Source organism: Hippocampus guttulatus, chromosome 12 (genome assembly GCF_054856545.1).
Source record: "Hippocampus guttulatus isolate MCC_2025c chromosome 12, RoL_Hgut_1.0, whole genome shotgun sequence".
Taxonomy (NCBI): Eukaryota; Metazoa; Chordata; class Actinopteri; order Syngnathiformes; family Syngnathidae; genus Hippocampus; species Hippocampus guttulatus.
The window spans coordinates 17,613,585-17,719,596 of NC_141272.1; the positions used below are offsets into that span (position 1 = coordinate 17,613,585).

Genomic DNA, 106,012 nt, shown 5'->3' on the forward strand with positions numbered 1-106,012 from the left:
ATGGGGGCGTGCCAATCTCGAATCCAGGGGTCACCACCCTTTTTGAGAGTGAGAGCTACTTCATGTGTCCTGATTGTGTGAAGGGCTACCAAATTGATACACGTCTGAAATAACATTTGTACAAATTACATTTCATAATATTAGAATGTGTTATTTTTAATACTTAATGATTTTAATTTTCAGGCTCTGATGATCTTAAAGATGTCTCACAACACTACCCGTGTTTTCATTTTTAAATCATAATTTCCACTAGCAAATCACAATCCTAACACTGGCGAGGTATTGGTGTGGTCCTCACGGGCTACCTGGTGCCCGCGGGCCCCACGTTGGTGACCGGTGCTCTAGTCTTAGGTCATCACAAAAAAAGCCCCAAAATCATCAGATTCTTTTGGGGGGGGGGGGGGTGCTGATATAATTATGACAAACTATTATATAAGTGCCAGTGTTCAGCCCATCCGAGTGTCCCTTTAATAAATATGAAAAAAAAAGTTAAATGCTAGTGTTGAAAATCACAAAATCATAACATCCTCAATGCTAGGTCAAAATAGCGTGGACAAATATTTCTTGTCATTTCAAAGATAGCTCTGAGAAGAATAATTCATTAAACACGTCTCACAGAATACAAATTTAGACTATGTTGCATCCAATTAGCATGGGCATCCAAAGCGAACTTTGTAGTCATAGCATCGGTGGTTATTCTGGTCTTCATTGCGACAGGCAAATCCCTCAGTGGCACTATATCTGAAAACATTAAAATGGGTTAATCATATTGTACACTCTACAGAATACATCAGAATGTGGTTGAATTTTCATATTAGAGGTAAAACAAAGCATCTACGCAGTTGTTCAAACCAACAAATGAGAACACCAGTTCTGTTGGTACACAGTTCTTTTGAACCCCCATTGTGCCCAATGTCAGCAAACAACTATCCAACAGATCGTTTCATCACAGTTGATGACCTCTGGGTAGTTGGTGCGTTAAAAAAAAAAAAAAAAAAAGAAGACATACAAAGTACCTTCAGTATACCGTATTTTCCGCACTATAAGGCACACCTAAAACCCTTCAATTTTCTCAAAGGCCAACTGTGTGATTTATAATCCGATGCGCCTAACATATGGCGTTACTGTCTCTATATTCCCCATTGAGTTTTTTCCGTTTGTTTTCCTATGCTATCTAGTGGTGATTTTTCGCAGTAACCAATTGTAACCTAAAAGGGTTCTGCCCAACACTAATGGGCATATGCATTCGCCAACACACACTCAAACAGACAACTACTTTGTGAGCTCCGCGCAGCCATTATGTAACAAAGATAATACCAAAAGCATAGTTAACTACTGACTAAACAAAAGAAGGAGGAGACAAGCAAGACTTCTAAGGATATTTAGCCCCTTGTGGATGTGAGCCCACGAGGTTTGTGTGCCTTTTTGTTGAATCAATTGTCTTCATAACTTTTGTCTTTTATTTATTGTTTTGCAATACCATTTGTATTTATATGTTTCATGTCCGCGTCTGTGACCAGTTGTCATTGTTACAGCTGCAGCGGTTGTGAAGGCATTGTATTGTATCGTATTCCCTTTAGCATAGCTCTATCTAGTGGATGCATAGCGCAACCGCAGCCACTATTCTACCTTCTAAGCGCCTTATAATGCAGTGCGCCCGATTCATGAAAACAGTTTTTAAATAGGCCATGCATTGAAGGTGCGCCTTATAATCCGAAGCGTTTTATAATGCAGAAAATACGGTGATTGTTTTTAACCAAGAAGCCAACTTACATGTAGGGTATCTGGCCGGTGTACGAAAAAGGATAATTGTCATAAGCAGTGACAACTTGAATGTCGACAGGGTAGTCGCAGATATGATTCTTTGGCCTCAGGTGAGATAGGAGCTCATAGTCTCCCGTTCCACGTGGGTCATCGTGGTTAAACCATGGAGTGTAGCACACTGTTTGGTGGACATTATTATGATTGGTTCAATAAAATCTTATTTTTTTCAATCATACTTGAATTCTAAATATGGATGCATCTGTAGATAACTACTGACTTACCATCCGGATAGCAAAATGTAAGGGGGCACTTAAAGCGCACTTCGTAATCGGAACACCTCTTCTCGTCTGAATTTTTACAGATGAAACCTGTTTCTGTATCAGCTCTGCAGAGACAAGTAGAGGTCAGTTTGTGCATTGTACTCACGACTTACAGCTTTATTCGCAGCTTTGTTCTTGGTTGAACTTAGGATGAATCTATTGTAGGGCACCCAAAATAAATAATTCACTTTGTGGTTGTGAGTTAATGATTGCTCCCCCAAGACAATGTACATGAGGCCTTTGTTATGTATGTACTCACATATAGATGACGTCGCCTGTTGAATCCACACTTGCTCCATATTTTGTCCGGGCCTCGATGGAAGTTGGCATGTGACACATTTCCGATGGGAATTGTTCCCAAATTTTTGAAATCTCTTCAAAGTCACCCTCGTTGTCGGGGTCGTCGACATCAAACCACACAGTCCAACATTCTGAAGCGAATGTCCAAGAATAGGAAGAAGATTGGTTGGTGTGGTATAAATACCAACATAACTACCATATTTTTCGCACAATAAGGCTCACCTAAAAGCATTCAATTTTCTCAAAAGCCGACAATGTGCTTTATAATCTGATGCACCTTTTAGGTGGATCAATATTCTGATTTCTTGGATGTAGTATTTTAAATATTCTGTTAAGCGCTTTGTAACACTTGCAGCGGTTGTGAAAGCTCTATATAAATAAAAGCTGTATTGTATTGTATTCTCTTTAGCATAGCTCCATCTGGGGGATGCATAGCACAACTGCAGCCACTATTGTACCTTCTATTCTGTGCGCCTTAAAACGCGGTGCGCCCTATCTATGAAAACAGTTTTAAAATAGGCCATTCATTAAAGATGCGCCTTATACAGCGAAGCGCCATATGGTGCATAAAATACAGTAGTTAAAAATAAACAAATGTCCGTTTACAGCCTGCCACCCTAAGTTTCAGCACACTTTTTCTCATTAAATAGCATGCAGAAGTGTGCCCAATGCTGGAAAATACACAATTGTGTAATTCGAAGCAAAGCCATGATAATATGGAGTAGGATCGGCAACTCTTTAAAATCATTTACATTATTTTTCAAGAAGGCATGCAATTATTTGCAGCAAAGGATTGTTGAGGGCATTTTTGTTGCTTTTTTTTTTTTTACCTCAGTGTTAATCCGTTAGATAGTCATGGTTTTAAGGTAATATTTTACGTTAATCAAATGCAGATTCTGCAGTGATAGGGGAACTGCATGGATATTCCAGAAGATTCTCGGACCATTGGATGAATTTCTGTCAGAAATTTTTTGATCCATAATGAAGGACCCTCCAAAGTGTTTTGGAGATCAGTGTTAGCATATTGCGTTGACCTGTCAAATCATGGGCTCAAGTCAAATTATTTTCAAACAAAACTACCGGTAAATTTGTGAAAAAAGAAACAAAGACAGAAAGAAAAACAATGTATCACTTTGAGAGAATTACCAGCACAAAAGCACTCGCGAAAAATTCTGCTAAATATACAGTAAGCTACTGAAAAATGGGAGGTGAAGAAATAGTGTGGCGTATTTACTGGTCCACAAGATTGAGGCAATACCAGATGTATCTGTTAAACCCATCTTTCACATCCACTTCTAACTAAGCCACATTGCGGATGGTCCCATGGAGTAGAACCTGATCTTAAGAATACCATAAGATCGAGAAAGCGAGTGTTTCTCTCTTTGCTTTGACTTTCATTTGAGAAAGCAACAAATTTAATCATGCTTACCTGGTGGGTTGCAGAAATCAAGGGGACACCTGAAACGAACCCGATAATCCGAGCAACTGCCATGCTTCTGATCGTAATTTTGACAGATGAATCCTGTCTCCACATCGGCTCTGTTGGGAAACAGAATTGGGGCATTCTCGTCTCCTGGACAGTTGCTTCAGTTCAATAGCAATCTGCTTTCAGAAATTTGCCTCCATCCCTTCACTCTAGATGTGTATCTTTTTTTTTTTTTTTAATACAGGCCCCTCTTATCAAAAGGTCATGCGTGGTAGTTTAGATATAATAAATAAGCTGAAGAAAAAGAAAGTGTTCATCAGTGCTGGATCGAGTACTTACACATGAATCACATCCCCAGTTGCAGCCACGCTGAACCCATGTATAGTTTCGACTTCAATCTGAAGTGGGGTCGCGCAGATTTTACATGGATATTTGTGACGCAGATGACTAATAGTCTCATAGTCTCCAGCACCAGAGGGATTGTCTCCGTCCAGCCATGGAGTCCAGCATTCTGTAGAAATCACCATAGGTACATTGCAAGGTTTGCTGAATAACCTAATTTTTTGGAATACATTTTAAAGGTCTTATAAAATTTATATATATATATATATATATATCTTTCAACATCATTATATGAGGGTCATTCAGTAAATATGGTGAATTTTTCAGGATAAGGACTTTTTTTTTTCAATGTAGTCTCCCAGCACTGTCACACACTTTGCCCATCAGTGCACGAGCTGCCATATTCCTTCAGCGTAAAAATCTTTGGGCTGATGTCTCAGCCAGTCGCTAACAACACTTTTGGCTTCATCGTCACTTGTAAACTTGGTGCCAACTACTGTGAACGGCTGAGGCGGGTCAAGAAAGACATAAAGAACAAAGGCAGGGATCATCAGTCAAAAGGAGTCATCTTGCATCATGAGAACACAAGGCCTCACACAGCAGCCCAAACGCTGCAGACCATCAATGAGCATGGCCGGGAACTCCTCCCTTTATCCCCGGTGGTCGATTGGTTAGCACGTTGGCCTCATAGTGCAAAGGTGCAAGGTTTGAATCCGGCTCCGGCCTTCCTGTGTGGAGTTTGCATGTTCTCCCCGTGTCTGCGTGGGTTTTCTCCGGGTACTCCGGTTTCCTCCCACATTTCGAAAACATGGATAGAAGGTTGATTGAAGGCTCTAATTTGTCCCCAAGTGTGATTGTGAGCGTGAATGGTGGCTGTTAGTCTGTGTGTGCCCTGCAATTGGCCGGCAACCAGTTCAGAGTGTACGCCACCTACTGCCCGAGGACACCCTGGATAGGCTCCAGCTTGCCCGCGACCCTCGTGAGGATAATAAACTAATATTTGTGAAATAATTAATGAATAAATATTTTTCATGGATTACATGGATCGTTTTGTCATTCAGTTGCTGACAGTGTAGCATGTCCAGCTCCGGCCCTGGAGGGCCGCTGTCCTGCCTGTTTTCCAGCTTTCCCGGCTGCAACACACCAGATTGAGATGATCAGTTCATCAGTCAGCTCTGAAGCAGCATTAGAACGTTCCTGATTATTCGAATCAGGTGTGTTGCTCCTGGGAAAGCTGGAAAACAGGCAGGACAGCGGCCCTTGAGGACCGAGGTTGCACACCCCTGGTGTAGAGGTACACTACTTGCCTGACTTGTGTGCAGGCAGCGTGGGATCGGTCGCTTGCCTCTATATGTGCCCTGTGACTGACTGGCGACCAGTTCGGGAGTTATTCCGCCTTTTGCCTAAAGTCAGCTGGGATAGGCTCGGCAAACTCCCCGCGACCCATTTCAGGATAAGCGGTGTTGAAAATGGCTGGATGTTTTGTCATTCTTATCGCAATCTGTGATGAGATTACTTCAAATGCATCGCTGATTAGGCATAATTACCATGTTCTTTGCAGAAATCGATGGGACATATGAAACGAACTTGATAATCGGAGCAGGTTCCACTCTTCTGGTCATCATTTTTACAGATAAACCCAGTATTTGCGTCCACTCTGCAGAAATGAAAGGAGTCACGCAAATCAAAACAATGTAATCACTTTAAATTAGCCTTTAAATCATTTCAGTGTGCATGTACAGTATATTTTGTGGTAAATTTATAAACTGAGCAGATCTGATTCGAGTGAAGACTCGTTTATATTTGCACCTCTATAGGAAGACACAGTTTAGCGTTATGCTTGCTCGACTTTCATAGTTAATAATAAATGGATCTCGTACTTACACAGCAATGATATCCTCGGTGGAGGACAGACTATTTCCATCGACGGTTTTGACCTCAATGTCGAGCGGGAATGGGCAGATTTCATTTGGGTTCTCAAATTGGAGTTCCTTGAGTAACTCGAAGTCTCCAGTCTCATTAGGGTTGTCTCGATTGTACCATGCAGTCTTGCATACTAAACAAATGCATCCAAAGAGGAAGATAAATAAAATAATTTGTATTATAGTCTTGGATTCAATTGGAAATGTAGAACTTACCCCAAAATGTGTGGTGTTAACATGTAGCAATTGGATCGTTGTATTAGGTACTTTTTACGTACTAATGGGACTTTTTAATTTACATATATTGTGTAAAATGTGATTCTTTAGAATCACATTCAAAAGGTATTGACGGAAAAACATTCTAAAATGAAGTGTGAAGAAGATTGAGAGAAACATGACGACGCAAAAGGGAAATGGTTATAAACACACAAAGAGCAATGATAGATGAATACCGTATTTTCCGCACAATAAGGTGCACCTAAAAGCATTCCGTTTCCTCAAAAGCCGACAGTGCGTCTTACAATCTGATGCTCCTTTTATATGGCTCAATATTCTGATTTCTTGGACATAGTATTTGAAATGTTCCGTGAAGCGCTTTGTTGCAGCTGCAGCCAGTTGTGAAAGCAGTGCATAAATAAAGCTGTATTGTGTCGTATTGCATTCCCTTTAGCGGAGCTCCATCTGGTGGATGCAGAGCACAACCGCATCCCCTATTGTGACTTTTATTCTGTGCGCCTTATAATGTGGTGCGCCCTGTGTATGAAAACAGTTTTAAAATAGGCCATTCATCGAAGCTGCGCCTTCTACTCCGAAGCGCCTTATCGTGCGGAAAATACTAGTCATAGAAATCGAAGAAAAGTTACAGAAAACACGAATGTGGGGGGGAAACAATGAGATGAAAATTAACATTTGGAAGATTGAATATGATTTTCACACTTTTCCTCACTCTGAAATGTTTTATCAATGGTGTAAAAAACGGGTTGAAATTGACTGTAGCGCATTTTGCACAATATTACCTTCTGGTTTGCAGAATTCAAGGGGGCACAAGAAACGAACTTTATAATCTGCACAATGACCATCGTGTGGCTGGTCACAATTTCGACAGACAAATCCTACGTCTGTGTCAGCTCTGTCGAGACAAAGGGCGGACTCAATCAGTATCTATCCAAAAGCATGCAAGCACTTGATGTCAGCAACATTTGTACCGGTAGTTCCTCTTGTACTCACGCCAAAATCACATCGCCTGTTGAACTAACATTGGCTCCAGATGTGGTTTTGATTTGAATTTTAATTGGATGTTTGCAGATCTTCCATGGATACTCTTTGTGCAGGTCGGGAAGAGTTTCAAAATCTCCATAGCCACAGGGGTTGTCTCGATCAAACCATGGAGTCCAGCATTCTAGAGCAATCGTTCAGAGCAGGGGTGCCAAACTCATTTTTTGTCGTGGGCCACATGCTAGTTATGGTTTCCTAAAGGATTTTGTATGGTTCTTTAGAAAATGTTCTTTAGAACAGGGGTGTCAAACATACAGCCCAACGGCCGTAACCGGCCCCCAAGGAGATTCAATCATGCCCGCAGGATCATTTGAAAGTGAAAAAAATGCATCAAAGACGATGAATGAATATTTTTAATGGGGTGCGATTCATGGAGTATCTGCTCGTCCGCTAGGCACACTGTTTTGATCAGACTAGAAGACAACATTGTTTTGATCAAAGAAGACAGCAGCAGCCTTAGTCTGTCACTGAGACAGACCCAAAACAGCAGACGCTGTCAAGGACATGTGGATACTTTATTCTTTACACATTTAATAGCACTCTCCTTAGTTTGTAAGGTGTAGGCAGGGATTACATTCGGATTTTATTTGCACATGTGCAAATGGTTTAAAAAATTCCTTTCTTTATAAATCTCGTTTAATCTTAAAGTGCATTATTATATTTTTCAATAACAATTATTTGTTAAAATTTTGTGCCTTTGTACAATCGGTGGGATCAGTTACACTGCATATATGTGAATGATCAAAGTAAATTGCACATTTGTCGAAGGAAATCTAAGGTGCTTCGTGAAATGTTTTGTAAAAGATATGTTCATTAAATTTCGACCTTTTCCTAATGTTCTTGTGCTTCCTTAGACCAAAACAAAGGAAAGACATATTTGGGCTAATTATAGCAGAGTATGGTATAATTTTAATGATCCGGCCCACTTGACATCTACCGAGGCTGTATGTGGCCCACAATGTGAAATGAGTTTGACACCCCTGCTTTAGATGGTCTGTGACTGACAATGAACCCAAATAAAGGGATGATCTCTTCATATTATATACACACAACAAATTGGTGAATAACTAGTTTTGAAACCACACGACCTAAAAAAAAAATTGTTCAAATAAAAAGGAGTATTCACAACAAAAAATGCTTGCAATATCAAAACATTTTCAAAGGTGAAGAAAAATTTGCAATTTTGGTATTTCAGCAAGAAACTTGGAGTCGATGTACATATTTAATCTACTACTACTACTAATAATAATAATTGTGACTTGTGAACCACAATCTATTTTGTGTGGTTCAAATTGTACCTCATGTTAGAGTTGCTTAAAAGAACTTCAAATACAATTTTTCTGAATAAAGATAGTAATTCTTGGGAAGGCAGCTATTCCTTTAGGTCACAGGAGTCAAACCCAAGGCCTGGGGACCAGATGCAGCCTGCCACGTCATTTTATGTTGCCCGCAAAGGAAAATCATGTGTGTCAACATCCATGATCCTTTGCTAAAATCTGTACCGAAATGTCCAATTGTCATGTGCAATAAATAACCTTGAGATTTTGCAATAACATTTTTGACCATGTTTACACTCACTTGAACAATTATTGAACAAACTATTAGAGTTGACTGATTGCAGTAATCCATCCATTTGCTGCGTCCAAGTAATAATACCATCAGACAATTAAACATTTACCGGTATTTGGTTTCACTGTCATACAGTAATTCCAAAGGGGCCCGGGACTAAAATTAGTTTGACGCCCTTGCTTTCGGTTGTCCTTAGTGTATAACAATTAAGAACCACTGCTGTTGAAGATTTTGATTTGATATTAAAGAGCGTAAATTGACACGAACAGACAAAAGGCATTACTCCTTCAACACATATACAGTAATCCCTCGTTTATCGCGGTTAATGGGGACCAAAACCACCCGCGATAAACGAAAATCCGCAAACTAGCGATCAATTACATATACAGGTAAAAAAAAAAAAGGTTTTTGGTTTTTTTAAATCCGCAAAAAGTCCGCAAACGGTCCGCGAGAAGCTGCAAAACAGCCGCCAGTCACATAGAGCAACATGTACAGTACTGTACTTCATGTGTATGCATTATTGTTTATTTTTATTTTTTTATGAATATGTTTGAAAAAATCCGAGATGCACTGAAGCCGCGATAAACAAACCGTGAAATAGCGAGGGATCACTGTGGTACAAAACAGGCTTTCATTGCTGTGAAAACACTTCATGACTAGCATGTTCGGTGAAGTTGACATTTAAAGAACGATACAGACTTAAATAAGCTACAAGTACTTCGTTTCATATGGACAAATGATTACCTTCTGGATGGCAGAAAGTGAGGGGGCACAGAAAACGAACTTCATAATCCGAGCAAATTCCACTTGATTGGTCTACATTTCTACAGATGAATCCGGTTTTTGTGTCGGACCTGCAGAGATGATACAGATCCAGATTCAGATCCAGTTGACTTAGACGCATTCATACATTCAATTTGGGCCTTTCCGCCCCTACTGTCACTGACACCCCACAAAAAAAAATCTTTTCTGTTCTGATCTCAAAGTGTTCGAGGCGAATGTAAACAACAAAAAGTTTCCAAGAACATGCGTGCAAGGTTAATGGAACACTCTAAATTGTCCCTCGGTGTCAGTGTGAGCACAGATGGTTGTTTGTTTATGTGTGGCCTGTGAATGGCTGGCAACCAGTTCAGGGTGGCCCCCGCCGACTGCCCGAAGACAGTTGGGATCGGCTCCGGCATGCCCTGCAACCCTTGTGAGGATCAGCGGATCAGAAAATGGATGGATGGATGGATGGATGAAAGTCTCGCCGTGAGAACTCAATTGTCGAGTGACACCACATTGAAATCGGTCGGTGAACTCGGGGTCCTTTTTTTCTGACTTTGCATCTCGAACCTCCCACTTCAAAGGGCCGTTGCAGTTCACTTTCCAGAGTCTGTGGTCGTAAAGGTTCAAGTTCCCACCTTCCTCGAATGCCCCAATAGACTTGCACAGCTTTTTGACATGCTCAACCCAACTTTGTTTTGAGGGCATCAGAACAACCACAAAATAGAATACAGAAACTTTATTGTCACATTCTATGGTCTAGATACAACAAAATAGCTCATGGATGCGTCAATCAAGGCACCTGCCTTGGCATTTCCTCATTGCCTATGCACCAAACAGCAGCTCAGGGTGCCCACCCTTTTTTGAGCCCTCGGACGGTGTGCAAGAGAGCACTCCCCCTGGGGACACTTTCGTTTTGCTGGGGGACTTCAAATGCTCACTTGGCCAATGACAGTGAGACCTGGAAGAGCAGGATTGGGTTGAACAACCCCCGCCCCCTTTCTTTCAGAACTTGAGTAGTGTTCTGTTGTTGGACTTCTGTGGTCATCACGGATTGTCCATAATGAACACCATTATGGGGGCAATTTTAGAGCTGTCCTGGAACCTGTAATGGCTTACAAGGCAGAGCCAACGGGACAGCTGCTCTGAGATTGTGAACCAAGACATGTTTTCTCTCTTGCAAGAAAGACACCCCCGAGTCTCCGCCAAGGCCGGTCTTTGTCGCCGATTCCGTTCTTAACCTATATGGACAGAATTTCTAGGCCCAGCCGGGGGTCTGGTTTGGTGGCCTCAGTATTGTATCTGTTTTTTGCAGATGATGTGGTGCTGTTGGCCTCTTCAGGCAGGTCTCTCCAACTCTCACTGGAACAGTTTGCATCCGAGTGTGAAGTGGAGGAGTTGAAGTATCTCACGAGTTCACGAGTGAGGGCAGGAGTGAGCGGAGGTTTGACAGGCGGATCGGTGCAGCGTCTGCTGTGATGCGGAATTATCGGTCTGTCGTGGTGAGGAAGGAGCTGGCCAAAAGACGAGGCTCTCACTTTACCTGGAACATGTGGCTGTGGAGAAGGAAGTCTGGGCTGCTAACAGCCTTAGCGGGGAAGCCCAGACTTCCCCGCTAAGGCTGTTGCCCCCGCAACCTGCCCCCGGATGAGCGGTAGAAAATGGATGGATGAACAGCATTTCCATATAAAGCAAAATAACTCCCGCTACATTTGGTTCACTACAGGAAAAAACAATCCAGCCGATTGGATTCACTTTGCATATGATTTGAGTTTATCAAGAGGCACAAAGGTGACATGGTGTTTGACTGGTTAGCACGTCGGCCTCACGGAGCAGAGGTGCAGGGTTCGATTCTGACCCCAATGGAGTTTGCATGTTCTCTGAGTGGGTTTTCTCCACGGCCAGATTCAAACCCATAACTGCTGCACTGTGAGGAGGATGTGCTAACCAGTTGGCCCCCGTGCCACTATTCTAGCAAAATGTAGTAAAAAATGGAGCCTACTTTTTAATAATTCAACAATCAGAGTTAAAACAACATCAATATAGATATCATTAAGATGAAGATGAATGTAATATTTTAGATCTTTATTTTTTTACAATAATTTTACCAATAATATATATCCATCCATCCATTTTGTGATCCGCTTATCCTCAAGGGTCACGGAGCGTGCTGTAGCCTACCCGAGCTGTTATCAGGCAGAAGGCGGGGGACACCCTGAACTGGTTGCCAGCCAATCGCAGCCATTAATAAATGGATTTAAAATATATTATTTGCTGATACTGTCTCTCTATCTGCGCCATGTCGGTGAGAAAGTCACGTGAATTTCTAAACATTTGAATCAATGCAAGGTTAAAAAAAACAAAAAGACTGCCAGGTTAGTTGGCAAATTTTAGCAACAAATAGCCCCATCATTAACAACACTATTAACCAACATCACATAGTTTTTCAGTAGATGGCAACATTGAAAGTCTATCTATCAACCTTTCTAATGGAAGAAGCCGAAAATATTGCATATATTTACTATTGTCTGTGATATTGCATAATTGCTGGACAAGAACTGTCAGAAGTGAAAGTGACGTAGCAGCTGCCTCGCCAATGTTGCAGTAATGCATCTCTCTTGAACAAATAGCAAAAAATACTTTTTTTTTAAAAAAAAAAATGCATATCCGTATTTGCCATACAATCACACAGGCTAACAGTGTCCAAAGACCAACACAAAAAGGTGAAAATATATTCAGTTTGATATTGTCTATACTGAGCCAAGGGGCGGCCCGGTAGTCCAGTGGTTAGCACGTCGACTTCACAGTGTAGAGGCCGGGTCCAATTCCAGCTCTGGCCTCCCTGTGTGGAGTTTGCATGTTCTCCCCGGGCCTGCGTGGGTTTTCTCCGGGTACTCTGGTTTCCTCCCACATTCCAAAAACATGCATGGCAGGCTGATTGAACTCTCTAAAATTGTCCCTAGGTGTGAATGTGAGCGTGGATGGTTGTTTGTCTCTGTGTGCCCTGCGATTGGCTGGCAACCGATTCAGGGTGTCCCCCGCCTACTGCCCGAAGACGGCTGGGATAGGCTCCAGCACCCCCCGCGACCCTAGTGAGGATTAAGCGCTTCGGAAAATGGATGGATGGATGGATATACTGAGCCATGAGCAGTAACTCACAAAAGACATTGATAACTCATGCGATGTCATGGATAAATACAACAGTGCCATTAGGTGAAATGGTACGGACCAGCGAAATCTCTTGAGAGAAAGAGGCAATGCGAAGGCAGCTTTAAAAAAAATGTGTTTTTTTAATTTAAGAAGATAATGTTTGGCAGAATAATACATATCTATATATTTTTTAAAACAATTGCTCCGTACTATATTTCTGTTCAGGACTGCCTACAACACAATTCTTCCATTTCCTCTGTTTTGTGATTTTATGTCCTGTTTTTATACAATATTTCTCTTATCTTAAACAATATTTCTCTTATTTATTTATGTCCTTGGGTGGCATGAAAGGCGCTTTTGAATAAAATGTATTATTATTATTATTACCGTATATTTACATGAAAATATTTTGTATGGAAGAGACCAGTTCTTTCCCAGTGGTAAGTGAGTGACAATATATCGGGTTGTATGAATAACACTTTGAAACAAGGAACTTGGATTACGATTATTACGTTTAGCTCACCGATGTGGCCTACATTATGTAAAATCTTTTTCTTTTTTTTTTTACACGATGTAAAAGCTAAATGTCGAGCCATAAATGGAAGTGATGTAAGAACTGGCTTGCCAATGTGACGTGAGCAGCAGTTAAATATTGAACAAATAAAATGGTGGCCTTTCGAACAGCCAACCGCACGGCACACATAGACAAACAACCATTTCCGCTCACAACCACACCTTGGGACAATTTAGAGCACAGCTATCAAACTCAAGACCACGTCATTTTATAACTTCCATGATCCTTGTTAAAATATGGACCAAAATGTCAAATTGCCATGAATAAAGTTGAAGTTTCGCAATCATTTTGTTCCCCTGGTTACACTCACTTGAACAATAATTGAGCAAACAAAGAGTTGACTTTTTCAAAACTAGTAATCCATCAATTTGTTGTGTACAAGTCATAATACGATGAGATGATGAAAGATTTATTTGGTTTCATAACTAACATAACTCTTAAGTTGCCGGCGACAAAAATGTGTTTGCCACCCCTGATTTAGAGCGTTTAATCAAGTGAGCCCCGCGGCTGCCGCAACATGTGCGGGCGAGAGAGGGAGTGAGAGAGAGCACACACACAGCTTGGTGACTCGCCGGGGAGCCGAGCAAGAAAGAAAGCGAGCTAGTCTTCTTCGACCCCTGGTGCTATAGTTAAATTGTCTCGCAGAATTTCTGAACGTTCTCCTCTGTAGTATCGGCTCACTGTTAAACGTTTTTAAATTTAAAAAATTAACGTAATGGCCACCAAAGCACAGTATTGGCTGGAACAGCTATTCCTTCGTCTTGAAAAAGTCACCATTTCTTTTTCACTTTGAAAAGCACCAGCGCCAGCCCAACTCGGGAACGACCTCCAAGCGGTGTTGGGCGTGCCTTCGGGCTACAAACAGTTCCCAGTCCCCTCCATACAGCGTCCTGGTAACTTGGAATAAACGGAAGCCAAAACTTCATGTGCCTGTGTATTTTCTATCTATCCATTTTCTGATCCGCTTTATCCTCACGAGGGTCGCGGGGCGTGCTGGAGCCTATCTCAGCTGTCTTTGGGCAGTCGGCGGGGGGACACCCTGAGTCGGTTGCCAGCCAATCACAGGGCACACATAGACGAACAATCGTCTGCACTCACACTCACACCTCGGGACAATTTCAAGTGTTCCATTAAGCTGCCATGCATGTTTTTGGAACGGGGGTGGAAACCGGAGTACCCAGAGAAAACCCACGCAGGCATGGGGAGAACAAACTACACAAAGGAAGGAGCTGGAATCAAACCCTGCACCGCTGCACTGTGAGGCGAGATGTGCTAACCAGTTGTTCACCACGCTGCCGCCTTTCCCCCAGAAATACGTCATGAGCACCAGCTCCAAAGATCATTTGAATCTTGGCTTTACTATTGCTTGGTGGTGGAGTTTGGACTTCAGAAAGTGACAAGAATAAAAACTTCCTTTGCGCTCGCTCTGAGTGGCTTTGGTTGTTGCTACGCATCCTTACAACCTTGTTTATTATTATTATTATTATTATCACTGCCACGACTCCAATATTTAACAAGCATTTTAAATATTCCCTGAAAATGATGATAACGTGTTGGAACTTTGTTGAAAGCATTTTTTTGCCCCCAAGCTAAGCCCTTGAACGTATACTTCATCTAAAAAAATAATAATAATAAAAAATCAGGTGTGTATATTTGTGCTGCATCCACTACTTACTTATGGATTGTCTCGCCTGTTGAATCCACGCTCTCTCCAGATAAAGTCCGAGCCTCAATTTGAATTGGCACATGGCAGATTTCCATTGGGTTCTCACGGCGCAGTTTACTGAGGGTCTCATAGTCTCCATTGTTATCGGGGTTGTCGTGATTATACCATTTAGTCCAGCATTTTTTGTCTTTCGTCCAAGAGGCATAAGGTGGAGTTGGTGTGGTTGTAGTGTCATGGAAGAAGATGAACAAAAATTAGTTTGACAAAGCACATGGATTTAAAAAAAAAAGCCTCGAACAATATGTGATTAAAAAGCATGAATCATCACTTGGAGATCAAAGTTCCAAAAATGTCACCATTTGACCAACATTTAACCAAATGAGAAAAGACTCAAGTGTATTCTGATAATTGTCAGACCACATTTCAACGTTAGATGTGTTTATACACCCTTATGTGAGTCGCACCTATAATACTGAAGGTGTTTTGCTTTTTTAAGTTTGAGACCTCATTCCTGAGCTTTATGCGGAATAAACAAAATGAGTAGCATGCTTACGATTGCCGCCGGCTTGCACGTGATTTGCTAGAAGAATACAGACACAAACAATGCATATTTTTGATGTTTGTTTTTCAAGTTATCAAATGATATGTGTGTGTGTGTGTGTGTGTGTGTCTGACAGATAGATGGAACGATGTTTAACGGGAGCATTGTGCAGTTCAAGGTTGCATTGCTTAAAATGGATCTTACCAGTATGCAGTAGCACAAGTGTGATCCCCAACTGTCGGAAAACATGTCATGTTAGATGCTGTGTATTGTGTTCTGTGAAATGTAACACTGTTAAATTGAGAGAATATTTCTGCATTACCCATTTTGTCATCATTGGAGATGTCATATTTCATAGCAAGGTGGGAGGGAGGTTCTTTTAAAAAAACAACAACAACAACAATTGATTTTACAAGCATTATTAGCATTTGTTAGATAAGGGCTCTTTGGCGCATATTAGCTGAGTTGAGCCAGGGCGTTATTTTGCGGTGACCTTTCTCTTGCCATCTCTCAACGGAAAAAGAAAGGTCACTGCAAGTTGACGTCGTGTCTCAAGTCCCCTATCTAATCGTACGCACCAAAGAGGCACAGTCTAACTAACACCTTCAACAAGTCACAACTGCGAGTATACAACGAATTTTCAAGAGAGTAAGCTGAATTGTACAAGTGATATATCGTGCGAGGAAAAACATGGAAATGCTTACAGTGCATGATGCTGCTGTCGACGTCCTTTGTCAGCGATGGAAAACTCTGCAGCCTTAAATACTTGGAATGGGTGGATCCATTCATTCCGAGGAGCAAATTAATGGTTGGAATTCTTTGAGCATATGCGCAATTAAAGATAATCAGAAGTTGTTTAGTCTTGAGCTGAAGTCACAGCTGTGAGTTTATTCTCTGTGTTGGTAGCAGTACCTCGAAATGGAATGCCTGTTAAAGTGACGTTTGAAGACAAGGCCCATTGAGGCAAAAATCGAGGCACGCTTACTTGCCTAATCTTATCACGGGATTGTTCCATGTTTCGTTTCCTACTTCCCAGAAAGCAAAGAACTCCTCAATGTTATTTCAGAACCTGACAAACGCTAGCTGCACTTCATTGCAAATAGCATCATCGACATTGATGCTAGCTAAGCGTTAGCCCACGCGTTATTACGTTCCCATAAACTGTCACGAATCACGTGCATCCTTCAAATGCCTATGTCGATTATTTCTCATTAACTCGCTGATAAAACAGCATCAATCGTGCTTGAAAGCAAGTGTCCAAATATAACAATTGCATGCACAGTTCAAGAGAGACGATGCCATGAAAGTCATCCAAGACGGCACCCTAATTGGCATCAGTCGGCAAGTGCTCTTCAAGAGTTTAGCTTTTTATGTTTGTTTGTTTCTTTGTTTTTCGTTGTTGTTTTTGTCTTTTGTTTTGTCACGTGGTGTTTGTTGTTACTTCGTGTGGACCCGATGTGGACTGTTTTCAGCGTTTTTGGCCACGATATTCTTCAAAAGAGAAGAATATGTGCTTGGAGTTTGCGCTTTCTTGGCAGCACGCGTGGACCATCACTACACATCATTTCATTTGCAGGAATGTTGGCGCGATTTGACTGTCACCGCTGGACAGCCCCGGTATTTTCTGTAGTGGAGGTAGGCACCACATTTCTATCTTCACCGCTGGAGAGAAAATACATTCCACTTCTTTATTAATTGGCTTGCATTCAAATTAACCACAGGCATTGCGGCCTTGCTGTTTTGGCGAATACAAGATAGTCTAGAAACAAAAGATGGGAACACCAGATATTTATCATCAGTCCACATCAATACCTCAAAATAGGCCGTCCAAGGTACACTTATTAGGTACGGCGTATTTTCAATTCGCTCAGACAGGTGCATAGTGCAGCATGCAAGTGAATGTAATCTTTGTTGGTGCTCAGCTATAATAATTCAAAAATCACCAAACATTTCTGATGGTCATTTGTGTTTGTATTTGCAGGTATTTATTTCACTTTCAGTATGGGAATGAATAAAGCTAGATAAATAGAGGGAAGAAATTTCATCTGTGCTGTATGTCACACATAAAGTGCATTTGACAATGAAGCTTATCCAATCCAATCCAATAATGCAATGTGGAATACAGTACAAAGTACTGTATATGTTAAATTAGTAATTTATTGGAGAAATAATTTACATTTTAATGATTACAACCTGATGACTTATTTTAGGGAGCTGAGCCTAAAGACGCAGAAAATAAGCTGAAATTCCCAACTCTATTGATTAGATGGGTGATTGAGCAGGTTCTGCAGATTCTACAAGGAAGCCTTCATCATTCTTGTGAAAATGTTGGAGATGTCAGATTTTGCATTCAACCCTTTCATGCACCAATAATGATGACCTGTACCCTGATAACGTGATAAGCTGTCCACTATAGTAACCGCTCTCACTCAAAGTGTTAAATGATATCAAAGGCTTCTTTGAAAGACTTTGTCAAAAAAAGCTATTTCTTTTCCAAGTTGTTTTCTTGTTTATTTTACAGCTGAGCTCTTCTTTTTGTGATCACAATTTAAGGCGAGATTTAAAAACACTTCATATTTGCATGTTCACTATTTTAAGTGGAATGGAAAGTCTTGTGCCGGTATATGGCAAGTTTTGGCTGGTATTAATTATTTGACGATAAGACTTCTGAAAATGCGGGAAGTAGTGCTAAGGTGCGATTAAATGTGCCACGGGGTGAGTGCAAACCAGCGAGGAGTGAGGAAATCCGAATCATGCTTCAATCCTGGCACCAGGCAACTCCATCCAGTGCAGTGGTTCTTCACCTGGATTCGATGTCATTCCATTCTTTTATGTACAGTTGTTGACAATGAGCCCACAGAAAGCAGAAAAGTGTTTCTCATTATCAAGCACAATGCGAGTGGTTCGATAGGACATCCTGAGTTACCCAACGTGCAAGTATTTTACTGTTCTTGGCTCACACCTGTTATTTTGTGTAATTAGTCTAAATGTCAAACAAAGCCGCCCCGGGCACAAAAATGGCTCAACCCTAATTCTATTTTAGGTCCCTCCCTTGCAGTTGATGTTTAGAACTGAATGTCAAAGGAGTCATCTTTTATCTTTCATGACAATGTTCCAGGTAGGTGCCTCCCTCTCTCACCTGACTCATCATTCATCTGTTTTCTTCCATTTCAAGTATTCAAGTTATGTTTGTGGGGACGGCACTCCCAGTCCCCTCCATTACCACCTCAACATGGTGGAGGGGCTTGAGTGGCTGAGCGAGCCGAGGATGATCCGGAAAGTATTCCAAGCGCTTCCATTTTTCCGCATTTTGTGATGCTATGGCCCTCTTCCAAAACGGAATAGACCAGCTCGTCACCATCTATCACCACCAACCAGCAGGGCCAAAGCCTCATGCTTGTCTTGCTGGGTCACGGTGGCACAGTTAGTGTGGTGGGTTGTCCAATGTCCGAAGGGTTGGTGGGTCAAATCCCAGCTCTGACTGTCTGCTGCCAATGTGTTCTGGTGCAAGAAAATGAACCTAAATTGCTCCCAGTGGCCCTGCCAATGCCCAGCAAAATAATAATATTTTTTTTTCTTGTATTTTAACTGTAACCAGCATGCCAATGTTGCCTTGCTGTAAGCTGCTGACACCAGCAAGAAAGCACAACAAAACCATCATATGGTGTTTACAATGATGAGCACTAATGGTGGTCTATGCTGTTTTTTTCTTTATCAGGGTTACCACAGGTAAGGTTTAAGGTTCAAGGTCAACTTTATTGTCAAATATGCTTACATGTGACATGACACCTTGCTACCAATTTTTTGGACATAGTATAATATCCGAGATGGAAGAGATATCAGTTAATGATCCCGCGAAGGAACCACTGGCGGCCCCACAAGGAGATGATGAGGCGGAGGGTGGAGCTGAAGTTTGTGAACCGACTGATGACAGAATGTGACTTCTGTCAGTGCAAGTATGTTGAAATCAACCATGCGGTGGAGAAGAACCAAGCCCTGAAGTGTGATCTAGACAGGAGGAATGTAGATGAGGAGTATGACACAACGTTCAACTAAAAATCTTTTACTATGGTATCCACCCATCCATTTTCTGATCCGCTTTATCCTCACAAAGCTCGCGGGGCGTGCTGGAGCCCAGCCCAGCTGTCTTCGAGCAGTAAGCGGGGGACACCCGTAACTGGTTCCAAGCCAATCGCAGGGCACACATAGACAAACAACCATCTGCGCTAACACTCACACCTAGGGACAATTTAGAGCAGCGGTGCCAATACGTTGATTGTGATGGACCGGTAGCTCGCGGACTGGTCCCAAGTCGATTGCGAGTGGTGTAAAGGGGGAAAAAAAAACACAAAATAAAAACCTCAAAACATTTGTATGTCAATGTGCGTGTTATTAATATGATATATTTATGTCTTATGTCTACTTTATTTTTCTGTTTCGTTCTTTTGAGGGGCCGTTATGGCTGTTGCTCATCATGGCATGCGTGTGTAAGTGCGTGAGTATGCGCGGTAACGGGTCGATTGCGGGAGGAGGTTAGCTGATCGAAAAGTAGATCTTCGGTCAAAAAGGTTGGGCACCCCTGATTTAGAGTGTTCCATTAACCTGCCAGGCTCATTTTTCGAATGTGGGAGGAAACCACGTGGAGAACATGCAAACTCCACAAACTCTGCACCTCTGCATTGTGAGGCCGACGCGCTAACCAGTCGAACACCAGGCTGTGTATGTGTGTGTCTCTCTCTCTCTCTCTCTCTCTCTCTCTTTCTCTCTATTATAATATATATATATATATATATATATATATAAAAAACAACTTGAAGGTTGCTGATGGTGCAGCGGTATACTCGCCTGACTTGTGTGTTGGCATCGTGCAATCGGTTCCCACTCAGTGACGGTGTGGATGTGGGTGTCATTGGTGTTTGTCTCTCAGTTGTGCCCTGCAACTGACTGGCGGCGAATTCAGGGTGTAGTCTGCCTTCCGCCAAAGTCAGCTGGTATAGGCTCCAGCAACTCTCTGCGACCCAGTTCAGGATAAGCGGTGTTGAAGATGGATGGATAAGATAAGATTTTGTCTTTATTTGTCCCACACTGGGGAAATTTGCAGTCTAAAGCAGCAAAATGGGGGGTGGGGACAAAGTGTTTCATTGCACAAAATAAATGTTTCAGAAAAGAACTGTACACAGTTCAATATAAGTGCAATATAAAATATAGCAATATAAATTAGCAATAGCATAAGAAACACAGCATAAGGTGGCTGTGCTATTTAATGGATGAATTGATGGAACCACTTGAACCATACTTGGACTGTTGCAGTGAATGCTGTCTCGTTTAGTAAATGAAGCACTTTCACTTTAAGAGTAGCATTGGGTAAAGTCCCATGAGAACACATAAGCGAGTGAGACTCACAAATTGTATTTTATAAATACAATAAGTTCACAAAAAAATATGTTTGCAGGTAAAGCAGAAACCATAAAGGGAATGTTGACTTTATAAATTACTTTTCTTTAAAAAAAAAAAAAAAAAAGTTAAATCATTCAATAAATGCAATTCATTTTTAAATCATTGCTCTTTCTCAAACTAAAACACAGTTGACACAGACTGAAACATGATTACCTTTTGTCACGTTTGGTATTTTGGTCTGTTAGATGTTCAGGTCAGTATCAGGTTTATTTCTGAATTTATCTGCTACGTTAAAAAAAATAAAATACAGTTGACCATGCACCCTATCTGCTCTTGTTCAATTTTTTTTCTACACCGGAACAGCCTCATCTACATGGCCGAGATCCTCGTGAGAAGTGCCAATTATGCAGCATACGCAGGCAAATGACACGGCCCGTGGAAAATGTTTTTTCCGTCTGCGCTGCAAGCCACTAAAAAATGAACGGAGTGTCAGAGATTTTCTCGGACAAAGTTAAAGAAATGACTCGGCACACAGGAAAATTGTCTTCAATATCGGCGGGAGCGGATCTCTGAGAGCGAACGACGGTTAGCTGCTCCGCGATCACACTCTCAGTCCCGCCACCGCGAGTTCGACATTTTATTGTAACATATGCAAAATACAAGAAAAACACTGCCCCCGATGTTTGCATGCCGCACCCCGGTCCGGCTCCTCGGTAGTGATTGGTTACCTGTTTTTCCAACTTGAACCACCAGTACATTGGCGCCTTTTCTGTCTGGTCTACATCGAATTAGCATGTTGTAGACTTTGCGGATGGTCAATGTCGTCTGGGCGCGACGGGTGTTCTCAACTCGTCTTTTGTTGCTCAACCGCTGTTCCCGAATTATTCATTCCCCTTTTGTGACCGAGTGTCGCCTTCTCCCCTGTGGTTGTCCACCTGTATTGACGTGCTAATTGTGGACTTCAACAGTCCCCCGGCCAGATGGCCGGCGCCTTTGTGTGCAGGCATTTGGGGGTGCTGGATACGCACCCAAACGTTTCGATGTGCCCAAATTAAATGCAACTTTAAACATGATACAATTTTGCTCATAGATTCCTCTAACACGGAGTTATCAAAATCGAGAATCGTTTGGAAACAAAATTGAAACAATGAATGGGAATCAAAGGATGGCAAAGCCGCTATGTTTTGTTCTGTCATACTCTTGGCAGTGACTGCTACATTTGCAATAAATACTATGCCGTAATGCTACATAATGATGTTTAATCCGCCCATTGACAGCGTTAATGCCGATATGTCAGACTACAGTCAAGAGTGCAACCAGCACGATAAAGGTAGATAGAAACAAGAAACATGGGAACTAAAATGTGAAGAAAAAAAATCGCTGGTAATAATTTTGATTGGCTGGTGTTTAAAAAAACTTCATTTAGAACCCTGTTTACAGCTCATTTCTTTGGACAAACAAGTCAGGAAATAATACATTCCAAAAATATAAATAAATTGAAAAGTGACTTCGCCAAAATATAGTGTTACTTGAAATGTTTTTCGCATTGACTACGGGATTTTGAGGTACATCCCTATTTACCGACAGCATAGGAGATTATGTTTGCGTTTGCACATTCAGTACTTAAAATGTTTTATTATTATTATTATTATTTAGTCCTGGTTTTTTTTGTAATTTGTAAAAAAAAAAAACATTTCAAGCAATAACCTTTTCCTTATATTGTAGAGAGAGAGCGCCACCTGGATATTAGTGTGAATGGAATGGGTGGAAACAATGGGGATGGAAAAAATACATTGGATTGGAATAAAAAACTATGAAGTGGTTCATTTTTGGAACAATGAGCTCAGTTTTTTTTAAAAATCAATTATGAACTATGAACCGAATTAGTTCATTTTAAAATTTGTGAGCTGAACTTTGAAATAGTTTGCACCGTGAATCATCTGTCCCAACACTGGCCATGAGCCACACAGTTTAGTGCGCAGTCAACCAGTCCTTTGATGTGTACAGTATGTGAGGCTTGCACAAGAGAGTCAACAGTTACATGGTAGGAACACCCTGTTCTAAAAAAAAATGTTTGGAGACTTGAGTTCATGCTAATGATAACGCTTAGAGAGTAATGGAATACATTCACGGCATTGTGTAAAAAGGCTCATGTATTCTGCTCCAGGTAAAATGAAGAAAAAATTAAATCAGATTTAAAGGAAAAATTTAATGACCAATGAGATTATTTTGCATGATGACAATTTTAACGCAGTAAGAGACTGTTGAGTCTTCGGCCGCTTTCAAGACAGCAAGCAGCTCACCAAGTCGATAGGTTATCACAATGTAGCTCTGTGGGCCACTGTGACTCCATTTGCACAGTCGTACCCGCAAACAAACCAGAGATCATTTCCGTACTTTGGGCCACAGGAGTAAAGTCATGTTGACGAGAAAAGCCCAACAGGATATGCCCTTTATGAGGAGAGGCATATTGAAACATTTACAAACAAAAGTGTGAATTGTCAAAGTTGTCCAGACTGCTAGAGCGAAGCTAGCTAGCTTGCTGGCAAGCAGCACACCGCTGAAGTCCTACAGGTGTTTTACCTCCTGTCACAAGTTACACAATTACTAATTTAAACGTTTCATACACCGTGTAACCAGATAACTGTCAACTGTATTAACCGCTGTCCCTGAAAGGGCTAAAATATATTAAGATAATACACATATCATCAGTATTGGCTCATAATGTGTATGTCTGCTTGTGTGTTAATTCACTGCAAACTTTATGAGGAGAGGCTCTTGACAGGCCAAAGACCAGAAATGTGCCAGAGGAACTACAGTAAATCAAAGTAATCGTTGAAGTAAATATCCCGATTAGGGCCGTGAGCGAGCTGGAGCCTTTCCCAGTTGACTTTGATCAATCTTGGACTCATTTTATCGATTTGTTTGTGCTCAACCAACATAATGACTACGGATTGTCATAGTTCCAGCATATTTTTGGCAGACGCTCATGATGTCAACTGGAGTTGTGCCTCTCCCAGACCTGTGAGTGATGCAAGCAGCTCAACTGGTTCTCTGCTCCCATATCCATTGTTCGGTGTAGTCTTGGTCTCATGACATCAAAATGTGAACAACAGCTCTAATTGAACGAAGACATTTATTGGTCCATTCAAGGGTCAAACGCCTGTTGTGAATTTTGCCATTCAGCTTCTCACGAGGAGCAACTTGTGCCAAAAGTACTCAAACATTTAACAGTTGGACATGTGCATTTAAAAGCGTCGAGAAGATCAAATCAAGTTTACCTGTAAAGGTTTGAATCCATTTTCATCTCGTCCTGAAATTTCATCTGAAAGCAAAATATCGCAATTTTTTTTGAGTCGTGTATGTCGTTAGAAGGAACAAGCCTTTCAAGTTTATAAGACAAGTTTTCTCTTGGAGGAGACCAAATCAAGTCAACTTCAATTAATTCAAAAGGGCAATTAATATGTCATTATGCTCTTCTTGTGTTTCTCTCCCAGCGTTCATATCTGCTGCAAATTGAGGTACACCCTGAACAGGTTGTCAGATAATCGCAGGGCACCTATAGATACACAACGATCTGCACTCACACATAGGGAGATGTTCCATTAACCTTCCATGCATGTTTTTGGAATGTGTCTGCTTATCCATGCACAGGCGGCCAACATTTATTTCCACATACTGGGGCGAAATGGGCTAAGGACAAAAAAATGCCCTGAAACACTTCAAACGCGCCACTGGTCACCCCCCCCCCCCCAACCACACGTACTGCATTTCAACGCGCCGGCACCCACAGGGAGGTGTGGGTGGGTTGATTTATTAAATACAAACAGCCCACTCCCAAACTCCGCGGCTGTGTGGGGAGTTTTTTCAACAGCCGGCAACATCATCCGCTTTGGCCTGTGTCAGCTTTGACAAGCTGGTCTTGCTTAAAGGGAACAACTATTGGGGTCGCCTACCTCCAAGGGGCAGCCTGAGAAACAGCAGTGGGCTGAACACACACACACACACACTCACATACACACACACACACAAAAAAGTGTTTTTTGTGTGTGTAAAGTGATTCACGCTGTTTATAAATTATAGTTTTTGTGTGTAAAGTGGTCCAATAACAATAAATTGTGCTGTTTGTTTTCTACTGCTGATATTAAAATAGTGGAGGTTTGAATAGGGATTCAAGCGGCCCTGAGCCTCTCTTCCGCGGCGTCATTCACGGATGCTTTTTTTTGGATGGGGGATGCTTTTTTTATCGATCAAGTCACTCATGTGACTCTCCGATTTTTGACCAGCCAGGCGTCTGTTTTTAAGGAGCACTGAAGTGAAGATGAATATTTCAGTTCATCATTGAGAAAAATAAAACAAAGGAAAAAACACAACTTAATATACATTTATTTTTTTGCTGTGTGTGTGGTGTGGTGTTCAGTAAACTGACTAAAAATGGCAACCAAAACACAATTACATCCATCTATTAACAGAGATCACAATGTCCAAACTGATTCATGACAGGAGTATGCAGGTGTAACCCTGTCACAAGATTTGAAAATAAAAATGACACACGCACACAAAAAAAATTGCCTGAAAAATTCAACATGGTTCACGATCTGCCTTTTTTGCAGTTACAAATTCAAAAAAAAAATTGGGAAATCATAAGCACCCTACTCATCCTTGGTCCTTATGATGTTTAAGTGATGAACTTGTTGCCAGGGTTCAGTGTGGACTTCTGGGCAGTTTCAGCTTTAATGGCTGCAATGTTTGGATGCATAAAAATATATTTCTGCAACCCCCTCAGATGGTGACAAAAAAAAGAGCTAATATAGGAAAAACTCGAATTATTTAGTTGTGTATTATGTATATAAAGTGGCACTTTCCATGTCTTGGATTGAAAATGCCCAACCTGAGGATGCTCAATCACAAACAAAATATGCTACGCTACAGGGGAAAGTAACAAAGGCAACACCCTTGCAATGCGGTAGCTAGTGAACCCCAAAGGAGAGGTTTTGAGGACGGGTTAAAAAAAAAAAAAAAGTACATACAATTTTCCTTCTGCAATTAAAACGGTATAACAACACATTATTATAATACAGAAATAATGTTGTGACTGACAGTTAGTCCAAATCTGCTGCGAATCCAGGTCTTTGACTTGGAAAGAAGCAATTGGCGTCTTTTGCATTGCCTGGTGGGGCTGGATGGAGTTGGACAGGAAGAGCTTCGACCAACGTCCCGCGCCATTGTCACTATGATATGGTGGAGCATGAGAGGATCTGGAATACAAAACATCGATTACATCGCACACCAACACAAGAGTATGTCTCTCTCTCTCTCACACACTCACACTGTATAGCATGCGCTTGAGAGTGTGGCATCATTTTGTCTGTTCACGACCTTCACTCCTGCCCTCTGGTGGCTGTTTACTGATGCCCCAAAAAGAAGGGCTTTTTATTTTTTCACTGGCGTCAGGCAGAATCCTTGTATTATAATAACCATCACTTTTATAAACAAACAAACGACAGACAGAGACAGACAGACAGACAGATAGACAGATAGAGCCCATTGAGCAATTTACATTGCACAGTCTAAGAGAGCAAGCTATATTCAATAAACTAACAACTCACAAAAATAACGTATGATATTGATTCTTGATTTCATATTGACATTAGTGATATTGATATTACTGTTATTATATATTCTGGAGATGAAACGGAGGATCTCAAGGCTGATCCTCATCGTCAAACTTTCTGAACATGACACTCCCTTCTTGGGTCCTGACTTATAGGAATGGCCTCCAATTTTGATACACACATCGGGGGAAAAAATGCGGACATTAAGCTTCAATTCTATTTTATCAATATTGTTCATCTTTTGGGAAGACGCTACTCATGTTAATTTCTTACAATGTTCGACAATTATTAAACAGAGTCGGAAACGGTAATATCAATAGCAAACTTTTTCTACATCTCTCCAAGTGTTTACAAATGATCACTTTCTTTTTCCTTTCTTTGGAAATCCCATGAACCCTGTCATCTGAACATTGCTGAACTCAAGCTAACGTTATTGCTTAAATACATGGAGTGTTTTAGTTGGAAGTAGCAGAAATGTATCATGCAACATGCTCTGCTTAGGTTTTTATACAACAAGAGCCAAAGATGATGCAACAAGCTCATTTGCAGGACAAGTTGGAGGAGTGATGAGGAGCTTACCATGAATCTGGCTCACTGCGTTGCTCATTTTCTTCCTGAGTGACCGCTCTTCTCGATTGACATTCTTCCTCTACACACAGAGAAAGTGACATTAGAATGCACAATTCCATTAAGAAAAATGTCAAGAGTTCTTAGTATGACAAAGCCCATAGATTTACAACTACAGTATAACACATCAGTTGAAGAAGAAGAGTTCTCTTTTCATTGACCAACTTCACGGCCATTTTGCTGACGATGAACAAATCAAGGGAAACTGGAAAAAAAAAGGGGGGGGGCCATAGGGGTTCTCTTGCAGGGAAGGAGGTCAAGCTGGTACGCGAGGCACAGAAGTTCCGACTTGACATAGACGGACGGGACTTATCTCCACACATATCCTGGGCTGTGCTACCAGTTCTCTCGAGAGGGGTTGGACTCTCTTTCAATCTGGAGTTGCCCTGCAGAGTAAATATGGGCATACTCATTGCCCCCTAAGCTCAATGTCTGTACATTGGGGTGCACACCGGGTAGCCTCCCTCAGCCTTCGGGCGGGGGAGACTACCAGGTGGGGTCCTGACTGTTGCTTGTGCCTATGCACCAAACAGCAGATCAGAGTACCCACCCTGTTTGGAGTTCTTGGAGGATCCCTGTGGGGACTCCTTCGTTTTGCTGGGGGACTTCAATGCTCACGGGGGCAATGACAGTGAGACCTGATCAGAACTTGAGCGGTGTTCTATTATTGGACTTTTCTGCTCGTCACGGATTGCCCATAACAAACACCATGTTCAAACATAAGGGTGTCCATATGTGGGCTTGGTACCAGGACACCCTTGGCTGCAGTTTGATGATCGACTTTGTGGTTGTATCATCAGGTTTACGGCCAGTGGTTTAAGAACTTAAAGGAAACACTTTCTTCTTTCTCTAAGAGACTCAATAAGCCCCCAAAAAAAGTGCAAACCAGGGCGCTTGACCGAGACCATTTTGCCACTCAGCCACCCTCATTTCTAAATTGTGCGCTTAAAGAGAGATTGCATCGGTGCAAGCAGCCATTCAAATGGTGGGGGGGAGAAAGGTATTCGGACTCTATAAACCTTTGTACCAAATGTTGATTATTTGCTGAAGTGCCATTTTTGTGAACAGCCTGAGTCTGTTCCACTTTTAAATTTTCAATATTTCAATGCCAATATTTAGTGTTCTTGATCATAAAGTTGTTTGCTCTTAAAAAAGGACATACACAATTTAAGATGCTCGATCTTAACATCAGCAACATAAAAAAAAACACAAAATTGCTTGTCATATTTTTTGTCATAATATATTGTTCTAAAAAGTGTGAAGGGACAGGCCTAGGTGAGTGACCTGCGCCCATCAAATAGAGTCGAAATAACTGCAGATAAAACGGATAAGAATGACTGACAAATTCCAGACTGTTAAGGCTTGTTTAAAAAAAATGCATCAAACCTATAAAACTGTGATGTTGAATGTGATGCAATGGAAAATTTGGGTGCACCTATCCTTTTGTGCAAAAAAAAAAAAAGGGGGTTGGGCGCCCCAATGCAAAAATTCTCAAACCCTGCAAACACGACACAGCCACTTGTGGCCTTCAGGTACCTCCGTGACCACTGTGACAACTGAATGGAATACGAACGAGGCTGATTCCAGTCAGAGGCCTCTCTTCTCCCCTCCGGTGTTAAAAACTGTCAATTTGCTTTCGAAAAGAGTGAAGCCATTTTTGTTTATTAAAAGGGAAGTCAACCCCGAAGTATCCATTATCTTAATTCGTTCCACTCGTCGAAAGACGGCATTCTGAATAAGAATGCATTTGCGTAATATGAGTTAAGCAGCAGAATCCACTCGTTTCTGGCCATCTCAGGTGGACATTTTGCCACTTTGTCAACTGAAAAAAATACATCACAATTGCTCAGGTCACGACCAATCATGGCTCACCTGTTTTCTGAAGATGAGACGTGATTGGTTATTACCTGAGCGACCGTGATGCCATTTTACACAAATGCAACCTTTATCAAAATGCCGTGTTTAGACTAGTAGGGCTGCATAAAACCTATGTGACAAAGGTTTTTGACGTCCCCTTTCAGAGGATAAATACTTGGATCCTTCACCATCTCCTCAGAGTAGTGCTGTGCTAGCAGGCGCTTGTGCATAAACTGACAAAATCTGCTTTGATGAGAGGTGCAACGTCTTCTGAGACAACACAGAAAGTCCTGTAACAACTGATAAAATGCCCTGAGAATACAATAACCGATGTGGATGAAAAGGTTCGCAAAACATTAGATCATTTTCTTACCACAGGGGTTTCCTTCCACATCGTCCAGAAGATTGGCTGTGGAATGAGCAGTGCCCAATCTGGTAAAATTGAATGAAGAAAACTAGGTAAAGACAGTTCATTGTTATGCACGAGCTTCTACAATGTCTTGTACGTAGCCATTTGGGAAGGACTGACAGACATTGAATTGCTGTGGATGCCAAATTCTGAATGAATGAATTTTCTTGATGCGCTGTCGCCTTTTTTGAGAGTTCAATGTCTACTACACACAGACAAAATTGTTGGCAGCCTGCTGTTGGGCAACAAAGTCAGACCAACTATTGTCACTGAATTAACCTGAAATTCACAAAGTAATATGACTGAAGGAAAATAAGACATTACATTTTTGTGCTGAAGAGGAATTACTTGCAGGGGGAAAAAAAACATTGTCCTTGGGCAACTCTGAGCCAAAAAAAAGTCAGCAGGTTCTTAGTGCACTCTCTAATCGGGCTCCAATACTTTGGAATGGCTTAACCACAGAAATTAGAGTAGCTGCCTTTTTTGGAATGTTTAAGTCTCAACATAAGACTTATTTGTTGGTCTGGTTAGCCACCCCCCGCCCCCACCCCCAAATACTGTATCTGGAATTTGGTTCAGTTAGTATTCTTTGATTGACCAGGCAGGACAGGTCTTAAGGAGAACCAGTTCCCGGAGACATCTATCGGTGGCACTTCATTTCATTCTTTTTTCTATCAAGCTGTTCTACCTAAGATTGGATGGCATCATACCGTATAATGTGATAAAGGTATCCCGCTCGAAAATGGAAGGGGGGAGGGGGGGGGGGATCAGTCCATCTGATCGCTTCTAAAGTCCCTGGACCAGGGTATGTTGTTGATTAACGTGAACTATAGGCCTGTGAAGCCCTTTGAGGCTTTTGTGACTCAGGGCTTCGTTAATAAACTTGACATTTCTTTTGAAGCTTAATTTTTGCATCTGTATACATCAGGTGTGCCCAAGCTTTTTTGACCGAAGATCTACTTTTCGATCAACCGGCCTCCCGCGATCGACCGCACACGCATGCCTTGATGAACAGCCATAACGGCCCCGAAGATGAACGAAACAGAAAAATAAAGCTGACACAAGAGTTCGTGAAAAGGAAACGCGACATACCTTTGTCGAGACCTGACGCGGAGGATATGAGACACACTTTTGCAGTGTGTTCGGAGCTCATGTGTACTGTTTTAAAATGCTTCTCTCTGCCCTCTAGATTCCCATTCTTTGCCCGTGCTCTCGGTGAATTGTACATGAAACAAACTCTGAATGAGAATAATAATAACAATAAAAGATATAGCGCAACTGCTGCAATTCCAGCAATTCCAGCCGGCTGACCGCTAACAACTTCTGGTGATGCAGGTCACGCGCCACCGTAGGTTAAAGGTGACCTGCTTTTTTAAATTTGTATTTTTTTAAATAATTTTTGTGAAAGAGAGACTGATAGGATGCTATGGGTGCAGTGTGCACTAACACAAAAAATATATCATATTAATAACACACAAAACAAATGGCCCCTCCCACACGCCTCGCAATTGACTTGGGAACAGTGTGCGAGCTAACGGTCGATTGCGATCGACGTATTGGGCTTCCCTGATATACATGCTGTGTCTTGTCAAAAAGTCCAGCTCCAGTTTTGTCTTATCTGGCAGAAGGACATACTCCCAGAATCTTTGTCTCTTGTCAAAATGCTGTATAACAAATTAAAGTCTCATTTTCAAGTTGCTGGGGTTTTTTTTTAACAGAAGGTTGCCAACAATCTTGTTCATGTGTATACATGAACATATGCTGTATTAATTAAATTAAGTATTAAAGGATACGAATGATGCTTCAGAAGTGTTCTCCTTTTCGACTTTCTTCTCTTTGTCTTTTCTGAAAATGTTCTGGCAATTTCAAAAAGCTTCTTTCTTGTCGCTGAAAACAGACAATTCATTTGGTTAAACGTGAATTCGAAAATAAATGTAGGTAGCGTTTAAAATAGGAGACTTACATTTGCCCATATGTTTGAGTTTGTCTCTAAACAGCGCGTCTTCTGACACAGCCTCCGGTGAAGGTGCAGAGAAAGATTCTAGGGCACAATGACAACAGGAACACTGACTGTAATCATACCGTATCTACTGTAGATCAATATAGAATCGTGCATGGGCAATTAACCAATTAATCAACAAATCACATTGGACACGAGCATTCTATTCAATGCATAGTGTGATAGCTTGACGGTGCCCATTCAGCGAATGATATCTACCTGTGCAATTCTCCGAGCTTGATGAATGACTGCACTTTGATCTCTTTGATTCGTATTTCAAGCGATCTAAAAAAGGAGCAGATGTTAGTTAGGATCATTGACATCATCATGAACCAAAAAGGGATGAGTCCTTGCACAAAACAACACGTTGTGGGCGGACAGACACAGGTGCTCGAGTTGCCGCCTCCCGACTCGAAGATCGTGGGTTCCATCTTGAGTGATCACGTTGACTCAACTCTCACCTCAACTGTATTTATAGAGCACTTTCAAACAGCCATCGCTGCACACAAAGTGCTGTACATGGAGCAACTAACAAATACAACCGTAAAGCAACAAATCAGTAACAAAGACAGTAGAAAGCACCGAACAGCACCACCAAGATCAAATCGGAGTCATGCTGAGTCAAATGCCAAAGAATACAAGTGAGTTTTGAGGTGGGTTTTAAAGATGGACAGCGAGGAGGCTTGCCGAATGTTTAGTGGGAGGTCATTCCAGAGAGAGGGACCAGCAACAGAAAAGGCTCGATCCCCTCTGAGCCTCAGTTCAGTTCTTGGTACTTCCAATTCTCAACCCGTATTGTTTTGTGTTTTTTGTTATTGTAAAGTGTCCTTGGGTGTCTTGAAAGACGCTTATAAATAAAATGTATTATTATTATTATTATTATTATTAATAATGTCTGGTCCGCAGACCTGAGGCGCCGGGCAGGTGTGTAGGGGCAGATGAGCTCAGAGAGGTAAGGTGGCGCGAGGTCATTTAGAGATTTGAAAACAAATAATAGGATCTTGAAAATAACTCTAAAATGGATAAGGAGTCAGTGACTCTTGACTGGCACTCAGTCAAGAGGCAAGCAGAGGCATTCTGGACCAGCTGGAGGCGCTTCATGGAGGATTGGCTGACTCCAAAGTAAAGGGCATTGCAATAATCGAGCCGGGATGTGACGAAGGCATGAATTACTGTCTCAAAAGTGTTCATGAGAGACGTTGACATGTCCTTGAGCAATATGCTCAACACCCAGTTGCTCCTGATGTTGCGTCATCATCAGGAGACAGTGGTAAAGCGCTTTTAGTATCCGTACCGTGAAGGTAGAAAAGTGCTATCCAAGTGAAAGCACTTTCATGATATCATATTCACAAGTGTCATGTTAATTACACAGTGTCACAAGTGTTAAGAGTGCAGGAGATCGACTACCTTGATAAGATTATGACTAGAGCTGTCAAACGATTAAAATATTTAATCTAATTAAAAATGCAACTGTCATAATTAACTCAAATGAACTAAAAAATTAATCGTGATTACTCACACATTTTTTATCGTTTCTGAATTTCCTTTTACATTTTTTGTCCTATTTTTCCCCATTTTAATGCTCTCATCAACTTGGAATCATGAATCAGTTTTCTATGTGCCAAATGCAAATATTTACTGAAATAATTTCGATTTTCAATTTTACATGAACATTTTTCACTTGGAGCAGTTATTCACACAATATTACTGTCCATCAACAACAGTGAAAAAAATATTTTGTCACACAACAGCTGCTTTAACAGCTTTTTTTATGAAATCAAAACAGAGCAATATAACATTATAAAGTGCACATCTAAGGTAAACTAGTACTCAGCCTATAGTGGAATTAAACCATGGTTGCATACTTCGTTTTTTTTTCAAGTTTGCTTTGAACACAACAGTCTGTTTCTGTATGTTTGTTGGAGAATAACGAGACACCTGACAGCAGTGTTCGTTATGTGCCGCTGTATTCAAAACTGCCGGCCGTACAAACAAGCGCACGCACTTCCCCGTGTTGCTGGGGCAAACCATTCTGAAAGAGGGGGTTTCACTTCCCCTAACACAGTCAGGCTATGTTGATTGTGTTGGTCCTTCTTGCGCGGAAGTCTCTCTACGGTTTTTGTGTACACCTCATTTCGGATGACTACACTTGGTTCGATGACAACACTGGAGACGTTTTATTTTCGCTAGGTCGCTACCACTGCAGCACACTGTCACTGTCAGACGAACACAGAGAAGCTCCACCCGCTCTATTTATATGGACACGGAACGCTGTAACCTTCCACACAAAATAGTTCCAAACAAGTAACAATCGCGTCAGTGGCATACATCGTATACCTGTATGATACACAGAGAGAGAAGAACAGGTAACCTGGCAACTTTTTAAAAGTAAACTTTCCATTCATAAACTCTTTAAGTATCCGTTTTCGGTGTCTCGCGCTGCCCTGGCTGGCAAAACAGACATGGGCGTGGACTTCTGCAGCGCGCTTGTTGTTTTGTTTCTGGTGTATTTATAGAGCAACGTAACATCCGCTTGTGCCGTGTGCCGCGTTAATCTCGCGAGAAAAAAATTTAATCCCGTTAAAATTCATTTAAATTAATGCCAATAAAAACGCGCTAAACTGACAGCTCTAATTATGACAATGTAAAATAAATAAATAAAATCGGAATTACTGCATTTTTTTTTTAACCCTTTCAGGGACAGCGGTTACTACAGTGGACAGCTTATCAGGTTACAGGGTGCATAAAGGGGTTAAACTTGACGACCATCATTAGTTATTGCCAAGTACAGTATATATTTTTAAGGTGGCATGCATCTCTGGAAGGCTTCCTTAAAACCCATGTTTTGTGTGTAGCTGTAGTTTTGTGAATACTTTAATACTTTTTGTTCCTAGTTGGGAATCAATATTCATGTATGATGTCAAGCCAAGGAAAATGTTTTCATCATGTATTCCCTTTTTGCCATTCCTTTATTTAATATAAAACTTTTCGTTACTTCAGTTTTTACTATTGCTTTGTAAAAGAATTTATGTTTTACAAATGTTATAAAGTAAACAAAACTAAGATAAATAAGTTTGTCTTTTCCTCTCACAATGCAGCAACCATTTTAATATATATATTATCTTCAACAATGCAACAGAAAATATTTATCGACTACCAAACTCAATACTTTATGGTCGTTACACTGCTTGTACAGTATCGTAAATTATACACTGAAAAGTAACAATTTTTGTAAAAATTCTTCTCAGATCCCCCAAATGTTCTCAACAATGTTGAACACTGAGTATGCGAGAAGTGTATCATTATATACAAAACCACAAGGTCCAGGCTGAAACACAAACAAAGTGAGCAGAACAGGTGGCCTTGAATGAGTGAAAGACATGTACCGTATCACTGTTTCGGGTTGGGCACCGCTTGACGCCTTGTTTCGATTCCAATTCCAAACTACTCTCAATTTTGATTATTTTCGGAGGCAGGTGAAAAAACATCTCCATGATTTAAACCGGTGATGTCTAAACAACGGCATTCCTTTTTTTTTTTTTTTGTGGCCCGCGACAGACTAAAATAAACATTTAACACGCCCTACATTGTACCGGTACCAACTTTCTCCACATTGTGGTTAGGCAGGAATAATACACCCACACGTGCTCCTGGTTCTCCTTCGTTGGCATTAAAATTAGGAAGCAAAATTTTAAAATAGAAAAGAATCAGAATGTTAGTCCCAGTGCCAATCAATTCTCGGTATCCGATGCCCAACCCCACTTGTCTTGCCAATTATTAGACAATTATGGCTGTGTGTCAACTTATTTTCAGAAGACAGTAAATAGATACTGCAATACTAGATGGACTATTCTCAGTTACACTTTTCTACAGGACTGTCACTTCAGAAGAATAGAAGAAAAGGCTTGCTGAAATGCGAGTGGCGTGTCTCCGAAAAGCGTACCTCTCTCTAAGGCAACAAGAAACTCCCGGTTTCGCTGCAGTTCTCTCATGAACTCCTCGTTCTGTAGAAAAAGGGCAATACGCTCGTCTTCCAGATACTGCTTCAGTTTCTTGTCTTGCTCTGTTGCGACTGCCGTCAGATCTGGACGGCCAGTTGTGCCTGCAGCTCCAGATTGAGAACTTGACCGGGTTGTCCAGTGACTCGAAGAGACCGAAGATGAGGATGGTGTGGATCCAAGCTGGGAGATATTGGCCTGAGTGCTCTGTGGAAAAGACAAGTCATAAGCAATGAATGGGCTTCGAAGTTCATTTTTGCTCAACAGTGCAAGGTTTTCGTGACTGGCAGCGCATTTGAAGCGTTCTAAGCAAAAATTTTGCTCCCTTGCCCATTCCACCGACGAAGGCTGAAGTGAACTTTTGCCGGTGGCGGTGGGTTGACAACAGCCAATCTGCGGCAAGAACGTACTAAATGTGTCACAAAAGCAAGCACACAGCCAAAGAAAGTACATTTTAAAAAAACATGCACAGACACTACGTCGTGAAATAAAAACAATTTGGGACAATATCATTGCATGGTATAAATGGTACGGAGGCATTTAAAACTATACTGCTTTTGGATAGTACCGGCAATTGCAGCGCCACCTCTCGCCACATGGTGTTACCGTGTTTTAACGACAGTTGACTTGACATGGAGCAAGCTTGGGGAAACACCGAATGTAACGCTCATGGTGACCGTGAACTATCTCGACACGATGCTTGTCTCACGTGTGGGCAGACAAGAGGAGGGGCACTAAACAAGTTGTAAACAATTCAGCCCACTCACCACATGATACTCCATTTTCCTTGCTCCAAATTATTCTAGCCTGTTGCTCCTTTTTGTCTCTGCCGCGCCCTATAAAGTAAGCTGGCTGTGTTGTTTTGCGTGTATATATATATTATATACACACACAATTTTTTTTCTTTCTCTCCTAAACAACACGTGTACAATGGCCATGTGGCAAAATAAAAACAATGTGTGTGTCTATATATTTATATATATGAAGAGAGAGAGAGAATTTCTATCAATTATCAACGTTTTGGGGGTATTTTTTCATGATTGTATGTGTGTGGTTGTGTGTAATCGTCAGGACATCAAAGAGGAGGAGACAGGAGAGTACATTGAACTCTCTCTGCTGTGTGCCTGCACAGATTAAATGATAGTAATAAAAGACTATAAAGAAATAAAATAACTTTAATACCAATGAAAAAAAAACAGCAAGCATGAATCATTTTAGGTGATGACATTGCCAGAGAGCGAGCTGTCAAAATGATGGCTTGAGGAGATCTAGTTAGTAGTTTCAGAATTTAGGTGGTCCTTGTATTTCAGAAAGGAACAGTGCTCCTTCTTTTTGAGTCAGTTCGGGTCCTATAGAGTCTTACCTGCACCGGAAGCTTGGGTGCCTTTTGACACTAAATGCCAAAGTGCTGTGTGCATACAGCCCATTGTCCATCCATCCATCCATTTTCCGATCCGCTTATGCTCACAAGGGTCGTGGGGGGTGCTGGAGACTATCCCAGCCATCTTTGGGCAGTAGGCAGGGGACACCCTGAACCGGTTGCCAGCCAATCGCAGGGCACAGAGAGCCGAACAACCATCCACACTCACACTCAGACCGAGGGACAATTTGGAGTGTCCAATCAGCCTGTCGTGCATGTTTATGGAATGTGGGAGGAAACCGGAGTACCCTGAGAAAACCCACGCAGGCACAACAACATTTTGCCAATGAAGATGGAGTTTGACTTGGAACTGCTGCCCTCATTCCTCACTACCAGTGCCGTTCAAGACTGGTGGAGATCAGAATAGCCGAAACTAACGTGGCTATTTGCAATTCTTAACCACATCCTTCTTATTTTCATACTCTCAAAGCCACGCAGACGTATGAAGATGTCCACTTTGTTGGCTTAAAATTTCCCTCCGCTCAAGAGAGAGATTCTTCAAGTGATCATAGTTAGCTGTAGATGTTCTACAAGAAATCTGTATCAAATGATGTGAGCTTTGTTTCACTTACCTTTATACATTCTAATTGTTGAGGAAGGATTCTCAGGAAATCATCTGGGAGATTTCCAAGCAATGGAGGGTTCCAGTTCCGGAAGCTTTTGACCTTCTTGTGATCTGAAAGTGGCTGGGCTTCAAATCTATGAAGGGAAATACCATGGCAAGACAGAGAGATTCTTAAGAACAACATTTGGAATATTTTTGTACAAAACATATAATTTCCTATCAGTCATTAATACAGCGGTATCCTGATTTAGGAGTTTAATTCGCTCCATGACCTTGTATCTACAATTACCTTTCCCCATTGAAATGAGTGGCAATGGAATTCATTTATTCCAAAACCCGCCCCAGCCCCACCAAAAAATAATATTAAAAAAAAAAAAAAAAAACAATTTAGATGAATAGCACTTTACTGTATTGCACCTTATAAAAACAAATTCAGAACAGAATTCAATACAATGTAAAGAATGAAACATTTTCATACCTGTCAACTCATACGGTTTAGCCATAGTTCATACGGATTCTGTGGTGAATCTTACGTATATGGCCGTATCGCACAAATCATACGGATTCTGAAAATTTCAGTTTTTTTGGTTTTTCCCCCCCCCTGACAGGTAGTTCCGTTTGCTTTTGCCCAGAACGGTGCTCGTCTACTCGACTGCTTTCATTTCCGGAATACAACTCTGAACACAGTAATGCCACTAAGTAGAATGATGATTAGACATTAACCAGACATTGTATTATGGAGATCTACAATAAATATCATTGAAAATTTCGTGGGGTTTTTTCTGTGCCGTTATTTTGACATAAAATGCTTTGGTATGTTATAAGGATTTTTTGCTCTTTATAAGGATTTTTTTGGTAGTTTATACAGGTTGGCGCTCCGAAAAGTTGACAGGTATGCATTTTTTGCATCATGATTTCATGCAGGCGGCCCGGTAGTCCAGTGGTTAGCACGTCGACTTCACAGTGCAGAGGCCGGGTCCAATTCCAGCTCTGGCCTCCCTGTGTGGAGTTTGCATGTTCTCCCCGGGCCTGCGTGGATTTTCTCCAGGTATTCCGGTTTCCTCCCACATTCCAAAAACATGCGTGGCAGGCTGATTGATCACTCTAAATTGTCCCTAGGTGTGTGTGTGTGTGGGTGTGCATGGTGGTTCGTCTGTGTGTGCCCTGCGATTGGCTGGCTACCAATTCGGGGTGTCCCCCGCCTCCTGCCCGAAGACAGCTGGGATAGGCTCCAGCACCCCCCGCGACCCTAGTGAGGATAAAGCGGTTCGGAAGATGAATGAATGATTTCATGCTTCAACTGAATGGACAATATGTTGCTCCTTCTGGTGTGTATAGTGGCTTGCAAAAGTATGTGAACTTTTGCCACATTTCAGGCTTCAAAATATAAAATTGGAATTTAGTGTGTGAGGAATCAACACCACCATATATATTTTTAACTTTTTGTGGAAATAAAAAACTGAAAAGTCGGTCGTGGATTCTTTTTCGGCCCCTTTTCCCGTCAGTGAAGCCAGCTCTCTCAAGTACCGTACTTCCCTGATGATTTCAGAATGATCCAATATGGACCTAAATGTTGACGATGATAAACAGAGTCCACCTACGTGTAATCTACTCTCAGTATAAATGCACCTGCTTGGTGATGGGCCCAGAGGTCTATTAAAAGAATAATGGAGAGTAAACAGCATCGCAAAGACCAAGGAACACTCTAGGCACATCCGGGATAAAGTTAAAGAGAATTTAAAGCACAATTAGGATACAAAATGTTTTCAAACTTCTCCCGGAGCCCTGTTCAAGCAATCACATTGAAATGGAAAGAGTATGAGACAATTGCAAACCTACCAAGACTCGTCCGTCTCTCGAAATTTTGTTACAGCTGCAGCTGTTGTCAAAGCGCAATATGAATAAAGATGTATTGTATTATACTTTCACAACGTCTGGAACTTGTCAACACACCGCACCGTTATTTCACTTTTCTTTGATTATAACTTTTAAAGAGCGAGAGAAGCCAAAATCTATATCACAATTTAAAATCCAATTAGTCGTCAACCCCAATAGATGGCTCAACAAAGATATTAGGGGGAAATAGAAAGCAAAGATATCCAGACCAAATAAGCTAAATTTGATCATTTCCCAGTGCGTGCCTCTCTCTAACGGACCAGTAAAAGCCTGGTCCACATGGCAATATTTTAAAATTGACAGTAGACTTCCAAAACATGAGAGACCCCACACATGAAGAGAGCGAGAGAATGGGTGAGTGGGTGGGTGGATGGATGGATAGATGGATAGATAAATCGCAGGTACAGCAGCTTTGAAAATACAGTGATTTGTGTGTAGCCACTCGGCAAAATCAACCCATCGCACACATACCCGAATTCACTCACAAATATTCCAGAGTCAGACGGGAAATCTGGCAAAATTTTCAGATTAAATGTGACAAATTGAGATTGAATAGCCGGTCACCAGATGCAAGTCGAAACTTTTGAACCAAGAACTCCCGCCTTACCTTAGTGGGGGTGTCAAAGGGGCTTCTGGGTATTTTCTGTCAAAAATGTGCATGTCATATGTAGGTGGTGAGTAGATTGGAGGTGGTTCCTCATCTGAACTGTCTGGTTCAAGTGTTCTCTCCAGAATCTAGAGAGGAAGGAAGGAAAAGAATATATATCACACACGTACAGTATGCTTCAATTCAATCTCTTCATGTCATTATTATGGTCTATATCCACTCCAGAAGGGATGGCAATTTAGTAAAATACTATCAATGCTAATATGCATTGATGAGCTTGGACACTTTCCACTGACCTCTGGCGGGATACTGTCATCAGAGTCTGTGCTATCATCTGAAGCCTGTCCATCAATGCTCATCTGGAGAAGCTGGTCAATGGTGGCATCCACAGCTCCGTTATTGGAGCGTAGCACACACTCGATGACTTCATAGTCCATTGTCGGGAACATGATCTTGAAGTCCTCCATGGCCTGGTTGAACTCCAGGCGGCGTACCTGGCGGTTGGGTCTGCTGTTGTTAAGCTCGCCCTGTCCATCACTACCGCCACTGCTTCTAGATCCTCCATTACTACTGCTTCGTCGGAACAGGCTGGTCATCGTCAGGTTCTCGCCAACCTAATGCTAGGATGGCCGTTAGGCGTGTGATCTTTAGGTGTTCCTCGGTTCCCTCTTGATTTATCAGCTACTCATTCTATCATAAACATAGTAGTCAGTTCTGGGTCAACAGTGATCCTCAACAGTTGGATTCAGTTGCCTTTGGCATGGCGCTGTCATGGGCTGTGAGGAGTGCATGTCAAGCCTCTTTTAGGTTTTAAGACCTACAATAGAGGGAAGAAAAGGATATTATGTTACCTTGGCTATTTTATTTTGCTCAGAAATCGTGTAGTTCCTTTGACAGCTGTGCGATACCGGAGCTCAATTGCTGTGCAGTCCCGACCTTCAGTATGTATGTAACAAGATGTTCTTTCTAACAGCATCATTCTTCAGCCTAGTTGCACTGAAAACATTTTTAATTGTAAAGAACACTATTTTTAAAAGTGGATAAGGAAGGGAAGAGATACCCCTACTATGCAAGCAGGTTAAGCAAAATTAAAAACATTTATCGGTAATCTAAAAATTTACAGCTTGCAGCATCCGCTTCTATTGTATACTTATATCCCAACTTCATTTGGTGTGGATAAAGTCGAATTTTACTGCGGAAAAATTAATTCACATTTAGATATAAAATAGCTGGGTAGTAACCTGACATTTCTTTATCTGGTTAACATCAGCGATCCTTGACTCTTGTCTTCATTTGGTCACGTTTCAGTTTGTTGCAAATTACACAGACAGCAGGAAGATTTGGTGGCCTGGTACTGGTGACATGTTTCACCTGAGAATTTACCTTTAAATTTGGGGTGAAAATGGTGAATAATCTCCTTGCTCAGCAATATTCACGGCAGCTTCAACCTCATTCTGGCTGTACGCTACCTGACGTTTTTTTTCAACAGCTATGATTGTTTTAGAGTCAAAAAACCACCCATAAAATGTGTTATGAAACCCTAAAGTTTGAATTTCATGGTCACTGCCTCAACAAGTAGTCCACTGGTACCGGCTGTCTTGGCAAGCAATGTTTCGGTCTGATCCAAACAGGTCAACCATTCATTGGTACACTGACAACATTTCTCCCAGCGTAGAAATGAAAAAGCCTTCACTGATTCGCCATCACCTCATCCTTGGTAAATTATACAGAGCAACGTAAAAACAGGACAGATGTCGCCACGACTACTGAGGCTGCCATGATTGTTGCGTACCTAATTTACATAAACAAGCCAATAGTCGGATTGGACGACGTGCCGTCACATGACTGTAGCACTAAAAATTACATTGTCTCAGGGGCTGGAAGATAGCGATCTTTACTGTCAAATAAGACAAGAACCGCAGAATTACGCGTGGTGCAATACAGCAATAGTGACATTTCAATATGTTGTTGGCGCGCCGATGAGTGGAACGAAGGTGAACGATACACAGCCACCACTGATGGTCTAGTTCAGGGGTCCCCAACCGCTGCGCTACGGTCCGTGGATCATTTGGTGCCGGGCCGCACAGAAAGAATAAATAACTTACATTCCTTCCGTTCTATTGAGTTCGGAATCTGAGAGATGATTTATTTTGAAAAATTACCGGATCCTCTGTTATATCAGTCTACAGTAAGTGACTCTTGACGCAGGTGAATGCACACTTCTCAGTCACATGATAGGAAATGAAACCCAGGAGCTAGAAAAATGAATAAAAAAACAAACGTCTTTGAAAAGTTGTTTTCGGGAAGGGGAAAAGGCCCAGCCAGAAGACAGAAGAGGAGCCTACGACTTTCAAGAAAGAGAAGGCCACATTTAACAGACAGTATCAGGAGTCCTATTTCGAATATGGCTTTATCTCAACGGGAGATTCACACACACCAAGCCTACTCTGCATAATAAGCGGCAATGGTGAGTCGTATTTTTCATGCAGTTTTTATTTGCGGCGTATCTTACTTTGAAGGCATGTTTAAACGTTACCAGAGCGACCAGAGAACGTTACGGCCAGATAGGACGTTCCTTGTGTCATGATTCGTGTTTATTATTGTTTCGAAAATACCACACTTTTCATGCAGGTCATATCATATTGGTGTATCTATCCGGCCTTAAAGGCCCTGAAAATATTGTCTGACATGAAACCGGTCCGCGGGGCAAAAAAAGGTTGGGGACCGCTGGTCTAGTTCACTGGTGTCAAACTCAAGGCCCGGGAGCCAGATTTGGCCCACCATGTCATTTTATGTAGCCCGCTTAAACAAATCGTGGGTGACAACTTCCATGATGCTTGCTAAAATCTGTACCGAAATGTCAAATTGTTATGTGTAATAAATAATGTTGCGATTTTGTAATAATTTTGCAACCCTGTTTACACTCACTTGAACAACAATAATTGAACAAAAAACAAATAGCTGACTGTTTTCAAAACTAGTAAGCAATCTTTTTTTTGTTTGTGTAAAAGTAATAATGTGATGTGACGATGAAACGTTAATTCGGTTTTTGTCATCACGGCCCTCCGAGGGAAGACATAACTCCAAAGTGGCCCGCGACAAAAATGAGTTTGACACCCCTGGTTGACATCGATGGCTTTCGTGACCACAATTTTGACATTCATACATAACTTGTGAAGACAACTTAGATGGAGACGCAATGCCCACAACAATACTACATCAGGGTAAAATGGGGACTGTTCGAAGCTTTATTAAAAACATCTTTAAAAGTTGGGCCAAATTTCATCAACCACACACTACAAAGTCGTCGGCTGTGAAACAACTCTGTTTGAACAAGAAAGTAGTCACTTTTTAACTTTATTTCCACTTAAGTTCACAATTACAAGTTATATTGACAATAAAGGAAGGGGCGGGGGCAATGAAAACACACCCCAAAAACACAAAACAATAACGATACACCTAACTTGAAACCTATGTGAGCCTTCAACATCTCACCTCTATAACAGGGGCCCCCAACCGCCGGTCCGCGGACCGTTACCGGTCCGCAGGGCATTTGGTACCGGGCCGCACAGAAAGAACTTGCCTTAATTCCGTTTTATTTATTTCGGAATACGAAAGGTGTTTTATTTAGAAAAATTACCGGATTCTCCGTTACATCCGTCTGTGTCACGCTTGACTCACGTCAAACCACGCTTCTCCGTCACGTGACCGATTACGCTAAAAACAAAACGTTGGAGGTCGCAAAATGAGTTTAAAAAAAACTGCTGGAGATCGCAAATGACGGCGGCCTTAAAAGTACGTTCGAGACAACTGGATTAAAGTTATGGCTGAATACTCTGAGATCGCCACAATAGCACTGTTGCTATTTCTGACATTCTACCTGTGTGAGGTGGGGGGTTTCTGCAGCAACTAAAACAAAATTACGAAGTAGACTGGACATAAACCACACACTTGAGGTGTCATTGTCTCCTATTACCCCGAGATGGGACCGTCTAGTTGCAGAAAATCGAGCTCGGGACTGTGGTGAGTCGTCATTTTCATGCACTATGAATTTGCGTTGTATCGTATTTTGAAGGCATTAAACATTACCATAGCAATCAGTGTTGCGTCCAGATTAGACGCTCCTTGTGTTTATTATTTTATTTCGAAAACACCACAGTTTTCATGCAGCTCATAACATATTATTTTGTTGTATTAATCCGCCACATCTTAAATGCCGGTCCCTGAAAATATTGTCTGACATAAACCGGTCCGTGGGGCAAAAAAAGGTGGGGGACCCCTGATCTATAATATCAGTTGCCCTCGTCAAAAACATGTCTGCAGAACAAGGATGATTCTGGCGTGATATACAACGCTTTGCTGCTGTGATTGTTGCAACTCACTGCTAACAGGCTAACGGTAACGTCTCATCTTTTGGCAAACACGTTACCCTTGAAAATCGATATAAATGCCAGTAATGGTCACGCCGTGGTTTTAAAGTTAAAGTTTGGAGAACATATCTGATTTCGATTGGAACACGATTAACCCGAAGGCGAATTAGCTAGTTCATAGCATTCACTTTAAAAGGTCCCACAGATAATTGTCATCCACAAGGCCCGACTAACTTCCAGAAGCACCCAATCCAAATTGACTAAGCTTACATTTGTCACAGATCTAGGACATCTACAATACGACTGTCTTGCCACTCAGGAATTTCGATTTTTGCATTTTTGCCCTGGTCCTTTTAGACAAAGAGAATAAATTCGGTATTTGGCACCACAGTACACATCTGATATAATGCATCAAACACTAGAACCTAAAGCGAAACAAGTATTTCAGGTTGGACATAATGCGGTTTGGCTACCGTTACTCACAGATTGGTTGCGTCTTGAGCAGAAAAGAAAGTATCCACAGTGTAGCGGTGTGTCCACAGAAGGGCCAGCTGTTGTAATGGGACGGTGGGCCGTATTATTGTACCGTAATGGGAAACACAAATATCCTGTCTCTCCTCCACACTCTGAGCAATAAGCTACACCTCAGCTAGCAACCGGATGTGTCCATTTAACTCGGTGCACATAATGTAAAATCTACACACTGGAGAAAGTTCAGTGTCAATTTTCAATGGATTGTTTGCGCTGCACGTCTATTTAGACATGATTTGCATTACATAAATATGACTTGTTTCGTTCGTATTTTTTGCGTAGTTGACGTTGCTTTCTGATGGTAAATTCATGAAAAACAAAGCGAGATTACAAGTGCAACAGATCGTCTAATTTTCATCCATTATATATGAAGTGAAAAAAAGGATGAAAAGTCCCGACATTGCATTTCTAATGTAATGTGCCAGAAGAACCTGGACGATGTCGGAAAAAAAATTATCCCAGTTCACTGTTAAATATTAACTTTTCAAATTAATATGTCCCCTATCGTACATTTATTACTGCTCTTGTTTTTTCCCCATTGTCTTTAGTTCTGTTTTTAAAAGCTTTTAAAAGAACATTTAATCATGTAAAGGTCAATACCGCGGCCAGGCCAGCCTCAACACAGAAAGCCGAAGTCAAATAGCTCTCACCGCGATTGTTTATACCGGGCATTACGGTAACCCGCCGCCCGCTGCCACCTTCTAAATAAGAGCTAACTGACGAATACATTCACATACCGATAAATGGTTTGGATTTAAAATAATGTGATTAAATAACTCCACTGGGGCCACGCAACCAGTTCACCTCCAGAGAAAACGAACTGTATCAGGATTGCACCAAGAAACGTTCTGAAATTGATAGAAAGAGAAGTTAATGTTAACTTTGCATCAGTGACTGAAAATATATCTGATAAAAGAAAAAACCTTAAAAATATGTTTTTGTTATCCTGCTGTCAGACCAGTTCTAGGGCCCAGTAGGCCACCCCAGGTATCCAACCAACGTACTAATATTAAGATCTGACTCAGCATTTTAAAACGAAAGTCCTCTGACATCTGCAAATTTTATCTTTAAAAGAATAATTAAAAATGTAATTTTCTTTGTTCCTCAACCAGTTCAAGGGCACCGTGAGCCACCCCAGGTATCCAACCAAAATACTTTCACTGAGATTTGATGTTGTATTTTAAAAGCATTCTGAAATCTGCAAATCTGACCTTAACTACAGATTTTTTTTTAAACATTAAAAGTCAATTTTCGTTATCCGACAACCAAACCAGTTCCAGGCCACACTCGTCCCGCCCCCCTCTCGTAATTTCAGAATAAAAGGCCTCTGAAGTCTGCAAATTTTACCTTTAACGCCTTACTAAAACATTTAAAAATCTATTTTGTTTATCCTGCAACCAGACCAGTTATACAGTTAAAGGAACAGCCTAAAACAATATTTTAAAAGGCTTACTGTTGCTTAATTCATATGCCACAAACACAATATTAATCAGAATGCCGTATTTAGACCAGTTGGCCTGCAATTAACTTATTGTCAAGAAAATTTTGGGGTCGACATCCCCTTTAAAAACTGTGTTTCTTTTGCAGCAAGCTTCGGGTTATTGTCAATCTACATTGTGAAGTGTCGCCCCATGAATTTTGAAGCATTTGGCTAAATATGAGTGGCAACCACTTCAGATTTAACTCTACTGCTTTTGTCATCAAACCAAATCATTGTTAAAGAGATCCAGTTCAACGAGCAGCCACATGCCAACGCCACGACAACACCACCACCATGCTTCACTGATGAGGTGGTATGATTTGGATCTTGAGCAGTTCCTTCCCTTCTCCATCCTTTTCTTTCTATCGTTCTGGTACAAGTCGATCTTTTGTCTCATCTGTCCCCAAGATGTTCTGGAACTGTACAGGCTGTTTTATGTTTCTAGGCAAACTCGAATCTCACCTTGTTTTTGAGGCTCACCAACGGTTTGTTTACACCTTGTGATGATAAACCCTTTGTATTTCCTCTGTTTAAGTTTTTTTTTCTTAATTTTTTAATTTTGACATTGATATACTCGCCTCCTGGAGTGCTCTTGATCTGCTCAATTGTAGTGACGGGGTTTTTCTTGATGAGGGAAAGGATGCGTCTGTCATCCACACTAGTTTTCCAAGGTCTTCCAGGTTTTTGGCGCTGGTGATCTCACCGGTGCGTTCTTTTTCAGAATGTTCCAAACAGTTGATTTTGCCAGACTGAATGTTTTTTGCCATCTCTCCGATGGGTTTGTTTTGATTTTTCATGTATATGTATCTTGCCCAGGGATGGCAATGGCTAGTGATGGAAAAAAGCGGAAAGGGGCGTGGCCTGGACGAGGCGACCAATCACAACACGTAAGACATCATACACGTCCAATCGCAGGGCTGTTTACAATCGGAAGATGGAAAGACTGATCGGGAGAGCTCGTGAAAACTCGACGATAAGGTACCTGACCCCCCCTAAAATTTTCTCAACGGATTTAGACGATTCACAAAAATGATCAATTTAAGAAATAAAACGGCGGATTTCCGCGTATCCGCGGAAAATTACCATCCCTGCTTGCTTTATTGACAGTGACATACCTTTGCACTTCATATTAAGAGATGATCTCACCAGATTCCAAATTAATATACCACACTTGAAATTAACTCTAAGCCTTTTATCTTCTGTTAAGGGAAATGATGTCAGGGAATGATCCCTGCCTGGCCATGGAACAGCCAAGTAGCCAATTGTCCCAATTAATTTTGGTCCCTTATTAAGGTAGCGGCACACATAAAACGTGCAGTAATTTCCACACCGTTCACCTGATTTGGATACAATAGTCTTCATTTCAAGCACACATTGTTTAATTTCAAATCCATTGTTGTCTTGTACAGAGCTGGAATGCTGAAAATTGTGTCAATGTCCAAATATTTTTGGGCATGAATGTAGCTACACATTACACTTCTCTTGCTTTTAGGATTGTCACACTTGAGAATTGCTCCACCAATAATGAAAAGAAAAGCCTTGAAAACAAATGCATATATACACTTTAAACACCCTTTATTGTTTTTTCCTAATCCATCTGTACAATCCAAGTGAAGATGAGCCTAGCAAAAAACTTCATCTGTACATTTAAAAACTTTGGGGCACAGTATTTTCAAATATCCCAATATTGACTTGTCTAGCTATTCATAAACAAACAAAAAAAGTCCCACAACTTAAAAAAAAATATGGGTGAGTGAAAGGTTGAGAGGCAAGATCAAACAGAACACACCAAACAAGAGCAATAAATACCTGTTATTCCCTTTGAATTCCACTCGGGTCGGCATTATAGAAAATACAGTTTCATCTTATTTACATAGAACCAAAGTAACTATTTAGGTGTTTTGGAAACTAATTTGCATTACAAGAGAAGCCATCTTCAGCAGTGGTCCCCAATCACCGCTCCGTTGGCCGCACAGAAAGACACATGGGGGATATCCTGCATGTTTTAGATCTTTCCCTCCCCCACCACGCCTGATTCAAATGATCGGTTCTCAGGTTCATGCAGATCTTGCTGATGAGCTGATTGATGATCATTTGAATGAGATGCGTTGGAACAAGGCTACATAAAAAACAGGCTGGATAGTGGCCCTCAAGGACCAGAATTTGACATGTATTCCGGTGACCAGCTGTGAGCATCAGACGTGGCAGAAATGTGCGTGAGAGCAGCCAATCAGAGTCCAGCTTTTCCTTCTCTACGGAAATGGAGAGATGAAAAGTAAATGAAGCCATTGTGCAAGTCAGTCCTCAAAAGCAAGCAACAACAAGCCTGTTGAATCATTTCAACGAAGAGCACCCAAGTGATGATGTGGAAAGAATGATACTGCATGAGAAGTTTGCACAGATTGCCTATGTACCAGCTACCAAATGGCTGCGCATCCCCCATCGGGTCAAAGCTGCAATCAACGGTCATTGTTTCATCATGCACAAACAACCACCCCCCCCTACCCGAATGATGCCGGACCGCAAAAACCCACATATTTGTTTGAACCGGTTCTGTCGCGCGAAAAAGGTTGGGGACCACTGATCTACAGTATTTACTACATAATGGGGGATACAGATACAAGAGGACAGGTTCCTGTAGATTTTTTTTTTTGCCAAGTTTACACGCAAACATGCCAGAAGTTATCTGCAAGTACAGAGATTCACCACCTTGGTTTTGCAGACTCATTACATAGGCATTGTGTCTTCTACCTTCATCTTCTCATTATGTGCCTCAGAAAAAAAAGGGGAGGGGGGTGAAGTCTGTTTTAGGTACACATTTACAGTGTGCATGGAGCCCTGTTTAAATACAAAATTTTCTGTATGAATTTACACACACAAAAATGGACTCGACATATTTCTCGGGACCCTTGGCCAGGAGTGTGGAAACCTTGTTTTTATCCAATTAACCCCCCCCCCCCCCCCCACCCCCATCAATCAACCACAGAGAATAAATGTTTAAATCTTGCATTCAGATAATACAGGTCACAGAAAGTCATTTATAAATAGTAGTGTAGCCCATATATACTTGTATGACTTATCTATAACTTTATAGTAAGCCACACTGCATGAGAGTCATGTAGTTTTCCAATCTGCTACTATATTTAAATGGTGCTTTACTCAATTTCCAAAGTGATGTTAATGAACCAGACAACATCAATAAGTAGTGTATGTCTCAGACCTATGTTTCCTTTAGGTCCTTTTATACATTTGTTTTGCCATCTTGAGAACCTCAATGCTCTCACGAAAAAATATTTAGAAACATTAACTCAACTCTTTTTTTAAAAAAATAATATACTTGGTTTTGGTGGTGCTGTGACAAAATTTAGAAGGTATGGCTAAGCATTATTTCAGTCAAAAAGCCTATGATAGTCTGCAGAGAGCCTGGAGTTCAAATCCATAGAGAACAGCTTTTTTTGTGATCATAAACAAGTTGTCAGAATAATGTTAGTGTCGGTTGTTAGTGACAGTTGTTGCCCAGCCGGCCAGGTGACCGTTTTATGCTTTTAGTGCTCACTATCGACTCAGCCTTGCACTTTGCAACGTGAACATTACTAGCCTTACAATTAGACCAGACAAATAACATTTATGCAAAACACTTTGAAATTTACTGACCTACAGCTGTCACTGATTTGGTATTTACTGTTGATAAGTGTCTACACAGTCTGACATGTCTCATCACACTGCGCAATGACTGAAAGACAATGTCCAAAAGCCCAGTGCAAAAGTTCAGGTTGGGGGAGAAAAAATATATTGGTTAAATCTTTATTTAAATTACAAAAGACCCTTTTTTTTTCATGTACAAGTTTTCTCTTCCTTTCATTTGGGGATCTCTGTTCCGCACGAGAACCAGGAAAAGGTTTGTCTTATTTTGAAACAGTGCTGTTCTCGAAGACTATGCCTGAAAAATATTTTAATGTCTTTTTAAAGGAAAAGAACAACAGGAAAGCAAAAAAACAAACAAACAAACAAAACAAAATCAAACAAAAATCAATCATCCAGTGATGTGTCTAACTGGTGATGACTCAGAATCCATCCACCCATACACCAAAGCCCCTCTCTGCCAGCGTGCGGTTTATTGAAATAACCTGAAAGAAGAGACAAATTAGTTTGGTTAGAATTATTGCTTGGAAAGCATGTGAGGAAAATAAACACGATACATAAGTGAATGATAATAAATCATAAAACTGAATTTAGTCACACAAACTGCTCTTTGTAAAGTAATGTTATTCCAAGGTGTCATGTCTACTTTGACATTATGCCTGGAGCCTTATGGTCAAGATGTCAAAGGAGTTTAAGTATTAGTGGGGGGCCAGAAGAAAACTTTTGTTTGTATTGCCTAAACAAATTTTTTCACACAGTTTTTTTCTTGGGGGGGCGGGGGGGGTCCCCCTTGGGTTAACACCAGCCTTCCATCACTCAGCCTCTACATCAGGGGTGGGGGCCGCATCGACTTTTAAAATTTGACAGAAGGGCCGAGTCAGCACGAGCTATGGTACATTAAAAAAAATTAAATAAACTGCATTTGTTGACAGTCCATATCAAACATCAACAGAACAAAAGCATGAAAGCACTATATTAATATACTTTTTTTTAATGAGAACGGTGTTGTTGATAACCTATTTTAGCCAGTGCATTGCTGCAGATGGGTTGTGATCAGAACAATAGAAGTAGAGCGATACAGAGATCCGTAGGTGGTAGAGAAGATCTCTTTCCCTCCGTCTCCCCCCTCCCCTCCGTGCTCTGCAACTACAAATCAATGCGCCGCCTGGCGTTGAAATGTCTGTCATTACAAGTCCAAATGAAATGAATGCAATCATTCACATCGAACCTTAATTGTGTACCAACCTTCGGCGGGCCAGATTAAAAAGACCAACAGGCCGGATCCGGCCCGCGAGCCGTAGTTTGCCCACCTCTGCTCTACATGATGCACTACCCCATCTCCCCCAAAAAGCATTTTGTCATTGTTAAATTGGTTGGTTGGTTGTTTAGGCATTAAAAAATACCAAACAATAATTGGTGAATAAACAGTAATCGGGAAAAAAATATTTCTGCCAAACATTTGAATGCAAAAATAGATAATTATTCAAGTGAATAATACAATAATTGATCCTAAAAATAGTCAAAGGTGGTGGCCGTACTGGAAATATACGGTAATTAGGTAACAAAACAATCATGTGATGTCTTACCTCTTCTCCCACCATGTTCCACAGATGAACCAGTGGGAGGCCTGTATTGGTATCATAATTCGAGACCTATAAAACACAAGACAACCATGTTGCCCGTTAGTGACAGTCAACCAACAGTCCCGGAGAGTTGACTGACAAAAGCTTACTTGGGCAAGCAACGCAACTCCTCTTGTCATCTCTTCTAACACTGATGTGGCCTCTGATGAAAAACGGTCCTCTCCTGATACATTCGGACAACACAGACATTAGGAACTAAACTAATACCATCGGTTCTAAATACAGAATAAACTATTCCAAGACAGCCATGAAAAGTAACCTCGACCATTCCATGATAAGCGTTTCATCTATGAAGTTTTCAGTGTCATAAGGTTTTGCGTCAACTCCGTGTACCTGGGAGGGGAGCGACGTTGTCAAGCAATACTTCAGCCCCTTGAAACGGTAATGTTACGAAATCAGACCTAAAAAGAAAAGGGCACCAAGCTGTTGAACATTGTCACAGTCAACGTAAATGTCTGTAGGCATTACGGCAACTAGAAAAGTTCTTGCTATAATGTTGCAGCCCCTTTACTGTACGATGTCTGGAGGAGCTGTAGGTGGGACATTAATTTACAAGCTTCCCAATACAGTCCAATAACAATACTGTACAGGAATAAAGGGTACGAGTAAAAGTTATGGATTAGAAGGTCATCACTCCATGTCCAAGCAACCCAATTCCAAATTAAGGCCTATGTCTCCATGTTTTGAAACTATGTAATACTACACTGTAGAAAAATTCTCTGTAAAATAACAGTAAATTACTAAGAGCAAGCGACACTAATAATGTACTGTTATTGTACAATGCACCTACTGTAATTTCTTTTAACAGTATAGTACTGTATTTTGGATTACAACATATTACTACCATAGGATAAAAATCGAGTGATGCGCTAATTTTACACCTCGTATTCCGTTTAACAGTATTCTACTGTATTTCGGATGACAGTACATGACAGTTGGATAACTTATGGTATTTTGACAGTACACGCCTGTTAAGATATTAAATCTGCTATAACAATAATAATAATAATAGTTCTATGGTAGTTTTTTGTCTCACACTAAAAGCACCCACAATGGATATTCATGTACTCGCACATTTACATTCTGGTGTAGGGAAACGACATGACTCTCACAGTGCGGGATTCCAACAGTGGAACCTTCGATTACTCTTAAGACGCGGACGCTCCATTGTTTGCCGTTTCTGGTATTTTAACTTAAATTTTGTACCTTCCTGTGGTTCTACGTCAAGCCTATCACGGATGCATCCAGCAACATGTATGCGCCACTATTCGCCTGCCTGTGCCAAATGAAAAAAAAGTAGCAAGTTAAAGTGCACTTTGTAAAGTGCAATTTGGTAAAGCGTGATAAATATTTGGTGTTCCCATCTTTGTGTCTAGTCTTGTATTTGCCAAAACACAGGGTACACAATCCCCGTGATTAATTTTTATACAAGGCAATTCAAATTGGCCTGGTGGTCGACTGGTTAGCGTGCCGGACTCAGTGCAGAGGTGCAAGGTTCGATTTTGGCTCCGGTCATCCTGTGTGGAGTTTGCATGTTCTCCCCGTGCCTGCGTGGGTTTTTTCTGGTAATTCCGGTTTCCTCCCACATTCCAAAAACATGCATGGCAGGCTGATCGAGCACTCCTAATTGTCCCAAAGTGTGAGTGTGAGCACAGATGGTTGTATGTTTAGATGTGTCCTGTGATTGGCTGGCAACCAGTTCAGGGTGTCCCCTGCCTACTGCCCGAAGACACCCTTGTGAGGATAAGTGGATCAGAAAATGGATGGGTGGATGGATTCAAAGTGATTGCTTCACGAATTCAGTCCCCCCCCCCCCAGTATTTATCTGGCCACTGGATATTTGTGTTTATTTTCATTAATATTTTGTGCTTTCTACATTAAATATTTGTTTCATACTGTACATAAATGGAGAAAAGAGATAAAATTTATATTCATTTCATGTAATATTAAGGGAAAAATATTACATTGGGATGTAACGGGTTAGTGGGATATAAAAGTACCCCAATTGGCAAGTACCGGTACATTTTTCCCCCGTAATCACACAGCATTAGCGGAAGTGACATCTAGCTTGCCAGAAGTCTCAAGCCATGTTGCATAATAAGATTGTTAGCAGTTGTCATTATCCGACTAGCAGTATCCATGGAGATTGTAAAAATATAGTCATGCAGTGAGACAGCATGTTAGGAAGCGAAAGGGCTTTATTTAGTCCATGAAGCCTCACTGACACAATCACTTTCAAGCTCTCATAATGTGACTGAAGACACTTTATGGCTCGAGACTGGATGTGTCGCTAGCCATCTTTAGCTTCTGTGGAGGGACTGAACTGCTTTGCTGCATGGCTCAAGGTTTATTTAAGAAGCTACACCTAAAAATAAAGTGCTCTGTTGAAATGAGACCTGAAAGGATACTTCTTCTATATAGCCATACCTTATTTGCCGTAATGAGTCAATCTTGACTCTGTCATAGCCGCCATAATCAACATATCTTATTTCCACTTCATTTGATTCTTTATAGAAGGTGATGACTTGAGCTCTCCACCATGCTCCTTCCACTGCCGGAGCAGCACATATCACACCAACTAAAAGGTGAAGACAGAAAGACCATGTATTAAATATGCAAAAGCACATACATTGTGAGAAGCATGGCTCAGGTCAGGGCGTGTCCAAACCCGGTCCTCGAGGGCCGCTACCCAATAGCATGTTTTATACCTGTATGTCTCCCTACTTCAACACACCTGATTCAAGTGATCAGAATTGTTTATCAGGCTTTTTGAAAGATTGCTGATGAGCTGATCATTTGAATCAGGTGTGTTGGAGTCGGAAGACAAAACATGCTAGCGGGTAGCGGCCCTCGAGGACCGGTGCTGAACATGCCTGGCTCATGAGTAAGAGTGGTTGTCGTCCAACCCAGAAGTTGTGGATTGGATTACCGGCCCTTTTGACGATGTCAAAGTGTCCTGGAGCGAGATAGCGAACCACTGTTGCTTCTGATGCCATGTCATCAGAACGTAAATGAGGAATCAGTGTTGAAGTGCTTTGAGTGCCTTCGAGAGAGGAAAGTGCTAGACTGTACAAGTGAAAGCACATTTACTAGGGGTGTAAAGATGCATGTATTTAATCGATGTATCTGCCCCACGATCTAGCTACATGGATCCTGGCCACACAGACAGATCATTTTCATAAGTTATTGATCAATTGAATCGATATAATTCATAAAATGTATACTGTACAGTAAATTCCCAATGCCCATTTTTTTATTCAGGTTTGAATGTAATTTGTACCAAACTTAACACATTATTAGTAGTACTATGGTTGTTCTGGGTGTATGTGACTGTTCTGTTGAATGCTTGTCAGTGTGACCTGCTTCAAACCAAATCGCCCTACAAGGGACATTTCATTCAGTGTAATCGTATTTTGCTCTTGCATGTCATCTCCGGTCAGTGCCAGAGATTTACCGGTATGTCAAGCACGCAACAGAGACAATAAAATGTCAACAAAGGTTTCCTCCACATAAACAACGTGTCTGCATAACATCAGATAGTCAAGCGGAGCGCTAATCGATGTCACACAGCAACATTCACAGATTTTGGAATTATAAGGCGCTTCACCCATTTTGGAGAAAATTTAAGACTTAAGTGTACCTGATAGTTGTGAAAATACAGTATGTTGTTGCTAATGGCTTTTTTGAAAAAACTCACCAAATAGGTTGGAAAAGTTGCTAAATATACAGTTGCGAAAATGTCGCGAAACCGGCAACACCAAATAAGTTGCTCTTGTTTGTCCTGCCCACAATTGTGCACATCAAATAAAATTTCAAAACAAAAGTACCACAAATTCTACGTTTTATTTTGACTTCATTCAGACTGTGAGGCCGGTAAGAGACTGTGGACAAGCCACATACTTGAAAGTATGGTTACCTTCTGCTGGGGAAGGAAGGGTGGGTGTGCCTGGCTGGGAGTAGCACAAGAACATCTGCTGGTCAAGGCTTCTTAGGGCATGGTAAGTAGGATGGGTGTGCTGCTGGACAAAGACGTGTCCGGCAGATACAATATTCACCACAATCACTTCAACTGTCACACCACTGGGCAGGAGAAGCTAAATGACAAACGACAAAGTATTAAATGCAAAATCAAATTTAGAGAGCTCAGAGAAGTGCAGACATCTGCCTAGGGCAAAAACTTGGTGGCTGCAGCCTTTGCAGCTGGCCATGGATTTAAGTTTTGCAGTTTTAACAAGAATTGAAATCTGGATCTGCAATATAGTAAATTATTATTACACCAGGTGTATTCTAAGATTAAGTGTCAAGGTCAGTTGAAATACGATTATGGAAGCAGCAAATTCAACAACAGGGGTGTTCACACGGCACACATTTGCATCGGCGCTGCACCGACGTATTTTGTTGCAACATATCTTACACCGGTGTAAATTTTGTGGAGCGTTCACACGTAAAAAGCTGCTTACTAAAGAGAAGCGCGTTAACCCCGGCGCAGCCCCACTTGCGCTCACACGGAAGTTTCTGCGGCCGTGTAATACGTAATAATACGGAAATAAAAAATGCGCATGCGTAAAATGTACTTCCTTTTCCCTGCCTTGTTTGTGACATATCGACCATGGTTTATACTTCTCCGAACAAATCAACACTGTGGTCTACCGTGAAAGGATGAGAGAAGAGTGAAAGGAAAGATGACTGAAGTACAACAGAGCAAGAAAGCAACGCATTCAATACCTGTATGTAATCAACTCTTCTCATGCGTAGCGAGTCGACCCCTGTAGCGTTCACACGTCCCATTTTATATCGGTGCTGCCTCGCAAACTAGCATTTACTCCGGAGTAAATTTTTAAAACACCTCGTGAGCAGGGTTCAAATTTGCTCCGGTTTAAGCTATGTCCAGACGCTACACCGGTATAACGTTGTACGTGTGAACACTCTACGGCAGGGGCCCCCAAAGTCGGTCCTCAAGGGCCGCTGTCCTGTCTGTTTTCCAGCTCTCCCAAGAGCAACACACCCGATTCAAATAATCAGGAACGTTCCAATGCTGCTTCAGAGCTGGCTGATGAGCTGATCATCTGCATCAGGTGTGTTGCAGCCGGGAGAGCTGGAAAACAGGCAGTACAGCGGCCCTCCAGGCCCGGAGCTGGACATGCCTGCTCTACGGGGATAGCCCCGGTGCTATACCCGAGTAAAAGTTGCCGTGTGAACACCCCTACAACACTGTACATTTTTCCTTCTGACAACCATAGGTACACTGTAGATTTTATGATGATAACTGTTTGACTCTGGAGGGTCATATTCAAATGTTCAATTTCCTTTTAAAATGGACATAAAATTCTTCACCTCACCATGACATTCATGTCCACTGAGACTATGCAGGAGAAAATCCAATATAAGGTACTGTCTCTAGAAGGCAAAGAGTCAACCTTACCCATGACGTCATGGGGAGTGATGGCAATGTGAGGGGAGGTGGTGGAGGTGCATAAAGGTTGGTCAAATCCATGTCTTTAAACTTCTTCCCAATTAGAGACAGGGCTTTGTCAACTTGCTGTTGCATACCTGGGAAGACGTCAAACATGAGGTTCAACATCAATTTGTATCTTTTTTTAAAGCACTTGTGAGACACATTTTTTCAAAAGTGAGCTCCCTTTTTAAAACAAGATTCTTCAGAAAATCAGAGTCCACGAGAACTCACCCTCTATGTGACAAATTTGGAACTCCTGTGTGTAAGGCAGAGTTGAGATGTAAATCTTCGCACCAGAGGTCTGCTTCAGAAAACTCACATATCTTCCTTGCTTCCCAATTAATCGCCCGACAAGAAGCTGAAACAGAAAGACATTCACATTTTAACGAATGCTGTAAGTCGACTTCAATTATTTATAAAGAGAGAGAGAGAGAGCCATTATCACATGCAAAAATCATACGTGAAATTAAAATTTGCCTCTCAAACAAAAAAAAAACCCTTGACACAAACGCTTGCAGTTAAACTGTTATCACAAGTGACAACATGGAAAAATTCTGCATATGCGCATGTCAAGTTATCAACTGCTACTAAATCAAAACATACGAATCCCTTAAAGTGTCAGCGGTTCCAAGCACAGCACATATTTGCTGTGAGTGTGCCCTTATTTTTAAAGGAATATTTGTTGACAAGCTGGCAAGCTCTTGAACTGATTATGCACTAAAATGTGTTAAAATTGACACGAGAGTAATGCAGACGGTTAAGACTTGGAATCCTTCACCTTTGGCACTTCAATCTCCCAGATGACAAGCTCAGCGCTTGAAGAGGAAGCATGGTTACTGTGACTTTCTCTACCGCCGCCCATGGTGCAGCCACTGTCCACAGAGTCCATACTGTTCACATCAGAGCCTAGACAATTACAAACAGACAATTACACTCGTCAGAGGTGGTTCAGGGGGTGTGTGGGGCACCACAAAGCATTTATGCTTAGGGCATCAAAATGGCCCTGCGTGGAGGAATAAATACGTACCAGGTACCAGTCCACAGAATTGTATGTGCGTTTTTTTTTTTAAACCACTTATCCGGGGTTGGGTCACGGGGCAACAGCTTTGGCATGGAAGCCCAGACTTCCCTCTCCCCTGCCACTTCTTCCAGCTCTTCCCCGGGATCCCTAGGCGTTCCCAGGCCAGCTGGGAAACAGGCTCTCCAGCGTGTCCTGGGTCATCCCCGGGGTCTCCTACCAGTGGGGCATGCCAGGAACACCTCACCTGGGAGGTGTCCCAGAGGCATTCTAATCAGATGCCCAAGCCACCTCATCTGGCTCCTCTCAACGTTCATTTACTTTTTTCAGTTTTTAATAAATGTGGGGTTTTTTTACAGTCTTGAATTTGTAAAAAAAAACAATAATAAATTAAAAATATATATTTTTCACTTAAGAAGGGTTCAGTGAATGTGCACATGAACTGGTTGGGTTTGGCACCTCTAACAAGGTTAAGAACCACTGCTTTAGAGGTTGCATCGCATATTTCACTTCAATTGAAAGTGATGCAAATGCTTAACTCACCCCCAGACTGGTCGGTCTCCACTTCACACCCCTGAGGTCCGCTCCTTAGGTCCATGCCATCGAGCAGCTTAACACCACAAACAGCATCCACCGAGTTTTCTTCCGTCAAAGAAAAAATAATTTCCTCCATGGGTGTCTCAAGTAGTGATTGGGGCTGTGTTGCTTCTTTTTCTGACAAGTCTGTCATCTGAGAGACATTAATTTGGCTGTCAGTCAGACTATGTGGGTGATTCTCATTGCTGATGCCATCCTCAGAGTGGCAGGTGCTGCAAGCAGAGTCCTCAGTCTGTGTCACAGATTCATCGGCTTTCTGTTTTTTGTTTAGTCGAGGTGTACCATCTGCTACTTGGTGAGACAGTTTTGGCATGGGGTCCTTTTGTTTAGTGTTTATCTGCGCTGATTCATTAACCTTGAGAGTCTCCCATACGGAGGCGGTAAAAGACCCATTGGGCATCCCGTGGTCTTTGTTTTGGGTTTCATCACAGCCTGTTTTTTGGTGGTTTGACAATTCAGGATGGTGACACTGTTGGCCTCTGTCAGAAAGTGGACAGCTGGGGCCACCAAAGACCTGCTGGGTGGCTGCTGAGATGACCTCAGTTATGAGTCCAGCTGCCAGTGCTTCCAGATCTTGCTCCTCCTCATGACCGCCGTGAACCTGGAGTTCCTGTAATGCTAATGATGCAGACTGGGCTTTGGAAGTCAGGACCAGAGAGTTGGGTGTGCTGGTTAGAATGTGTTGATTAAAATCTTGCAGTGAAATGGGTATATCGCGAGACTCAAACTGTGATGACACTACACTCTGCACTTTAACAGGTATGACTGCACAACCATCATCCTGTGTCGTCATCGTGCTGTGGTTCTTCGCAACTTCCCCTTCTGGCTCAGGCCGCTCTGCATCAGCAAGGCACACCGACACAGTGGTTGAGTGGGTAATTCTGGTGGACTGGCTGGGCAAGATAATCTCTTTAATATCTGAAGCAGACCTTGGTTTTCTATTTAGATCGATGTCTGCCTCCGAAACACAGGAGGGTACTGAGCTTTTTTTCAGGTCTCTATGATCTTTTAGTGACACATTGAGACTCTTGTCCTGGTCATGTGAGGACAGAGTTGAGACTGTGGGTTTATCGAGTTCCAGTTTCATCCCACATGTCTCAACAGCTTCCTCTCGATGAGTCTGTCCCATTATAGATGCTGTGTCTGTATCAGCAACATGATTTGGGGAGATATATTCCTCCTGCTCCTCCTCCTCGTCTTTTCTAGTGTCCTTTGGATGTCTGCAGGTCAGGTGGTGTTCTGTGTTATTTGCAGTAGATACAGTGTCCTTCTCAACCATGCCATTGCGAGCCACTGCTCGAGACAATCTCAGGGTTCCATTAGTTGGACCTTCATCTGGGTCGTCATGGCTGATGAGGCGCTCTTTCTTACGGGAAGTGTACCACCACCAGCCGATCAGTGCAAGGACTCCAGGTAGTGTGTAGGGCACAATCGAACGAAACCTTAGAGCCATCTCCTCAGGACACTAGCAGCTACACCTGAACGGGGGGAAGAAGAACAGATTTATCTCATTTGCGATGTGACATCTAATTAACAATGAGTCCACATTTTAAATGCAAGTCGCACCTAAACAATTATAGTCTTAATCCATATTTGTTGAACAAGATTTAATATAATACAGTGGAGTGGGAGTATGAAAGATCAACATCCAGAACAACCGCAGAAATAGTCAGATTGGCATTCTGTCCATGGTACGGACACCCACTTTGGGGCGGAGAACGGAGGACAAGAAGATTTTTTGGGGGGAAAAAAGTGACAGGCTAAGCAAGGACGGAAGTGGGTTTTCGTCCATACCAGTAATCGTCCCTAACCGGGTCAAATACCTACAGACGGACACCCATTTCATAAACTGACAGAAATATGACCCTGGTGAACCGACAGTTTGGGGGGCTATTCCCTTCCTCCACGCTGAATTATATTAAATTCAATCTGAGTTTGCAGGAATAAATCGACATGAGAATTGGCCAATTCACGGCCATTAATTAGGGGAGAATTGGCAATTTTTAAATGGGAAACAATGCCATTTCTGCTGTCAATGTGATTGCTACTGCTCATACTAACAACCGTTTTTTGCTGTAATGGGTAATGGGCAGCATTTTTCACAACCCCGTTTTGTTCAGTGGAGATGTCGGCACTGTTGGACAGTCGGCGTTGATGCGGCTGGAAGGATGGCTGCTGAAGTTGAGGATGAGGAGAGAGGAGCGTTGGCGCAGAGCGCCGATGCGTATTTGGAACAGAGAGTCGCCGCTTGGAATTGAAATGGATTTCCATGGGACAGGAGAAGTGAACCAATCTCTTTTTTCGTCAATGGATGCGACAGCTTCTTGTTGACTTTGAAACTTAGCTTGTAGCCAACGTGCACATTTTGAGCATGATGTCTCTGGTGAAAGGACACTTTGATTCTGTCCTTTTTCATCTCAAACTGCTTCAAACAACAAAGCGTGTGACGGAAAAGTGGTTAGGACTGCACGACTGTCCGTGTTTTACTATTGACGGGCTATTTTGTAGGGGTGGGAGGATTCACTTACCCCCACTTTCAATTCAAATCACAATAAGATAAGAAACCCTTTATTAGTCTCGCAATGGAGAAATTCCAGATTCACCAAGCACAAAGTTTCCTCCTTGATGAATGTCGTGGCCAAAAAATGCTGAAAAAAGTCCACACGACGGAACAACAAACAAAGTGACAAAACAAACCAAAAAACAACAAAAAAAGCAAGGCTCATGAGAGCACTTGCCGACAGCTGCCTACTCGGGCGCCATATTGACTTGTGTGACAATACTTGTGTGACGATTCGATTTATATCATTATTATTGATTATACTACGATTTGCGATTTAATATCTGGTATTTTCTCAAATAATGTTTTCTTGTACCATTTTAAAACCATTCTAAGCAATATAAACCACAAACAATACATACATTGAGACGCATACTTCAATCAATGCAGCCAGATGAAAGTCAGTCACTCTGACATTTATTTCAGAAAGATTCGCGTGGCTCAGTCACTGGCTCATTCGGATGACATACTGAGAGACTCTCCTGAATGCTTAAGTCCACTTACTCACCACAGCATATTGCCTTCGCGCTGCAGGAAAGTGGTAGCTTCACCTTTTCTTTCCAAAAAATCCTGACAATCGATTTTTAACTTATTGAATCATGGCATATAGTTGAGTGAATCGATTTTTTTGCACGTCCCTACTATTTTGCCAACTAGTATATTCTATTTTAGCTGCCCCTCCTTGGAATTTTCTAATCTATTTTTTTCTCCTAACGTTACCATACCTTAATGTACAATGTTAACACCTTTATGAGTCCATCTGATGCATTATCATCATCATCATCTTTGGTGCTTTACTTTGAATGAGAGGGATTTGATTTATCGGGAACCAAGTGGCCAGTCAGCTTTTCTACCACCAGTCTGAGCAAATTTTCTCAGGGAAACCCTGATATGGATTCTGACAGAAACCTGTCATGTTACTACAACTTCCTGATATTGTTGTTTTACATTAATTTATTTTCATATTTTGTTGCATATTTTGCTTTTGCTTTCCTAGATGAAACTTCAAATATGAACCTTTTTCCTACTCCATGTTGCACAAGTCCCTTTAATGAAAGATTTGACAAAAAAAAAAAAAGTCAACAGCAGAGCAAATCCCCATCATGAGAAATCCCCAACAGCACTTCTAATAATCGGACAATAGGGTGCCACAGTAACGATGTTGGGAATCACTGTTAGCAATGTGACATGTCCACCATCTCTGTGGAATTTTCTTAAAAAATAATTAATACAAATGAATAATTATGATAATAAATGGAATGAGCACTTCAAATCAATTTTCCTCAACTCTAAATATATTTTGAACACCGCATGAAACTTCACCATAACTTCGTTTGTATAACTGGAGTTCATACCATTATATTATAGACATGATCCTAAGGCCAAACAAAAAAAGATGGTGTGTTTCCGGTAACGTGAAATTTCAGCATAGGGTCGGTAGGCCGGACAAAGTTTTTTTTCCATCAAAAATGTAAACAAAATAACCATAAAACATAAAACAAGAAGACATTGAACCCGCCGCTCCGCCGCCACATATTTAGTTTTCTCCCCGCTCCGGACTCGGGGGGGGGGGGGGGGGGGGGGGGGGGCGGGGCGCGCCGCCGCCTCCGCCGACGTCCTCGGTGTTTACTCGGCCTGTGGTGTTCATCAAATAGTTCGCCGATTTTTTTCGATACATCAATGGATGCTATTTTCTTAACATTACGGTGCGAGCATGCAACTGTAACACAGAAAACGCGGTTTAAACTGTCGTCGCAGATCGCGGCCGCCGCCATGTTTCAATGTTGTTGACAGACGACAGGGCAAACGACGCACGCGCTCAACTTGAATATCGCGAAAGTTTGCACCGATGTAAACCCTCTACACAAAAATGTAGAGGGTTGTTTGAAAAAAATGCAGACCGTAAAGTTTTTTTTCAACGTAGAAATTCTCGGTCGGTCGGGTTACCGGAAACGTACTACTTTTTTTTTCTACGCCTAATATAGACCCGTCATACACAGGATTAAGGTTTTTTTTTTAAAATAAGCAATTCTCAGATTAGCATTGCAAGTTGTACAAAGCCAATTCCAATAAAATTGGGAGGTTGTGTTAAATAAAACCAAAATACAATGATTTGCAAATCATGTGCAATCTATATTTAATTGTATACACTTCAAAGACAAAATACAGTATTGACTGCTCAAATTTTTATATACACCATTATTTTAATGGTAAGGACCACTTGGGAATAGATTTTCTTCCATGAACTGGACACTCCTGTTAAGTGCTACCAAATGTTCAAAATCCATTTTTTATGTCAGCAAAAGCATTCTAATTAGTATCCTTCTAGTATTTTGGTGAATTTACACAAGGAAGGTGTTTAGCTATTATTAAACTGCTTTTAAAAAGGAGCCATATCATGCTAAATCAACCTTTTTTTTTTTTAAAAACCTTTGTGTTAAAATGCTAATTCCTCTCCAAAAACGACTCAAAAATGTTTTCATCCATCCATCTTGGAGCATTCCTGCTCTGCCCTCTAAGCACAAGGTCCTCCCAATCCAAGAAAACGACAGCCCTCACTTTTCTACATCACAGAATGAAGAGCCAGCCCCGTACCATCCCTGCAGATTAACCAGACGCCCACTTTTTTTGAGCAACCAGCGGGACACCGTCAAGCATATCTGGGAAAGGCGCAAAGAGAGGTCACTTTGGCTGACTGGAGCTTGACTGCTCTAGAATTTTTTCACCTATGCGTGTAAGCGTGGACGTGTCCAGTGACAGCGTGTTCAGAGTGGCCTCCCTTCTCCAGCTGGAGCTTTGCTCTTTCGAATTTTTTTTTTTTTTTTACGTAAACACATGCCCACTTTCTACAAGCAGACAATGGGATTCCCGACAAGTTATCAGGGAAAAGAGGCACTATGAGCAGCTAGCTACCTTGGCCTAAGTGCTACCGGCGACAGAACATTCAGCAGCTGTTTATCTGTATGTCACTTCTAAGAGGAATGCCTGGTGAACCTTGGCCAGTACAAAAGTGGATTTGCCCGGTGCAATTACCAAACTGATAGCAAAATGATAAGATTATCATGAATGCACTAACATTAGCTTCATTGTCAAATACGATACGTCAGATGCATTTTTGTTGTATAAAAAATAAACTTAAGGCTTACACTCATGCGGGTAGTGACCGCGCAGATGCCACTGTGGCAATGCCATGTGCAGTTTGCCTTTACACTCTGGCGCAACCCACATACGTTCTAAAAATGTTATGCAGTTTCACTCCAAGTTGGAGAATTGGCTCGGACACTACAAGAGGCAGTTTCTTTTGCATTTTGTGGGCAATTATAGTCACCGTTTTTACTTTGCCCAACAAGGAACAAAGCGGCAACAATAGAGACAAATGCAAAGTCTGTACCTGAAGGACACAATGACACCGTTGACTACAATCATCTTGCAAGGTGTTCTTGCTAAGAACTTCTGTTGTGCAGGATGAAATCCAGACTTTCCGTTGGAAAAACAAACAAGCCACTTTACAGTCCTTTGTTTCATGTTTGATGGAACCCTTGAACGGGTGAACATCTGGGTTGTCAGTGAGACGCAGGAGCACTCAGCTGTACCCATCCACACATTCTTGAGGGTCATTATCCCATTTCTACAAAGTGGACATGAGGGCAGAGTTGTGGAATAGCAGAGTCAGGTGGAGTAGCATGCAGTTAGTAGAGAGTGCATTCGAACTAGTAGTGATGAGAAGAAAGAATTAACCCATGAGGAGTGCTTTTGGGGAATAAAATCTTCCACGCAAAAGTAAGGAGCAGCCAGTAAAGAGGCACCGTGTGCATGAACATCGTCTGCCTCATGCAAAACCCACACCGCAGCGAAGGTGCCTTCGCAAAGCCAAGTGAAGTGAAACCAGAATGCGGTGTAAGACATGTCTGCCCTTGTATCAGGGCACGTGCTTCATTTTGCATCACACACAGAAATATGCATAAGTTGCAGGGTGAAGGGGACACACACATGCACATACAGAAAATTGCAGGGTGGAGGCAACGCGCATACACACAAACATGCACGTAAAGTGCACTTCCATGTACACACACTCACTGAACTCATTGTTTCACTTCTGTTGTTTTGGAGAAGGAAAGTTTTATTTAAATGTTTGAGATGTCCATCCATCCATTTTCCAATTCACTTATCCTCGCACGGGTCGCGGGGCGTGCTGGAGCCTATCCCAGCTGTCTTCGGGCAGGAGGCAGGGGACACCCTGAACCAGTTGCCAGCCAATTGCAGGGCACAGAGACGAACCACCAACCGCGCACACACTCACACCTCGGGACAATTGACAGTGCTCAATCAGCCTGCCATGCATGTTTTTGAGATGTGGGAGGAAACCAGAGTACCCGGAAAAAACCCACGCAAGCACAGGGAGAACATGCAAACTTCGCACAGGAGGTCCAGAGCCGGAATCGAACGCTTGTACCTCTGCACTGTGAGACTGACGTGCTAACCAGTCAACCAATGATCCGCTGGGATGTCACAAGACGTACGAATGAAATTGCTTAAAAAGAAGGATGAGGACGGCAGGAGGACCAAGTCGCGGAAGGAGAACGGACCAGCAGAATACGGTAAAGTGCCAATCTCTTATTTTTGCTGGTTTTATATTATCCCCCCCCCCCCCAAAAAAGTACAGATAATAACATTCATAAAGCGCGAGATCTGAGGGTTTTGGGGCCATTTCACATTCCATAATGAAGAAAAAAAAAAGTGTAACAAATGTGGAACCGTCAAGCATGAGAACATCACAAACACATTTTTAGAGACATCTCCAGAATGTACATCCCGAGATGTTCTCCAAGACAAATGCTGCCATTGCTAACGTGAGTGTTCAGTGTCACAGGTGCCTCATTTGAGGCAAGAGAAAGTAAAATGAGACGTATGTGAGATTCTCAAATCTTTGAGCAATAAACATTTCCTCTGGGAATGGCTGATGTTTGCCGATTGTTTTTACATTTTGCATTCGAACCATTTACAGCAGTTGTCCAACGTTAAAACTGGTCTCATTTTTTATTACACATAAATCTATACCATAACTTCATCTTTTTAAATATACACTACTCACAAATGGTTTGGGATATGTGGCTTTCAGGTGAAATCCAGGAAAATGTAAAAAGGTTCACACTACAGTGATATATCATGAGAGTACGACATTTGAGTAGAAGGACGCACTGGTGATTTCCTCATCTCAAACAGTTTTTGAAACAAAGTTAACAATGGTGGGTACACCACAACACTAAGTTTCACTGTCTCAGTAACTTGTCATGTGCCCTTGAGCATCAATTACAGCTCGACGATGACGTCTCATGCTGTTCGCAAGTCAACTGATTGTCTGCTGAGGCATTGCATACCACTCTTCTTGAAAGGCAGCCCTCAGGTCATTGAGGTTCTGGAGTGTAGAGTTTCGAGCCTCTACACAGCGACTCAGCTGATCCTACAATTTTTCAAGAGGATTCAGGTCTGTAGAAGGTTCAGGCCATTCCATTTTAAGTACAGCAGGCTCCAACAGCCCTTCCCTGATGATGCAACCTCAATGTGCTGGAGCATTGTCATCCATGAAGATGAAATTAGGCCCGTGTTGCTCATGTTAGGGCACAATCACTGGATGAATAACATTATTCTGGTAGTAGTGGCTTGCTACTGGACCAGTCAAACTGTAGGGCAGTTCTGTACGGACTGGACGCACATGCCCACACTGTAACACCGCCACCACCAAAAGCATGTTTGGTGACAACAGTAGCTAATGTATAGAAGCTCTCCTTGACGTCCCCAATATCATTGCCGGCCATCATTTCTACTCAACGTGAAGCGACTTTCAGCTGAGAACAGCACCGAGGCCCACTGGTCCCTCGTCCAACGTAATTGTTCTCTGGCCCATGCAAGATGATGACAACTATACCTGGTGGTGTGGTCAGGGACTCTTGCAGGTCATTGAGCATGCAGACCACAGTAATGCAAAAGGATTCAAAAGGTCGGATGTGACACTCGGGTGCCTCTCACAACGCTGAACTGTGCCCGAGTTGAGTTGCATTCATCATCTGGTTTCTCAAGACATTGTTCATAATCATCAGCATGGGATGTGGCCAAAGGGCATCCAGTTCTACAGCTGTCTGTGACTTTTCCAGTCTCTTGGTATCTCTGTTGCAACCTCCTGATGACACTTTGTGACACTAAGCTCAGTGACCACTGAGAACGTCCTATTTGAAGCATCACAATGGCAAGGTACTGTTGATCCATTGTTCGGTGACGTCTTGGTCTCATGATGTGAAAATGTGAACAGCATGATGAGGACAATTGTTTAAACACCAGCTCTAATTGAACAAGGATATTTATTGGTCGATTCAAGGATCAAACAATTGCTGTGAATTTTGCCGTTAAACTCCTCGTTAGGGGACAGCAACTTCTGTAAAAAGTACTGAAATATTTAACAGTTGGACATGTGCCCTCAAAAGCTTAGAGATGGTCACATTAAGTTAATCTGTAATGATTTGAAGGCATTTTAGGCTTGTCCTGAAATTTTATCTGAAAGCCAAATATCTCTTAACCTTTTGTGAGTAGTGCATATCATGAAATTTGTTGAAAATGTATTGGCCGGTCATTCAAAACAAAGCAAATGTTAATTTTTACAAGCAAGGCTCTGATGTGTAATGCAAGTTGCGCAAGAAATGGACCTGGATGTCACTATTTCCACACAAGCTAAAGTCAAAGTTTATGCAAATAAATAAGACAAAAACAGCGTAGCATAAATCAAACAAATAAGTCAAATGTGCCACACTCAACTACTGGGAACACAAACCCACATGAATGTCCTTTTAACTACATCATTTAAATGCATTGCATTGACCATCATTCTGGGAACTGAATTGGACATTATAACAATCTTATCAAGCATTTGCTTGTGACCGTTACATAGATCTAGCTATCGTTAATCCCCGCCCCCCCCCCCACCCAAGTCATCTACAAATGTAATGAATCAATTATGCATACTTAATAGAAACCTTAAAACATTTTAGATCACTGAAACAAAAAGGTCCACCTCTTCAAACATCAGTATTCTGCAGAGATCACATCCAGAATGTCAGTCTTGTAATTAAATATCACTATTAACTGTACATATGTCATATGTCAACCTCGCACCGTAAGAGTGACCGTGTAACCTAAAACTAAGGAACTTGTGCTACTCATTACATATTGAAATCAGTTAAATCAAGTGTCAGCCATTGCATTTCAAGTCGACTTGAGGCTGCTCATAAAGTACAGCATTGTTTTGCATTTTGTACAATATTTAGAGAGCACTTTCACAACAGCTGCAGCTATAACAAAGCCTCTTACTGAACATAAAACATTTTGTTTGTTTTGTCTTGCAATCATTCAAAATATTCAATTCTCTCTCTGGTACATTACTGTAGAAGAGGCAATAAAGCTTCTTGATTAAATCGTGATGAACTGTTGCCACTTTGGATTTAACCTGATAATATGTGCGTTTTGTATTCAAGTGATGCCAATTAAGGTGCTGTTACATTATGAAGCTTACTTTTAACATTCAAAACAAGGAGAGAAAATTCCAACCCGAATGAATTCCCTGTAGCTAATACAATGATACTGTTAGTGCTAACCACACGGAAGAAAGTCACACTAACCTCTAACGTCACTGTTGCTATCATACCGTTGGCTTCGTATGCAATACCAGTTTGACGTTTGATCTGACAAATAGTCGTGCATAGTTCCAGAGTTTTGTTTCTTCTTAGCATTTATTTGGGGGATTTTAACAAGTAGTTAAGGGAGTTAGCTAGCCAACCAGAGCGTGAAACGGACAGACACGGACGTCTTTCCCCTTGAAAGGATACAAGAAAGGGCAAGCCATGAATGAAACCTCCAACCATTTATTCTTCTGATTCGAGCTTGAGAGTCGTTTGAAATGTCAAATATACCACAACAATACGATCGTTAACTGTTTGAAAAAAGTAGGCAGACTACGGATATTACAAAGTTCAGACCATTTACCCGAATGTCAAAATACTCGGCGAACGAGTCATGTTCACAACGTTGCAAAACATTTTGGTTGGCGTTTTAGTAGACGAATTTACGTGCAAATCAATAAATATGTTACGGTGACCAGGGTTTAAGAAAAATCCGATGCTGATCGCTGTGACCGAATGCTAACTGACGCTGCTGGGAATAAAGCATGGCTCGTTGGGAGGCCGCAGTGTTTGACATACATTACGTTTATAGCCAAGCGTCGTAATTATGTTGAGAAAAAAAAACGATCAAATTACTGAAGTCGAATTAACGATAACGTTGCGTCAATGTCAGTACAACAAGTACAAATACTAAAGTGCTTTATTTTCGGCCCAAAAACTCTAACCGTGGTTTCATAAAACCGTCACAAAACCTCCGTGTCCAAGGACACAATTTCATCGAGCGTTAGCCCAATACAATTATATTATTCACTCGACCGTAACACTATGAAATACAATAAAATGTCCTAATATTAACTTGAGGACATTTCAAACAGCGCTCCTCGACCGAACGGGCCCCAGACCTTGACATTAGCTTGCTAACCGGCCTGCCGAAAACGAAAGCAGTTTGTTTTTTAAATGCTATTGGCAACGTATGTTTCATTGCCACACATTAGCTCCTGTTATTATTCCGTGAATTAACAACAGAGAGGGCGAATATGCCCATGGTATGTAGATCACAAGAAGGACGGTGGCTAACTTCAATATGCAAGTTTAATAAAGGTTGGAAGATGACGCAAGTTGCTCAATGACACAGACTGAGTAACGCCACTGCAGGAATGCATACTATCAACATGAAGATCGTATTTTTAAAAAACAACAAACAAAAACACTCTTCTGTTGCATCGCACTCCTGCAGAACTGACCTAGCCACGCGGAGTGAACATGCAGTTAACTTAGAAGCTAACCTAATTGGAGCCACAAATGTCTCAATGTGAATTATCTATTTCACTTACGGTTTTTTAAGGCCCTTGATGTCGCCACGGTGAGACCAACGCGATGTAAACCTCGATTTCAAAAAATTGTCCCAGTATAAAGTCAGTCTTCTTCCCCACGTGTTGTCAAAGTAGCAGGCTGAGAAAAAAAAATACCCTCAGTAACAGCTGCTCAAATCTCGCGATGTCTATGTGTAACCAGTCATTAGTGGTGCGTGAGTTGTAGTCTCGCGGTAATTGAGGTTGTGGCAATGGCAACATTGCTCACAGCCGTGTATAATTTTATATTATATATAATTTTTAAAATATGTAAATAAAATATAGAGCGTTGAGTTGGAAATCCAAATATGCAAAGAAACTATTTACAATAAATTGTATAAAATTCTAAAGCATATAAATAAAGATAATACCGTTTCAGAAACAAATAGCTTGAATTAGACATTGCTCCACTTTCAGCTCCGTGTCAAGGTCAGATCTGTAAAACACTAACGATAACGATGTAAAACTAACGATCCTAATGAAACAATATTTCATATAAAGACTATAATAATATGAACAGTAAAGACTGTCAGTTTCAAATAAGTTAAAGATGGCTCTTGTTGCACTCACAGTTGCAGACAGTTTTACCTGGAGTGGCAAGGCGGAGGCAGGAGGTTCAGTTGGGAAGGCGGAGGTTATAACCCCCCATACGGACACAAATGCACGAGCACGCAGGCGCGCGCGCACACACACGCACGCACGCGCACGCGCACGCACACACACTCACACACGCGCGCACACAGTTCTCACAATTCTCAACTGGGGGTTCCACAAATTATTATTTTGCTCGTCGACGAGTCACCGATAGTAGTTGCAAATTGTCGACAAATTGCCAATCGGATCACAGCATATTGCTCTAGCAAGCAGCTGCTCTTATACAACCAATGACCATCATTACCTTACAGCCCTAATTCTTTAAGGTACAGTATATAAAAATAAATAAGTAATACAATTAAGATGAGTGTACAATAGCTTTGAATGAACTTTGCAATTTGTATCAGCATTCCTGAAATGTTTAGAAATGATGGTACAAATTACAAACCAACAACAACTTTAGCATGGGAAGGTACACTTTTTTTTCAGCATTGAAACAATATGAACTGATTTTTTATTGTTGTCATGCGATGAAGAGGTTCTGAAGAACGCCATGTTCAGATTCTTGAATTGACGAGTTTGTTTACGCACCAAGTATGGCACTGAGCGAGGGAGAAAGAGAGAGAGATGCTCTTGTCATGTCACAACGTCCATATAGTGTTTGCTTTGCTGTAATGTTTCCTGCAAACCTTTAGAATGTATTGTTTTCAAAATCTTGTTTCGTATAGAGGCAGACAACATGCCCCGACGTCAGCCTGATAGCACTGCTGCATCGCCTCAATAAATCCCCAATTTCTGAAAACATTATCGCTAACTACAATTTCACGTAGGTTGTCAAATTTGACAGACTATTTGAACATATTAAACATAGAGTAGCGCAACCACTGATATAATATTGCTTGCCTTGTGGTCAAGATGCATTAGAATTTTTCCTTAATTGGTGGCCCTGATGGGAGCAACCATTTCTCCTTGATAGGAGGAGGAGGCAGTCGAAGTGGGATTAAATTCAAAACACTTTTTTACACACACTATGGAGACAATATTTTAATATTTTATTTTTGATATATTAATTGTCAAAATAGTGGTGGCAACTTGGGGGTCAGGGCATTTGGTAAAGGTGGCAGTTGCCACCCTTGCCACCCTTTAAAATCACCTTTGGTCACTCAGTCTATTTAAAGGATGAAAAATAGCCACCGTGAGCTGTGAACCTTCGAAGTAATTTTTTGCAGCTCCGAGACACAAAGAGCTACAATGTTGTCTTTTCAGCAGATATTTTATTTTCCAAACTCCCAAAAAATACAAGCATGTCTGTCTCCCACACCGTGCCGCCGCTGCTCGAGGAGTGAATTTGTGATACCTTTCAATTGCACTAGAAAAAACTGTGGAATGCAACAAAACAGAAGATCCAGCAAAGAATTCACAAAATAAATTCCATTGGGGTGTTTGTGAACCCATAGCAAGGCAATCATTATTTTAACATCGACATGAAGACAATTCTGAACCAGTCCAGTCTCCCACAAATTAAAGGTCAACTCCAAGGTGCATCAGTGTCAGACCACACCATCTTGTTGTTTGACTCAATGTGAATCTCCACAGGATATAATGAAATCTCAAGACTATCAAGGTATTCTAAAGAGAAACGTGCTGCCCACTGTCAAAACGCTTTGTCTCAGGTCATGGTCATGGGTCTTGTGACAGGTTAATGACGCAAAATAGATAAGAACACCCAAGAATAGCTCAGAGCAAAACAATGTACTGTTCTAAAGTGTCCTTCTATTTGGTCTGATGTAAATCATATTCCCTCATGACAAGAAAAGTAGAGGCGAACATCTGACAAACACCTAACAAAACATTTGCGACTTTGAACGATCCAGGATGAGAATGCAACATTCATTACCTTCACAAACAACTGGAAATGTTCGCAGCTCAGTGAGATCAGGCCGTGATGGTACAGTGTGAAGAATTTAGTGGTTTCTAGTGGTGAACTAATACATAGTGTGCAATGACCTAAACTTGAAGCATGTGCACGTACACGTGCACTACGGTGCCTCAGAGAAAACACTTAGTAAGCTTACCACCAATTTCTGAATGTCTTAAGCAGAGGTGCAAGCAAAATGTCATCTCAAACGACTTCCCAAATTCCTTCAAATGACAGGGTAAGTGCATGGAATTTATCACACATGCTGCAGTTAGTATTTTCTTAAGTACACCCTGCTTCTCCTGCCTCCCTGCTTTTTTGGGTCCACTACCATCAACAACATGACAAGATGCCCAGTTTCTCCGAAGCTTTTTTTTTTTACTAGCAACACAACTATTAACATTAGTTATCAATAATTCGGGGTATATTAAATGGATTACCATTTCGACAAATAATTTAAAATAAGTCCATTTGCAGATGACATCTCAATATTGATAAAGCTTAGATTATTGGTGGACAAAATTCTCAACACCATCTCAAGATTTTCGAAAGTGTCCACATTATCACTGAACATTGAAAATTTTGAATTATTCCCTCTTCATGCAACCAGTGACATATCTGTTGATTCAAATGAGGTTAAATCGGAAGTAAAATACTTAGAAATAACAATATCATCCATCCATTTTCTGATCCGCTTTATCCTCACAAGGTTCGCGGGGCATGCTGGAGCCTGTCCCAGATGTCTTCGGGCAGAAGGTGGGGGACACCCTGGTTGCCAGCCAATCGCAGGGCACATAGAGACGAACTACGATCCGCACTCACACCTAGGGACAATTTCGAGTGTTCAATCAGCCTGCCATGCATGCTTTTGGAATGTGGGCAGAAACTGGAGTACCCGGAGAAAACCCACGCAGGCACAGGGAGAACATGCAAACTCCACAAAGGAAGGCCGGAGCCGGAATCGAACCCATGAACTCTGCACAGTGAGGTCGACACGCTAACCACTTGAACACCGGGTCACCATAACAATATCCAAAAAATGCAATTAGAAGAGATAAATATTGTTGAACTTTGATGGGACATGAAGTCACTTAGTCGCTGGTTAACCTGACTATTTTTGGCAGAATTAAGGTATCAATAGGGAAAGTTATTCTCAATCTGATTTTCCGCTGTCACTCTCTGTATACACCATCCGGAAATATTCAAAGGAAAGCTGAGGAAATTTCAGAGGAAAGATTCGAATTTGAGGTCGAGAACTGTCGCTTCTGTCGATATCGCTGTATTTTATAATATTTAAAAAATTGTATTTGATTTTTGACAAAAAAAAACATGCGAAACACTGAAGCCGCAAAATTTGAAAAGTAGCGAGTTATCACTGCGTATTGCGTGTGCGTGCAGTATGAGTGTGTGTATATCTATCTATCTATCTATCTATACATGTGTAGTATGGAGTGTGCGATATGGCTAACATGTAATCTTTCAAGAAGTGTTTATTGTGTTTGTCTTAACTGTATCAACATGTGTGTTATGTACCAATTTGTCAATTCACAACCTTCGTCAGGATAAGCGGTTTATTTATTGTGGAGGGATGTGTTGTATGGCTTCGAACGGGGAAAAAAAACAGTTCACCACTCCCGCCATACGTGACGATGGCTGTGCATTTTTACAAAAGTACTTCTAGTTTATCTATTGGTAAGTTTGGAATTATAGATATGGTCACTTAATGTCCTAAAACACAATATATGTGGACCGTCCGTATATACTTGAGTGCAAACACGGAAGTGGGTTTCTTGCGTGTGCTGTCGCGTCAGCAGCAGCTGCTTGTGTCCCTCTGTCCTCTCGCCCTCCGCAAGAAGATTGTCATCTGCTCGTTTTAACTGCCTATCTGCCATATATGGGAGGCACGGGGTGGACTAGTTGTCCCCCTTGCCATGCAGCACAGAGGTACAGGGTTCGATTTCGGACCCGGCTTTCCTGTGTGGAGTTTCCATGTTGTCCCCGTGCCTGCGTGGGTTTTCTGCGGGCCCTGCAGTTTCCTCCCACATTCCAAAAACATGCACCATAGGTTGATTGAACGCTCTAAATTGTCTCAATTACGATTGTGTGCAAGAATGGTTATTTTTCTATGTGTGCTTTGAGATTGATTGGCAACCGGTTCAGAGTGTACCCTGCCTATTTCCCGAAGACAGCTGGGATAGGCTTCGACAGGCCGGGACCCTCGTGAGGTCGCCATTGTGGAGTGACGTCACAACGAAGTCGGTTGGTCCACTCTGCGTCCTTTTCCTGACTTTTCAACTCAGACCTTATTGTTCAAAGCGGCGTTCTTGTGCACCTTTCCTAATCGGAAATCGGGAAGATAATAATCCATAAAGGTTGGGAATCACTCTGCTAGACGCGCACCCCCCCTCCCCAAAAAAGCTTTCCAGTACTGTACTGTACTAGATATTAGGGATTTTACAATGCAAAAACACCAGAAGAGGGTGTTGCTAGTATTGCTATGGAAACTGTGCTGACGTGGACGAAATACCGCCCACTCTTAAGCTCCCCCCAGCCCTCGCCGGATGAAAATAGCTTGATACATTGCAGTCTACGGTTGGAAGCCATTATAATTCACACTGTGATTTCCACGGCAAAGCTTCAAAGAGTTTTATTAGACACGGTTGTACCAGTTGTATTGTCGCATTTAAAAGAGTAGTTAAGTAGAGAAACGAAGTAATCAAGGGTTTTACGACGACTGCATTTTCTACCCAGGTTTTGAGGCGCGGAGGGATCTGACGATAGCAGAAGCTGAAGGGGGGGAGAAGTCGTCTACATCCGCAGGCATCGATTTCCCACTTTAATTAATCTTGGTTTTACCGTCGGTGCTTGGCTTTTCTTCTTGGTCTCTGCCCTCATTTAGATGGCAAGCTTCCCAGACTCTATAAACGAAAATGATATAGGTAAGTACAACTGTCAACGTGTACCCTTTTCTTCTCTGTGGGCTCGGGCAGGGACCGACGAGTAAAGGCCTTCCCTACGACTCATCTGTTGTTGAAAATCGAAACAATTTACAATATAAGACCGGTTGTGCTGTAATTGCTTTAAAAGTGCATATAGAAAGCTGCGTTGAAATTAATGACTTAGTTGGTTTAATGGATTTTAATTTTGAGTCTCCGCGCTGCAGGTCCTACCTCCTTCGTGTCGGGAATGTGTGTCCACAGGATGTATGGGTTAAATTTACTTTGATCAGCACGGCAACGGTGTGATTTTTAATTTTTTCTTTTTAATCATTAAACCGAATGAAATTATTAAGGTACAACGGACAAACTTTGCATCGGACGTGCCCCCCCCCCCCCCCCCCCCCACCAGCGTCGGGAGTCATATGCTTGCCTCGCTCGTGCTTGTTTCATGGTAGGCGTTCCACTATATGACTCAGAAAACAATAATGTCCATTCAAACTGAAACCTAGTATAACTCTGAACAGGGTGGTTAGTTGAAAACTATACTATTACTACTACTGCTAATCTAATCAAAATTTTAAATGAATGGTTTTCTCTTTTTATTATTAACCCCCTTCTTGTCCAATAGCTCATATTTTTGTGGGGCCCTAATCATTCTGAGAATTATTTTTGCGCTTCACGAACCACAGTGAAGCGCAAAAATAGTGATTCAGTGATTCAATTCCCACGTCAAACTGAACTGCTTGTTCACAACTCCAGACAGACTGCAGGATATTGCAAACACAGTAAAATAAAAGAAAAAGCTACAGGGCAGTAATTTGAAACCCTGACGCGAAGGAAAAAAAGCAGTACAGTACCTCTGGGGCGACCGTTCTAACCATTTAGCTTCGTGCTGGCACATTCGTAAAACGCGCAGAATTTGTACTTGTAGTTATCTCGTAATTCATGGCAAAATTGGCTTAAATACAAATAAATAAATACAATTTGTCCTCATTCACACTGGCTCAATGTATTACCATATGACACATACACTGAACACTTATACACTTACAGTTATAATTTACACGTTGTTGTACATTTATTATCTCATCAAACAAATTAAACTTTTTTGGGGCATGAAACATGGAATAAACATGACTATTGCTTTCATCACCAAGGACTGAGGAGCGTGAAGGATGAGTTTTGGGCATTAATTAAACTCTTTGATGCTTATGAAATCTGCCTCTGATACTTGAAGTTAGCAAATTCTTGAATCTACTTCAACCCGGGAGAATGTTGGCTTATTTGGACAGTCGGAAAGCGGCACACGTGTTGTAATATTTTTAGCAAGATATGATGGAGGAGTTTTTGGTATTTTTCCCCACAAATTGTTTGTGTGTCCAATATCAAAAGCATTGGTGTTTATTGGCTGACTAAAGCCAACAGTTTACACCGTTTCAACATTGCATATCAAAGTTGACTCTGCTTATAGTTTACAGTAAATATGTAAGGGTGGGGCACTGATGACGGTGTCACAGAGATAGTTACAGATAACATAAAACTTGTTTTCATTGCAGAACCGGTTTAGTTGTCCTTTTTTTTTGAGATTTGGTAACCCTTGACCCTACACTCCCCATTTATTCATTTCACTAGAAGCACCACAAACTATTTGTCCATGTTTTACACATCCATCTCACGAGATGAACTTTCATTTGACATTGTTGTCATTTAATGTTTAACACGTTTGCACATTTACTGTACAGAAAGGCGGCATCTTGATGATAGGAATTCCTGACCTTTGAGCAGAGAAAACAAATGTTCAAGAAAGCAACTCACCCCCTATTTTTTTTATTTTTATTTTTTTACAGGTAAGGCGAAGTTCATTGGTGAACTCCTGGTGCCTGTTGCTCCCTTTGATCAGAAGTCTGGGCATGAAGCTTGGACTGTAGCGTTTGCACCCAATGGTTCTTACTTCGCTTGGTCTCAGGGGCATCGCATTGTCAGGCTCATTCCGTGGTCAAAATGTCTGACCAATTTGTAAGTATCATCTTAAATATTTCTTGGATGATAATTTTGTAGTATTTTTTCGTCATTTTTTTCAATAGGAAAAAAAAAATCTGGGTTTCTCAACTTTGAGACTTTACATCATAATGTTGTAATTCAAAGTGGTTCATTGCCCAGATCCAATGCATGTCAAAGTGATTTGTGATACTGTATTCCTAAAATAGGTTTCTGGAATGTATCTATCTAATTGATCGTACAACTTGGATCTGTTCATAAGGCACGGTGACCAAAAGCCTCAGTTTCTGCCTTAGATAAGCATACCAAAGTGTGATGCCGCCATCAGCACTTTGTATACGTCTGCCATTTTCAATGTTGGGGAAAATTCTGACAAAGCAGAATGCTCCTTCAAGATTTGTATGGCGAAAGGATTAATAGTCATAAGACACAAATGAAGAGAGAGCTGAAAGTACAATGTGTCTCTACATTTAATTAAGCATGTCAGAGAACTAAGTATAATAAATGGTTATCTTAACTGTGGTGTGTGCCTTTTGTCTCATTGAATAGTTCATGTTATGCAATTGTTTCTTTTTCAGTTCAGTGGGCCAGGATGGAGAAGGCACTAACGCGTTAAGTCCCCGACGCTCTTCCCGTCAGAACAGTGATGGAGGCCAGTATATACAGACAGCCGGCGATCCCAGAGAGCACACCATTGACTGCGGCGACATCGTCTGGGGTTTGGCTTTTGGCTCATCTGTGCCTGAGAAGCAGAGCCGTTGTGTTAACATCGAATGGCACCGGTTTAAATTTGGCCAGGACCAATTGCTACTGGCAACTGGCCTCAACAACGGTCGCATCAAAATCTGGGATGTTTACACTGGTGAGCATACTTGAAAATCAACATTTTGCACTGCAGAAATTCCCTTTGCGTGTAATTTGTCAAGGCTGAAGCCAGAGCAAATTAATAATTGTTGTGTTTCTCCCTTGGCTGAGATCTTTGATACACATGCATCCTACAAGCGGCTGTCCATGTGCCAGTCGAGATTTCCATTAATTCTTTGGTTTGATGGCATTTTGCAGGTAAACTGTTGCTGAATCTCATGGATCATTCTGATGTAGTGCGAGACTTGACCTTTGCTCCTGATGGAAGCCTCATGTTGGTTTCAGCATCCAGAGATAAGACCCTCCGTGTGTGGGACCTCAAAGATGATGGTGTGTTTTGATCTGATATTTCAGCTATGTCCTTTCTTCCAATTTATTTACACAGACCAAAAATATGACTTATTTTTCTGACACCTTTTTAGCAGGGTCCCTATGTGGTCTTAAAAAGTCTTAAAAGCATTGAATTTGTTTTTGGAAAGTTTTATGGCAGACCGGCGATCGACTGGTTAGCACGTCGGCCTCACAGTGCAGGTCGTGGGTTTGATTCCGGGTCCGGCCTTCCCGTGTGGAGTTGGCATGTTCTCCCTGTGCCTGAGTGGGTTTTCTCCGGGTACTCCGGTTTCCTCCCACATTCCACAAAGATGCGTGGCAGGTTAATGGAACATTCTAAATCACAGGTGTCAAAGTCAAGGCCCGGGGGCCAGATCTGGCCCGCCACATCATTTTATGTGACCCGCGAAACCAAATCAAACATGTGAAATTACAGGATGCCTGCAAATCTGTAAAAAAATAAATAAATAAATAAAAAAAATCTACCAAAATTCATATTCTCATACATAATAAATAAGAGAGATATTGTAAGCATATTCTTGTTGCCAAACCCCTCATTATAATAACTTAAACACAAGTTGAAAATAACGTTATGCTTCACTTCTTTATGTGGTTTCAGTCATAACGGCCCTCTAAGGGAAACGTTAACTAAAACGTGGCCCGTGACAAAATGGGGTTGACACTCCTGCTCTAAATTGTCCCAAGTTGTGAATGTGAGCGTGGATGGTTGTTTGTCTCCCTGCGATTGGCTGGCAACCAGTTTAGGCCCCCCCCCCCCACCTACTGCCCGAAGACAGCTGGGATAGGCTCCAGCAGGCCCCGCAACCCCTGTGAGGATAAGCGGATCCGAAAATGGATGGATGGATGGAAGTTTTGAAAAAGTCTTGAATTTTGATATGTGGGTCTTAAATTTTGTGCAGGATGTAGACCTGTCACGATAATTACTTTACTGTACTTATCGCTTAATGAGAAAACAAAAACAACTCCAGTGTTCGTCAAACGACTGAGACTTTATTTTTTTACACCCCTGCTTGGCTAGAGTAGACTACTCAATATTCTGTATTCTTAAGTCCTGCACATATTCCACACTTGCATGTTCGAGAAATACATTGAACCTAAATTGACGGATTTAGTTTTTTTGTTGCTGATATTACCTTGAAATAGGTATAGGTTTAAAAAAACAAAAAGTTAGGTTTGCATGTGTCCCATTGGTTGATAGGCACGCACAACTCTTTCTAATTCATTGAGTCACAGTTGTGTATAATAGCCCTAATTCTAGCCAAGATGACGATACGAATGGTTGTTCCGGTTAACTGCCGTCTTCTTCGGTGCTCTTTTTGTACTATTTCACTGATTGTTTATGCACAATCGCTTCTGTGAACGTTCACCTACCAGGAACTAAAGCTGGCACAGAATACCTATTTCAAGTGCCACAATTGAAAGTGAGAGACTAAGTCTGTATCTCTCCAACGCACGATCTGTGGTGCTTAGAGGGATTGCTGTGGAGAGATTGCAGCTCGCTTGAAATCACAGTGTTCACATAAACAAATGAGTCTTGAGAGTAAATGGGGTTTTGTTGATAATGTGACTTGTTTGTTTAGGTAACATGGTGAAAGTTTTGCGGGGTCACCAGAATTGGGTCTACTGCAGCGCCTTTTCCCCTGACTCGTCCATCCTGTGCTCTGTCGGCACAGGCAAAGCAGTATGTAAACACGTTCCTCCTAATTCACCTTGAATCGATTTGCTAGCTCATTGTTGTGCTATTGCTTGTGACTAGCCATGCTCAATGAACCTAGAAATGGAATGATATTCAACCCATCGCAGTATTGCTCGCCTACACTCACACTAAAAGCGAGTTTGCTCTGTGTCCTCAGTGAAAGTGACCTGCATCTAGATTTTGTTTGGTTTTGTCTACAGTGGGGAAAAGGCCTTTGGTGTACTGAATTTTGCAAAACTCACAACTAACTGTTTGACCACACATCTACGTACATCTAATTAAGTGTTCACTGAAGTGACAAAAAAAACCCCCAAAGAAACACTCAACGAGTTAGATTTATTAAATGTATGTGATTTTAAACAAACCAACAAGCATTTTAGTTTTTAAAGGAAATTCTGTCATTTGTGACTGATTTGCCTTGCAGACAAAATCTGTTCTCTATATACAACATCCTAACTTTCCATCCTTAAAACATGTCATAGTTTATAGACTCCTAGTGGACACCATAAACAGATATTTTCAAATTTTCATGAAATTGATCAAACAGTATTTGACATGTAGTTGGTAGTAGCTTTGACAGGCTATGTGTCCCCCTACAGTGTGTGTCTTGCTCTCCCTGTCACAGGTGGTGGCAGAGCTCAGTGTGTGATTGGTTTTGAGGGGAGCGCCGCGCTGACATTTTGAGCAGCCGGTGTAAACCGCGGATGCACATTGCCCAAAGGCCTGCCAGGGGCAACTTGGCACCTGACCCGCAAGGTCATTCTGTACGTAGGTGCTGCTCCGTGTCTGTCTACCTCTGCTGTTGCAGTTCCTATTTATTTTTTTATTAATTTCATCTAAAAACTATCATTAAACTGGTCATGAATTATTCCCCCTCTCCCCACCCCTTTACACCACTGCCTTTTTCCCAAATTCTTCCCATTCCCTTAACTCAGAATAGTTCGTTCACCATCTATCTACACATATTAGATTCTGCTTTGTCATTTGGCTCTTATGTTTTTCCAGTGGACTTCCATGTCATGTATGTAGCCTGCCCTCTCTGTTAGATGCCGCCAGGGTTGTTGCAGATGCTACTGTGACATTCTTGTAGACGAATAGAAAAAATATTGAGAGTCATGTAAAAGAAATGAGTCTTCCTCCACACAAAGACCATTTACATACAATTTTAGTTTCATTACTGCCTCTTGGAGACTCTCATAGAAATTCATTAAACCCAACAATTGCCTTCCTTAAATTACTGATAATTCATGAGTTAAATCTTGTAAAATTAATTTGGGATTTATTTCTGCAAGAAACCTGTCCCAAGCATTGACAGTATTAGCTGTTCACAAGCCACTCTTTCACGCAAACGATGCAAACAAGCTGAGGGTTGAAATTGCATATTCAAAATGTTATCAGGCGTTTCACCGAAGCCCACTTATACTGATTAATGCAGGTCATAGCGTTAGGTTTTTTAAAATCTTTTTTTATGTGCGAGTGTGTGCATGGCTGTGTGGGTGCTTATGTATACTTTGCCAGAGGTGTCAACCCTTTGGCCATAAAATATTCTTTTCTCTTGCAGTATCTGTCTCTCTTCGTAGGCTTCCGCCGGAGGTGCGAGCCTATTGTAAACAGAGAGAACTAAAACTGAAAGGGGAAACCAGTGGAGTAACATTATGTTACCTTAAGTTACTACTTGTTTTATTTTCTCTTTTTTTTTTTTTTTGTTAACAGTATATGAGTAATTATGTAATCATATCCATCTTATTGACTAATGATGTAAGCAGTGTATGTAGTTAAAGGATTTTGTAGTTTGATACAGCTGAGAATATGTTTCAAATGTTAATTATGTTGTAGTCAGCCAAAATGTGATTGAATATTTCATAGAATTGTCATATTTTGAGACATAGCCTTGCTTTTTGTGTAGCATGTGCACTTTTGTTTGCTTTGAATTATTTATCCCAGTAATATGTCCATTGACACAGAGCATCACCTAATTGTCTTTAATGTAATTGTTAAGCACTTTTTGTGCAGACAGTAATGGTAGACCTTTGATAGTACAACTAAACAATTTGCATCATTCCATGGATTTTAACAGACCTTTCTTCACTTTGCAGGTGTTCTTGTGGAACATGGATAAATACACGTTAATCCGGAAGTTGGAGGGCCACCACAATGACGTGGTGTCTTGTGAGTTTTCACCAGATGGGGCGCTGTTGGCCACTGCCTCCTATGACACGCGGGTCATTGTCTGGGATCCCCACAAGGCCATGATCCTTCTCGAGCTGGGGTAAGACCTTCTTCATTCCCAATTCTTCAATAGTTTACTTTTCACCCGTAACTCTGTGTGGGTTTGTGTGCAAGCGCATGTGCGTATGTGTGTGAGCATGCTGTAACCAAACTAGAAATTTCGAAAGTTATGACCCAATAAGTGAGTGAATAAACATGTAGAGTGGAGATAAAAAGTCAACACACACCTGTTGAAATGTCATTTTTTTATTTGGTGGTGTGAAACGATGAGACCAAGATAAATAATTTAAAAACTTTTTTGCCCCCCTTTTATGCGGAATATAATTCATACAACTTAAATTGGAAAAACATACCTCTTTGGGCAAAATTAAAAAAAAAAATGTTACAGCACCCAAGGGGCTGTACGGACTTCAGAATCATGGAAAAGTTAGGGAAATAGCATTTTCCAGTTTTTTCAAAAGTTGTTTAAGAGCTAGCCAGGTTGCCAGAAGATTTGTATGTGGCAAGAAAAAAATGTGCACACATGGACAAAGTTGTTTGTACCCTCATTCATATACAGTTGGATAATTAGAAACTACAACAAATGTATCAATATTAATGAAATAACGCTAGACTTTGAACTATTTGTTTTATTCTGTTCATCAAACCAAATGGATGTTTTTTCCAGCCACCGCTTTCCTCCGCCATCACCCATTTTTGCTGGAGGGTCAAATGACCGCTGGGTGCGCTCTGTGAGCTTCTGCCCCGACGGCCGCCACATCGCCAGCATTACTGATGACAGGTAAGAGATTTGTCTCCTTTACCTCATTGACTCTTGAAAGAACAGCCGTGGCCACTGCAAGTGACCTTCGGAGTCTCTGGTTTCTATGCTGGGGTCATACTGGGTCCGTCTCCTGGCTCACTTTGGATGGCTGGGCTTTGTCAGCTATGCACGACGCTTCTTGGATCGGAAGCCTCGTGTTGAGCCCGCTGTGGTGGTCTTAAACATGTAACTGGAAGAGCCTCTTCAGCGGGCTGTGCTGTGCCCTTGCCCTAAGAGTGATGTGACTGATGACCTAATTGATCCGGCACGCACCGTTTGTTCCTCCATCTGTCATTTCAGAGCTCTTGGACTCTGTGTTTTTATACTGTCACTACTGCGACCTTCTGTGCGTTTGCCCAGCTTTTTGTTTCTTCTGGGGGGGACTTCCAAGGGAGCTGCCCTTTCCAAACAGTGCTTGTCTCGCTGGATTGTGGATACCATTCATCAGTCTTTTCCTGCGCCAGACTGCCCCTTGGCATTGGCAGGGCTTCATCCTACCAGGTGTGTTGCAACATCTTGGACTGCTGTGTCGCGAGTGCTGTTGCTTCCTGGTCGTCGCCTAGCATTCTCTCTGGATTTTATAGTGTGGATGTTGCCACTCTGCTTCTGCCCGGTGTGGTTTTTGGCTCTTTGGAGGCCTCAGTGAGGTTTGGATCTGGGATTCCTTGTGACTTTGTTGGTATTTAAGCATTTCGTGCTTTAGGCACTTCCCCAGGCGGTCTGGAGGGATGTCATAGAATGACATTTACAGATCTATGGTTCTATGAGTCGCGAACTCAAAATCCTTGTGTTCTCAGAGACTATCTTCGCGGCGGCTTTTATAAATGGCCTGGGTCACCTGGGGTTCACTAATGACGTTTGTTTGTATGTATTCTCGCCCCTGGTAGCCATTGGGGACTCGCAGAACACTTGTTGTGTACATAACCCTGCTTTCAGTGTCCTCTTTGCTTATTGGAGCAGAAATATTCCATGTCTCGGTTAATGTTTTATCAGCAGCTTTGCTTTCTTGGCCAGAGTTTCAGAACGTTTCCTACGTGGGGTGAATAAAAGCCAAGTTGTAGTCAAAAATGACTTAGTTGAACATTGTGCTATGTAATGATGTTTGTTCAAGGATCATGGCTTATCTCAGCATAAATATGATTCAGATAAATATGTGTCCTAAATCAGTGCTTCTGTGTGGTACCAGTACAACTAGTGATACGTAAACTCACTTCTAGTGCTACTTGAAAAGAATCACTGCCCAAGTACAGTTTAGTTGTTTTTACATTTTTCGTACACCTTTTCTATCTTGAGGTGCAATGTTGAAACTATGCAGAATGTCACAGTGACTTTCAGTCGTACTATTTTCTTGAACACTGTGACCTATTGCTGTATTTTAATGTTGATAATCTTGGTCGTACTCGGAGGACTCAGTGTTGTTTTAGGTAGTACTTGGTGTCAAAGGTCTGAGAACAGCTGTACTATACTCAGCATTTTCAGCGTCTCCTTAGAAAAACAACCCTGCAGTTCAAGTATGACGCAGCATGGCACAGCAAGAGTAAACAAACCGAGAACTGTAGGATTCTGACTGTCCGTCTAATCAATAACGCTTTTGTCTGCACTCTTTCCTCGACTAATAGGCTTCCCGTGTGCATGTAATCAGCAATGCATTGCAGAAAAGCTCCACTGTTTGCCGTTTATTAAAATCTGGAGTCATTCCTCTTGACGAAGTGCACAGAGTAGCTACAGTATGTGGCTTTGTTCGGATGAGTCACATGGCTGTCACCACGAGGCTGTTTATCAAGCTTACTGCAGGCTGACCAAGCATTGAACTTTTGTTTTGGAGCGAAGCGTGAGATCGACAGGCGGATCGGTGCTGCGTCAGCTCTCAATTATTTGTCGATCTACGTCCCAACCCTCACCTATGGTCACGAGTTATGGGTCGTGACCGAAAGAACAAGATCCCGGATACAAGCGGCCAAAATGACTTTTCTCCTCAGGGTGTCTGGGCTCTCCCTTAGAGATAAGGTGAGAAGCTCGGCCATCCGGGAGGGGCTCAGAGTCGAGCCGCTTCTCCTCCACGTCGAGGGGGGCCAGATGAGAAGGCTCAGGCATCTGATTAGGATGTCGTTCCGGGCATGCCCCACCGGCAGGAAGCTCCGGGGACGACCCAAGACACGCTGGAGAGACTATGTCTCCCAGCTGGCCTGGGAACGCCTCAAGATACCCCGGGAAGAGCTGGAACAAATGGCTGGGGAGAGGGAAGTCTGGGCTTCCCTGCTAAACCTGTTGTCCCGTCACCTGACCTTGGATAAGCGGTAGAAAATGGATGGATGAATGGGAAGCATAAGGGAATTCCCAAAGATGATCCATGGAAGAACGCCACACTTTTTGTCCTGTAGCAGGACACCGGACATGATACGTTTCCGTTTGCAAGAGATCTAGAAAGTACAATTATGGATAATCGACCAACAAGGTGCAGTCCATACCCTTGTTACTTATAGTCTGGATTTGATCTTAAGTATTACATGTTTTTTATTTGATTACGGAGGTCGCTGTTTGAAAGTGCTCTATAAATACAGTTGAGTTGAGTCGCGATGAAATCTATGCAAGTGAAGGAAATGATCAAGAGAGAGTCCTCATTTTATGAGGCGTTCCGTTACTACGGCAGGAGTCAGACACGGGCATGGTCTATCATTAACCTTCACTGCAGAAGCTGTAAAGCCATAGTTAGAGGAAATGTGTGAGTGTGAGTCAAACACTTCTAGGCCATAAATATATAACAACAAACGTGGCAACTAAGCTTGCCATGTGACAGTGTGCAGTGTTTTTAGGCAGCTCGACCCAGTACTTCATTTCTAAAAAGAAGGGAGGACTGGTGAGCTCAATAACAAAATTGCAGAAGAACATAAAAGGCAACTAAAGTGCATGATGGCAGACTCATTTCCTTAATGATGAAAAGAATAAGCTCCCATTATCAAGAAACGTTAAGAAAATATTTTGGTGGTAAAAAGTTATTGTCGATACCTCTGGACAAAGATTGATCGTTGAAGTTACTGTATCACTGATGGTCCGTTTTTGTGTTTGTGTGTGTGTGTGTGTGCTTGCCATGTATTGTTTAACAAACAAGCATTATATCAATCTGTACGGTGAAACCCCCACATGGTGTGACACCCACAGAATTGCATAGTTGCATTTTTTCCTCCAGTATTTTACATTATTTCTTTATGTATTTTTGTTTTTCAAGCACACACACACACACACACACACACATTTCCCCGGATATTCGTGGAAAACTCAGATTGAATGTTTAAGAGTTTTCCACCCAATGCATTTCAATGGGTGTTTTTATTTTTGAGGGGGAAAAATGTAATTCCAAAGTCATATTTTTTATTTGTTTTTAGGGGTCACACACTGACACATGATCGGGGGTGCAGGGCTGTCTCTGCCATGTCACATGCACGGCGGACTACATCATCCGCAAGGGAAAAGCTTGCAGTTTACCTGCCAATTTCATACACAGACCCCAGCGAGTCCCATTTCTGTTTCCGCAAACACGGCACACTTCGGTGTACCCCGCTTGGGACGCCCTGATTTTGATGCAAAAAGGAAGGATGTTGCGAGGACTAGCCGGGAAAAGATTATTTCCATGCCCAATGGCACAACCCCCTTCCTTCACCCCCCATTATGCCCAATTCAGTGTGTGCAAAGTCTCGGAAAAAACAAAACTCCAGTGCGCACATTGAAACTTACGGAAGAGGATTAGGGCCAATGAAGAAAGAAAAAATAAGGTTGGCAAGATTCTCACTTTAATCTCAGAATTCTGACTTTAAAGTGAGAATTCTGAGATTAAAGTGAGAATCTTGCCAACCTTATTTTTTCTTTCTTCATTGGCCCTAATCCTCTTCCGTAGAAACTGCACTTTGAGCTCAACTCGCACTCAGCGCGAAAATAGGGCCTCCTCTGTGCATGTGTTGGAACAACATCAGTTATGGTTTAGATAACCTGACAGTGGTTTCGTCCCTCTCTTTACTCAGACTGGTCCGTTTCTGGAGTATTGAAGAAAGAGCTCCCCAGGCCATCGCCTCTCTCGCTAATGGCCTTTGCTGTGCCTTCTCTCCTGAAGGAAGTGTCCTTGCTGCTGGGTAAGTTGTTGACGTTTAGGAGCAGTCGTGCCTGCTTTTGACATGTTACAATGTTGATGTCTTCATTTAATATCTTCTTTTTGGTTGCAACTGTCAAACGATTCCATGTGATTTGTAGAACCTGTGACGGCGGCGTGCACTTTTGGGAGTGCCCTCGTAGCACTGCCAGCCTGCAGCACATGTGCCGGATGGCTCTCAGGCGAGTGATGACCACGCAGCAGGTGGAGTCGCTGGCCATTCCCATGCCGCTCCGTGACTACCTGTCCTACAAAGTCATCTGATTCTCCTCGAGCATCCGTCGGTGTGCGCACGGCACGCCAGAAAGCTGACAACAAAACACGTCGTCTCTGTATTTATTTTCAGAGAAGTCTGTAAGATTTGTGAACGTTGAGAAGATCATAATTCCATTTGAATAACGTCATCTCAAATTCCCAGCACATAGTCCCAGATTAGGATGTTATTTTGTATATATTTATTTTTGTAATGGCTTATTGTACAATGAATGGTGTGCTGGAACCAGTGCGCCATCAACGCCTGTGAGGTCAACTTCTTTCTTGTGCTTTTTTTCTCCTGTGTCAATCATCAGCTTTTAAACTCAACTATCAAGTTTTCCGCTTCTCTTTCTGCCTCGGGCTCACTTGAACAGTCTTCATCTTTTCCTCTGCCTTGAAATGGCTTTTGCACTTAGTACAAGGGGCTTTGCCGTGATGCGTGGTTTAAATGTCTTTGCTGTTTGCACATAGGTGAGAACAAGTTGGAACATATGGTGAACTTAAACCTCTTTCACAATGGCATCTGAACTATTTTGTTTTCCTCTGGCCTTTTCCTGCACTTTCCTCGCCGTGTAAAGCGTATCAGACACCAAACACTGCCAGCCACGACAAAAGTGTAAAGTTTAACACCCACGACTGACTGTCTGCATCCCTTTGTGTCAGTAGTTGCTGATTTCAGGCAATAATTCAGAAAGCAGAATTCCATGCCATGTCGTGAGTCATTGTGAAGAGACAGGCAGAACAGTCCCGGTTCTGCAATTATTCCTCTGATGTGCTACTTTGGCTGGAATGCTAATAGCAGGGTTTTTTTGTTCATGTCCCCGGAAATATTCTAAATTCAGTATTTACTGTTTTCTTTAAAGTCTTAATTGCACAACGTGTCCAGTCCCCACCTTTTCTCTACAACTGCTTTACCAACAACAAAATGTGGGTGTACATTTTACCCAGTTGCGGTACTTTTTCTCAATGCAGTTAATCGCCTCCCGTCTTTTGTCTAAATGACAATTTCACCAAACTGATATGTTCAACTAAGTGTAGCACATTCACCCTCAAGAGTGACTTTCTTCTGCTAAAACAAACCTGCATGTTTTTCTGCCCGCCCAGTGTTTAATGACCTCTAATGAAAACAAAACACCTCTTAAGCTTCGCTGCAAACTTGTGTAAAAGCTTCATACCCAAGAAAATGTGGTATGAGATGTACATACAGTATTGGTAAACCTATCAACTTAATCTTCATTTTGTTTTTGTTTTTGTTTTTCCCCCCTCGAGAAACGTGAAAGTATAAACAACTAAATGTCTCTGTTCTACAGTTTGATTTTGGGACCGTAGCACTAAATGCAACGGTTCTATGCCAATATGAAACGAGCGCGAATTATGGAAGTACATTATTGAATTCATGATTGCAGTCTCATGAGATCCCAGTTTGCTTTATTAGAAATATGCACAAGCCACAGTAATGCTTTCAGATGCTCAATTTGTCACTTTCAGTTTGTGCTGTTATGTCTATGTGAGGACAGGACGTGAAAGAAGGGAAAGTGAGCACTATGTTCGAGTTTTTGTGTCAATGTGAGCAAATCAGTGCAGAGCAGCTGTCAGATTCTTCTGAGCAATAAGTTCTCAGCAACTGAAGGTTGCGTTACCCAACATTGAAGTACTTTTGAACTAAGAACGAAAAGAGGTCTGAAGTTCCATGCAGTATGAATTGCTTAAGGTATCAACTGAATGTAAGCTCCTGCCATTTTAAGGAAGTGTTTTTGTAGTTTCAATAAAGGCTTTTTGACAATATTTTATCGGCCTCGTTTTTGTAGTGCAGCGACTCGAATAGTAAAAGTTACTTTGAAAGTCCTACTTGGTGTGATGTTTGCTCTGTAAGACTGCTTTACTGTCATACGATTGGCAAGCAGCGCAGGGTGGAACCTGCCTCAGCTGGGACACTATTACAACACACGTTTACCTCTGCATCACAGGATCACAAGACACCTTTTGCGGAAGGGGGCCCACCACAGGTTGGTAAGGCCATCCTGCAATCGAGAAGATGAAGTTAAGACGGCCTATACCAAGATTGTGAGTCTATATTTAACATTACAGTACAACACTGCCAATGAGCTGTGAGGACTTCATTTCAAATAAAAATCTTAAATCACAAATGCATTGACAGCAATGCTTTGGATTTAAAATAGTGATGTAAAATAATCCCTCTGCTAACTAACATGCAGCCGGTTCACATGGATACCGAGTCAAGTGCTGAGTCTGTCATGAGTGTTTGGCGAAGCAAGTCTGAAGTTCTAAAATTAGCGAGGCCAGTCAGTTCTCCCCTTTCAGTTAACATTTATATTTACAGTCATGTCAGTCATGTTACCCTTCAATATTAAACTGAGGATGAAAAGTTGTAATCTATTTTGTGACTACTGATGAGCTACAATATGACTGTCATGACTGACTTGTCTGGGATTCTTTGATGTGGGAAATAGGCTGACTTTACATGAGGTAAAAACATAATTAGCAAGTAGCATTGATACACCAGGTAAATGATGTACTAAGACACTAAATTCTCAACTTTTAGTTTTACATTTAGATTGGCAACCAGTCCAGGGTGTAGTCTCTACATTAAAAAAAATCATACGTGCTCCACAAAAAATTCCAATGGTAACTTGTGTTCTGAAAGAGTACACATATTGTTATAAAAATTAATTTAGTGTTCTAAGTTATTGTCCAGCAGTCAGATTTTAGAGAGTCATGATAGTTGAGCCCGTTTTACTGATGCCAGAGTTGGACCACTGTGCCAATCGACTGTACATGGTATGTGGATGGACATTTCTGTTACCATCACATGCTTCTGCTTGAAAATGATTTCAACATGCAGAGGACATGAGTCATTGTTGTGTTAGGGGCCCTCAAGGCAAGGAGGGGTAGCGCAGTAAGAAGGGCTGGAGTTCCAACCATCGTGTTTCAATAAGGTTACCCCACCCCCATTGAATACTTTTTACATTGCATCTTATAGCGGGAGAACTGTATACATGCATGCACATTGCAGCGTCAATCCCAGTTTTTCGTAGAAGGATCAGAGAGCAGCTGAGATCAAATGTGTGGTCGAGGATAATTGTAATTACATTTGGATAAGAAGGGGGACAACCATAAACAACAGTAACGATTTAAAAACTGCTACTACAAGAAAACGTATCCACACAATTTCACATCAAACAATATAAGATAGCAGTATCTGGTGTTTGTTGTGTACATGCCAGTGCCATGTCAGAAGAGATACTGGTTCTGTCATTGGTGTAAAACTACTTTTCGAGTGTACACGTGAGGTCAAGCAACTGGAGGCCTTTCTTGGAAACAAACAAAAAAATTCACGGGGCACATGTTGTGAGTTAACTCTTGGCTGGTTATTGTTTTTTTTTTTTGTTTTATTGTTTATTGTTTATTGAGCATATATAGTATACACAATAACAGGTTGACAAAAGTCAAACAAAAATTATGTAAGGAAAATTAGAAAGTAGATAAAAGAAGAAAACACACATCATCACGGTTGTATGCTCAAGGGAGTAGGAAGAAGTAAGTAACTTATCTAGTCCTACCCCTTATTTTGTAGCAATTTGATTTGATCATTTTTCAAAACAAAGAAGAAAAGAAAAATCTACATATCATCAAATGCTTTTACCCTTATGTATACTATACTATTCTATTTATACACCTTTTGGTTTGTATATATATAGTTATTCTTTCTCCTTTTGTATTTCAATTTTCTGATATTCATTATAATTTTCATTTCTTGAATACAATTGATAAGTTGATCAAATCCAAAACAAGAACAAACGGTTGTCTTACTATATTTTATAAGTATATCAAATTTATCTTTTTAATTCTGATTCATGTAGTTTTTTTGTACTAATCATTTGAATTGGTTTTTGAACTCCTCCAACGATTTGCTCATTTTCAGGTCCGTTTCAAGCTTGTTCCACAGGCTGACACCTATTACTGATACACACCTTTGTTTGATGTTTGTTCTTGTTCTGGATTTTTTGTATTGATTTGTACCCCTTAGATGATAACAGCTCTCTCTAATTTCAAAAAGCTGCTGGATATTTTGGCAGAGGAGATTGTTATGTACTTTATACATTAATTGGGTAATCTTGAAGTCAACCAAGTCGTAGAATTTCATTGTGTTTAATTTGATGAATATTGGATTTGTGGGTTCTATATATTTAGACCTATTGATTATTCTGATTGCTTTTTTTTGTAGTTTGAAAACAGGGAGTGTGTTTGTTTTACAAGCTTTTCCCCATATTTCTACACAGTAGGTCATATATGGGAGTAATAATGAGTAATATAATGTATACAAGGAGCTCTTACTCAACACATCCTTCGTTTTGTGGAGTATCCCGATAGTTTTGGATATTTTTTTTATTATGCTATCTATGTGTGGCTTCCAGGATAGTTTTGTATCTATTACTAGTCCAAGAAACTTATTTTCATAGACTCGTTCTATTTCAATTGAATTTATCTTTATTTTAACTTGGTCTTTGATTGGTCTCGTGCCAAAGACAACTAACTTAGTTTTTGTTAGATTTATTTCTGTCGAACCAGTTTTTTAATTTTGTCAATTCATTTTCCACAATTTTCAGGAGTTGTTTCATATTTTTTCCAGAGCAGTAAAAGGTTGTGTCATCGGCGAATAGGACGGATTTGAGTTGATTTGATACCCTACAGTTATCGTTTATATATAAAATGAATAGTTTTGGTCCAATCACTGACCCCTGAGGCACTCCATGGATAATCTTCAGTAGATTGGATTTTTTGTTTTTGAACTGCACATACTGATATCTGTTTTCTAAATAACTTTCAATCCATTTATATGCTGTGCCTCTGATGCCATATCTCTCTAATTTATTCAGTAATATAGTATGGTCTATAGTATCAAAAGCTTTTTTTAGATCAAGAAAAATCCCGACCGTGTATTCTTTATTATCTATATTAGTAGCTATTGCTTCCACAAACTCCATTGCTGCCATTAAGGTGGTCCGTTTTTCTCTGAAGCCATATTGATTTTCACTTAATAGCATGTATTTACATATGAAGTTGTCAAGTCTGTGAGAAAATAATTTTTCTAATATTTTTGAAAATTGTGATAACAGTGATATTGGTCTATAATTTGTAAAGAATTGTCTTCCCCCACTTTTAAAAATTGGAATGACTTTGGCTGTTTTCATTTTTGATGGAAAAATACCGTCTTTAAATGACAGGTTGCATATATATGTAAAGGGTCGCACTACAAATTCTATAATCTGTTTTACTATTGACATATCAATATTAAAACAGTCAGTTGACTTTTTACTTTGATATGTTTTTACAATATTTAATATTTCATTTTGAGTCACAGCAGTAAGAAACATTGTGGAAGGATTTTTTTTCTATGTATTTATCTATTTCAAAAGAATTTATTGGATCAGGAATTTGTTTTGCTAAGTTACTGCCGATATTAACAAAATATTCATTAAATTCATTTGCTATTTCTGCAGTTTCCTCAATAATGCTATTTTTGTCTTTCATAAAATACTCCGGATAATCTACTTTATTAGAGTTATTTCTAATTACATGATTTAAGATTTTCCAAATTTCTTGAGTGTTGCTTTTGTTTTGTTCTAATAATGCGTGAAAATGGTCTCTCTTGCTAGTTCTTATAATGTTTACTAATTTGTTTTTATACGTCTTATATTTTGTTTCAGCTTCTTTAGTTCTGGATTTTAGAAACGATTTGTATAGATTGTTTTTCTTTTTACATGCATTTCTATGCCTTTTGTTATCCATGGCTTACTTTGTTCATTTGACTTTCTGGTGACTTTAATTACTGGGAAATGTTTTTCGTATAGGGAGGTTATGGTTGACTGAAATGCATCAAACGCAGTATTTGGGTCATCGTTTGTGTAGACCTCAGACCAATTTTGCTTGTCTAGGTCGAGCTTGAAAGCTGAGATGGAATGTTGGGTTCTGAGTCTTATTTCTGATGTGTGAGTAATTGGTATTGTTTTTCTATCGAAGTAATTGTATAGGACTGCAAAGACCGGTAGATGGTCACTTATATCAGTTATGAGGAGTCCACTTTCCTTTTTATGTTTAATCTTATTTATAAATATATTATCTATCAATGTGGCCGTATCAACTGTTATCCTGCTGGGTCTCAGAATGACTGGGAAAAGACCGTTGCTATACATTTTGTTTATGAAATCTGTTGTTTTTTTGTGTCCATTTGGGTTTAATAAGTTGATGTTAAAGTCGCCACATATTATTCGTGTTTTCTTGTCATTTGAACAACTCAGCATATCTGTCAGTTTTTTATTAAATGTGTTTAGACAAGATCCTGGTGTCCTATAAACACAGCTTGTAATAACATTTGATACATTTTTAATGTGTATTTCAAGAGTTAGACATTCCATTAGATTCTCGGTTGTGTTTGTCAGGCTCTCAAGTTTGGTGCATTTCAGTGTTTTGTCTACATATATTGCAACTCCCCCTCCTTTTTTGTCTTCCCTATGAGTTGCATACATTTCATATCCATCAATTTTCATTTCACTTGTTTTTTCATCATCAAGCCAAGTTTCTGTTATGGCAATTATTGTAAATTTATTAAATGTAGTCAAATATTCTTTGATTTTGGTGAAATTTTTAGAAAGACTTCTACTATTTATATGTATCACTGAAAATTTATTTTTCAGTACTACATTTGTGTTGAATTGCTTATCAGTGTAATAGTCTGAGTTTGTGATGCTGTTGATTATTATTAGAGAATCTTGAGTCTGTGGGTTCATGAAAAAAGCAATTTGTATTGAAACCTTGTGGAGCTCTGTCATGTAATATGATACAAAATCCACAGTTCTACATCTCATGATAGGAACAGTGTTGCCACAGAAGTATTGTAACATTCTGTACAGTAGATAATTTAGAAATACAGCGATTTTGCCCCCTGCTGGTCTAACGCCATATTCTTGACCTCCATATACCATATTTGAATACTATATACGTGGGCGTATTCCTCACTTTTGTATTTTTCTCTCACAAGTCCACCACTTCAGATTTATAGAGCTGCTATTGCCCTCTTGAGGCAGCTTTAATCACTTACTACCTCCACAATGATTCTGTCACTGAACATTTTCTTTTACATTACATTTAGTAAATTGTCCATCTATTTTCTTGACCATTTGTCCTCATTAGAAAGGTGGGTGAAATGGAGCCCATCCTGTAAACTTGGGGCCCCCTGTCTCCTTATCTTAAGTCAACATTCTCAAACGTGGGTCTTAAAATGGAAAGTGATTTTAAACTTGCCAGCAAATTGATGCCGTTGTTAAATCTTCTCTCATCTTAGGCACCTCTCCTTTCTCATGAGCACCTTGAGACAGTAATTCATACCTTCGTCATATCCCTGCTCGATTACTGTAATGCACTTTACTTTGGAGTCAGCCAATCCTCCACTAAGCTTCTCCAGCTGGTCCAGAATGCCGCTGCTCACCTCTTGACTGGTACTCGTAAGAGGGAGCACATAACTCCTACTCTGGCATCCGTTCACTGGCTCCCTATACATTTTAGAGTTCTTTTTAAGATCTTATTATTTGTTTTCAAATCATTAAATGATCTCGCGCCACCTTACCTCTCTGAGCTCATCCTTCCCTACACACCTGCCCGGCGCCTCAGGTCTGCGGACCAGACGTTACTAGAAGTACCAAGAACCAAACGGAGGTTCAGAGGGGATCGTGCCTTTTCTGTTGCTGGTCCCTCTCTCTGGAATGACCTCCCACTGAATCATTCGGCAAGCCCCCTCGCTGCCCAGCTTTAAAACCCGCCTCATAACTCACTTGTATTCTTTGGCATTTGACTCAACGTGACGCAAACTTTGTTTTACTGTTTGGTGCTTTCTACCATCCTTGTTACTGATTTGTTGCTTTATTGTTGAAACTACTTTACAACGGAACCTACATGGGTGAAAATACCCCCTAGTGTGAAAAAATCTTCATGCATGAGAGCCGTTCCCACTTTTCTGCTCCCCCTACAGCGAAAAATCCCCCTGTTGCGTTATACGAAATCTTTTTCTCTGCCCTTGCCTCGCAACGAGATTCACTACAACAAAAACAAGCCTTCTGCAAAAGTCTAATTCAACCTCAGCCTACAGTCACCCCTACTGCTTAGCTCGGAAACGGCAACAGCAAACACCACAGTGGTTTACATATGCGCAGTAGTACAGGAAGTATGTTATTGTTAGTTTCAGACGCAGCACGAACATTGCATTGCTAAAATGACTACAAAACGGACCTTTGCAGACCGAGGAGTGAAGAAAAGAAAAGCTTTAATGCTTGAAGACAGGATAAAAGTAATAAAAGTGAAAGACGGAGGAAGTAAAATAAAAGACATTATTCAAGAAATTGATGTAAGTGAAAGTGAATGCTGATCGTAAATTTCGCAATATATATAATCCTCTGTGTGTGTGTGTGTGTGTTAGTGCTCAAGCGCAAAGGCCCACGTGGGGCAATTTTTTAAAATATATGTTAATTGGTTGCTACTTCACGGATTTTCTTATATCGCGGGTGGTTTTGGTCCCCATTAACCGCGATAAACGAGGGATTACTGTACTGTACTGAACGTTTCGTTGACATTGTGTGTTTTGTCAGGGCGAAAATTTGGCAAAATGTACATCGATGAGACGCAGAGACTGTTGACATTAATCTCTAGTCCCTGAGCCAATCAGGATGCGGAACACAATGCACTTTAAAAAACTGCATGAAAAAATTTCGTGAAACAGCAAAGCCGTGAAAGATGAACTGTGTTATATCGAGGGACTGTAAACTGTAAATCAAAAGCGCTTGCAAACGGCAAGGAAAAACAAACGAACAAAAATTGCTTGTCTCAAAAGGACAAGAGAAAACCAATACCAAAACAACAAAAACCGAGAACCGCACTAGTCAATAATTACTATGATCAAGGAAGAACTAAGAATGAGACACAATGGACTATTGAACGAGAACAAGTCTAGAGAATTCAAGAACTTGGTATTCAACACGTGAGCAAGGCAGGAATAATCCAACAAACAAGTCGTCAGTTTGGTAGTCTTTTAAAGGTGGCTGATGGTGAGCTTGACGTTGAACAGGTGCGGAGCAAAGGACACGCCCTCTGGTCCCACTTTCTCCTGCATAGGTGTCAAACTCAGGTCCTGGAGGGCCGCTGTCCTGCATGTTTTCCAAGTCTCCCTGTTGCAACACACCTGATTCAAATGATCAGATCATCAGCGAGCGCTGCGCAAGCCTGACATTGAACCTGTTCATTTGAATCAGGTGTGTTGCAACAGAGAGACTTGGAAAACATGCAGGACAGGGGCCCTCCAGAACCTGAGTTTGACACCTATGTTCTACTGAAACAAAACAGACAAATGGTTTGGCTATCTGCCTCTGATTTACCCCTCCAGAATGATTCCTCTAAAATAGCTCCCACGTTCATTGGGCCTTCTGAAATTGAGGGAGTCATGAACGTATCCGTCATCTGTCTGAAACTCAGAGGCTCCCTTGAGGTCCTCCTCACTTTTCATGTCTCTTTTTTTGAAGCTGTTCTCCTTTTGCCATATTAGCCCTCCTTCCCCTGAGACCGATTCACCGATGCCCTAGGGTTCGATCGAACCCATCTTAAGAACCACTGGAATAAAGGGAGCATATTCATCTGCGCATTCACTGGGAATGACATTTTTGTGAGTAGCTCAGATAGCCCCTCTCAACTGCTCCTGGAACCAAAGCATTAGCATAACTCTTGATGAATCAGAAGACGCAACTGACAGGAAAAACAACTTTGACTTTGGATGATATGTTCCTCAAGAGTTTTGAGTTGATTTTGGAAGTGCAATGCAATGTTTAAAAATACTTCATTGAAACTTTGTGTGACCTTAACACTTGAATATGATATCAATTGAAATAGTCAAGTAAATCATTAAATTGTTTGGGATGCTGGAATAATTTGATTGGTTTGTGTACAAGTACTAACAACATTTGTTTTATAAAACTTGTGAATCAAGTACATTTGGATTGGCGATATTTGGTCTTTTAATGGACTTTGAAAAAAAACTGAACTTGAACTTTATTTGATGAATATCCTTTTCTGTTTAATTTGAATGTTATCGACCTATTCCAACTTGCTTGACTCCAAATCATTCTACTCCAACTCCTACTCCCATCTTCAAGACAATAAATAGCCAAAGAATAAGAAGACTTGCGTTGCCCTGCCCCTTTGCATTCAACAATTCATCAGGCCGTTTTTCAAATGTGGGGAGAGTTGTGGTCAAGAAAAACACACAGAATTTGACAATCTGTTTTTCAATATGATATATCATACATAACCTCACTCAGTCTTTGGAATTCTTGCATTGTTCCATCCATCCTCTTTGGCTCTTGTCTTCGTCCAGGTGGTATTAGCTTGAGACTTTCCGAGCTCCATTAGACAGCACCAATCCGCATGCAGCATCAAAGCAGCAGATAGAGACAAACTGGCCCAGTGTGATATGATATCATATGAAAAGCAGTGATAGGTTTGTGTTTCAGACTGGAAATGGAGAAAGTTTGCTGTATGGTTATGCATTGGCCTCTGTGATTACCTCTTTCTGGCAACAGGTGTCACTCACTCCTTCTTTTTCTGAGTTGAACTGTAAATTATCATTCCCAACTTCACCTTATTCAATTTTATCTGAAAAAAAATGACTACATTTGGTTCCTGTAAGTGTTGGCTGTGTGTTGTTTGATTAGCGTAATCTGCAATGGTCATTTGGCACCCCAATACACCACCTGTGCTGTGTCTCCAACAAAAGGCTCCTTTAAAATGATTATTTCAATTTCACCTGTTTGTATTTAGTCTGATAAATCTTCTCCATGAAGCACATCTTGTGTAGGAAACCACAAGAATGAGAATATGTAGCACAGGGGTGCCCGATATGTCGATCGCGACGGACCGGTTCCAAAGTGATCGTGAGGTGTGTCGTGGGAAAAATAAAAACACAACCCAAAACATTTGCGTGTCTGTGTACGTGTTATTAATGTGATATTTTTTGTGTTAATCCACACTGAACCCTTAGCATCCTGTCAGTCTCACTGAAACAAAAAATATTTAAAAAAAAAATTAAAAGCAGGTCACCTTTAACCTCAGGTGGGACGTGACCAACATCACCGGAGGTTGTTAGCGGTCAGCAGTTTGGAATTGCAGCTTGCGATCAAAGCTTTTGCCCATTATCTTTTATTGTTATTATTATCCTTCGGGTTTTTTCATGTACAATTCACTGAGGGCACTGGCAAAGAATGTGAATCTGGAGTGCCGGGAGAAGCATTTTAAAACGGTACACGTGAGCTACGATAGTTACGGGCTGCAAAAGTGCGTCGCATGCCTCAGCGTCAAGTCTCCACGAAGGTAGGCAATGATTTGCCTTATACTTCTGTTTCGTTCATCTTAGGAGCCGTTATGGCAATTGCTCATCAGGGTATGCGTGTTTAAGTGCGTGCATATCCGCGCATGTGCGGTAACGGGTCGATCGCAGGAGATTGGTTGATCGAAAAGTAGATCTTTGATCAAAAAAGGTTGGGCCCCCCTGATGTAGCACATACTGTAAGTGAAGTTCCAAATAAGCGTGACCGGCCTGAATTATGTGTCTTCTTCCTCTTTGAGGTTTTTTTTTCCGATTGGGTAAGCCAAGACTCTTAGATTCATTAGATGTCAAGTCAATTTCTTCGCTCTATCCAGTTTTCAGACTGCCTCTTTTTAGTTCTTGTTCTAAGGACACTGCCTCTGGAAACCTGCCTGTAATCATAATAATATTTAAGAAAATATGGGCTGATCCCCATCTCCACAACACTGCATCTTGGTCCGCAAGCCGCAGGTGGGAGTCCTAATGGATCTTGAGTAATTCAAAAAACAAAAGCAGAAACCACGATATCATAGTAGTATATTTCAATGATATTTAACATTCATAACACGTTCTTATCAGAGGAACAACCACGCTTGTCAGTCAGTAGGGATGGTGCTACACGAGGGCAAAGGGCGGCTATAGACCCGTCAGAAATTACATGTATTTTAAGGCTGTAAACTTTTTTTAATCACACAGGCATTAACATTTTCCCCACATTTCTCTCTGTCCAAAAACTCAAAGTTCAAACGTTGGTAGACTTAAATGAATAAGTCCATTTTAGAACGAAGGCAAAGTTCAAAGCTTGTTCAGGCCAAAACGTTGATTTGAAAATTAAAAATATAAACGTCCTTACATACATTTTTGTCAGATTTATGTATAAACATTTTCCTCAGAAAAAAGTATGAAAGCTTTTATAAATAACAAGTTTAATATTAATGTGCAACCACTGAGGTTGTACACATAAAAAAATATTAATAGTGACTCATGTATTGTCATCTGACCGCGCCTTTCCGTCCTGGCGCTGCTCCGCTGTAGCGTCTTTTTAAGTTTTTCCAATGAAGTACAATTATGGGTATTTGGTGATGCTGTTTTTTCTCTTCTGTTAAACAGACATGCCATCTTCGATTACATTGAGAATGGTTTCTCCGTTAGCGAATCAGAATTCACAACACAATGACCATTCATACGCTCTAAATTAAATAAAAAAAAAAAAGAAGAACTACCGGAAGTGCAGGGAAAATACCATGACGGACGAAGGGACTGACGATTACAGTTTCCTTTGGCTTGAAAAAAAAGATCGACTGGCGCTGACAGATGGGTCCCCAGACCGCTGACGGATGACAAATCACGGACCGGCAAAATTTTGTCAATTGCCCACCTCTGATAGAGGCCTACTTGGTGATCCAGTGTTAGTGTGTCGACCTCACAGTGCAGAGGTACCAGGTTCAATTCCAGCTCCGGCCTCCCTGTGTGGAGTTTACATGTTCTCCCCGGGCCTGCGTGGGTTTTCGCCGGGTACTCCGGTTTCCTCCCACATTCCAAAAACATGCATGGCAGGCTGATTGAACACTCTAAATTCTCCCTAGGTGTGACTACCCTGAGATTGGCTGGCAACCGGTTCAGGGTGTCCGCCGCCTACTGCCTGAAGACGGCTAGGATAGACTCCAGCCCCCCCCCCCCCCCCCCGCTACCCTTGTGAGGATAAAGCGGAACAGAAAATGGATGGATGGTACATCTTTGTCATGACACCTACCCAAAATGAATATGAAAAAAAAATCTGGTTCCAGACTTTAAATCGAATTATGTCTGTCTGAACTTGCCTGTTCATCCAGAATTAAAAAAAAAATCAATTCACAAAAGACTAAGTATGAGTCAACAAGATGTATATTTAGAGATGTAAGTAAAAAAAATGATAGATAGTATTTACAATCTATTCACAGTTATGTATGCAGTAATATTTCTGCCTAACTCAAGTGAATCTCTCAGTGGTGATGGGATGTGTAGGTGAAGGTGTTGATGATGACGTAGGGCATAGGTGTCAAACTCAGGTCCTGGAAGGCCGCTGCCCTGCATGTTTTCCAAGTCTCCCTGTTGCAACACACCTGATTCAAATGAACAGGTTCGATGTTAGGCTTCCGCAGAGCTTGCTGATGATCTGATCATTTGAATCACGTGTGTTGCAACAGGGAGACTTGGAAAACATGCAGGACAGCGGCCCTCCAGGAACTGAGTTTGACACCTATGATGTAGGGTGTTGGAAAAGGATAATGTGGCGTATCTTTGCGAGCATTGCTGTGGGATGAGCACTCAACCAAACTAGAATGTGCTGAGTCAGCTGCTCTGCAAGCCTCTGTCCCTGCTCTCTATGCTATTTATACACACCCAAAACCAGACTCGACATACGCGCACGCACGCGCGCACACAACACACACAACACACACACACCCACACACACGCGCGCACACAGCTCAGCAGTCTTGACAGCGCCTTGCAAACAATAGAGAACACAAACACGGAGGGCAAGTTTCAAGTTGTGCTACAGGTTCTTTCTTGACTGTGTGCCGGGAAGGAAGGAAACAGCAGGTGGCTGGGAAAGGTTGATGAAAAAAGGAGACACTTTGGGTGACCATCGGACCGCATGGGAGCAACTGGGACCTTTACCAAATCTCAACAGATCACCTATAGGACGCCGAGGCAAGCACAAGTATTTCTTTTTAAAGAACTGTATGTATGTATGTATGTATGTACTAAGGGTGTACATTTCCCACCAAAGACGATTTGATTCTTGATATATGGAATACGGTGCAATTTAAGGATGTAACAATTTAAAAATGTAACAATTTCATGCAGTTTCATTTAATATGATTACATTTCAGTCCGATAAGGTATGCCTGTAACTTTTGTCTTGGTTAAAGACAAATCAATACGTATTTCAATACATGGCGTGAGATATGATTGCAGGACGCAATGTGAGGAAAATGTAACATTTCTGTTTGGTTTGTCAAATCAAATCGAATCGTTTATTTAACACCGCGAGTATAAATGCATATATGTATGTATCATAGATGCTATCTTTGTTTCCTTTTTATCATTTGCATCTTATCAGTGATTTACCTGGCAGTAAATGCATAGTAATAAATCAAATGTTTTAGGTATTATTTGTGTTTTCGTGGAATCACTTTCAGGGCCTCAAACTCTGTAGTTGTAAAGAAAACTTCCCTTTGCAATTCACATTATTGTCGTGTTCAAGCTAGCCAGAGCAGACTTTGTGGTACACAGTCATGTCTCGGTTGCGACTGTGAACCTAGGCAGAGGCCTGTTCTGACCAATAGTGGTTGTCGTTCTGTGGCTGTGGTGACAGTTCACTTTCTGCAGGCTTGTTTGGTCTGAGCAGACAATTACAGATTATGTTTGGTGACATGGTTCACTCTCACTTTGTGCTGTTGATAACTCACTTGGGTATCTGATGAAAGAATGCTTTCACTACTGAGGTTGGTACCACACCAGGAACAAGGCCAAAGATATATGGTAGCCAAGACCAGGGAATTATTTACTGTACATCACTTGGGGGGAAACAACCCCCCCAAAAAAAAAAAAACCCACGTTGTTTTTTTTTTAAATCGGAAATGTGAACATCCCCCTGCCCCCCTTCATTACCTTGATATGTTACCCTGAAACACCAATGGGCTACAGAGGGTGGCGACTTGGAATGAATGAGGGTGAGGTCACCTGTTCACCTGTCAGTTTTTATTTTCCTTAAATTGAATTGAATACAAATTTATTGTCGAATGTGCTGTACATATGTGTAACATACAGCACAGATGAAATTTCTTCCCTCTCAACATAAAACAAGTTAACCCTTTCATGCACCCTGTAACCCGATAACATAAGCTGTCCACTGAAGTACGCACTGTCCATAAAGGGGTTAAGGCTACCGTACTCCTTATTCACATTGTAAAACCTAAATCAGAAAAAAAAGGCTTTTGGCCTATGTTGTTAAGATTACAGACCAAGAGTAGCTACTGTGACCTTACTTGTTGAGTAAACATTACTTTTGTTTGGTTTATGACTCTTCTGTCATTTCACATACACACATAATGTATTGTGTAATCACACAATAAATTATAATCAAATAACTTAATCCTGAAACAAAACAACATCATGGAACCATCAGTCAAAGAGTGCTCATGATGACAGAAGGGGACCTGATCGTGGTCTTCAGCCTTGATTAAGTCCTCTCAAATCCAACATTCTGGTGCCATTTGACAATGAAAACACAAAATAAATGCAATGGCATTCTGAAATGCACTAAATTGCTCTGAACTATGCAACCAGTATCTTGTGTTTTGTTGTTTCCAGTGTCCATTGGAGCATGTGAACTGGACATGTGCTTGCGCTAACTACAATTTGTAGTATTTGTTGCTGAACATTAATTGAAAATCTTGAATACAATTTTCTATTGGGAGTAACAAAACTGGCCAAAAGAAAAATATGCTCTTCATAGACGTCTGTCACATTCTCACTATCGCAGTGTGCATGTGCATTCCTGTTTTGTAAAACTGTAGGGGAGGTGAGTATTGCCCTCTGGGCTTTGCTGGGATCAGGCGTGTTCCCACAACATTTGCATGACGTTGACATTTCAGTAAGATACATGAAGAGGCAAGGATGACAACGGGGGCGGGAGCTAATTGTATGTTAGCAGTCTTCCTTTTACAAATAAACTGTTATTGTGGAACAGTGAAGTTAGTGCTGAATGAAGAATCTATCGGCTCTTGTTTAAACACTTTACATTCTTAATTTAATAAGTACTAATTTGAATTTATTAAAATTAAAAGGCACACAACTTCACAGTTCAATTCCAGCACTCATTACAGAGAGACAGGCAACAACACAGACAACACGCGGTGTAGTCCCCTTTCTCTTTGAATGTACTAAATACAGTCGTTGATACATCTTTGGTTTAGTACATTGCACTGCTGGTTTATGAACATGTGGAACAGCTCTAAGCTCTTCTAAATGCTGTGGCCTTTTTATTTGTTACTCTTGTAGTGTCCACCTGGTTTGGGATCGCTGACCGATAAACTGAAAGTATCGCCCCCAGCCCAAGGTCAACACCCTAAGGCGGACAAAATTTAAGACGATATTCCAGGTACATGTCTGAGTGTTTCCTCAAATTGGTCAGATATCGATTGTCATGGCCGTGATGTGTCCCTTCGTGGAAAATGGGGCCCTTCCCACGCGGGATGCGGCTTTATGCACAGTGCATGTTCTGCGTTTAGGGAGGAGCGGCCCTGACCTCACCCTACTGTCAACCGAAACTGACGTCAAAGTGCCCTTGAGCTCTCATTGCAAACATGACGGTTCACCTGTTTCCTGGGTTTGGTTACGTATTTTAAATCGGATCCCTACTTGTTTGCTCCAACCGGTGCTTTACCACTGGTTTTTATGTCCTGAAGTGATTTAAAGTGTCTGTAATCAAAGCTAAATCAACCTTCAAACAAATTTTAAACCAGATGTCTAAGATGATTAAAAAAAATTATATTCAGGCTTCCTTGTCTGTCCAGATGTCTTTCAAAAGCCCTGGCTAAACAGTAGCAGAACTTTCAAGCAATGATCTATATATGTTTTTCAGTCATGATTTAGAATGAATCATCATACTGAAATAGCACTAGTAAACGTTTCAAACAGCCTTCTTGTTGTTAAATACAATATTGATTTATTGCTGAGGGGAAAAAATGGAGACGACAGTTTTCCCGACTCAATACAATAACTGGTCTATTTTTTTAATTGACAAAATATATAATATCATACAAAAATCAATTGACATCTTTTAAACAACTTTTAAAACAATAAAACAAAAGGATATAAAATATAATAACGTGATAATTTAGAAAAATAAAAAGATAAAACTAATTCACATTTCATAACATGGTGCACTACATGTTTGCACTGTGGTTGAGGGGAAAGAAATGTCATCTGTGTTGTATGTTGCACATAGAGCATACTGTATTTGACAATAAAGCTGACTTGACTTGATTTAACAGGAGTTTTCATCAGCTACTCTTAAAACATTTCTGAATGTATAGCAATTATTGATCATCCTTTTTTATATATTATGAAAGCAAGAGACTTGAAATAATAATAATTAATAAAAAAGTAATTTAAATAGGCGGCCCGGTAGTCCAGTGGTTAGCACATCGGCTTCACAGTGCAGAGGTACCGGGTTCGATTCCAGCTCCGGCCTCCCTGTGTGGAGTTTGCATGTTCTCCCCGGGTCTGCGTGGGTTTTCTCCAGGTGCTCCGGTTTCCTCCCACATTCCAAAAAACATGCATGGCAGGCTGATTGGACGCTCTAAAATTGTCCCTACGTGTGAGTGTGGGCGTAGATGGTTGTTCGTGTCTGTGTGCCCTGCGATTGGCTGGCAACTGATTCAGGGTGTCCCCCGCCTACTGCCCAAAGACCGCTGGGATAGGCTCCAGCACC

General features: G+C 41.2%; 4 protein-coding genes and 1 pseudogene across 6 annotated transcripts; 1 reads left to right on the top strand and 4 right to left on the bottom strand.

The window, feature by feature from the left end:
- Positions 1-647: 647 nt before the first annotated feature.
- LOC147197694 (mucin-5AC-like) lies at positions 648-15,951 on the bottom strand. The gene is made up of 15 exons (XM_086125769.1): positions 15,937-15,951; positions 15,819-15,849; positions 15,627-15,653; positions 15,083-15,260; positions 9,663-9,772; positions 7,302-7,473; positions 7,091-7,203; positions 6,037-6,208; positions 5,700-5,809; positions 4,150-4,321; positions 3,814-3,923; positions 2,344-2,515; positions 2,046-2,149; positions 1,774-1,942; positions 648-741 (listed from the first exon to the last, which is right to left on the bottom strand). Exons 1-15 carry the CDS (start codon positions 15,949-15,951, stop codon positions 648-650), a joined length of 1,749 nt encoding a protein of 582 aa, XP_085981895.1.
- Positions 15,952-25,381: 9,430 nt separating this feature from the next.
- cuedc1b (CUE domain containing 1b) lies at positions 25,382-45,029 on the bottom strand. 2 transcript variants are annotated; one of them, XM_086125797.1, is made up of 11 exons: positions 44,858-45,029; positions 40,301-40,821; positions 40,005-40,132; positions 37,509-37,635; positions 35,462-35,723; positions 31,738-31,803; positions 31,483-31,560; positions 31,313-31,406; positions 29,484-29,545; positions 27,206-27,275; positions 25,382-26,269 (listed from the first exon to the last, which is right to left on the bottom strand). In XM_086125797.1, coding segments are annotated over exons 2-11 (1,188 nt in total). In that variant the 5' UTR covers positions 40,601-40,821; positions 44,858-45,029; the 3' UTR covers positions 25,382-26,268. The 2 variants fall into 2 exon arrangements, with proteins under 2 accessions (XP_085981923.1, XP_085981924.1); XM_086125798.1 differs by having other exon boundaries at positions 29,484-29,542; positions 44,858-45,027.
- Positions 45,030-47,943: 2,914 nt separating this feature from the next.
- Positions 47,944-70,442, bottom strand: akap1b (A kinase (PRKA) anchor protein 1b). 2 transcript variants are annotated; one of them, XM_086125362.1, is made up of 11 exons: positions 70,302-70,442; positions 58,687-60,218; positions 57,904-58,031; positions 57,357-57,483; positions 57,093-57,220; positions 55,587-55,764; positions 54,098-54,248; positions 52,004-52,071; positions 51,760-51,833; positions 51,614-51,679; positions 47,944-50,512 (listed from the first exon to the last, which is right to left on the bottom strand). In XM_086125362.1, exons 2-11 carry the CDS (start codon positions 60,191-60,193, stop codon positions 50,450-50,452), a joined length of 2,490 nt encoding a protein of 829 aa, XP_085981488.1. In that variant the 5' UTR covers positions 60,194-60,218; positions 70,302-70,442; the 3' UTR covers positions 47,944-50,449. The 2 variants fall into 2 exon arrangements, 1 of the variants encoding a protein (XP_085981488.1); XR_015102445.1 differs by lacking the exons at positions 47,944-50,512; positions 51,614-51,679 and adding an exon at positions 52,877-52,946 and having other exon boundaries at positions 51,758-51,833.
- Positions 70,443-75,371: 4,929 nt separating this feature from the next.
- wsb1 (WD repeat and SOCS box containing 1) lies at positions 75,372-89,891 on the top strand. The gene is made up of 9 exons (XM_086125066.1): positions 75,372-75,770; positions 77,618-77,786; positions 78,347-78,630; positions 78,831-78,962; positions 80,564-80,664; positions 82,776-82,948; positions 83,576-83,689; positions 87,727-87,834; positions 87,953-89,891. The coding sequence occupies exons 1-9, from the start codon at positions 75,731-75,733 to the stop codon at positions 88,113-88,115; spliced, it is 1,284 nt and encodes a 427-aa protein (XP_085981192.1). The 5' UTR covers positions 75,372-75,730; the 3' UTR covers positions 88,116-89,891.
- Positions 89,892-90,067: 176 nt separating this feature from the next.
- On the bottom strand, positions 90,068-97,677 carry LOC147197698 (uncharacterized; annotated as a pseudogene).
- Positions 97,678-106,012: the final 8,335 nt, after the last annotated feature.

What these genes read in the sequence shown, in the direction of transcription:
- wsb1 (XM_086125066.1), top strand. Translation starts at nt 75,731, where the DNA reads ATGGCAAGCTTCCCAGACTCTATAAACGAAAATGATATAG. An exon ending in CTGTCGGCACAGGCAAAGCA is followed by an intron (nt 80,665 to 82,775) that starts GTATGTAAACAC and finishes TTCACTTTGCAG; the next exon opens with GTGTTCTTGTGGAACATGGA. An exon ending in GCCAGCATTACTGATGACAG is followed by an intron (nt 83,690 to 87,726) that starts GTAAGAGATTTG and finishes CTCTTTACTCAG; the next exon opens with ACTGGTCCGTTTCTGGAGTA.
- LOC147197694 (XM_086125769.1), bottom strand. An exon ending in ACTTGTGCTACTGCATACTG is followed by an intron (nt 15,654 to 15,818) that starts GTAAGATCCATT and finishes GTATTCTTCTAG; the next exon opens with CAAATCACGTGCAAGCCGGC. An exon ending in ACCGAGGATATCATTGCTGT is followed by an intron (nt 5,810 to 6,036) that starts GTAAGTACGAGA and finishes TCATTTCTGCAG; the next exon opens with AGTGGACGCAAATACTGGGT.
- cuedc1b (XM_086125797.1), bottom strand. Translation starts at nt 40,600, where the DNA reads ATGACCAGCCTGTTCCGACGAAGCAGTAGTAATGGAGGATCTAGAAGC. An exon ending in ATGACAGTATCCCGCCAGAG is followed by an intron (nt 40,133 to 40,300) that starts GTCAGTGGAAAG and finishes CTTCCTCTCTAG; the next exon opens with ATTCTGGAGAGAACACTTGA. An exon ending in TCTTGTTGCCTTAGAGAGAG is followed by an intron (nt 31,804 to 35,461) that starts GTACGCTTTTCG and finishes CTCCTTTTTTAG; the next exon opens with ATCGCTTGAAATACGAATCA.
- akap1b (XM_086125362.1), bottom strand. Translation starts at nt 60,193, where the DNA reads ATGGCTCTAAGGTTTCGTTCGATTGTGCCCTACACACTACCTGGAGTC. An exon ending in GACTCATTACGGCAAATAAG is followed by an intron (nt 52,072 to 54,097) that starts GTATGGCTATAT and finishes TTTTCTTTTTAG; the next exon opens with GTCTGATTTCGTAACATTAC. An exon ending in GAGTTGCGTTGCTTGCCCAA is followed by an intron (nt 51,680 to 51,759) that starts GTAAGCTTTTGT and finishes TGTGTTTTATAG; the next exon opens with GTCTCGAATTATGATACCAA.